The sequence below is a fragment of the Passer montanus genome, unplaced genomic scaffold (genome assembly GCF_014805655.1).
Source record: "Passer montanus isolate IOZ18808 unplaced genomic scaffold, ASM1480565v1 scaffold3, whole genome shotgun sequence".
NCBI classification, from domain to species: domain Eukaryota; kingdom Metazoa; phylum Chordata; class Aves; order Passeriformes; family Passeridae; genus Passer; species Passer montanus.
In genome coordinates, this window is record NW_024367707.1 from 3708632 (window position 1) to 3811301 (window position 102670).

The 102670-nt window shown below is 41.4% G+C and overlaps 3 protein-coding genes across 5 annotated transcripts in view; 1 reads left to right on the forward strand and 2 right to left on the reverse strand.

Moving 5' to 3' along the window:
• POLA1 (DNA polymerase alpha 1, catalytic subunit) overlaps positions 1–190 on the reverse strand; it is a 184592-nt gene extending 184402 nt beyond the window's left edge. The window contains 1 exon segment of the mRNA XM_039714362.1: positions 160–190. Within this exon segment, the coding sequence (XP_039570296.1) occupies positions 160–190 (31 nt within the window).
• A 2958-nt stretch (positions 191–3148) lies between these two features.
• On the forward strand, positions 3149–42706 carry PCYT1B (phosphate cytidylyltransferase 1, choline, beta). Of its 3 annotated transcripts, none has more exons than XM_039714424.1 (8): positions 3149–3443; positions 24898–24997; positions 26311–26427; positions 29625–29776; positions 30677–30755; positions 33863–34005; positions 36181–36369; positions 41437–42706. In XM_039714424.1, the coding sequence occupies exons 1-8, from the start codon at positions 3378–3380 to the stop codon at positions 41641–41643; spliced, it is 1053 nt and encodes a 350-aa protein (XP_039570358.1). In that variant the 5' UTR covers positions 3149–3377; the 3' UTR covers positions 41644–42706. The 3 variants fall into 3 exon arrangements, with proteins under 3 accessions (XP_039570358.1, XP_039570357.1, XP_039570359.1); XM_039714423.1 differs by lacking the exon at positions 3149–3443 and adding an exon at positions 12490–12651; XM_039714425.1 differs by lacking the exons at positions 3149–3443; positions 41437–42706 and adding exons at positions 12490–12651; positions 40566–40877.
• A 10277-nt stretch (positions 42707–52983) lies between these two features.
• Positions 52984–84403, reverse strand: PDK3 (pyruvate dehydrogenase kinase 3). The gene is made up of 10 exons (XM_039714427.1): positions 84254–84403; positions 77592–77663; positions 69944–70128; positions 67738–67827; positions 64975–65052; positions 62790–62866; positions 61579–61680; positions 60863–60973; positions 55748–55861; positions 52984–54709 (listed from the first exon to the last, which is right to left on the reverse strand). The coding sequence occupies exons 1-10, from the start codon at positions 84361–84363 to the stop codon at positions 54566–54568; spliced, it is 1083 nt and encodes a 360-aa protein (XP_039570361.1). The 5' UTR covers positions 84364–84403; the 3' UTR covers positions 52984–54565.
• Positions 84404–102670: the final 18267 nt, after the last annotated feature.

The following is a 102670-nucleotide window of genomic DNA, read 5'->3' on the forward strand; positions in this document are numbered from 1 at the left end:
GCACGCGCGCTCCCGAGCCCGGCGCGCGCGCGCTCGCCCTCTCCGCCGCTGCCCCGTCGCCCCCCGCCTGACAGCGAAACGCCGGCGCCTGCGAGGGACGGGGACAGGCAGGAGGACGCGGACAGGGGCCCCGGCCGCCCCGCCGCCCCCGCGTCTCACCGTCCCGGCCCTGAGCGCCGCTCTCGGCCATGGCGCTGGCGCCAAAGGCTCCCGAAAGTGGCGCGAGACGGGAGCCCCGCGCGCCGCCGCCGGGGCCGCAGCCAATCAGCGGGCGCGGTGGGCCGGGCCGGGGCGGGCCGGGCGGAGCCGCTTCCTGCCCGGGGCCTGCGCCTGGGCCGGGCCCGCTGCTGCCCCCTGCTTTTGGCGCCGGGGCCCGCGGTATCCCGGAGTCCGAAGGGTCTGAGCAGGGCCCCGTCTGCTGCAGGGGCCCGTAGCCCGTACGGGTCCCCTGTTGCAGTTGGGGCAAATCCGTGTTTAAATGCTTTATCATAAATACATCACGACTAAATGTCACGTATAAAATACATCTGCTGAGCTGGGAGGAGGCGGTGGTCCATGCCCGTTGGATAAAGGCTGGAGCCGGGCTGGAGCATGAGGGTGAAGAATCACCTGCAACAACGTTCTCAGCGGGAAAAACGGGGATTTCCCACACGGTTTCCGTCAAGCTGTAACCCCTGAAGGACGAATAGTGATCATGACAATACTGACATATGTAGGAGCCATGGTCTTCTTTTGGCATATTTAGGTATGATGCTCTATCACAAGTTTCAGGAACTTCTTCAGTAAATGACTCAGAGGCTGGTCAGCTTAGTAACAAAATATGTTGACAGATAGATAGATAGATAGATAGATAGATAGATAGATAGATAGATAGATAGATAGATAGATAGATAGATAGATAGATAGATAGATAGATAGATAGATAGATAGATAGATAGATAGATAGATAGATAGATAGATAGATAGATAGATAGATAGATAGATAGATAGATAGATAGATGTGTGTGTGCATATATATTTAATATAAATTTATGTAGTTATAATTATGTGCACATATAGTTTTTTATGTGCATATATATATATATATATGCATACCTCTGTCTTGGTCAGGGTGGAAAGGTGGGGTATATTCTTTTCCTTCTGATGCTACAGAGATACCTTCACTCGAATGTGTCAAGAGTAGTTACACAACAGCCTTCAGCTGAGGAGCAAGGACTGTGTCCAGAAAATGGTATATATCAATTTCAAGCAAAGATGGGAAAATGTTTTAAAAGCTTCAATAAGACAAACAACTGAAGCGTTACAAGTCCTCTCTTCTAGAAGTGTTGACATTTGTCTCTGTGTGTGTGTGTGTGTGTGTGTGTGTGTGTTTTCAGAAACCCAGGGAAACTGATGGGGTTTGTGCTGTTTCACCACAGATTAACCTCAATATTTTGTCCCAAAACATCCGTGCTGACCACTCATTACTCAAAAAACCTACCACCATTATTTGTAGAATTTTGTGGAGAAGCATTTAATGCTTGTGAAAATGTGCAGGCAGTGACTCCAGCTTCTTGCAAAGGCAGGTGGCACCACAGGGCCCTCTCCTTAGGGCTGATACACTGTTGCAGAAATGTGAACTAATATTATTTGGTCTGAATATACTGATTGTTTGCAACTATCTGAAGATAATTTATATGGTTCTGAAAGTGAAAATTACTTTCCTTCCTTCTCCACCAGGACTCCTTTGCATTAGTAAGAGAAATAAAAATCCTCCCAATCCTCCAGACTTGCAAACTTGCAGGTGCTAGTACAGCATTATCCCACTGCTGGACCTGGTCTAGGTGGAAGCAGAAGAATGACCCCAGCCACGTGTGGCAGCTCCCTGGTGCCAGAAGAGGGTGGACACTGACAGCCAGAGTGCCCATTGCCAGGGAGAGTGAGCAATGAGCTGTGCCTGGTTAACAGGCCAGCTTAGCTGTAGCAAATGTGCATCCTTGGAAACACTGACAGCCACAGGAAGAATGCCTCTGATCTGCTGTCCTGGTTTCTGCTGTCATGGAGTCAACTTTCTTCCTAGTAACTGGTACAGGGCTGTGTTTTGGATTCTGGGAATAATAATGCTGATAACACACCGATGTTTGGTTGTTGCTGGGCAGTGTTTACACTCAGTCAAGGGCTTTTCAGCTTCTCACCCCACCCTGCCAGCAGGGAGGCTGCAGGGCACAAGGAGCTGGGAGGAGGCACAGCCGGGACAGCTGATCCAGCTGATATTCCATACCATAAGATGTTCTGCCCAGTATATAAACTGGGGGGGAAACTGGCCAGAGGCCACTGCTCAGGAACTGTCTGAGCACCAATCAGAGTGTGAGTGGTGAGCAACTGCACTGTGCATCACTTTGTAAATTCTAATTATTGTTGTTCTTCTTTTCTCTTCTTTTTTTCTCCTATTAAACTGTTTTTGTCTCAACCCCAATTCTTTATTTGGGTTTTTTCTCCCAATTCTCTCCCAGATCCCACTCGGGATGTGGGTGGGAGTGTGAGTGAGTGAGTGGCTGTGGCTTAGCTGCCTGCCAGGTTAAACCAACAACTACACACAGCCTCTCCTTCACAGGAGTGTGGCACTATTTGCTTTGCTTCTTTTTTTAAACAAGTGCACAATCACCAAGAATGGTGTGGGTTCAAAATCAGAAGTTACTCCATTTTTAAACTACAATACATAAACATTTATAAAATAACATCTCTAAATTCTTCAGCTTGAATTAAAATAGAATGCCAGTGCATTTCACATACACCTAGCCTTCACATGCTTGGCATTTTTGAATTGGCTGGATTTTATTGCTTTTGATTAAAATTAAACAATACTCTTTGTCAGCTGTCATGTGAACAGTGGCATGTTTGTCATTCAGGTGATGCCGTGCTTTGAACACAGTGATACAGTGAATTTCCCAAACGGAAGTTGTTGCCATAGCTCCACTGTGGGACAGCGCAGACCAAACAAAAGACTTTTTCATGGGTGCTTCAATCCTGACATTCATCTCTGGCCATAACAAGAATACATCTGTTTCCTACAGCACAGCATAACAAACATATTTAAATGCTGCAGGGAGGAAAAAAAATAAAAGGGGGGGAGCAAGGGATGGGCTTTGCTTTGGGAAGGAAAAATAACTCAGCAAGATTTGGGACTTCCTCTGCTAAAGGCTTTATCACAGCAGATTGCTTTGAGCTGATCTTTAACCTCCCTTTGGACAACCACACATTCAAGAACAAATTGGCATGACCTTTGCTCAACTGTTTTTTAAGAACAAGAAGTGGGAATTCTGGTGGTCCAGAGCCAGCAAGATTCCCTCAAGGCGAGTGTGATAGCTGCAGAGAAAAGTGCAAGCATAGTAACGAAGATGGTAGGCAGCAAAAAACCCGGCACAGAAGAAGAAGCTCAGGAAACTCCAAGATTTCAACAAAAGGTGACAAAGATGTATTTTTTGTTTTCTCAGAGCTGTAGTTTAAATATGTAAGTTATCAATAGTAAATTCTGTAAACTCACTGCAAGCATTCCAGAATAATATAAAGAGCAGTTTACATCAGCATAGGAAAGTACAAATGTAGTAGCAAAACTAAGTTAAATGGACAGAGTAATTACTGTGTTGAAGATTATTTTTTTCTTCCTTTTAATGACTAGAGTGTGCTGATCTGCTGCAAAAACTGTAGGACAAAAAATTGAAACTCTCACATTCAGATGTTACAAATTAAGCTTATGGTAGGCAATGCTTTTGATGATGGAAAAAATCTGTTAAAACTGACAGTGGTGGTATAAAAACAATGCCAGTAAATCATGAATGGCAGCAAAATAGCAAATTCACCTATACCGTGTCTACCTCAAAATGCTTAAACATTATTGTATTGCTGTTAAGTACAGATTATCTCAGTGGAGAATTGTATGTGTGTGCATGCTACTCAAGATATGAGTGTATATGTTCTATGTTTATATTTCCTACAAACATGGAGTATTTAATTATCTTACTTTTAATCTTTACATTGGTCTGAATTAATGCACATTATCACTAAATTAAATTAAAGTTTTTCCTTCTAATTTCATCCAGCTCTGACCACTTCTGCAGCTGCTTACTAAACTGTGCTATGCATGTGAACATTCCAAAAAGAATTATTTAACTGTTTGGGGTACTAAACTTCTAAAGAAGTTATTAAAACTAGTTTTATAAATTAAAATGAAAAGAAATCTCAAATTATTACCTTACAAGACATCTTTGCTTTCAAAACTCTTCACATATAGTTAATTGACAGAAGTATGAAAGAATAGATGCTTCTCCTTGTGTTTATCAGTAATGATAATGCAGACATTTATGTTAAAAGGGTAAATTCCTTGCTTAACAGGCTTCTAAATGTCTTTTGTTCACTGCACAGCTCTTTTTAATTTCCCACCTGAGTTACTTGCTAACAACAGGATGATGAGAATAAAATTGTTATTAGGATGTTAAGGCTCTGAAATAAAAATGTGAAATAGAAAAAAGAACACACCCTAATCTCCATTACAACAGAAAAAGTCTGTGGAATGAACATTCAGAGACATTTTTTTTCTTTCTTAAACAAACACAATTCAATTCTGATTGCTGTTAAATTACTGCAAATCCTAGTAACTGGACCAGAATTGGTGAAATTATGCTAACTGGAGCAGAGAACAGAATCTCATCACCTGCTTGCCTAATACAATATTCCTATTCAAGCCTAGAAGAAAAGTACAAAATATTATAATGTACATTAAATAGGGAAGACAAGTGAGAGCAAACTCACAGAAAATGAGCCCTCACATAATTATAATGTCTAAGAATTAAGTCTGATACCAATGGTATTCAAGAGCATACAGTTATTGCCACAGCATGAAAGTCTCTGTTTTAACTACTTTCAGCACTCTCTCTTTACAATTGCGCAGAAATGAACAATTAATGTATAAGCAGAACATTATTGCAGAGAGGCTGTTACATTTCAAGACCTGGCTGAAGATCAAATGTGCTTCCATGGGTGAATACTCTCAGCATTCACTATTTGAGATCCCTTTGGCAGAAGGGAGGACAGCCTCAAGAGATGCTGTAAACCCTTGTTGTAATCCTGACAGCTCTGGTGCTGGGGAAGGCTGTGCTCACACTGTGAAGAAGCAGCAAAGGCCAAGTGCTCCCTGCAGCAGGAGAGCCTGGCAGAAAGTTGGGCCCTTTCCCCCAGCCTGAGGACTGTGAGCAGGACAGCCTGGAGATGGGAGTCAGGATCAGCCGGGACAAGTCCACGGTGATGAGACTGGTCTCAAAACAAAGCAGAAACACAACTCAGGGTCAGGTCCAGTGATGGTAGCCTGGATCAGATGCAGCCCAGTGATCACCAGGAAAGTTGTAGAATGATCTGGGTTTGAAAGAACCTTAAATATGATCTAGTTCCCACCCTTGTGTCACAGGCAGGGACACCTTCACTGGACCAGACTGCTCAAAGCCTGATTCAGTCTTGAACACTTCCACTGGGGACTCACCAAGCAAGTCAATCAAAGAAGGCAGGTTCCAGGTCAGGCTAGGGAGGCAGGGACTGAGCTGGATGGAGACCAGCACTCCTACAGCTCAGCTCCAGCAAGGACCAAGAACTCAGAGCCCATGAGCAGAGGACAGGAGACCCAAGTGAGGCTTGGTCAGGACTGTCAGTGCCCTCACAGCCTTGACAACAACTCCCATTCCCCACAAACAAGGCGTGTCCTCACACCTGAGAGCTCAGAATGGGGGAGGGATTTAGCTGGTGCAGGATGTCAGTGGATAACTTTATGGACACTCAACTAGGGCAGGGACAATGGCCTGGAAAGGGGCCACAGCAGATAGAACTAGAGGGTGGCAGAAGCCCTACAGACCAGCCCCAAGGGGCTGCCAGGTGGGTTCTGAGAGGAGGTTCACTCAGGAACTGGGGCTGGACAGGGGGCCAGTACAAGGAGGACACCAAAGCCAGTCAGGCTGATGGCACAGGAGGAATTGCAGAAGATCCCACACAGCCATGGGCCAGGCCCCACTGTGCTCGACTCAGGACTTAGGAAGGCCTGATGTAGCTGTCAGGGTGTAGCAAGGGGCAGCTGCTCCGTGAGGACAAGGAGACAATGACATGACAGGGCTGGTGGGGGACTTGACACCCAGGGCTACGTCCCACAGACACAGGCAGGGTGAGCGGTCAGGCCCAGCCAAGAGTCCAGATCATCTTAGAAGATTTTGGACCTGTCTCATCACCTCAGGCAAGGTAGAAACAGAAGGTTTCTACCTTGTAGTTAGTTCAGGCCTAGTAGTGGTGTCTCTTGTTGTGTCACTGTTCCAGTGCATCTGGTCTTGCTTTCCAATACTAGCAAGTCACAAATTTTTTAATTCCTTTCAAGTTCAGCTTTTGATTCTTACTGTGGACACTAGTAGGAAAGTAACTGTGAACCTGAGAGAAAAGGTCTGTCCAGTTAGGTTTGCTACTTTGTCTACCTTAGTTCAGGCAAAATGGAAGAAGCTGTTGCAGGAAGAGGTATTCAGATAATAACTAGTAAAAGCTATACTAGCTCCCAGATTGCCATTTTACAGTGCATGAAGTAGGTGTTTTGCTTTAAATAAAGTGTGTGTCTTTACCCAGATTATGAAACTCTCCAGTTATTAAGTTTTTGGTGCCCAAAATATTAATGTGAACCTCTAACAATCATCAAATGCAGTTTCAGTATGATTTCTTATGTTTCACTTGGCAGGTTTGCATTTGGAATAGTATGGGGAAAAAAGCTGTGAAGGCCCTTGCGTGAAACATTGACAAATAGAAAGATAAAGGTTGACAGGAACAGTGGAGAGAAAAAAAAGTATTGGACTTGCAATCCTGGAAAAGATAGCATGACAGAATACTGATGATCAGTCCAAGAAGTTTGAAATTGAGCTGGTGGTAAAGGAAGGCACCAGAGAGATTGAAAATGGATAGAAGTGAGTGCAATACAAATATGTTCAAGAAAGGTAGTCTTAGCTTGGTGTGGATTTAAGGAGATTGGAGTGCTTATCTGGAGAGCCAGAAGAAGAGAAAAAGGGATAGAAGGGATAACGACACAGTTTGAATGTAAATAGTAAGGAGATTTTTCTTAAATTATATTTTATCTGCAACAATAAGAAGGAGGGCAGAGAATATGAATCATTCAGACAAAGTTTATACTGAAATATATAAAGTAGAGACATCTGCAGCATTTGGCATTGTATTTCTTGTATTTCTAGCAGTAAAGTTGCAGCTGTAGTCCTGTGCTTGCACCACTCTCTAAGAAATCTACAGAGAACCCAAAACAGAGCAGGGAGGATAATGGAAAGATTATAACATATGACCCATGAGGAATTACTGCAACTGGGACAGTTTAGACTAGAAAAGTCAAGAGACATATAACAAAAGTAGCAGCCTGCCTGCTGAATATCAGCTCTCTACCCCAAATCCTCAAACTGTTGTTTCAAAATCTCAACCACGGTAGTCATACAAAAGCCAAGGAAAGTAAATCTACTATTGTTTCAAAATCTTAACCACAGTAGTCATACAAAAGCCAAGGAAAGTAAATCTGTTCTCTGTGTCCAGTAGGAAAAGCAAGCAGTGGCAGTAGTTTGCAGCAATGGATGTTCAGATTAAACATTCAGAAAAACTTTCTGGTAAGAGTGAACAGTGCTAAGAGTGGATTGAATAGATAATTTGGGTTCTGGGAAGGGAAGGACCAACAGAGGTTAGCTAATCTAATTGCTTTCTAACCTCTGAGCATCCATCAGTAAAGTGTCACTGCTGAGAATCCCTCAACCTCCCCTAACATCATTTATTCAATAAGTAAAAACTTGATTATTGAAATTAGTACAGACAATCTAATAATGGGACATTTCCCACACTAAGTGCCCATCTCTCTGACTCGGGAAGAATGAAATGAAGGCAGACACCCTCTTGGTCAAAACCCAACCATCATTTCTCACCATTTTCTACAGAAGTGCTTATAAAATTGTTCATGAAAGAGCAAGAACACAAAAGAACCTCTCCCAAAGTCAGTAACCTCACATATTCAAAACAGTGCTACAAAGCACAGATGAATGGCACCACCAAAGGCCACTATTTTCAAGAATTTGTGTATTTCAGATGATTTACATGTAAACTATATCAGAATTAACACAACATTTTTAGTTCAACTCTTATATAAAGACTAATTTGATTCTATACAAGTATCCTGAGAACATAGATTTTATTAAACACCACATCTTCACTACAGGATTGAGGAAAGAACCAGGTATAAAATCACACTGTACCAAATGTTATGTTTTTACTTTTCATAATTTATGGACTGTCATTGCATATAGAAAAATTTTGTGGATTTAATCTGCATACATTTTATAAGACTATTTCATAAATAGTAAATATCTTTTATTTATTCTGACAAAAAGAGTATAGTTTTAAGCGTTGTGCATTCCATTGGAATGATGAACTGCTCTTAAAAATTAATTAAAGCTACAGTGTCAGCCAAAATTATATGGAAGCAGCCAAGTGATTGGTATTGGAGGTGATGAAAACCTATAGGGTGTCGTTTAATTCATACCTTTCATTCTCTACCTTTTTTTCCCACCTACACAGGAGGGGAAAAAAATATCAACCATTGTGAGGTTTTAATTTCAGTCTAAAAATATATTATTTAACTAATTGATCATCTCAGCAATAAGGTATCTTTTTCTGCTATTTTTGACTATTAATTCTAGCATGTCTAGAATTAGCATGACATTGATAGATACATAAATGCAGGGATTCATGCATACACATATACATACATAGAAACACAGTATTTTAGTAAATCTGCTCCAGACATAAACCACTCCTTGTCTTATAAAGTCTTGCAGTTGACCTTATGAAGTCTTTCAGTTAAAACCTTCAGTATCCAAAATATGTCCATTGAAGCAAAATTCATTAAAGCTCTTCAGTTAAATATTCAGTCATTTATTCTGTTTTCTTGTAGATGCTTGTCTTTGAAGTCAAACACTATTTAACCACACTGTATTTTTTAGTTGCCTGATGATTTTTGAACAGAAATTATGTGAAGGTCTGCTTGTCTTCATTTTGGCTCAATTAAAAGGCAGAAGACTTTTGCAGCCTCTCTCAGGCAAAGACCATTTTAAATGCAATTTCTGCTGTGCTAACTGATGCTTGAGATCCATGAAGCTCAGAGAGGGATCATACTTTCAGTTTGAGAAATGAGAGGATTTAAATGATAATATCTAAATGTTTTTTAAAATCTTTTATAATTAATTGTTGCAGTTTGAGAACTGAAGTTCTGTATTAAAAAAACCCCAAACCACTAGGTATCAGATGGAACCTTCCTAACAGCTGAAGTTTTTCCCTGTTTGGTGCCTATTCAATTCAGACCTTGAAATTAGTGGTAGGAGGATTGGGATCATGGTTTCCTGGCTTGTTTTCCTGTAATTTGTACACCCTGGGACAAGATTTTTATGCATCAGATGTCTATTCAACCCAAGCAGCTGTTGCAAAGGGCTCAGTCATTAAAGCCTAGGGTGCTATGTCCCTGTAACTTGTGAAGAAGTGGCAGGAGGCTGCCCAGGACACCATGATCAGCCTGGCACAGGATATTGGTTACAGAAAAGAAATTGGATGCGTGACCCTCCCCACCCATGCCTCTTGCTCCACTGTTCTTTTAAAAGCTGGCTGACTGGTAAGGATTCACAGAAGACCATCTGTTGAGCTTTTCCAATCAAACCTAATTTGTATTTATTTATTTTAGAGAGTAAAGAAGACACGCTCCAGCCTTTTGAAAGCTCATTTAGCACCAACAGCTAGAAGATGCAGTTTAGGATACATTATTCAAGATAGTCAATATGTTGACTAAGATTTTTAGACAAATTCCATTTGGACAGACATGACAGGCCCTACATCCTTCTCTCTGCCATTATTTCAACTGCCTCTCTCTCTTGTAATGAGGTACACAATATTTCTTTTCATGCTCTTCAAACAGAAGGACAGAATACATAAAGTATTTACCAGAGATAGAAATTAAATAAGCAGCAGGAAAAGTATTCCACTTCCACTTTGAAATTCTGGCCCAGCTTAGATAGGTAATAACACTACTGCAAGAGAGACATCATTCTGTAATGTTACATGTATATGGAAAAACCCACCATTCTGTAATGTTACATGTATATGGAAAAAACTGTCTGTAGAGAAGATGAATCAAAATGCATCTGGAGTCAATAGCACACTCTCAGCATGAAAGCAAAGATTAAATTCATCCTTTCATACTCAAAAGAAATAGAAGCAAAGGAATTTACATTTCCAGTATATTGGCAATCATCCAACTTCAGGAAAGTCTGCTTTCCTTTCATCTGTATTCCCATGCACCTGCCTGATCGGGGAGGGCTGGGCACTCACCCTGGATGTGTCCATACCTGGTGCTACACCTTCAGGACACCAGCACCAATCTCTGAAGAGCTGGCATACGTGGTTGGGTTTGTAAAAGGGCTGCCTCTGGCTGCTCCAGTCCTAGTGCTGCTCATCTGTGCTGTCCAAATATTCTTCTAACAGCATAACACTCCTGCAAATATTTCTCCTAAGAAAATGAGCTACAAATTTCAGGCCGAGTGCTGCATTAATCATGGTTTAATCATTTCCCTTGAGTATGCTTTCCATAATGTGTGAGTACTTGCAGAATCACTGATAAAGGAACTTAGTTAATAAGGAAAAGATTCAGCTGTGAGATTCACTTAGTCTGGCTACCTGTTTTTCTTGCTAAGCCACCTCTTTTGACATGTATTTTCCTTTTTTTCTTGACAGCTGTCCCATTCTTTCTTTTGACATTCTCTTTTCTTTCTACTTTCTTTCTCATCTCATCTTATTTACTTATCTACCCCTTTCCCTTTCACCTACTTCATACATTTTTGTATTACACTTGGTTTTCTTTGAAGATGTGCAGAAGATAAACACATTTGAAATTCGGGTCTCAAGGGGAAAGACTCTGAGGCACAATTGTCTTGTAACTCCTCACAGTCTGGATGGCCTTAGATGTCATGTCCTCTGATGAAGTCTGATTTTTAAAAGCAATACTGACAGTGCCCACTGAAGCTAAGTATAACTGAAATCCACTTTTTTGATTCCATCAAGGTTAACAATAGCCAATGGAGCCTCTCTGTTCTAAAAATTTTTGGCTTTCTATTATCTTGGTCATACTCTCATGCTATTTAAGAGTAAGAAGGATGGTGATTTCACTTCAGCAGTGTAGGAGCTACAGTTGTGTGTGTTGAAGCAGCTGCACAGCACAACCAAAGATGTAGCCGTGGCTCCTGGGCAGGTGTCAGCCAGGTTCCATGTGAAGGGCCTGGGAACTCTGAATTTGCCTATGATTAGAAGCATTTTGCTGCATTTAGAGAGAGCGACTACCATTACAGCCATGTTCTTTATCCATCTCAGAGCGGCGCTTTTGCCCAAACTGTTGTAACAGCTTTCACTAAAAGGCAATTAATTTCTTCAGCACCCAGAATCTGGTGCTCCCAGCCCGGAGCTCGGCGCGGGCAGGCGCTCCCGGCAGCCCGGCGGGCGCTGTCCGGTCAGCACCGCGCTGCTCCTCGACGGCCGAACCTCCCGGCGGCTCGGCCTGCAGGGTTACCGGGGCCGCCGGGCCCGGCTCCGCAGTGCAGGGATGCACGGGTGCGGCTCCAGGCGCTATCTCCCGAAGGGCCGCCCGGCCCGGCAGCGAGCGGCTTGAGCCAGCAGTGCCCTGGGGCCAGGAGGGTCAGCGGGATCCTGGGATCCTGGGAACGGCACTGTCCCTCCACCCAGCCCCCGTGACATGAGTGTATCTGGAGCGCTGTGTCCATTCTGGGCACCTCAGGACACGAGAGACCTGGAGTGGGTCCAGTGGATGGCAACAAATAGGATTAAGGGACTGGAGCACCTCTCTAACAAAGAAAAGATGAGGAAGTTGAGCCTGTTCAGCGTCTACAAGAGGTGACTGAGAGGGAACCTCATTAATGTGTATAAAAATACACATTAATATATAAAGGGGGACGTCAAGAGGACGGAGCCTTTTGGAGGCTCCTTTTGGTGTTGCCAAGCTAGGACCAGAGGCAGCAGGCACAAACTGATGCACAGGAAGTTCCACCTGAACACGAGGAAGAACTTCACTGTGCAGGTGACCGCTCAGTGGAACAGACTGCCCAGGGAAGTTGTGCCGTATCCCTGACTGGAGATGTTCAAGAACCTTCTGGACGCGGTCCTGTGCCGTGTGCCGTGGGACGGCCCTGCTGTGTCCCCGGTGTCGCCGGTGTCCCCGGTGTCCCCGGTCCCCTCAGGCCGGGCCCGTTCCGGCCCCCCGAGACTCGCGGGGGCGGGGCCCGCCCGCGGAGCCGCCGTGGGCAGCGCACGGTGGCGCGGCGGTGCCGCAGCCAACCAGGAGCCCGCATGCAAATAAGCCGGCCCCGCCCCCGCGCGCGCAGAGCGGGGGAGCGGCCGAGCCCCCGGGCGGCTCCCGGGGAGACCCCCCGCGCCGGGCGGGCCCGGGCGGCGGCCATGCCAGTGCGTGCGGCCGGTGCTGAGTCAGGAAGAGGCGTCCCCAAATCCCCCTCCGAGACCATGGAGGAGCTGGAACACACCTGCCCACAGCCGCGCCTGGTGAGTCGGGCCCGGCCGCGGCCCGCCCCGGGTGCTGCGGGGCCGCTGGGCCGGGGGCGATGGAGGGAGCCCGCGGGCGGCCGGTGCCGCCTCACGGCGGGTCCCTTTGTGCAGCGCCGGGGAAAGTGCGGGCGAAGGCTGTCCGAGGCGTGCCGTGCCGTGCCGAGCAAGAACCCGGGGCAGTGCGGTGACAGCCGGGCGGGATCCCTGGTCCGCCCGTTAAAAACCCGGATCCCCCGCGCTCCCGAGGGCCGGGCGCGCCGGGCAGCGGCGCGGCTGCCACATGCGTGCGGGTGGCGGGAGCGGCGGCGGGAGGCGTGCGATGGCCGAGCCGTGCTGCGATCCCAAAAGCTGCCTGTTCCCAGTGCTGAAGGCAGAGGGGCGGCCCGCGCTCCAAGGGCTGGCCCGTCCCAGCCTCTCCGGTGCCGCTCCCGCCGGGAATGGCAGCCCCCGGAGGCTCCTCGGTGACCGCCCGGCCCCGCGCTGCCCTGCGGGCCGCGCCTCGGACGGGTTACTGCGCGCAGGAACGGCAAATCCCGCTGCTCTCAACTTTAAGAGTCCGGTGAGGAGTTGCCGGTTCCATTCAGGATGTGTAAGGAAGAACAGTCTCGGAGAGCTGCGGTTTTTGGGGGGACAGGAGAATGAGGGATGGCCGGGAGAGTGATACTTAAAATAACTCCTCTGATGTTCGTTGCTTAAAGACTCCCTCAGACAGTGTAGGCAACTTTACAAGGCTGCTGTACCCCAAGAGTTCAGGTTCTGGAGCTGTCCTTCTTTTCAGGTGCTCATTTAAAATTTCGAGTGTTTCCTTGCTCCTTATTTAAATCTGTTATTATTCCCAGCAGGAAAGATCTCTCCTTACCTCAGCATGGTATGCATCATTGGCAAGGTGGTAGAAAGTTAATAACAGCACTACATAAATGCAATCACAGAATTGTGGAGGCAGTATCAAGATGTGAGAATGCATGATGCATGCAACAGTTTAGTACTCAAAATTAGATCACTACTCACCAGAATTCAGTCACAGTGCTAATTAAAACATATTTAAACATCAAACTTCAGTAATTAAATTTAACACTATAGTTGAGACATTGTTCTGATATGACAAGAAATAGCAACAGTCATTGGAGCTGACCTAAATTAATGTTTTCTTCTTACTCATGTTATAATTAGATTCAGCTTTAAAGAAGACTGTTAATTTGTTCATGGAAAGCTTTTGGAGCTGTTTTAATAGGGAAAGTTAGCTCAGATGTAGGTACTGCAGTGTGTTCATAGAGGCTGTCTAAGACTTCTCTGTCAAAAGCTCAGATATAACAACCTGTTTGAATATATTACTCTGTGTAGTCTGACATTTTAAAAGATTTTAAAGAAAGGAGTGACAATATGATACCAGTATTTACAGTATCATGCATTCTTGTATAATTTCTTTGGAAATTATGGTGACAGAGTACATGAATGAAACAGGAATTCATTATGATGAATTTTGCATCTTTCTGAGTACCAATAACGGACAATGGAGACATTTTAAATAAATTTTTGTGGAAAGTATGTCCTTATGAAGTGATGCCTCATCAGTCATCAAATCTGTGTTCTCTTCAGGCTGAAAAAAAGGTTGCCTGGTGAAGTATAATGCAATACACTGAACTCAGAGTACAGGGAGTGAGGCCAACAAGTGTAGTCAAGCAGTGTCTGAAGTGAGAAAAATTAAGGGTGGGTGTTCTGAAGAGTTTAAGTGAATCACCCCTGGACAGACAGTCTAACAACATGGACATCGAGTTCCTGTGAGATATTTTTTAAGATCTTCAGTACTTGATCTGATCTCATCCTTTGAAGGCAGCATGTGCAGTGGTGGGCCAGTAATCTTGTCACCTAGGTTATTAGTGTAAAGGAAAAAGGGTGTCTGAGGTAACATTTAATATTGCTTGGACCTCAGGATGGCTCTGGTACTTCAGAATTATATAACTGGTGGCAAGTCTGTGATATTTACAGGTGACTTCTTAATGCTGTTCATTGGTTCTCACACATCTCTAAAATCAGTTATCTGGGCTTTCAGGTTATATATGGGCTAAGTTGTAGGAAGCAGTTTTTCTTGAGAAATCACCTCAGATTTTAGAAGGTGAAAAGGAGTTGGTTCTTTTCTGAAACTGTTGTCATCCTTTTCATTTGAAACGGGAATTATTTCTTTAAAGCCGTAAAACTGTGAATATTTTTAATGGATATCTGCCATTAGGCCTCTGATTTTAGGCTGTGGAGTCTGCTAGCTTGTCAGGAGCTGTCACATTAGCACTAAAAAACCTGTGTCCTTCAAAGATCAGGAAATCAGGGGACATTGAAGGCAATTCTAGGGTAAGTTTCAATGTGCATTGAAACCTGGTGTTTTCCAGTGCCTGGTACTGTTGTCATTATAAATTGCCATTAATTTTTTCCCAAGACACTCTGTGCATTTTCTTAACCAGCTGGAGCATTAATGAGCATTTGTGTTGTTTCAGTCAATTCCTCTGCTCCATCTCTGACTTAATCTTTGCCTTCTTTATGTTGTCAACTTCTGTGTATCTTAATGCCAGGAAAATGTCTCTCTGAGTGACCCACACGTCTTGGTTTCAATGCACAGCAGAGAAACAAACTCATCAGAGATACAGGTTTTATCCATAGTGGTGATTTTAGGAGTTTTGTGGTCAAGAAAAAACCCCTCACAAATAGCATTTCTCCAATCCTGGTTTGCATCCTCTTGCATTTATCCCTTTTCTCATCTGGACCAAACTGCTATGTTAGGCCACGTTCTCATCTGCTGCAGTCCCACTGATATTTTTAATCCTCGGAATACCCCTGGTCATGGGGGCCTTCACTGTTTTCAGTGGGATAACATGACCCCTGGTCACATCCTGCCACAGATTCATGGCATGGCAGTTGTCCCTGGATAACTTTCAGTAAGCTGCAGAGTGCAGCTGGGCTGTGGATCTCAGCCTGGGAATCCAGCCCTTAGGATTTGTCTGAGTACATCAGTACTAAAAATGAAAGCTCTTAGTTTAACTAAGAGATACCATAGCAGGAAATACCAAAGAGGAAATACAAAACCTTGTGAAATTAAATGATAAAAAATAAGCACATGTTTATGTCACTTGGGATCAAGAGTTTCACTTTGTCCCGTGTGTGTAGCTCCTTGAAGGATTGGTGTGTCCTTTGAAAATTACCAGTCCTGACGTGAAAGAGACAAACAGGCATTTCAACACACTTTGTTCAGGAAGACAATTCCATGCGACATCTTTCATAAAAGAAAACAATGGCAATTTATAAGGACAGTGCTGCAAATAAAGCAAACCCAAACACACATTGAAACGTACTCGAAAACAAACGTCAGAATGTACTGCTGGTCTCATCTTTCCCTTGAACACACTGAGAGCTTCTTTTCCTTGTATTTAATGTCTCTGCCTTCCAACACAGGCATCAGTGGAAACATGATAAAGTACTCTTAGGACATGGGAACCAATGTCTTGTTTTCAAAACTGTCAGAGCCTAACTGAGGGTTAGGTAAGTTGAGGGAGTGCAGGGCAATGCAACATACATTTCCATCACAGTACTTAAGAAACCAGATAAGCAGAGACCCACCTGAATTAGCTGGGGTGAGTTACAGGGGAGGAGAGGGAGCAGATAGGTAGGTATGTGGTTGTTTTGGCCTGTGCTCACAGGCACATCAGTAGGTAGAGGGCAAGGCAGGAGGAATTAAGCAGCAGTTTTCATTAATCTAAAGTTAATCAATCTTTAAGATGATGTAAAGAAGCAGGTAAGTGCTTTTTGTGCTGTCTGCTTTGCCCTAGACAGTGCTATCCCCAAAATACTGGGCTGTTCCAGGGTATGTGACTTCCATACTACCCTTGGATGTCTGTTCTCAGGCAGCTAAAACTGTGGCCAGCTGTCATTTCTTGTACAGGAGGTGGCACTGGGGGCCTGTGTGGAAGTATCCAAATAGTCTGTTGGGGGCTTTTTTCCATCATCATTGCAAGGACAGACTCTCTGGATACTTCATCTATCCATATGGCAGATGAAACGTGTTCTGCCAAGGCACTGCAAGTGTCACTGCCCTTGAGGTTCACCCTTGCAATCCCAGCACTGCTCCAAAGCCCACATTTACTTCTGTAGTGTGGTGAGATCGGAGGCTACAGGCTTTTACAGCTCAATAGGAATTAGGTATTAAGTATCTTGGAGCCACTGAATCCACAGTACTTGGAGAATGAGACTCAAGTACAACTGAATGTGACAGATCTCACATAATTTTAAGTATCAGCTGCTTCAGCCATTTTGTTTATTTTCTTGATATTTTAGAAAAAATGAGAATACATACATTCATTTTTTTCAATTATTCAAGTACATTTGGAAAACACAGTTATTTTTTCATTTTATTGAAGAGAAGAGGAGAACATTTTAGTGTTTGCACACACTGGAGCTGTATAATGTTTCAAGTAGTCACTCTTCCTCTTCAGACAATTTCTTGTTGCTGCTGTTAAGCAATGAACTCAAACACAAAATCTGAAATAATTGCAAGGAAAGTGTGCATGCCTTGGATTCCTATATTTTCATTCCTTCATATTTACAAAGAATATTTTAAGAGGTTCTCATGCAATCCCTAGAATCATTTCAGTGTTTTATTTCCATGAGCTTTCATAGATCTTCATATTCATCTTTCCTATATCACTGGAAGGCAATTTTAATCAGAGGAGCCAATGATTAATGTAGGGGAAGTTTATTGTGGTTAAAAAGTGTCCCATGCATCTGTCTCTTTCTCACGTGATATTATGACAGGGGATCTGCCATCTGTTTACTTCAATATGGAATTAAGCATAAATAAATAGGTAAATAGCTGTACATTTAAGGAACCCAAAATTGCTTTATTTGACTAAATATTAGTTTTGTCCTTTAGAAGTTTGGGTTTTGCTCTGGATTAATTTTCATTTTCATAAATGTTGGCTAGTATATAAAACCACAAACCCATAAAAACGTGCCAAGTGAAGTTTGTGCTTGAGGACATGTAGCAATTTTTGCTGCGCTTAAAAAAACCTAAATTGCCCATAGACATGAAAAATCTGCTTAGATTTCCCCTTATTACATCAGAGAACATGCAGTTTATATACCTTCTGAAATGCTACAGGGTCTGCAAAAAAATGTTGCAGTACCTATTTGTCAGGTACACAGAACTGCAGATACCTTTTCAGGAATCAGAAATGACCCATAAACACAGGAAGAACACACCACATTATATATTTTGCATTCTGTGCTTGCAAATGCAATGATATTTTAGAAACAGGTTTTATTAGGAGAATATTGCCAACTTCTTCAACTGTGCTGTTGCCATTATGACAAAGGTTTGTATCATACTTTTTAAAAGGAGTGGAAAAACATTGTAGACAGATTCTCTCTGCTCCCTCCTGAGGAGCATAGACAGCATTATAATACAACATAGGCATAAAGTGTAAAAAGAACTCAGCACATGCGTGGATATGGAGCAGAAGAAGTACAGAATTAGGAGGCAGATACTGACTACACAGACAAGAATATGTGTAGTGTATACTCAACATCCACAATCATGCACAGACATCCAGTGCAGCCATAACTGTCTATCCTAGTGTGTCCTTTGTTTCCATATAATCTGCTTTCCTGTTTTCCACACATACAAACAGATGGTATAGGGTGAAAATCTCTTGAAAGGCACTGGATGAATCAGGGATCTTGTAAAGAAGCCCATCACCCTCCCTATGGGAAAATAGATCTTCCAAGAGTTTTTCTGCTGACAGCTGAGGAACTGCAGAGTATGTGTCTCCTGTGCAGGAGGAAAAAAGGGTTTGGGGGGTTTTTTTTTGCTTCTTCATAGCTCTGTTTCTGAGTAATGGTTTATACAAAATGCTGTTCTACGTCTGACATTAAATAATTGATAAATGTAAAGTATCTCTGTAAAGAAGCACAAGTAGAGATTGCTTATTTGACCAAATTCACCCAATAGTTTAGCTGTATAACTGAGTTGCTTTCAGAATATTAACCCTTGCCTGTGTTAAAGCAGAATTGGGTTCTTTTAGCCATATATCAGGTGAATTTGCAGATGACACTACGTGGGGTAGGAGTGTTGGTCTGCTTGAGGGTAGGAAGGATCTACAAAGGCACCTGGACAGACTCACTAATGGGCTGAGGACAGTTGCAGGAGCGCAGTAAGGGAAAGTGCTCTGTCCTGCACTTGGGTCACAGCAACCCATGCAGCATTACAGGCTGAGGGAGGAGTGGCTTGAGAGCTGCCCAGCAGAAAGGAGCCTGGGGTGGCTGGTCACCAGCCAGCTGACAGTGAGCCCGCATGTGCCTAGGTGGCCAAGAAGGCCTGTGGCACCTGGCCTGTATCAGCAAGAGTGTGACCAGCAGGAGCAGGGCACTGATTGTCACCCTTACTCAACAATGGTGAAGCCACACCTCGAGTACTGTGTCCAGTTCTGGGCCCCTCACTTCAAAAAAGATACTGAGGTGCTGCAGTGTGTCCAGAGAAGAGTAATGAGGGTTGTGAAGGTTCTGGAACATGTCCTGTGAGGAATGGCTGAGAGAACCGCGTTTGTGGGCTCTTGAGGAGGCTCAGGGGGAAGCTTATTGCTCTCTACAGCTGCCTGAAAGGAGGCTGTAGTGAGGTGGGAGCTGGTCTCTTCTGCAATCCTGCAGTGAGTGGACCAGAGGAAATGGCCTTAAGCTGAGGCAGAGGAGATCCAGATTAGATACTAGAAATTTTTTTCAGTGTTAGGGTGATCAGACACTGGAATAGGTTGTCCTGGGATGTGCAGAGTCACCATCCTTGGAGATGCTCAAGAGGTATCTGCATCTGGCGCTGGGTGATGTGTTTTGGTGGTTTAGGGGTTACAGTGGTAGTGCTGGGTTGACAATTGGAGTGGATGATCTCAAAGCTCTTTTCCAAACTTCATGCTTCTGTGATTCTATACAGTAATGTACAAGTAAAAAGAAACGTGTACTGGACATTCAAAACACAGGAGCTGATGTTATCTCCACTGAATTGATCAGTGAAACACAGAGTGGCATTAGAGCAGTGGTTACATGGTTTTGTTCTGTTGGCCATGGCCAACCTTCAGCATTACTCCTGGGCCAGCAAGCAGTGGCCACTGGCATTGAGCTGCACATGCCCCACAGCTGGTTTGGTTTTTGATGGTGTCTGCAGGCTGATGATTGGCAACTGGTGCTCCTTTGAAGGAGCCATGAGCTTCTTTATCCTGAAATGCTGTGTGTCCCTCCTTAGTGGTGGGATACCTGGCAGCTTTCCTGTCTGTAGCCATCAGGAGAACATCCAGGCTCACGGGCTGCAGTGCCCTTGCTGCAGTTTGCTCTTTCAGTGAGTCCTGCCTGGATCACTGGCACGCAGAGCTCCTCCCATCTCCTTCTGGCCATGCCAGGGGAGCAGGCTCAGGTGGATGACTTCCCAAGGGTCACATTTCACTTCTAGCTGGCATTCATGGAGGCTGAGGTGCTTCACTGGCAACTCTTTTATTTGAACTCTGCTTGGCTTGGGGCCCATCCTACTTCTAGGGATGATTTTGTTTTCTAAATAATGTGTTCCAGTTCAGTCAGAAGTCATGGCTGTCATGCAGGAATCTTGTCACAAAATTCTTTGGCCTTTTGCAAATATTACACTAGATTACATAATAGTTGTTCTAGTTTCATAATCTGTTAATCTCTACATATATACGTCGTTATGCTTCTTGAAAAAGCAGTGGAAGCTGCTTTTCTTCTGCAGTATCTTCAATTTGTAATTACATCTTGCACTTAAAAATTACTTAATACTAATGATGAGCAAAGTATATTTGATTGAAGATAAAGCCCAGAAAGAGCAACAAAGTTAATTTTAAATGCTTGCAAACAGAATGCTGAAGTTACTGTTCTTATGAGGTTAGCTTGCTGTATTTTAGTTTACATCCACCTTCCTGAGTCAGCAGAACTGCGAAAGAACAGGATAGACTTTTTTCTATACTGGCATTGATATTAGAGCAGTTTGTAAGAAGTTTACCAGGAGACAACTACCAGTAACATTCAATTACAACTTAAATGGTCATAAATTTAGGTTACTGACCCAAACAGGTAGGAGACAGCATGGTTTTCCATTTTGACAATGTTTGCTCCCTGAACCTCTAAGAGAAGACCTTGGTAGTCCTTAACATGGCCTTTCCACTTAGAGAAAGTGTTCATACCTCAGAAACTTGGCACGTACTTACTTTTCAATAGTTTTGACAGGGCTTTTTTCTTAAATATTCCTTGAAACTGATGTCAGCATTCCCTGCTCTGTAATTATTGTTTCCCAACATCAGGGACAGGTTCCTAAAATAATCATTCCTCATATGAGTAGACCTTACCCATGTGATTTGTTCCAGTGAAATCACATATCTGTTTTAAATACTGCCTCTGAGACAAAAGGTGGTTACAGCATCAGACCTTCCATAGAATTTCCCTGCCAGTTTAATTCTTTCATAGGCACAGGCCCAGCCTGCTTTATCAGGTGTTGCCTCTGTAGCTGTACTGGTTCATGATCTGAAATTTCATTGATCTTTGTTGATGGCAAAATCTTAGATGACACCACAATTTTACCAAGAGGAGGAGAGAAGGTATTGTAGTTGCATGAATTAAAAAAAAAGCAGTGGCTTCTTCCATTAGCTGTGTTTCCTACAGTCACCCTGCAGGCAGGTACATTATGGCTTGGATGGGTCTACATTTGCCTACTTAAAAGAATGTTTCTCTCTTCCTTGCTTCGGTGTAAAAACCCCAGCCCAACTACCAAACATACAGAAGCAAGCAAGCAATAACTCAACGGGCTGTAATCAGAAGAGAGGATGTGGAGGTGCTTGTGTTCTTGAACTATTATTTCAGTGGTAGGAACTCTTCTTCCTCTACAAATCACCAACAACTTCCCTTTTAATCATTACAAACATAAGCACGAGCATTTATCTTATGCCTAGGAGCTAAGTTAAATGGCTACAGTAGCCTAAGAGACTGTGAAGAGAGATACACCTGAAAATAAGGTGCTTCTAGCTGTCATGTAGGGTTTCTTCATGAAGTGTCCTGGTCCCAGAACCAGCTCAGGGATGCCAACCACACTGTGCTCTTCTCTGGACTACTGTCTCACCAAATAGAGCCGTGGGCTACAAAGACACTGCTGGTGCATATGGAGCTGTGAGGTGCTTGCTGGGAAAGCTCCCATTTTCCACCTTCCATCTTTTAATGTCCTGAAGTTTATTGAACATCATTCAGCTCTTTCTAGCAAATTTGCTAGAAAGTAAGTAAGATATTATTTAAACTTCTCATAGAATGAACAGCTTCTAATATGCAAGGCTTACTAAACATGATGATATGATGATTTCCTGGACCCTCATTTTACTGAAAGCTGTCCCTTAATTACCAGGAAACACGACTCTTATTGCAAGAGCTTTTTATCATCTTCTGAAGTAAATATCATTAATAAGTCCTAGTATTACAATGACTTCTCCATTTGTGACATGGGATAAGCTTTCTGTCACATATTACTATAGGATGGTGCAGGTCTCAGGAGCTTACCTTGGTCCAAAATACAAAGCTAATTTCACTGGCTTGAGTAATTGCAAAATGTAAATGCCTAGAATATAAGGAAGGCAGAGATGAAGGGAAAAATCTATCAGAGCAAGACAGAAGTACAAAGTCTTTGTCTAACCGTATGATTATTGGCAAAACTGTAGCAAACTTCCAAAAGAACTTTAATGGATTAACCAAAATTAAAAAGGTGCTATATAAATTACTTGCTGTTTTCTCACAATTCTAATTATTGCCATCAAGAAACTGGAAAGAATATGAGTAATTATAGATACCAACTGAAAAGGTTTGATAAATTATTTATGGGTTTTAATAATTTCACAAAATATTTTCTCTTATGGGCTTTTATACAAACCAAATGGTCTCATTTTACTCATAAGATGTTTTTGTTAAGCTTAGCAATAATTTTTCTAGGACAGATAAAATAAAATAGTAGTGAGTAGTCATTTGGAAGCTATTGCTATAGCTTTCATCTGTCAGCACATGGTGTTTGTGCTTTTCTCTGTTTGGTTTTGACAAAATATGGCTGATTTTAATGTATTGCATTTGATGTATTTTCATATCTAGTAACTGTGAGATCAGAGAGTAGAGGGAATATTGACAGGTCTGGTTCTAAGCCCTGATTTGTAAAGTGAGCTTTAATGACGAACATTTATAAAAGCTGGACCGATGGGAAGCTGATAGAGGTTGTTCTTCATTGAGCAGAGACTGAAAGAAAAATCTCAGTGTTGGAAAGGTGGTTTCATGGATGAAAAGCACCACTGTGTTTGCCTGGGGGGAAAAAAGAGATATCTTCCTGCAAACCAAGCCTATTTTCTTCAAATAACCTTCAAGGAAACAACCTCTGCCAAGATAGGAGCTGATTACCAGTTGCAGGCCTCAGACCATAGCCATTATTGTTTTAACATTTCTGCCTTCCTCTTTATCTCAGCAGGAACCAGGCTGTATGGGCTGCCGTGTAACTTGACCTTCCTTGGAGATAAAAAGACAGATTAGCACCCAGCAATAGCAAAGCCAGAAGCAAAAAGACAGTATTTAGAAAATAAAGGAAAGAGCTGGCACTGTATGATTATGTGTAATGTTCTACACTGTGCAGCGTGGGTGGCCTGATGAACAGTTCCCCTCCATGAAACCCAGACAGAAACTTGGGCTTGGTAATAGTTTCTCCATTTTTAACCTTGTCTGTGCAGAGATGCTGTGATTTTCATCATGGAGATGCTAATGATGATGGTTTCCTTTAACATTTGAGAGTATGGGAAAAAAAATAAGGAAAGAAAAATGGAAAGGAAAAGAGGAAAACCTTTTGCATTACTTGTAGTAAATGAATTAAATGAATAGCAAATCAGCAGAAAGAACTGGATCTGAATCTTTAAGTCTTTGTTGTTGTTTTACTACTGTCCTCTGAGCTTTCCATGCAACAAACCACTGTGCCCAGAGATCAGCCAGCAATTAGGCATGACATTTCTAAAGGCATGACATGACTAAAGTGTCTCAGGCATGCTAAAGAATGCTAAATGCTCAGTGATTAATCATTCAGCATCAAAAATCTGAAAAACCATGTAAAGGCAAAAAGGGATACTGTTATGATCATCCATGGGTACTCAAACTGGTGTGACAACTGTACATCAGGTCACTGTCAAAACCCAAGCCACAGCTGCACAGCCATGAACTCCCAGTTAAATCATGGGGGAGGCAAAGTGACAGATTTCCTTCAGCTTTTCTCAACCACCACTTCATCTCAAAACCAAAACAAACCAAAACTCAGTTATGTTTTTGTAAAGGTTTCAAGCCAAAAGCTGTAGAAGCTGTTTTTCGTATCAGACTATATGGCAGATAATAAATACTTGAGGATCTGATGGCTGATAACTTCCTACATAGACATGGGCAGAAAACACAAATTCAGTAATCAGGTTTCCTGACAGATAATGCCACGTCAGTCTTCACACATCCTCATACTGTCTCATATATCTTTAGGTTATAAGCTCCTCAGAGCAAGTACCCTTGTGGTGCTCTGATCACAGTTAGAGTGTTTTAGTACTATTACAGAATGTGTCAGACAAGAGAGGAGTTGCAGTTCAGTCAGCTCTCGTTAAATGGGACTTAAGGTTGCATCCTTGCCTTCATTTTGAATGGCCCCTCAAAATTATAGGAGATTCTGACTAAAACCACAACAAAACAACCTCCACTCCCAATTATTTGTATTGATGCTTGTGGCAGGAAAGGGTTCTTGTTAAGAGGTGGCTCATTTGCAGCTTTCTCAGTCCCAAGTAGTTTTTCCAGCTGTTACTTACAACTAACAGAATCCCTTTTTCCTTGGGCCTTCAGAGTCACTGGGAAGTGTTAAGCTGCACACACTATCCAACCTGACTTTTTCTGCAAACAAAAAAATGGTGCGCCATCACCCACCTCAGAGATGACCAGGCTTCTCTAATGAAGACAAAGAATCCAATCACATGATATATTTTAAAAGTTTTATTTTCCTCACCATCCTGCCTTGTGTGAATTGTGTGTGCTCAGGGATGACCAAAAAGCAAAAATCCCATAGTACAAACCAGCATGAAGTCTGGTTACAGCATTCTGCCACCATTAAATGGTTCTTTTATAACTACTTGGTGGTGAAAACAAATTTACTTTTTTTGTGCTTTTTCCTCCTTCCAGACTCTGACTGCACCTGCTCCATTCGCAGATGAAACAAGCTGTCAGTGCCAAGCTCCCCATGAGAAGTTAACCATTGCACAAGCCCGCCGGGGAACACCAGGTATGTGGAGAGATCCACAGGATCCTGGGCACTCCCAAAGCACAGCTTCTTCCATACAAACATCAGTTAATGTTATTTGTGCCTTCTACTCTAAAGCAAAAGCCTAATGTCTAGTGCTATCAGGTAATGGAGAAGAAACCAGCAGCTTTAGAGCCATTATGTTCTCTTAGAGAAACAGCAAGAGAAAACATTTCAAGTTAGAGTTTGATGTGTTTGTGGATGTTGGTTGGAAGGAAGGCTTGCCAGCCCACTCCAGCCAGCCTGAAAACTGTGTTATGTAGCAGCTACCTTCTGGATTCTCATCTCTGGAAAACTGTTCTTTCACCGATGTTCCTGATGATCGCATCAGACCTTCAGTGGCCTTAAAGGTTACTTGCCAGTTTCTTTATCTGGGTATACGTGATTGGTCTGGGGAAGCAGGATGATTTCACATGTAGTCCCAAATGCATCCTTCATCATCCCCCCCTCCATATTTCAAGAGGTTATTTTTTAAAGGCTCTGTTCACTTACTCTGCTTATTTAAAATAAACTTTTAAAGTATGTACACGTTACAGGAGCAAGATTCAGCTTTCCAGTCAGTTATGGAAGGAACATTCTCCCATGGACCCTTGGATGTCTGCATCCATCACTGCAGAGACATCTCTCTGCTGTCACTGAAACACAGTCCATGGGGGTTTGAGCTCTGTTGCTTTCATCTCCACTGTGCTTTTGCTTGGAGGTGGCAAAACATGTCATTTGAGAAAGCAAGTCCTTTTTCAGTCTGGAGGCTGCTGCTGAAGGTGCTATACAGAAAGAGTTATAAGGGTGATGATGTGAGAAAGAGAAGTTACAGGCTCATTAGAGAGAAGAACTTGGGGAAAGTCTAGGAAAAATGAAGTAAAAGGTTTGCATAGAAGAGGTAAGCAATTGATTTTTACAGCAGTAAGCTGTGGAAAAAGTCAAGGCAAGAGGGGAGGAAAAGAAAATGATGGGGAAAATCCATAAGGCATATCTGATTAGAAAGGCAGAGAGGAAAGAACAAGACATATGGTGGAACTCTGAATGAGGCAGGAAGATGACATTTTTGCTAAATTAGAATATGGGGATGATGGATGATAATAAATAGGGTAAGTCTGAGAGAAAACAGCAGAGAGTACAAAGAACAAATAATCTGCAGTGTCAAAAACTTGCAGGTTCACCTGTGGGGCTTTTGAATATCAGAACTGGGGTAAATCTCTGCAATCATCTGATCTGGGAACAAAATGCCATCCAGCAGAATTAAGTGCAACTTGTTTGGGATCTGAAAAATCACTGTTGTGTTTCTTTCTCCACAGTTGACAGACCTGTCAGAGTGTATGCAGATGGAATATTTGACCTCTTTCACGCTGGCCATGCTAGAGCTCTTATGCAAGCCAAAACTCTATTCCCAAATAGCTACTTATTAGTAGGAGGTAAGATCAGAGTTATTTATTGCACTGGATTTTTGCTTCTGTGCTCCACTATCAGAAAGTTATTGCTGTGCTCCCACCCCCAGCTGTTTATACACTATGACTTGAATGCTGCTTTCACTCAGGGGCTTTCTATAGGTGATTTGCCTTGAATTACATCTAACAATTGCATCAATTAAAGTAAAAGTCAAATTCTGCCCTCAGCAGCATAGGCACAATTCCCATTCTGGTTAAAGCAGGTGCCTGCATGGCTCTGAGCTTAAAATAGCTCCATATGAATAATTTACCTTTTTCAGTTATTTGCTCAAAATTGTTCAAAGATGGAGATGAGTGAATGAGAGCAACCATTATTTATTTCTGGCTCATTGGTCCCTTCGCCAGCCAGGCACAGACCATGACCTCTACCTGCCAGGTCCAGACCCAGCTTTCAGCATCATCACAGAAGCTACATCTGGCCCATTGTCACTGAAGACCCAAATATAGGTCATGAGTGGAATGCAATTTCAGTTCACAGGTGTCCCCAGGCAGGTTACTTTCTTAATTCAGTTGTTTTTTGGTGGTTTTTTTTGGTTTTTTTTTACTAAGAATATCTTCTTTTCTTGGTGTGTGCCTGGCTAACAGTGTTAGCAGTTGACCTGTGCCAGAGGAGTCACTGGAGGGTGGCTCTTTCCTGCCTAGTAGGCTGTGCAAGCCCTGCTCTCATGAAGCCTCATAAATGTGCAGTTTGGTTCCATTTTCCTTGCACCTCCAGGGTTGAGATATTCCTCGCAGAAACATTTCACAGCAACCTTCATTCAGCTGCTCAAATGCTTTACAGTGAACATGAGTGCAACCTTCAGGTACTATAAGGTGCATTATTTTGCATATTTGTCCCAAACAGTTGTGGGAGTGGGGCGGGGAGGGGGAAACCAACACAGAGGAAAACCAATATCTCTTTATAAACACATATTTTAGTTTTACTCAAGTTTATGAAATGTGGCAACTCCCATGGAGCTTCCTGTGAGGTAAAGGACAAGTCCCTTTGTTAGGAAGGAAACATTAAGGATTCTCTGGTTTCCTGCTGAGCCAGACAACTTGCAGAAGAAGCAAGCGGACGCACAAGACTGTGAGATTTAGAATAAAATGCAAGTTATGTACATTTTGGTGTTGTTTTCAAAGGATATGGGGTTGCCCCAGATAAGAGAAGGAGCTTTGGGGCAAAAGCCTGGCTCCTTTGAAATTCATGGCATAGCTTCACTTTGCCTTTATTTTTGGTATGAAGGACAAAGCAGCCAGCACTCATCAGCACCTTCTCCCAGCAAGGCACTGTGTGTTAGCATGTTTAAAAAATGGACACCTTCCCACACCCACATACAATTTGTGCTGCAAAAGCACCGGTGTCATATGTCTTTGTGGGCATCACAACCAACCCCTTCTATTTCTTCTTGTGAAGACGATTATTTGGACCTAAGATCACTTTTCTTTTTAAAATGGACATCTCTACCTTCCCAAATTAGTCATTAGAGCAGGATGACAGATTCAAAAGAAGTACAAAGAAAGATATTGTGTCTGTCTGCATTGTGCATGAACAAATAGTAATCAGAAAATAAAATCAAACCTTTCTTCAGAATTCAAGCAAAAATTACTATTTTCCAATAATTTTAGTAGACTTTTTCTTCCAGGAGAGGGTAGCCTAAAGATGTCATAAAGGCTGTAAATAAATACAAATACAGTCTCTGAAGGGATCTTTCTCCTGAAAATGCTTTGATCACCATTAAATTTCTTGTCAGCAGGCATCAAAACTGACATAATAGGACAGAGTAGCATTTTGCTTGCTGAAATTCATACATATGTTATTATCTGGCTTTGAATTTTGCACAAGCTTCACAGGTATCTAAGCTTTTCTACATTTTTCCTACTTTGAAAGTCCTTAATGACCATCACAGCAAGAGCGTCCATTTCAGATCTCAGAAAAGACTGCATCCTTGCCAGCACCTTGCCTGATAGGTTGATGTTTTCAAATTAGAAAGAAGGAGCAGCTGTAGGGCTGCTCTTACACTTCACTGCAGCACTGGTAATGTTGCATTTATCATTTCTCAAGCGCATTTACAGACAAAGATTCAAAGGCACAGGTTTGACCTGTGGTGAAGGACAACCACTGGCAAGCCAGCTATAAATGGGTATCACGTTATTCCATGTGGGGTGTCAAATGACTGTTGCAGCTGTAATGTTGGACAGAGGTGGTTGTGGAGAAGGTCACTGTTTTTTACACAATGTTATGTGGGTAGAAAGATAATACCTAACTCTTACAGTCTTCTGGTAATGTGGGTATTGCTGCCCCTCATTTTAAAAGCAATGTGACAAAGTATTGGTGCATCCAGAGTTAAAGATGCAGGATTTCTGGACCTTTAACTCTCCTCATTTCACTAGAGCATATGGCTTCTTCCAGTTCTTTCCTTGGGGTTTCCTTCAGCAGCTTTCCATTTGAACATGGCACAAGCCTTACTCTTCTTTCTGTGAAACCTGCTGAACTCAAAAGCTATGCTTGGAGACAGATTCATGTAAAGTTTTCTGTGACTTGTTTTCCATCAGGGTTTATTTAATGAGAAACTGTCTCACTGTGATTTTGAGCTTCGTTGGCAAATTTCTCTTGTAGAGTATTGTTTACATAAAAATTAAAAGCAGGAAGTGGAGGCCTAGAGTGTCAGAGGGGTCTCCATCTTTGAAACCCAACTGGACATGGCCCTGAGCAACCTGCAGTTGACTCTGCTGGGAGGAGAGGGCTTGGATTAGGTCATGTGATGTGGTTTTCCTGCCTTGACCATTTTGTGGTACCTGGAGTTAATGAGCACTCTGTGATTGTCCACGCTGTGTTCTTTGATTGGTTTCAAAGCACTGGCCATCACCCCTGAAATATCACAGCCCATGAAATCCCCACTTAAGAGTGGGATTGGGTTACCTTAGCATTTAAAGGATACCACCTGAAGTGCCTTAAAATACCATACTTGGCCTCTGGCTGCAGCTCCAGAAAGAGAAGGTTGTCTCATTATTACACAGTTGTATCTGCCAACTCCAGGCAGAACTCTTAGATGGCCTAGGACACCTCAAAAATTGCTAAGCTAATAACTAAGCGCTTAATGGATTTACCTAGTATAATCAACTCCTGGTCATGCTAATTTTACTGAATGTGGAGCCATTTTGCTCATACTTCTGTGTTTTAGTTTGCAGTGATGATTTAACTCATAAATTCAAAGGCTTCACTGTGATGAATGAAACTGAGCGATATGAAGCCCTCAGACACTGTCGTTATGTGGATGAGGTCATCAGAGATGCACCCTGGACACTGACACCTGAGTTCCTTGAAAAACATAAGGTACATTTCTCCCCTTATCTCTCCCTTCCCCTTTGTAGACTGACAGTTGAGAATGAGCAAGTCTGAAGTCCTACTAGGTCGAGCAAATTATTTTATTCCGTTAATTCCAATCACTGAAATTAGGTACCTAGCATTCCTTGCCTCCATCTCTGTCAGAAAATGTTATATTTATTTTGCCTTTTTTTCTCAGTATGTTGAGATGATTTCTCTACTGGGATTTTTGAAGGATAAAATAACACTGAAAAAGTTACTGATAAATTGACTTTCAGAAAAGGAGATGGTAAACCAGGAAAGTTGTCACCTAGTGACTCAAGTCGTGAATTAAAGGTGTGCTTCCTATTAATGGCAACAGGTGCAATATCTAAAAATACCATGTGCCCTCTAAAAGGCAGGATAGAGTGGTTTAGATGCTATTGATTGTCTTGCAACACATATGAGTCTTAACAAAAGCATAATTAAGTAGGATATATTTTAGTGTCTGCATCACTGGGTGACAAAAGGACAGCATGTATAGGTATACACGTATGTATGCCCAGCCCTAAGGACCCAAAATCAATTATCCTGCCTCCATGGTTTTGAAAGCCAAGGCTTCACCACTTGCTTTTGCAGTAGGAATAAAAGCAGGAGCGTGTGTCTTGAGTTTTGCATATCACACTGAGCCAGTCAGAGTGATGTGGTAGTGGCAGTTCTTTTGGTGAGAAGATTTCTGTTTTTTCATAATTGATCACACAACACAGCAGTTGCAGGCCCAAATCTAGTACAATACACTAGGTGATGGCTTTAGGATGAGAATATCAAAAGCAAGTTAGCTGAAGTCAAGAAAAGAGATAACTCTCCATAACAATCCCCCAGTGAACCAAAATCTGGTGATGGTGATGTGATTCTTCTGTTCACTGGCAGATTGACTTTGTCGCACATGATGACATCCCGTACTCTTCCGCTGGATCGGATGACGTATACAAACACATAAAGGAGGCAGGTAAGAGCACCTTTACATTTTTAGCACCTTGCTTTTCAGCCTCAGCTGAAATTCTTTTACTGCCTTTTAACCAGAACTGCTGGGAGAGAAGCAGTAGAGGTAATAGCACATTGTCTTACACCGTAATGGTAGGTACTGCTGAGTTGAGCAGAAAGAAAACCTCAAAGGATCTCCTTGGCTGAATTCCTGCAGTAACCTCAAGGAAACCATTCAGATCTAGCATAAAATAGATCCATCTGCATTTTTAAAACCATTTTATAGTGCTTGACTAAGAATTTTGAATGGATGAAAATGAGTTCAGTTCCCACAGCAGGCCAGCCAACTTTAGTCAGTTTTTGATAACCACAAACTGACACCTCCTTGACACATCCCAATCCTTAATATGGGCAAGCACAGGCAACCTTCAGGAGCTGTTAGGATCCAGTTGTACTGAGGGTTCTTTTCATTACACTAGCAGAGGGTTTAAATCAGCATCAGAATAATTCATTTCCCATGATCATTTAGCAGTTTGGTTGACTACCATATTACATTGAACACGAAGATGCTGAACTCATTAGGAATTTGTGTCTCTTCAGTTCAAGGAAGATGAATTAAATTTCAGGACATAACGTTAAGCCAATGCTTGCCAGTAGTAGCTATCCTAACAGAGTGAACAGTGGAAGGAGGAGGAACAAATAATATCCTTCTTCTGCAGCTCCCTGGAGATGCTGCTTTGAACCCTGGCAAATCCAGCCTCTTTGTTCTGCACAGACATGTATATTGGAAGCTTGAAAAAATTCCAGAGCAATCTGCCTGATGGCAATATGCCATGCAAAGTGACCTCAAACTATACAATGATAGCTATAGACCAGCTACTGACCTGAGCTGAAGGAATAAGCTTTTTACAGCAGCAGTTCTTGATATTTTTCCACTTGTGAACCTCCCTGTGGTATCAGACTCACAACCTTCCTTTGGGAATGACTGTTCTATAGTCTCAGAGCCAGCTTCCTTCAGTAGGCAGTGAAAAAAGGCCCCTCTGGTAAGAATGGGTCACCAAGGGACATGCTGCACACATGCTGGACAGGCAGCTGTTTTACTTCTGTAAGGTGCCAAGTGCACAGGATAACACAACAGAAACTCTTGGTGTTACTGGATCATTACCAGACTTGGTGTGAGAGTGCCCAAGCCTGGCACACCCTTCTCTGCTGTGGCTGAGCACAGGCATGGTGCACACACGACCTGATGAGAAACTCAGACTTTGCAGAAGAGAGTGTGGCGGTGCACACACAACAGATGAGAAACTCAGACTTTGCAGAAGAGAGTGTGGACTTGCAGCTTCAGGGACTTGTGGTCTCTTGTGTCTGTCACCACGAGATACCAGAGAAGCATCTTGGGTCTTGTATGGCTGGATTTTGCTATGTATAAACTGGGAATAATCTTAACTTATTTGTGATGACTTTTGAGATCTAATGCTGTAATAGTCCCTAATGCTCCAGAGCAGCATTATTACAATAATGAATTTCCCCTTTCTCCTAGGGGTTTTGTTTTCAATAGACCGGGGCTGTTGATGCATTTGCACATTTTTTCCGTAGTTCCAGTACTCCCATTTTCTCACATCAGGTTGTTGGAGAGAAGAAGAGTGGATGGGAACCAGGGAGCTCCTTGGGTAGATTCTCATGGGCTCCCAATTCCCCACTACTTTCGATGGATGGGAGGGCATATGGGCAGTGGTGAGCTGGGCAACAGGGCACTGACAGAAACTGTGCATGTCTGTGAACACTTAGCTTGGAAACCATGGATCACTCCAACACATGAAGCAGATTAAAGCAAAGTTAGTGACTAAGGGTAATGTCCACCTACAGTTCCACTTTCAGCTTAACAAAGGTGGGGTTTGGATTTTGTCCATATATTCTTGTAACTCTTATCTATAAAGGTTTTCTGGCTCAAAGTGGGTTTCACTGCTTCCAAAAATAGTTTCCTGAGTGACTGCTGGAAGCCTGAAAAGCAACAGTCAGAGAAACATGTCTACTCATGATTAAAGTAATCTATTTTTTTAGCAGAGTATTAATCAGAGATCAGAAAGAAAAAATATAGTATTTAGTCACAAGAGGCTGCTAAGCTTCTTGATTCCTTCTCTGAGTGTTTTTCCCTCCCTGTAAAATTAGGTATCAATGCCTGTTTACTTTAAGTGAACGTGTGGGGATTAATTTGCCAGGAGCTATAACACCATTTTAAGACAAAGCACTATTTTCTTTTCCCAAACCATCTCCAGTCTTATCTCTCTCTTTCATCAGCAGCTTCATGTTGCAATTACGTATAAATGAGAGTAGTAAATTTTTTTGTAGCCCTAAATGACTACTAAACCAATTGCTACTATTGCATTTGTGAATTGCATTAACAGTTCAGATGTTTCTGCTTTGGTGGGGAGCAGTTAGAAAGCTACATATATTTCAGTTGTGTTGAAAATATGAGCAGTATTGATAAACAGCCAGTTTTCTTGGGGACTGATTTGTCAGGGCAGGGAGGATGGTTATGCAGCCACTGGCATGGCTGGATGGACATGAAACACCACACCTCACACACATGACACTTCATTTTTCTGTTACAAACCACTGGCACCTCCAGGGTGTTTTCCAGTTACTGTAATGCATCTTTTTCCTGGCTTTTGTCAAGGCCAGGGGCTGGTCTGTTCTACTCAGCAGAACAGAGACTGTCAGGTGTAGCACAGGAGTGGAAATAAAGGAGAGCAGTAAACCTCCCTGCTCCTTTATATAACATTAAATAAGGGCTGTGCTTATGGAAAGAACTGCTCAGTGAATTGGTCACAGCTGTGAAGCTTGGCCTTCCGGGCTCGGGAGCCCCTGCCAGTCTAATAACTTCCACATCACAGCTGACACCATAGAGAGAGCAATTTTTAGTCTTTCTAAAGACTTGAGAGAAAAATGAGTAGTATAGCAACCTTGCCTTCCCCAAACTCACACAGAAACAACAAGAAAGAATTAGGAATAAGGCAGAATTCTAAGCCTCTTGCCTTTTTCAGGCATTTTTATGTTCATCCTCACCTATCTGCCACAGTGCCTGGTCCTGCCAAGCTTTATCAGCAGGCTTTCTTTCCCCGCTTTGCTCAGGAATGTTTGTGCCTACGCAGAGAACCGAAGGTATCTCCACGTCGGACATCATCACCCGCATCGTGCGCGACTACGACGTGTACGCGCGGCGCAACCTGCAGCGGGGCTACACCGCCAAGGAGCTCAACGTCAGCTTCATCAGCGTGAGTACAGCAGCCACCCCTGCTCCTCAGACACTCTGCTGGCATCCTAAGGGAAAGTCAAGGTTAAGAACTTACATCTTCCTCATGATGCTTTTAATATAGCTGGAAAGAATTTAGTTTAAAAGACACTGGTAAGCTGAGGGTGGTTTTAATTGCTCCTGTTAATTAGCTGCTTCCTTTCCGTCTTACACTGTTAACAAAGCTGCTGCTCCCCCTTCCTCCTTGAGCTGTAGGTGACAATGACACACTAGGAAGGAGCCCACCCTCCCACCAGAAGCTGCTCAGCCATTCACCCAAGACATTATTTCTTTCTATATTCCTGTTCCAAGAAGGCAGCCCAGAAAGCATGGATTTTGAGATCCAAAGTTTCTCTACAATGTGATAGGATTAAAAAATCAACAAAACAGGAAACCAAAAAAACCCTAACAAAGCCAATCACAGAGCAGTGAGACTACTAGGGAAAGCTAAAGTGGTTTTCAAAAGACAAGGAATTATGCTAGGACGCTGGTACATAAATAATGGTGCTGTAGGGCTCAGAAACCACAATGGCAGGAGAGCCATGTGAAAGGATGGTTCAGATTATTAATCTTCCACATACAGACCTGCCCCTCCAATGAGAATAAACACTTTATGGAAATTAGACTTTACCTTCTTTCATTTTCTGTTTCAAGTCTTAAAACCTCAAGATAACCCACATAACTGAAATCTCTGAAATCTGTTGTGACTGAGATGGCTCACAGCAGGACTTCTCACCTCCCTCCCTGGAGCTTAGAAACCCCCTTGTGAAGGACTGAATTGTGTCATTTCATTAGAGTTTATCTCTTTCTTATTTTGAAGTCTGGCAGATAAACCCCATATTACAGGGCATAAATATTTATTTCACTGTGCTTTTTTTAAAAGTCTTCTACACGTTTAAAAAATCTTGCTTGTAAGTACTCCACTCAGAAAGATCACTATTGCAAATATCCATTAAAATAAAGCATGCTGGATGCCTTGGAGATTCTCATATTTATTCTTGAGCAGCTGTGAGGTTAAGATACTGTTGCATAAGTCATGCTTGCCCCCATCTTAGACACTGATGTCTTCTGAAGAACCTTCTGACATGATTGTTTACCTTGCAGTAATTTAAATGCAGAAATACTGATTTGCACTGGAGACTGTTTGTCTCAAAATTAAATCCCCAGATTTCATAAGAGCACTGGTCATGTTTGCAGAAGGGCACTGGTTTCCTCATTAAAGGGCTGGTCACCCTTTAGGTACAGAGGAAGTCAGGTTTCTTTCGACCTTGGGGATTTTGTTTGTGCTTGTGGCTTGCAAAGACAGATCTTTTAGTGATTTGTGAGCAGGAATAAACCCCACTTCAGTGCTTATTTTTTTTTAAATAAATTCAAGTGGCCATTAAATGGAGTTAACAGAAAATTAAAAGCCAATAGTGATCTGTGCTTCTACACAGACCACCACACCTTCAAGAGCACAGCCTTGCTTATTTGCTTGTACCAAAAACTTGTGGAGCACACAAGCATTTTGAGACAAAAGCTCTATATTCCTGAAGTATTTCAGAAGCTTTTGCCAGGAGCTCCCTAATATTATCTTCTCTCTCTCTTTTTTTCTGTGTGACTTAGCAATTAGGAGTTGCTGTCTTTTCTGTGAAGTTTGCTGGCCACAAGCCATTGGCCTACACACATCTGTGTTGCAGCCAGAAGCTCCTGTATTAACCAGACTCAGAATTTATGAGAGTTTTCCTTCTGCTCTGCAGAAATCCTCCCAAAGAGACATTTTAGTCCAAGTTAACATCCAGGCTGGCAAGTCAGCAGCATTTGCTAGGAAACACAGGGAGATTTCCCTTTTGCCTACTCTTAAGTCTGAGCTGTTAATTTCCCACTCGTGTCCTTCATAAGATTCACATCAATTTCAAAATGCATTCAGTTTGAAAATACAGAAAGATTCATGTAGTGGATTAAACACAGTAATCACACAGCAAATCTTTTCAATATGTACCTTCTGCACTTCATTCCACAAATACTAAACTTGCATTTATAAAAATAATGTGGGAATAGCTAACCAAGGCCATATGTATTAGGATGCATTAATGCAATTGTTTTTCTTTTTCTCAATTGTCTGTGGCTAATTATTTCCAAGTTTTTTTATTAATCTTTGACCACACTTTTAAAACAGGAGAAGAAATACCGCTTTCAAAACCAAGTGGACAAAATGAAAGAAAGAGTCAAGAATGTGGAGGAAAAGTCAAAAGAATTTGTTTACAAGGTGGAAGAGAAGAGCCATGACCTGATTCAGAAATGGGAAGAAAAGTCCAGGGAATTTATTGGCAACTTTTTAGAGCTGTTTGGACCTGATGGAGCTTGGGTAGGTATTCTGCCATCCCAGGAAGTCTGAGTATGTTTATTTCTGCTCTCTAACACAGGTGAAGAGCAGATACTTTTGCTGCAGTCTTTGCCTCGAAAGCCAGCACAGCAGGATAATGGCAAACCTGGCTGCTGAAGCCATTAATGCATACCAATACTGCAACAGAAGGATTTGCTGCTTCTGGCTGTTGCTTGTTTGGGATATCTGTATTTTGTGAGGGTGTGATGATGAACATAATGCTGCATTCAGCTGAGCTGCATCAGAGCACCACACAAGCAAACAGGCCAATACAGTCTATTGGCCCCCTTAGCATTAAATGCAACCACTCCTACATCAGGAATGTACACTGCAGGTAGTGAGGAAAAACAGGACCATTGGAAAGGTTTTCAGTAGTTCTCTTCCTGGTCTGTATGCAGCAGTAGAAGATTATAATTTTCTAACTTCAAAAACTACTGATAAAAATTCCAAGAAGTTATTTTACTTGTCAATGTCAGGCTCATCTGACTCGCAGCAGGGAAGTTCAGGTGGGACTGTAGCATTTGCAAAGCTCTCCTTGGTATGTGCTGGCTTCACAGAGCCATTTACTAAAGGTCCCCAAGTGCCTTGGAAAGGCAGTTCAGAATTTGCAACAGCATCTTTCTGAAGAGAAACCTGCTCAAACCAAACTCATGCACTGAGTGGTGAGCTGATAACACTTCAGAGCCCCAAAAGAGTCCTGACCCTCATCTGTCTGTTCTGATAGCTTGCCAAACTTCAAGAAGCTTTGTTTGCTTGTATAACTTTTCTTTGCTGCATTGAAACCAGTAACAAAGCTGAAATTGAATGTAGAGTTTGTCTGTGTTGGGATGAAAGCTCAGACCCTCCAGTGCATGCACCATCTCAGACACATTGCTCTGGTTGCAAACTCTGAGTGAAAAAGGCACCTTCTGTTGGAAGGAACTCAGCAGGTATTTTTTTTGTAAACAAACATGTAGAAGAGTCACAAAGCTTTTGTGAATTAAGTAGCTCACATCAGTGCTGTGTCACAACTCAGTGCTACCAAGTCATGTAGTGCCTGCCTCTTACTGGAGTTCTCACCTTTGCACTGACTTGCCATGTTGATTACCAGTCAGTTGAGAAAAACCTAAAATTAGGCTGTGAAGGCTTCAGAACAGAGGCTGTCATCATACAGCTACTTCTGTCCATGCAAAGGTGGTGATCACTGACCAACACAAGCCACAGCCACACGAGCAGTGAGCTTCTGTAACAGTTTGTTCATTGACACTGGCATGTTCCTGGGGAAGGGCTAGAAGGCAACTCTTCTGATGAAATGCCCAGGCTTACCTACATTATCCACATGAAGCTTCCTCTGTGAGTTGTTGCCCATAGAGCTTGGTGTGTGTTCCCCATGTGGGATGGTCCTTTGGCCATATGTGCTGAATAACTAAAGCTGATGCTAACAGAGCACATGAAATTCACAGGAGGTGAGATGAGTTTAGTTGTGCAGATACAGGGAAGGAATTCAAAAGCATTGATCCTATTTCCTGGCTCTACCCACTCAACAGTGCATGCTAATGGTATTTTTAAAAACCTTTGCTGATAAAACATTTTACCAAATTGAATTAAGGAAAAGGTGCTCTGCATATGTCTTTTAAAATTAGAAACTCTTGTTTCCTGAGTGTTTGACCACAGAGTAGGAAGTCTGGCGCAATCACAGGGACCTTTGCTAAGAACAAGAGGAGTGAAATCTCTTCATAGTGTTGTAGGAAAAGCATCAGTGACAGCAAACTGAGAGGTGGTGTAGCTTTTTTAAAATCAGTTTGAGCCTTGACAACAGGAAAGACTTTTAAAAAAATGATAACTTACTATTAGTGTCAAAACTGTTATTAATGCTAATTTGCCTTATCACTGTTAGTTAGAAGTTGCTTTTAATGTTGACATTAAAAGTACAGGAATCGTTATGGGCATGCTGGATTCCTAGATCAGTAATTTGCATGCCATTAATATGCTATTATTATTTCACAAATAATTATTATAATATACTTTATGCTAGCATCAATTTTCTAAAAGTAAGGGCTATGTAACCCACAGAAAAATGCCTGTTGGTGAAAGAGGTCAAAATGTCAGTTTTCAAATGTCTAGATGTCTGTAATTCATAGGCAATTTTGCCCACCTGTGCAATCCCCTGTGCATATGTTTTCTTCAAGAGAGTCACAGAGAGGTCAGAAACAATGATTAGTGTGGCATGAAACTTCTCTGTGATGTGAGACAGGACCACCACACAGTCTGGCACCAGGGCCTAATGGCAGAGACACCACTCCAGGGTGCAGGTATCCATTCCAGCTCCTCTCAGACATGTAGAAGCAGGCACCTACAACTGAGGTCAGTGGAGAGAAAGCACAGCTCACATGGCAGGGTTTCTGTGCAGTCTCTCTCAGAAATGTTCCTTCAGATGAGGTGTCCCTTCAAGGGGCTGGCTTCCCCCTGCTCAGCACACAGGGATACTTGGGGAAGGTTGCCTTCCAAAAAGCTGACACACCTCAGATGTCATCAGGGGCTCAGGTAAGACAGGTTGCAACTGGAACCTGGGGATGGTGTTTAGGCCACAGCACCTGTCTGCAGCCTGCACCTAAAATGGCCCTGGAACAATCAGCAGCTCAAAAGCACACACCCAGCTGGCACTTGCTTTGTAAAGCAAAGGGGTATCAACATACAGGCAGTAAAAATCAGAATCAGGGAAAATATTTCTTCCCAGTAGCAAGTTTGCCAAAAACAAACCCTAAACTGGTTGAGTGTACCTGAACTTGCTTGAGTCAAGGCTTTGAAATTATTTCCCTACCTCTGGTAAAGGACCACAGTGCATCCAGCCTTGTCTAACCCTCCAACACCCCAAGGAAGCCATTAACACTTGTTCTACTTCTTCAGCACCCAATGGCCCAAGGAGCTCCTTGCCTGCAAAGGGCATGGCTTACTGGCCCTGCTAGGGCACAGCTGGAGAGAAAGGTGTTCTGAGGCAGGTGAGTGACACCACCTCCTCCTCCTGCAGAGCTGTGGTTTTAGCCAGCAGCCTGGTGGTTCCAGCTCTAATGCAGGAGGCAACATGGAGGGGCTGGGCACTTGCCCTGCTGAAGGTGTGAGTGCATCAGTTTGTTCCAGCAACAAACTCTTCACTGAAGGCCTAGGAAGCAGGTGTCCTACAGCCTGGCTGAGGGACTTAGCAGGAAGGTGAGATTCTCCTTTCCAAGCCTGGCCTCTGTCACTAAGGCACAGTCAAGTACTCCCTGCCACATGGGATGGTGCAGGCCAAGCCAGGCTGGGGCACTTGGATGTCCTCCAGCACTGCCACCACACCACCACAAAGCACCACTGTGCCACTGAGTTGTTAGAAGTGACAACAGAAGGAAGTCAAAGTATTTTGATTGGCCAGGAAAAACATATTTCATATCAAACACGTGGGGGTTTTTTTGGGGATTATCTTCAGTGAGAGGGTGAAACAAGCCAACAGAACCTCACATTTATGTGATCTAAAGAGAAATTTTGCACCCCTGTCATGGAATTGCAAACAGGCTCTGGGGCTTTGCCAGCCCTGGTGACATCCTCCTTAGCTGCAGAAATCCACCCCCATCTGAATGCTTCCTGGCACATTTATCAGGAGCAACCACCATCTGCTAACTATTGAGATTTTAGGAAGTCTTGACTAATTTGGACCTAGCAGTAGTGCAGGGGTAGGTTACACACCGTGGGTTTTATGCTCCAGAGCCTTGAGAAGCGTAGCTGCAGGCAGGAACTGTTCTGCCACTGTGCTGGGGTGAAATCCAGGCTCTAAAACTAAATCAATACAGGCTAATGTGATAAAGATGTAAATTAGGAGAGGGAGCTCACAGAGGAACAGCTAAGTTCAGTATTTGTGCTTGATTTTTAAGCCCTGGGATTTAGCAAACACCCAGAAACCTGAGGGGGAAACCAGCATCTGCCTCTCCACTGGCAGGGAATACTGAGTTTCAAAGAGGAGGAGAAAGAGCAAGATGAGCAGCCAGATACTGTGTCAGCACAGGGCAGAGTCACTGCAGAGGGAAGGGAAATAGGAACAGGATGAAAAGCGGGCAACTGCAAGCTGGATCTCAGCTAAAACAGGCAAACCTTACATTCTGCACAAGTATTTTCCTCTCAGACCTGAGTGGTAACTTAACTTTTTCGGGGCTGGATCTTCCTTTCAGCCGAGCATCGCCTGTGACTCAACTGCCAATCCTGCAGCCAAGGTTGAGGCTTCTTACTCCCTGTCCCCAGGAGGAGCAGCAGGGCACTCGGATTTGGCATTTTCCATGTGAAGCCTGCAGCAGCTGCACAGCACACACCATGTCTTCCGTAACCCAGCGTGACGCCAGGCCACATTGCTGCTCATGAGTAGAGGCACTTGCCTTAGTGTAGCAGATTGCTTGACTGCAGAGGTGTCTCTTCCACTCCACCAGCTCTGGCAGGCCTCCACTCAGCTTTACAAAGCAAAAGTGACAATAAAGTTCCAAGCAAAACTTAGAGCCTGCAAGTGTTTTCTCTTTTCAACAGACGCCCAAATTCTGACATTCCCACCCTCAGTTTATGGGTTTGGGTCATGCCTGCTCCAGGCAGCTGGGGAAGTGGCTGTGCCAGTACTTGGCAGGCACCAGGCTCTCTTCCATATGAAGGGACAGAGGAATAAAGGCTAGGAAAGCCAGGAAGCTCAGGAGGAGAGGCTTGGCCCTTCCTAACATTCTAGAAGGAAAAGGCTGTGGGAACTAGGAATATTGGGTGTTCAGGCAGAAAAGTGACCATTGGAGACAAGAGTGTGACCAATACGTGCAAAAACCACAAAGGGAGTCCCCTGTGTGTGACTCAGGCCAGTACACACAGTGTCCCCACACTGGGGGTGGCCCAGCTGAGGTAAAAACTTGCATGCAAGGACCAGGTTACCATGAGCACAGCAGAGACAAACCAGCTCCAGGGCCCTGGCTCCCTGCCCACTCCCAGGTGAGAGGCACAGTGCAACCCCTGCCTGCCCACAGCCTTCTCTGTGCAGTACTCAAAGAGCATCTTTTCACTTTGCTTTTGCAGAAGCAGATGTTCCAGGAACGAAGCGGCCGAATGCTCCAGGCCTTTTCTCCCCGGCAGAGCCCAAACAGCAGTCCTACACGAGGCCGCTCTCCGTCCCGCTCTCCATCTCCACCCTGGGTCATCAATAAGACCTCCCCTCCCTCTTCTCCAAAAGCTGCCTCTGCCTCCCTCAGCAGCATGAGCGAGGGAGACGAGGATGAAAAATAAAATATATATTTTTTTAACCATGAGACAGAAGAACAAGCTATGAACTCAACCACTGGATGGGGAGAAGCGTGAGGAACACCAGGGGTATCTCTGACAGCAGGGATCGTGCTCTGGGAGATGTCAGAAATGAACTGGAGCACAGCAAGGGAGATCTCAGGAAGAGCTCATCCCATCCCCACTCCCTCACGGTGCTGGAGGCCCAGCCAGCAGCACTTGCCAGGCACAGCTCCGGGACGGACAGAAAACCACAGCCCTGTGCAAGTTCCTGCCCCTGCCTCGCTGCTTTCCAGCTGCTGCTCCAGGCCAGGCCCGCGGGAGCTCTGCACGGAGGGGACTGGCAGGAGGAGCCCAGCTGGCTCCTGATCCAGACCCAGCACACAGGGAAGTGCTGGCTGCAGCCTGCAGAGAGAGAAGATACAGTTGTACCCTGCTGACCTTGAGCTCTTCTGGCACGTGAAGGAATGGCATTGCTGCAGCAAATATGTTGAGAAACTGGGAATAAAGTTGGGGTTCTTTTCTTTTTGAATGACATCTGCCCCAGAGCCCAAATCATGCACTGAAATGAAGAGCTCTCCAGACAAGCTGATGAAAATCCATTTAACACATTCAGTGCTGCTTGTTGACCAAGCCTCTGTGTGAGTGTACGTAAGGAGTGGGGCTTTCTGCTTTATCAAATCACTCTGTGTTCCTAGTGCCTGAACAGCTGCCTAATCACTTCTGGTTTGCTCCCTGGCTTTGCACTTGGAAGGCAAGAAAGTAAATGAAGAGACTGCCATAGCTGGAATGTGCTGGTGTAGGAAATAAGACAGTTTGAAGATGCTGAATGGTTTTTACTGGTGAATTATAAAAATATCCCAAGGCCTTTGGACGTGGCCTCCTAGGAAAACCTGCTGCTCCCTGCTATGTACCAGCAAATGACAAACAGTACTGTTGTCACATGGTACTGCCAGTACAGCCAGTACAAACTTCTCATCAGACTCTAAACAAGATATGTTCACAGACACAAAGCCCTGCAGAGCATCCCAAGGCTATTCCTCTACACTAATATGGAGAAAAAAAATTTAAAAAAAAACAAAGGAAACTTTTTGAACAGGATTAGGCACAACTATTTTCTTTCTCTGTCCATGACACATGTACAGCCTCAAGCAGAAACACTGGTGAAGCTCTCCCCTCAATGCTGATCTCCCTAACTGGCAAAGCCAGTCCTGCCTGACGTCTGGTTCCACGTTCAGTCCCTCAGCTGATGCCTGCTGGGGTGGCTGCAGGATTCCTGAGCCCTGGGGCTGCTCTGCCCCACAGCTGCAGGAAACCCCCAGCACTGTGGTGGGGCTGTGCCACTGATGCCACTTGGCTCCCAGGCTTGCCTGGCACGGCTGCACAGGCACGTCTGAGGCTCTCCAGCCCAGCAGCAGCTTTGGGCCAGCCCAGCAGGTAAAGGCTGCCACTGTCCCTGTGTCACAGGCAGCCTGCTGGGCACAGCCTCAGGCAGGCACAGCAGCACGCCTGTGCCACCACTGCCTGCAATTGCAAACCCAGCAGGTCACTGTCCCTGCTGTGGGCAGCACCAGTCAGCATTTGCTGGTTCCCTGCACGGGCAGCACAGGAAATGCTGGAGCAGGGAGGGCTCCTCGTCTCTCTTGGAAAAAGCTGAGGGACTGAGATGCCCGAGCATGTGAGGTGGTTGTGCTTGCTGGCAGCAGCACCCCTGGCTGCTGTCCTTGCCTGCCTGGGTGACCTGGTTGGTAGGCAGACACCTTTCCAGGTGCTCTTCTGGGCAAGTAAATTACAGACCTTGGTACGAGGCACCAAATTAGCCCCACACTCTGCTCACTTCCTACAGCTTTCATCCCTCCTCCACTACCAGGTTACCGATTTTCTTTGGCAACATTTTGCCAGACACTGACACTTCTCAGACCACCACAAGACCAAGTACACAGCATCTCATGCACTTTGTCCTCTGGAGTCAAGCTAGTTCCTTCACAGAGCTGCAAAAACAGGTGAGCAGGAAATAGGGAATGTGCAAAGGGACAGCCACAGATATTTCAGCTGCCACCAGCTGTGTGCCTGATGGGATGATGCAATTAAGACCTTTCTCAGCCTTAGGCAACCTGTTACTGTAATTTCATACCTGGGATGCACTTGTTAGTTTTTCTGATCCTTTGCAAGTCTTAAGTCTTCCCATCACAAACCACTCCTCCACCACAGGAACTGTCTGCTTCTACTGGTGCTGTTGATAGACGAGCCATATCCAAATGCAATGGAGGTGGGCAAGGATTTGTTGTTCTCGGCTTTTACCATTGTTTTTTGTTCATTTTACTTTCCTAGCACTTACTGTTCAGCAGCCCTTGCTCAGTGGTTTAAGTGGAGACAGCACCACGACTTGTACATGGGAACTAGAGAAAAACTCACCAGTGACCTGTTCTTAACAGAAGCTGTTTCTCAGGGTCACAGGTGGCTACCCAGCAACAAAGCCATATTCTGTACCAGGTGTCTTGTTTGCTTTTAGGATACCAGTAAGCTGAAGCCTGTGTCCTGCTGGTACATTCACGTGCTGTCTCCTGCAAACCAGAAGCTCATGGTGTCTGGACACGTGGAAGGCAATTTTGCACTTCTGAGTCATGGTTGGGTTTTCCTTTTCACAAGTATTGCTATAATTTAGTCCTATTTATCAGCCAAGCTCCACATGAACAATAAAGTGTATGACAGACACAGCTGCCTCTCCCCTTCATTTTACAGCATCTTTGGACACGTGAACACAACCTGCAGAGGAAACCCCAGTGATGGCACAGTGCCTGTCATCCCCATCCCTGGTAGCCCAGGGCTTTAGGCCCCCACAAAGCCACGAGAGCAGCTCTGCCAACATGCCCAAAGGCTGCTGCTTGAGTTCTGCTGCTCTCTGCACTAGCAGGATCACCTCTCCTTGCCTTTACCTTGCAGCCAGAAAAGTGTGGGTGAAGGTGAGGAGTGCTTGTCCCAGCTGGAAAGGTGTATCAGACATCAGCAGTCTGATACCTTCTTTACCCTGCCCCAGCACAGTGGAATCAGGAACCAATATTTTAATTCTTACTTCAAAGTGGAAGAAAGAAACTGTGCTTTTGCAGCCATTCTGATTCCACTGCTGAAAACCATCCCCAGCAGCAGCTGAGCTCCTCACATGGGTGCCAAGATGATGTATGGCTGTGCCAGATGGAAAACAGCAGCAGCAAACATGACCCACAGGGACAAATCCTGACTCTGGCTTTTGGACTTGACTCTTCCCTGAACCAAGTCAGTCTGGTGTACAGATATTCTTGCTTTGCTCTTTCCTGTTTGTCCCTTCTGTAAGAAGTCAGTACCTGCAGCAGCTCTAAAGATTATTCAACAGTCCTGCCTCAGCAGGGAGAAGCTGAAACAGCAAATGGAAGCTCAGGACTTGCTAGCCAAGACATTTTTAATTACAGAATAAGCAAATTTCAAAGCCATTGAGCATAGGAGAAAAACTTTAATGGCACACAGTCCACACCAAAATGCTCCCAGATACTACAAGGTTCCCTGTATCACCTGAGATGGATTTGGGTCTGTTTTCAGCAGTGCCTTGGTACCACTTGGGAGATGCACAAGGAGCATCCCTGGGAGTGAGCTTACAGTGTGCAGCCCAGCCCAAAGGGACCCTTGTTTTGGTTGGTGACAAACCCCTTGGGAACAAGGCAGTCCCTGAACCAACACCAGGCCTGGCAGCTCAGCAGGAAGGAAGGTTTGATGCTACAGTAGATTTGCTTGTAAAAGGGTACCAAACATCATGGAAAGTCTCCTGTGTGATAGCACATAACTCCCTGACCTTCTCATAAAACAGAGCTGAGAGTGAGGCAGAAAATGGAGCCAGGGCTTTGCCTCTTGCACGGAGACCCTTTCAAGTACCAAACCATCTTAAGAACTCCTCTTTTGATTGGATTTTGACAAGAGTTCCCTTTCCTCTCAAAACCCAACGTGTGTTCCACAAGCACACACACACAGAGGTGATTTCTGCCCTTTTCTTTCCAAAGGGAAGGCCCTTTCCTAGTGTTAGGAAGGGCAGCATTAACATTTCTAAACCAAATGGAAATCAAGGCCAGTGCCTCATGGCTGTTCCTGAGGGGAGAAGAGACAGATACAGAGTGAAATAAAAGTAACTGAAAGCCTTTGGACATGCACTTTCACTGTGCTAAGTGGGGAATGTGGGACTGAGACTCCAGCAAAAACTGAGCTGCTTCCCAGGTCGAGCGCGTTTGCCGGAGCTCCCCGCGGAATGCAGCAGGCTCCCATGGCACAACCAGTTCCTCAGATATGACACTGACACCTGCCCCAGCAGTCACTCCTTGGCCAGTTCAAACAGTTCTTTCACACCTGGTATCTCCATCTCCTTTTAGATACTCTTCAATGGCATCAATCCCTGCTTCAACAAGGAATGGGGAACTGCAAGTTCTCAGCCAGGTGAGGCAGTTCTGCCTTTCACACAAACACAATTTAATTTTTTTAATGCTTAACAGGATTAACCAATACAAAAATGTTCCATTATCTCAATTACTCCTGTGCCTAAGCACATGACAGCAGGAACACTCAAAGGGAAAATCCTCCCTGGTGGCACCACCCAGGCTGCATGTGCACATCAAGTCTCACACATACTCAAATTCTTGAAACAGCTTTGATAGAATAAATTATGCCCTCTTCAGCACATTTTGTGGTTTGGTTTTTTTTTTTTAACTGTATTCCTGTGATTTTCTAATTATATTTCTCTACAAGCACTGGTTTTCCATAAAATGAAGTGATTGTGAACTGCAAAGGCATCATCTGGGCACTAAGAGCAGATAAATTCTAACCTGCTCTTTACACGTGACCAGTTCTGATTACCAACAGGGGATGTCATTTCAATGTTCTACACACCATACTGGGCTCCAGCTTTTTTATTTCAAAACTAACACATTAACCAGTAAACATCCAGTTACTTTGCTACTTGGTCATACTTAAGATATATGTTTATATCATCATCAGTTTAAGAGTTAGTGAGCTTCGTTTTTACCAGCGTTCTGAGCTTGCACTTCTATGGTATGTCACTAAAAGCCAAATGCCAAAACAAAATGGGAAACTATCCCTTGAGGGAAATTTTCATTTGTTCCACTCATCCCCCTCCTTGGTTATCTAAAAGGCCCCTCACAAATGAGTGCATTTATTTCAGAAAAGAACAAACCTGACATTTTAAATATTCATATTGTTCACATGCAAACAAAACTGCATAAAGCCATATCCTGTGTAAGAATTAACAAAATGCCCCCAGAATAGCTGGTTCCAAATTAAATATAATTCAAACGGCATCACAAATCTTGGGTGGCTTGTTTTAATTTCCTTTTTCCTCCTCAAGAGAACCTTTTCTTCAGATGACCCCACGGCACAAACCTGGTACCACAGCCACAGAGAGAACATGAAGAACTGTTAGAAAACCCACAAGTTCACAGTCTGTATATTTTAAAGAAAGAGAAAAAAATAATGCTATGAGGTCAAACACCTCTATTCTGACACGTCTAAACTTCCACTTTGGGAAGTCAAATCAATTTGTCATTAAGAAGGTAGAGCTAAACCACACAGGAGCTAATTAAAACCCAGCCATTATGCAATGAGTGGTGGTGGTACCATGCCATCAGCAGAAGTGACTCCAGCCATTCTCACCTGAATGAAATTGCACCCACAGAGAACCACCCAAGATGTCTCCTTGCATGTTCTACTCAACTGTTTACAAAGAACCCCAAAGTTGAGATGCATTATGTATTTGAGCACTAACAGCAAGACAAAAGACAAGCATTTCAAAAGACCAGAACAAAGCAAAACTCCAGCCTCCTCTCCCATCACAAAAGGCTATTTGTGAATAGTTTGAGTGGCAGCCTTGTCCATTACAAGATGCAGGAGCCAGTGGTTTTACACGGGCAGTTTTCAAGTGCTGCCTCACACTGACCACAGACACCCATCCACTGAAGGGACACCCAGCTCTGAAAGCCAAGAAGGAAGATTTGTTTCCCTGGGGAGAAAACTTAACCTTTAGTGCAACGATAAATAGGACACAGCTGTGACTCACCCGTGGCACACAGAGAGCCACCTCCTTTACCTCAGCGCAAACACGACCCTGCCTCGAGTGCTGGACCTCCACCTCCCCAAGCACCCCAGATCAAGCATTCCATGCCCACAAAGATTTATCAGCCGAAGGATGAGGCAAGGGAGGTGCTCGGGGCAGCCATGCCCACCCACAGGCCCGAGTCTGCCAGAGCAGCTCTCATGGCACAACCTGCAGCATCAGCTCCCACAACCACAAGCACTTCAATGAAACTCCTCTGAAAGCTTCCAAATACCAAAACAGTCAGCATGTGACCTGGAAAATGGGAAGAACTGAAGCTTTCTTCTGAAAATAGTATTTTAAATGAGTGTATTGCAGGTACCTGCACATTTCTTAATTTCAGAACAAGAACCCACAGTGGCAGATCAAAATGGAAAATTGTTTTACAGTGTTCAAGGGCTGGCTCCAGCTGCACACTGACAGAAGCAGTGATGTGCATACTGCCTTTGGACTAGGACACACATGAAGGGAGTAGCCTGGGCCAAAGAAATACAAAAATTAAGCAAGTCTCTAGGATGTAGAAGGACTTTGGAACTGCTGTGGCACCATTTCTAAATGGCTGCTGCTCTTAGACAACACACAGCAGGCATTATTTACTACACTCCATCTAACTCCCAGAGAAGATAGTACAAAAGCTGCAAGTAAAAACAGCCTCCGAGTTAGATTATTCGTATAAACTGATCTAACATTTTAAAAACATTTCCTATCAAGCATGCCTGACATGTTTTATATGTTTCACTTCATTTAAAACCTGTCTACTGCAAGGCTTCTTTCCACTGAAAACAACAAACTGAAGTACAAAGTCTACAGCCATCTAAAAAAGGCATGAATTGTGTAACAAGAAACCGATTCCTTATTACAACAAATTGTTCTCCCACATATGCCTGTGTCCTAAAGCCATAAATCTTCATTATACTGCTGCTGCAACTGTTTGCTTTATCTTCTACAGGCAGCAACTGTCAAATATGCAGTACGTGCTGACACATTTTGCAATTTTGAGCTACTTAATTAACTACTCGGCTCCTGTGAATACCCCGCCATGGCAAATGGTAAGCAGTGAGAGAGTACAACACACAGATTTCTTCTCAGCTGAAGTTTTAAAATAAAATCTTAATCTGAAAGAAAATTATCTCAGTTATAGCAAAATCCTGGCCATCTGGAGCCTCATTTATTACTTAATAAGAAAGCTAATGAGCCAAGCAAGACAGGTCCCCAAGCATTTTCCTGCTCCAGAACTGCTTGGTAACAAACTTTGGGATTTTTATTTTCTTCAATAACTTATGAATGCATATAAAACATCCTGGAACACTGAACAAATTTCAAGGTAGAAGCCTTGGGTGTTATATATCTGCTTCTAACAGTTATTTTGGCTGTCAAGAACAAACTGAGAATTAGCTTTTTCCCAAAAGCTAATTTATATAGCAGAAAAAAACCCGAAAGCTGTTCATATGTTAAAACTCCTCTTGAGCTCCCAAGTGCAGCTCCCTGAGGGTGCTCCTCTGCAGGCATGTGATTTCTAACAGTTATTTTGGCGGTCAAGAACAATCTGAGAATTAGCTTTTGGAAGGTTTATATAGCAGAAAAAAACCCAAACCCAAAAGCTGTTCATATGTTAGAATTCCTCTTGAGCTCCCAAGTGCAGCTCCCTGAGGGTGCTCCTCTGCAGGCATGTGAGAAATTGACCTTGGACTGCCAAATCACCAATGGAGCTCCATATTGTGTGAAACCAAACCAGTCCCTTAAAAATGTCAACATGTAGTTTTTATGTAATTTTATTTGTCAACCACGGAAAGAAAAAAGGAAAATAAAGAGTATACACAAGTCAAATACACAGGTAAAAGACTAGAAACAAGACAAGTATCAGAAGATTCAAAAATAAATTTAAAATATCACCAAGTAATCCCATGAAGCAATACCTTCTCACTCCTCCATTACAGGTGTAGTAGATTCAAACGATGCCACCTCAGAGGAAAGGCACCACAAGCCCACTTTCCCTGGTGGATGCCAGGTGCAGCACAGAGCAGCTCACCAGGAAGAGCTGTCCTGTCCCTGACCTCGGGGACAAAGGGACTTCATTTCCACCCCCGTGACAAAGTCATCACACCCTGCCAGTGCAGGGTCAGCACACCTTCCAGCCTGCAGGTCCCTGAGGACAATCCCTGGCACTGCCTGGAACCTGCCTCTGCCCGATGTCACCTGCAGAGGGCATGGATTTCAGAGCACTGTGCCCAACACCTCCTGGCAGTATTCAATTCAAAGGAAAAATTCAATAAAGCAATTAACACCAGAAGGGCAATGTCAGAATTATCATACACTCATCCATCCTTCCAGTACCACATGAAAACCCCTCCAGATTTAAGAAGCAAACAAGTTCACTATGCTGATTTCTGAGGACTTTTAAGGCAACATAATGCTTCAATTAAAGCACATGAACTTGAAATTTTCTTATTTATTTTTAATTAGAAAGCCACTTCAATTACACATATCTTCATTGTTTCAAATTAATATCAACAGCCTGAGTCCTGATCCTGAGAGCATTCATTTAAGTGGCATTCCTGTCATACACTGTTGACTTGTGCAAGTATGTGCAAGATTCAGCCCTGAAGTCACTACACAATTTACAGCCACGTTCCTCATTTGTGAACAAACTCAACCTGTGAAGTCAGCAACACTTTGTTCTGTCACGTGCCATCATATTCTCTTAACTTCAGCAAAACCACATTTACATATGTGAATCCATAGACAGGTGTGGGTGCCAGGAAGAAGCAAGGAAGAGCTACCAGAAACCATGGCAACCTGGGAACAAGCAAGGAAAGAGAACACTGTGCAAGGGGCATGGTTACCCTCAAGATAAACACTAACACTGAACACTGAGGCTGTTTGCTACAGAATTATTTTCATGAATCTTGACCACTTTTGCAGCACCTCACACATAAGGATCCCGAGGTACCAAGGTGAGGAGGGAGGAAACCTCTTCCATGTCAATGAGCTCAAGATATCACCTTCAATACTGTCTGGTGGAGGCAAACAGGAGATTGTACTAAAGATCACTCTTGCTCACTTCTTGGAGAAAGTGAACAGCTGTTACAAAGCTGCTTTGTCCTCAGCTTTTACTGAGGACAAAGAAAAAAAGCAGTAAATGTAGCCTTTCATGGCCAAAAAGCAGCCTGAGTTTTCCAAGAACACTACAATTAATATCCATACTCTTTAAGCATGTGCCAATGGACCTGCTTTAAACACTGTCCCAGAGGTAGCACAGACTGCAGCAGGACAAAGACTTTCTCTGTGCTCTCCCAGGTCATCAGAGTCAATTACACAGGCAAAGTCTGCACCTGAGTTGCAAAAGAAGCATTTTGGTATCTTCTGAATTTTTCTCATCAAACGTGGATTCTGAAAGACCCCTTGAAACAAAGCCTAGAAAAGCAGGAGCATATCTACATGATTTGGAGAGACTTCTATTAATATTAAACTAGGCAGAGGATTAATAAAATTACATTCAAGACACATACACCAGAAAAATGCACAATGGACAAAAAGTAAACTATGTGTTACACTATGACATACAGAAGTTGTTTATAAATTCTCAGGGAGAATCAAGGAGCAAACATCTCTTGTTAAAGTCTGTTAATCATAAACACAACAGGTAAGGAACATTTTCACCGAAAACATTTTTTTTGTATTTCTGTGTCCTGTAAGTCAAGACAAACAGGTTGCAATGACATCAGCAGGCCATAAATCTGAAATTCATAAGAAGGAAATATACTTGTGTATCACGAGAAAGTTTGGAATTAACAGCCCCAAGATATTAAAACATAGTTATAAGAGATTCCAATCAAAGGTAAAAGTAACTGAAAAAAAATCAGTATCTGTAGTTAAAGCAGCCATATTAAGAACCCACCCATGCTCATTTTCAGGCACAGCCATTGAAAAACCCTCTCCTAATTGCAGGTCTGCTGTTGCTGTTTCCTGGAACAAGAAACAGACTAATACCCTGTGCAGAAACATGGCATAAGGACAATGAGTGGGGAACAGCTGATGGCACACCTGGGATTGCCACTAAAGCACAGGCTGCCTGGACAAGGCTGGAGAGAAGAAAAGTTCTCTCTTGTGTTCATTGTAGTGCTCCCATAAAGACCTTGGGGAATGGAAAGAAAATTAATTCCTTGTGTTCCAGCCTGCTGTTTTGAGGTGTTTGTACAAGCTCAGGCTTCTTGGAAATGGGTGTCATTTCAGGGGAGTTCAGTTTTTAAGTACTGGAGCACTCCTGACTGCAAGCAGGCAGTTGTTTTTGTGGATCAAGTAGTGACATCACTAACACAGCACAACGTCCTCCATGGTAACTTCAGCTTTTGTTCACTTTCCATGGTTTACATCCCATGGCTCCCATGGCACTTCATGAAAACAAGTCCAGTGTGCCAGCATCCTTCCTTCGCTTTCTGTTCCCTCTCCTCATAGTGTATGAGGAGACAGCCAAAAACAAGTGCCAGGTCAGGATTTACTACTTCAAAATGCAATTTCTAACAAAAGCTGAAACTCAAGTTTCTTATGCAGACTACCTTATTCCTTGGAATGTTTTGGGTAATGTTCTACAAAGAACTGACCACATGCAACCGAGGAAACATTAGTTTCATCACAGGTTTTCATCTTGAAGCAAAATCTCCTCTGCCATTACTGTAAAACATTACTAGAAAACACATGCAACTTGAAATAATTTTTAAAACAGTACGAAGTTACAGGTGGGGGCAGAAGATAAAGGAGTAAACTTTAGTAGATGTAACTTGCAACCAGTGTTTCAGTCAAACCATCCCCCTGGTATCACCACAGCTGTATTGCTTGAATAACAACCTGCATTCTCTGCAGCAGTGCTGGGAAGCTGCTGCTCTGGAAGCCACACGTGTCACACCCTCTGGCCAGGGCCAAACAAGTCCAGTTTGGGATGGGAGGGCCCCCTCGGCCCCCTCCTCTTCCTGCCTCGGGCAGAGGGGGCTCTGAGGGGCTCTGAGGGCAGCACTGCCCTGCCGGCAGGGGAGAGCCTCCAGCACTGCCCTGCTGCCTCCTGATCCACAGGGAAGGGCAGCAGCCCATGGAGACACGGGCCTGGTGCTCCCAGGCCTGATCCCAGTCCCTGTGTGTGGGACCTGGAGCCCTGTGAGCTCACCCTCTGCTCACACACGGTCAGAACTCACCACACAGGCAAGGCAAGAACTTCCACTCCTCACAAATGGGGCTCTATGGAGTTTATTGCTCAAAGCACTTTATAATCCTTCAATGAGATGTGCTATGAAGTGCAAAGTACTATTGTAAAGTCAAACTAAGATTCTTTTTCTTTTTTTAAAATACCTAGGAATTTCTCAGCATTTCCCTAATAAATCAGTTCTTTATAAAAATAAATACTGGGAGGACAAAAGGGACAGTTCCCCCACAATTTCAGTAAACAAGTTTAATTTTTCCATGCTAAAATCTCTATTATCTTCCCAAAAAATATCAAAACACCTAAGAGAAATTGAGGGTGCATCAGAGCTGCTTACAACTCATCTCCTTTATTGCCACAGCTAATGTATCACCAGAGCTTCTAAATTTCACAGGTTTTTGTGAAAGGCCATAGTATCAGAAACAGCATTTGGCAAAGACTTTGTGAGGAACAATTCTCTAATAGTCAGCAATGACCCTTACGATAAATTTAAGGGGAAAATACTTGCATTTTTTAAATCTTTGATATTTTTTAGCTTAAACCAGGTACTGGCCACATTTTGTCCCTCCCATTTCTACTGTATTTCCAGTTTCATGTACTTAGACCAATGACATGTTCCAAAAGCTGGTGTACAACATCTTTATATACACTACAAATTCAGGTTACCAGACTGTAGTCAGACATTGAATGTATAAATAACTTTGCAAACTATTTACAGGTTTTAAACTAATCAGGTTTCAGCAACCAACACTCTTAAGGCAAATTCATTTGTGTGACTGGCTGTCTGGCCTCTCAGCATTTCTCTCCCCTCCCCAATTCCCCTAAAATGGTAAGCAAATAGGAACTTGAATTACCCCCTGCCCCTGTATTGACAGAATTTCTTGTATGAAGAGATGATCTAACTACTTAGGAGCTTTCCTCAAAACAAGGAAAAATGCACAGAAACGCATTTCTGTGTCAAGAAAATCATTAAGTTGCATACCAAGAAGTGGAAGTCCTACCATCTTATAACAACACAACTTTTGTATGCACATGACAAATGGCTTTGGGAATTTGGAGAAAGCATCAGTTTAAAGCTGCACAACCCTTTTTAGAACTATGAATTGATAAACTCACTAGAGATAAGATCTGAAGAGCTCAAAGGGATTTTCTCTTGGGGGTGACACTGTGCAATACAAATGCTGCATGAAGCACACGTTTAACTATGTTAGAATTTTTCTCTTATACCATACTGCTGTGCAAGATACCATTCACCACTTAGGGGTTCTGCACATCTTACCAATCCTTACATTGCATAAGAATTGGCCACTTCCAAAGTATCTTTTTGTTACAACATTGTGTTCCTAAGTGCGATCACAGTGCGATCCCTTTTGTCAATGCATGACTGAAGCAACCAAGCATATTCTGGTGAAGTACACAGGATTCACATACCAAACGTGCTCAGTGCCTTCCTCTAAGTCCCAATCATCACTTTGTTCTTAGTATTTTTCAATGCCCTGATTAGGTCTTTGTTTGGAAGTAATTAGCTACTGTGGTTTGAAGGATTTTGGAACAAAGCAGAGACTTTATACTGAATGCAGAGGTCATCTCCAACAGAGACAAAAGGTGGCAAATTATCGATTAGCTTTGTATTTAGAAGCATCCCTTGGTTCACTGCTAGGATTGCTCCAGTCATCTGCTTCAGGTGTGGTCTTGTAGTGCCGCCATGCTGACTTATTAAAAACAGGAAGTCTTTCAAATGATTCACTTGAAAGGGCCTAGGGGAAAACAAAAGCAATGGTTAGGTATCACTGGAGGTACAGAGCAAGGTGATACTCTGGGAGTTCTACAGTTACAGCTTCTGCACCCACAAGTGTCACAGTTATCCCTGTGTTACATGTCACAGCACTACTCTGAGTAGTGTGACTAGTAGCTCTAGCGATACTCAAAGCCCCAGTCAAAGTTTAAAGAAAATAATAGCACTGAAAAATACTTCCCCCTTCTTTCCAGGGAGTGGTGTCCACACAGATGGCAAGAAAAACATTTTTGGTCAGAAACATTTCAGTGAGATTTGCCACTGACATGAAGCAGACAGCTACTCCCACACCTCCCCTCCCAATGCACTGGGGCTCTGCCAGCACACTGACCCGTGGGGGCTGACCCAGTTCAGTGCCCTGGGCCACCTTGTTCCTCTGAGAAAGGCCAGACCCTTTTCCTCCACACTCACATGCAGAGGATCAAACCCACCAGAAGCAGAGGAGTCCACAAGTCACTTGCTATATACAGCAGGGCACAGTGACAGTGCAAAGCCAACAACCTACACGAGCTATACACTCTGTGCTTTTGAACTCCCTCATGGAATTCAACCAGTGCCAACCTTCAGCCCCTGGGCTGTCCCAAAAAATGACAACAGGATCAATACAGTCTATTGCATCAAGAACTGCATAGAAAAGACCATATTTACTAGTCAGGAGTTGGCCAAAACTTGTCATTTCTATTGTGGCCAAAACTTAAAATCAAAAAACATTAACCAAAATTATCTCTTATCACAGTTCTTGGAAGATTCACCACTTACGACAGATTAACAAAATGCAACAATCCAACACAGGGACTGAAAAAAAAAATCAAAGCAAACTAACTAGTGTTAGTGCCAGATTAACCTATATAATCTTGGGGTTTAGGATTTTATGTAACTGATTTAGGTAAAAGCGTCAAAGATTGCAAAAAGAAATTTGAAAACAAACTGAAGAGTGAAAAGAACCTGCTACAAACAACCTGCACTGCATTACTAGTTTATAAAAGGGTGAAATTCATACCTTCAAATAAATAACAGCATCTGAACCCACGCCTTCCATTGAGTAGAGTTTAAGGTCACCTTGAAAGTACCTCGCATACAGACGAGAAATTGGCAATCCATAGCCAAACCCGGCCTGCAAAAACAAGAGAACAAAAGGAAAAACATGATGAAAAGTTTAAAAATGCAACAGATCTCTGCATTAATTTAGAAAAGAGAGGATACCTAAATATTGGATTTGTATCAAGTTCTTTTTGAAGCTTTCCTTTATTTCTCAGCTTATACTCTAAGTCCATATTCAGCCTTTTGAGCAAACTCCTCTTCTCCTATTCATTAGTTTTTAGTACAAAAAGGGCTGAGTCCTTTGCTAGAAGTCCCTTGTCCATTTTCACTTTCTCAGAGGCAGGCAGATGCAGCACACCAGACACGCTGCTGGCCACCAGCAAAGCAAACCAATGTCCTACACACCTTCCTCACTGTGAGGACCATTGCTGACCACTGTGTTCTTTCTTTGGAAAAAATCAGAGTTTTGACAGCATATTTTTAATTCCCCAAGCTTGCAATCATTCTCTCAAATGTATCCACACTTAGGAGACTACAGAAGAAAGCCAGAGACAACTCTTGTCTACTTCACCTTGGTCACACCATTAAGGGACTGCTGATGCCAGAGAGATCAGCAGAGTCCTGCAGAGGAACACTCAGACTAACACAAGGCAAATGATCCTCTCTGTTTAACAAAAGATCAGGATTCCACAGCACTGAGGACTGAGACACAGTACAGTCCACACAATTTTCAAAGCATAATGGACTTGATGGGTACAAAGTTTAGATTTTAAATTAACAAAACAGTTATTCATAACCATGCCTGCAACAAGATCAATCACAAGGGACTTCTTCCAACCCTCCCTTGTCAGAAAAGCTGTTAGAAAACCCTCCAAGTCTCTCTCACTGGAGCCAGGGAGTAAGATTTTGCTCAACACATCTTTCAGATGACCGGCTGTGTGCTGGGAACCACAGTGGTTGGTTATGCACCCAAATCCCACCTGAATTTTTCTGGACCATCCAGTGCAATAAAGGAACACACAAGCATTTGGGGAAAAAAACCCAAACATAATACAAGGCAGGGTAGTATGGGTGGACTACGAGAAAAAATAGACACTTGAAGCTTTCAGAAAACCAATAAATTCATTCCACAATAATATTTGACAAAAGCAACCTGACAGAAAGTGATAAACATGCCCTGAATTTTATAAACAAAGGCCTGAAATTATACAAAAAAGAGAATGCTAAGAAGAAGGATTTGCAACCATTATGTACAGCTAATATGTGGTATGACTTTATAGGAAGTCCCTTGAGGAAAAAGTGAACAATAAAGAACTTGTACTGAAGTGTCCATCACAAATTCTCTTGCTGTCATCTACTACAACATCTTTTGGCCGTTTTTGTCTTGTTTTTACAGAATTCTAAATTTAGTATTAAATTGGTTTGCAGTTGCCCACTCAGTTCTTCTAAGCAAAATGAGAAACAGAAATGCCAAATATGCTCTTTTTACACTGCCTATTACAGCTATTCGTGTCCATTAACAGAGTTAAAACAGTTGTTTAGCTGCACTTTTCCCAACATCATGTTTTAAACTTCTCAAAGAGAAATTTTGTCTCCCACCAGAGACATATGCATGACTTTCAAACACTGGCCTTGAAACTTCAGAGATTTCTTTTTTAACCTCTAAAAAATTGATCTGGCTGTCTTAGAAAGAACTAAAAAAAAAGTCAAAAGCTGACTTCGTCCTCTGGAGACTGGATAATAAATACATCACAGAAATTACAAAGCACAGCAACCAAAAGGCAACTTGTGGACAGTCCATACCCCAAGGACCAGCTCAAGTAAAGGGCAGTATCAAACAATACTGAAAACACTTTATACTTCCCTCACTCCAGAACCACCCCTCCTTAAAAGCCAACTTCTGTTTGTCCCCTGTTCCTTTCTGCCCTGTGCTAGCCCACATCATTATTTCATGCAGCTCTCTTTCACACATCTCCTGCCAGCCTCTCTGTGCACTGCCTTCAGGGTGCTGTCCACACCAGGTAACTTACAACAGCTACACAGACAACAGACCCAGATGAGTACCTTGTTAAACCCTGGCCTTGCAAAGGGTCTATTTTACAAAAGACAATTAACAAGAGGTGTTCATTACATAGATCTGTGCTTGACCAAGAGGACAGAACAGTCCATGATGGCACATCTGCTTTGAGAAAGGAAAACTCCTTAGGGCAAATTTATCATTAAATGTTATGGTATGCATTAAACAAAAAGGCAATAATTACATTTCTGTGTTGCTAGCATCAACAGATTTAAATTAAAACTAATTTAAGACACGTTTCTCTTACTAGAAACAAATGCTGTCAGAAAAAGAACCATTAAATTCCCTAAGAAAGCCTACTATCATTAAGCATGACCATGTGTTTTAATCTGTACTCTATGTGCAGTGCAGATGAACCTAAAACCCACTAGAATCTGGATGCTGCCATGGTAACAAGGTTTCTCAGCAGGATTTAAACAACATTTGCAATGACAGGGAGCAAAAATTCTCCCCAATCAACAGAAGGATACCTCTCTTCCACTGCCCAATTCCATGAATGTTTCATAAACTAAACGGGGATCATATAAAAATGGGGGGAAATGTTAGAACAGAAAAATATGTCTGTTTACACTTCACACCAGCTTAGCTTAAAACATTACCTAAGTCAAAGATGACACACTACCAACCTTCTCCAGCACTCACATTTTTTAGTGGTTTGGTCTTTGGCACTAAAGAGACTCCTTCTGTATGGACATCAAAGAGGAGTTATGTAGAACCTTTCTGCTGAAGGATTTTTATTTCCAGACTGACATACAAAGCACAGCATAATTGTTTTTATAACTGGATCTGGGCCATAACACATAACATGTCAAACTTCACTGCTAAGTCCTTGTTCCTGTTAGTGGCAAGATTTGGCACAGACTCACAGTTTATGACTTTTTTCTTTCTGCACACACATATAAATAACAGAGCTGAAGAGCTTTTCTCAGCTTTCAGTCTTGTGCAGGCATTGGTCAGACTTACAGGGAAAAAGCTGCCAGACTCACAAGAGAGGGGGATCCTTTGTAGGTTTGACTACAGTGGCATAGACTGGGAAAGGAAAATAAAGCCTGAAAATGGGATACAGAAGAATACCCAAGATAAATGCCACAGAATCAAAGTAAGCAGTTTTGAAGATGAGGAAGTAAATATAGCAACGCATTGCTAAAGATGCACTGAAAAAAGAAAAAAGAATAGTGTCAGTCCTAAGATGAACACATTTTACAATCAGAGCTACAAAGGAAGAGACAGTTTAATAGTGAATACAACTGGTAATCAAGGTATAAGTTTATCTTGAGAACGAGTTTCAGGAAATCCTTGTAGACTGATAGGGTAAATTGCTGATCAAATGTGAGACAGAACAAAGGCAGATTATGCATCAAGAGAGAGTCTACCATTTGTGACAGAAAAAAGCTTGTATTTGAATTAAGGCCTGTTGCCTCTCACCACATTCAAGATGATTTTCTATGAAAAAGCATGAGTCTGAAATAGAAGACTGAGATGTGCTGTAGAGGTAGGAGCTGTGAAGGATCAGCACCAAGGCAGGGCAGACACAGGACTGGGCTTGCACCTCCCACAGAGCAAAGGGGAAACCCAGGGCAATGCACTGCCATGCCACAATGGTACCCACTGTGGACCAAGGCAGCACCATGAAGACTTTCTGCTCATAAGCTTAGAGGAAATTTATTACCTCTGAGTCACTCTGAACTGATTTTACCCTCAGTTTACTGTTAAATATTTTACATCCAAAATAGTCACGTGGACAAGAGGGAACAAGCCCCAAGCTATGCCAGGGATGTTCAGGTTGGACATCAGGAGAATTCCTTCACTGAAAGGATTGTCAAGCATTGAAACTGCCTGGCCAGGGAAGTACTGGAGTCAGTCAGCATCCCTGGAAGCATTCAGGAACAACTGGACATGGCACTTGGTGCTGTGGTTTAATTCACATGGTGGTGCTTGGTCAAAGGCGGGACTCAATCCTGGGAGGTCATTTCCATTCTTAATGATCCTGTGATTCCATGCTCTGCCCCATTATTCATCTTGAAGGCACTTGAAGCACAGAAGTATCAGTAGGGGAGATAAAAACCCAACTACTTAGGAACCTGCTAGATGAGAATGCTCCTAAGCAGGGACAGAAAGTTTCTTAGAGAATCAACTTCTCAACAGGCTTAGAGATAAAGGATTGCATCAGAAGCAACAGAGATGAGAAGAGGCAAAATACAGTATCTGTATTAATCCACTTACTGAAACCAGTCAAGTGGAACAGTAGCCTTACAGTTTTTATCACAATGAGCCAATATGTAATTTAATAAAACTATTTAGAAATAGTATCTTAAGATTTTTTTTACATCATGCTTGCTAAAAGAATATACTCATTCAACACTGAAATAATGTGCCTGCCTAAAAGAAACTATGGGTAAGTATTTTTTACATGAAATATGGCACTGATGCATCTCAGAAAGGAGTATCACATAAGGTTTTTCCAATTAAATAGGAATATGCCAAATATGTTCACACCACATGCAGGAACAGGAATGGTTTTTGAGGTATTTTTACAGTCCACAACTTAGACAAAAATGATCTTAAAGCTTTAGTATAAGCTTGTGCACTGCCAGAAGGTGCTTCTCAAGTGCTGAGCAGCATGGCCCAGCTTTTTAATCCATTTATGATAGGAAACTTAGAGTAATTGATACATCAAAGAGGAGCTCATTAGGTCATTCACCTGCTCTGTAATATTGCACTAATGATGCTGCCCATTAACCTGTGAAAATACTGTGCTTGTGCAGATTTTTTATGCTTGTTTCCAAGAATGTAATGTCAAGACAAAGCAAAGTAATTTTCTATTCCACAGACCAAGTGATGATAACAGAATTCATTTTCTTCTGTTCTACCTGGAAAGACTTGCTAATTATAAAGCATTTCCTCAATGGAAAACCTGATCCAGCAGATTGCAGTGAAGGGAAATGTAAAATCAGAGTATTGCAAAGGGACATTTAAATACATATTGCAATTGCTTACCAAAGGCACAGCCCTCGAGGGCTCCAGACTGGGTCTGGGTGCTGTTGAGTACATGTAGTTAAACAATCTGTCTATTTTTCTTAGAGGTACACCTCCACCTTGGTCACTTATCTAAGGAATGAAAATTGAAGAGTTTAAACATCAGGTTTTGAAAAACACCACAAAACATCAAGAAGCATTATCTAAATTACTTTAAAAATTAACTAAAGGAGCAGTTAGGGACTTTGGGGCTGTCTGGTTTGGAGAGAAGTGGGCTGGGAGTGACATGGCCATGGTCTAACAGCTTGCTGAGGAGGGGAACTGGGAGGGAGGAGGTGCTGATCTCATCCCCCTGGATCCAGTGATGGGACATGTGGGAACAGTTCAAAGTTGCAACATCAGTGGAGGTTGAGAGTGGACATCAGGAAGCATTTCTGTATGGGAGGGGCACTGAAAGAGCAGAACAAGTTTCCTGGAGAGATGTGAATGGCCCAAGTCTATCAGAGACCAAGATGCATTTGGACACTGCCCCTAACAAACGTGCTTTGACACTGGTCAGCCCTGAAGTGGTCAGGCAGCTGGACAAGATGTTCCTTGCAGGTCCCTCCCAACTGAAAATATTCTGTTCTAATGAATATGAAACAGGTGATACAACAATTAATTTGCTTTTTCAAATTAAAAGTCTTTCTACTCTAAACCTGGCAGGTTTGCAATGTGTATTGTTTTTAGGCATTTACCTTAATAGATAGATCTTCTTTCCCCAAAGTGACTAAGGTTTTGATCGATGGATAGGCTTCTTTCTTACCTTCATGCAATTCCACTGTAGCTCTCATTGAATTCTGAAGATAAAAGAAAACACAGTCCCTTTGATTCTAACTTTAACATAAGATTTTTCTGACAAGTTAGAACTTGAATTTATTGTGTAGCATCTACTCCTCCACTCTGTCCTACAATCGTGTACAAGATAGAAAAGTCTGTATTTAACACAAATTTAAGTGCCATGAGGTCAATTAATTGCCTGGTTAAATTTTTACTTTACAACTTGTTATACATAACTTTTATTTATTTGCTATAGTCAGAAAAGAAAGCAAGACTAGCAAGACTTTTTTTTTTGTCCTGTGTGAAATCAAGTAAATACATCCATAGGATGAGAACATCCTTGACCTCCATGATAACCACACCAACAGTGACATTCACCACAGAAAGCCAGTTTTGATTTTCTCAGTCTGGGTCACATATAAGTCACCATCTGTCAATCTGACTTCATCTTAACAGAGTTTTCACTGCCAGTCTCAGCTCTTTACAGCTAGAGCTTACTGGCTTCAGCCTGCTCCCTGACTTGGACCAAAAACATACTCACATGTACCGTACAAATTCTGATCTGTTCTGCTCCAAAACTAATGTTACAAATGGCAAAATGGGAGAAGACTTAAATGAACATAGTTGACAAATTTCAGAAATCAAACACCTAAAAAACAGTACTTTGAAAAAGTTTCTCTCTGGCCAAATACAAGTTTTTCTTCTCAATTTCTGGTGTTCAGCTGAACCACCTAGAGACCTCCCCTATTCTTTCAAATTATATTTTAATAGGTTAGGATCATTGATCCTAGTCCTCAAATATGCAATAAAGAAGCAAGCTTATAAAAACTGCAAGGTTATGAATATTCCATCACTGCAAACCTAGACTGTCATGAGTGTTCCAAGTTAATCAAAAAAGCTACAAAGGCACAACAGGAGAAGTGGGAAACCAGGCAGTTTTTAAGTACACAAGGTCATAAGAGAGAGGCTTAAGTCTGGCTTTTAAACAAGTGAAGAGTGTTTGAAACTCAAGTATAAGCTTAAGAAAGGAAAACTGAAATAATATTTAAGAGCTGTAACTGAAAGGAATCACAATTCCAACACTGATAGGGTCACAAAACCCTCCCAAATATTAACAAGTGCAACCTACCTTGAATAATTCAAATAACATATGAAACAAATGAGAAGGTACATAGACTACTTGAATAGGTTTGTTTGGAGCTTTAGCTAAAAAAAAAAGAAATAAAAATGTCAAATAATTTTTCTTCAAAACAGTCTTTTGTAGCATTGCCATTTACCAGAGTAACACGATCATGTAGGCAAAGACAAGTATGTAAGCATGTCTGATTTTCCCAGTGCAAAATTAGTTCCATGAAGTAAAAACATAAATTTCAGTCACTGCTATCACCTGAAAGAACACATTATAATTATGATCTTCAAATCCATCCAGTCAGCAGACTTTGTTTAGACCTAAGCAGTGGCTGGTTTCATACAACAGTGTATGCTAACCAAGAAAACATTTCTACTTAAGTAGGAAACTTTCACATGCTCACATACTATTTAAGCATAATATTTGCTGCACAAAAAGATTCTCAAACTGAAGAAAACCCTGCTTTTCAAATATTCTAAAATCAACTACATATTTTCCCTTCATTAAAACACACAAAATGTAAGTATTCACAAAAATTTTCAAATATACTTCAAACAATATCCCAGCTTCCATATTCCAAACCATCACTGAATTGTTTGCCCACTGCTGTCCCACTGTGAGTGTTCCAGCAGAGGGGTATGGCTTGGCACAGGTCTGAATGCCAGAGTGCTCATTGATTGATTGGGCAGGAAATAATACAGCTGCATTTAATACATTCCCGGACAGTTCTGGGGCTGAAGATGAAGTCATCCCTGAACATTCAAGTATCTACTGGCATTAAATTATGCAGTTACAGAGAGTCAGACTGAGCAGCAGTGCAGACTGAAGGGAAGTCTCAAACTGTCTGCTTCACAAATTCCAGGAAGATATAAATATGCACAAAGAACATGACTGGAGTCAACTTCATTCCTTCTGGCACTGAGGGCTGGTAATAATCCCAGTCATTATTTTAAGAAACATGGTAGTGAAAACTCCTAGGAAAAGGAGAAGACCAAAACAATGCTCTGCAAGGCAACTTGATATTTTATTCTGTTATTTTTGTCTGTCCATACTCCCATTCCCTTACACTTCACTGAAACCAAGGCAAACTGACTCACACTTGTTTGAGGCACAGAGATAGAAAATGAGTCATTGTTGCTCTTGCAAGGTAATTTGCAAAGCTGCTTTCCTCACACTGATAATAAGCTGATTTGAAGGAAACACATAATTCTTTATTCACTTTTATTTTTAGCTCCAGCAACTTGCTTTCTCTACTGCTGGGTCTTTTTACTTATGCCTTTAGATGAATTTTGCATTGATCAATTCCTCTGCTGCAACGCTCAGTACTTTTATCTCTAGAATCACTCAGTTGAAAAGGGGAAGGTTGGGTCCTTTGGTTTTGGGAGAGATGGGTGGCAATGCATCATGGCTGACAGCATCACCTTGTGCAGAGAAATATTTCTACACTAATCAGTAGTACTTTGAGCAACACACATTCCAAGTATCACAGTCTCCCATTGAGTGTTACCTATTTCTGAGACTTTTGCAATTCTTCTGCTGAACTTTGGAACCATCTTAGTCTTATGTTTGGCAGCTGTCCAAAATCTGGGAGAGGATCGCTCAGGAAATGTGTTTTTTTTAATACAAAAAAATAAGCTCCCTTTTGTCAATAAAATAATGATCAAAAAGCAGTCAATATGCTGACACAGCCTGTCTCATCAGTTTGGTGTCATCCAATTATTATCTCTGCAATCAACTTGAAAAAGATTTTCATGTAAGAGGTTTATAATAGGATTTAAAGCATAGACTACCTAATAAAAATTCCAATTCTGCCATCTTACACAGAAGGGCTCACTAGTGTGTTTTAAGTGCCAGTGGAAATCATGGATTTATAAGCATACTTTGGAATGAAACAAGTTTCAGTTCTGTTAGAAGATGAGAAGGCAGGCATGCTTCCTTCTCAGTTATGAGGAGTCTTGGTTTATTTTCTTTGAAGTGATAGTGAATTTAGCAGATAGAGCTCTGCATTCAGCATAAAGAATTACACATCATGATGATAAACTATAGTTCAGGTGCCCACACAGACACATTAGAACAAAAGTAACTGCATAGTTCAAATTATAACTTACAATTAAATAAACTAGGAATCACGGATAGCAGAAATGCATTTTCTTATACACATCAGTTAAATTAATTGCATAATTACCATTGAATTCTTCAACTTCCAGATCAGGTGCCACTGTATAGTACTGTTCACATAACATCTTAGCTGTTTCATAAGCATCTACAAAACAACAGAACAAACACTGATTTATCAAAATCTTCTAGTGATGACCAGCAGTGTCCATCCTCCCTGTGAAGGACACAAACAGAACATTCACTTTGAGCACTAGTTTACAAGCATAAAGCTGGTATCCAATCTAATCTCTTTTTCTCTCTACACTATTAGCCCAGTTGTCAGGAAAGGGAAAACTATGTAAAGCTCTACAAAGAAAAGCTCAGTACTGGAGAGAAGGTATTTTTCTTCTTTGTTCAGGGCTTGAAAACCAGGAGGATGTAATCTTAGGCTGACCATAAAATCTACTTTCCTGATCACAACTTAATACTTGTTATTTCCATCTAAAATAAAAAATAATGACATTGCAGCCACAAATTCAAGTTCTCCAAACAAAATACTATTTACAATACTTAATTTTCAAGGTCTCTTGGGGGAAAAGCTGGAGAAAAGCTTCGATTCTTTCCACTGAACCAAAAATTACTCCCCCTGAAAATACCTCCCCATAGCCCAAATCAGGCTTTATGTATTGTTGAAACACAGGCAGAAAGTGTAAGTTACCCTTTGTCACTAGAGGTGCCCCCTAAGGTTCAATACTGGGCCCAGTATTGTTTAACTTATTCATCAGTGACTTGGGGCAGAGGCCTCCTCAGCAAGGGCACTGAACACAAAGCTGGCAGCAGTGGCCGATAGCCCCAGGGCTGGGCAGCCCTTCAGAAGGCCCTGGACAGGCTGGAGAGATGGGCAGAGGAATGGTCTGAAACTCAGAAAAGGCAAATGCAGGATCCTGCACTGGGGAAGGACAAGCCCAGGTCCCCGTTCATCCTGGGGCCAGCTGCTGGAAAGCAGCTCTGCAGAGAAGGGCCTGGGGGTCCTGGTGGACAATGAGCTGTCCATGAGCCAGCAGTGCCCTGGGGCCAGGAGGGCCAGTGGGATCCTGGGGTGCATGAGGAACAGCACTGGGTCAAACAGTTTGAGTGCAGTCTAACATTTCATCTTCCTCTAAAAGCCAACTCTCTGGCAGAGTCCTAAGACTGTGGAAGAGACTGTGAAGTTCAAAGCATGCTTCATGGTGTGAAGGGAGATTAAGTAGCAATAACAGTGAGAGATCTATTGGTAAATCTAAAATCCTGGCTTCAGGAAAAAAACCTGAATTTGCTGTCAGTTCAGAAGTCTCATTGCAGGACAGTCAGTGAGACAGAGGTAGCCACCTCAGGCAGCACAGACACAATACTTGGTGTAGCTGCTTGAAGCAAGATGTGGCTGTTTAAATCACTTCTACATTGTTTGAAGGACATACAGCATTTATAGCTGCCACATACAGTACCAAAATCAATATTTTAACTGATAAATTGCTCAGAATGCTGCCTGTGAACCAGAACATTTGGGAGCTAGCACAGCACACAGAACATAAATTAATCCTTCCACCAATTCTACAAGGAAAAGGCCTCAATCACCTTGACAGGACCATACAGCCCCTGTCCTTAAGGCCATTTTGTTTCTCTGAAAGACAATACTGGACACTGTTTGGTCAGTGTTGTAAGTGATCTATTTTAGCTACTTGTTTGAAAACTGGGCTTAGCACCTTCTGACACTATGCACTCCCCTGTCAAAGGCAGCAACTATGAATCTGATGATCTAAATTGATTCAAATATTGCTATTAGAAGGCAAAGCTAAATAAACAACATGGCTGTAACCTACAAAATGCTGAGGCCAAAGCGGAATAAGGTCAATCAAAAGAAAAAAAAAGCTGCTGAAAAAGGCCACCTTTGGAGCCAAGAAGAGCTAGGAAAAAAAGCTGTAAAAAGCTGTAAAAAGCATTACAAAGTGAGCTTTCATGCAGGTCAGACTTTGAGATAAGAAAGGTTTCCCTTTCACTTCACCAAAGGCTGAAAGAAAGTGAAGGGGAGAAATACATTCTACCCCCTTTTGCAACTGCACAAACAGCAAAGGACAAAGCCTGGAGTTCTCTCCTACAACACGACCTGCATTTGCAAACAGATACACCCAGAGTGTGAACCTTCCATGGAGATGTTCTCAAAGCAGGCAGCATTGCCTCGTGCCTCCTTGCCAACATTCTGAAAGCATGTAAACATTCACAACACAGAGCAAACAGGACTTGCAGTGTGACTGTGCCAGAGCAGTCAGGTACAACCATCACATCCGTGTCTTCTGCAGGAGACAGAACAGGCTCTGGTATGATCAGATGACAGAGCAATGTGGAGTTTCACTGGGATATCTGTACACCTGAGGACATTTCACTAAAAGGCCTAGCTAAACAAAACTAAACAAAATGGAAATTTCACTTACTCCCAGTTTTCTGTAATACCAGCATGTGATACAAAAGCAGTACCTGAGAACCTGCTTCTAAGTATTTCAGGAAGAAAACATCTAAAGTTTAACAAAACATTTAGACACTTCATCTGATATTTAAAAGTACAGATTAAGCTATTAAAAATCAAATAGTGTTTTTAATTCTGTTAACAGACCAAAAGTTTCTCTCTTCTCAATAATGAAGACATTAGAAAGCCTCAATAAGCCCAGGGCTTTATTGTGAGCAGAACTTTCATTTAATAAAATAAGAAAAGAAGAAATGGATTTAAATCACCTTCAGTTTCTTGTATCTCAATAAAATATTTCTGAATATTTTAAGTTAGGGGATTTCAGTAAAAAAAATGTTAACTTCATCTTACCTTTAACTACCTCTGTCACATCACAATTAGGATCAATACTTCCAATATGTTTGGGATGAGCAGGATTAATATCTCCACCAAACAGAAGTGCTAAAATAAAAAAGAAATTGTAGTAAATTATTTATCACCCTTGAGGCAGGCCAGAAAGTTTGAATCTGATGGTATCTGAGATTTACTGGATACTGCATCATTTTGTAAAAAGATACTCCAGCAAATTGCCAGAATCCTCATTTAAGAAGACTACTTGTCTAATTTCCCTCCTTTTTTTTTTCCAGTTTTACAGTTAAGACTAGTTAAAACAGAATTCGTGATGTGGGAGGGTTAAGGTGAAAACCTACATTTCAAAGCAGATTATAAAAAACTAGATAAAATTAAAATGTAAAACACTTCATTCATACTGCTATGTCAGAACAGAAGCACTTCCAACAATGAAAACATTACAGTAAAAAGGACTGTGGAACTGTAAGACATCATGAGAAGCCTTTTACACTCACCTAAGCTGCAATTTCACAGCTGGCACAGAGGTCTCACTCACTCCACTTTCTCCCTGGATCTCAGCAGTATGATCCCCACTCCCTCTTTGTACAAGGGTCTGGTACTCACCAGACCCTTCACCAAGAGTTTAAAGAAGACTCCCAAAGTTTGGAAGTAGAAAGGTTTTGTACTTTATTTCAAGAGTGATTTTCTGCCATTTTAGCAAGTTAGTGAGCTCTGACATGAAGCAGGTGCAGCATGAGGTGAGCAAAAGTCTAGATCTGAAAGCTTTTCCTACCCTGGGCACAGCAAGCTCACACACTGGGCACTGTGTCCTGCAGAAGAGTTCTGTAGGAAACAGTCTGCCAGGAATGTAGGAACAGAAATGCAAACCATGCAAAATCCTGGATTTGCATTCTGCTTTCCAATTATCTTTTTCATCAGTGCTTCAAGATTAATATTTGCCATCACAGACAGACCACTAACAGTGCTAACACACAGACATTATACAAGGTTAACTAAATTTTAAGCATCTACAAGCAATTTTAAGCCACAACCAGTTAAAGAGGAGGATCCATAGGAAAAGCTAGTTCAGTTCAATCAATCAAGTTTAATATTTTAGGATTACTGCAAATTATGGTAGCACTCAGCCCAAGAATTATATCAGGACAATGTTTGTACTCTACTGCTAGAACTCTTCTTTGAAAACCTTTTAACTTGGTTTTATGTCTGTGACTTCTCTGCCCAGGTGCAAGTAAAGAAAAAGCTGTACATTTATCTCATTTTCTATGCTTTGCCACATTCAAGTTATCTGTACACACACAGCAAGGCATTTGTTAGTCACATGAAAGGTTACTGGAAAGACACACAACTTGTAGTAAAACACCTCATACTCCAGCATCTGCATTATCTGTAGCATACAAAAATTTCTAGGAGTTCAGAAAAGCAAAACACTGAGCAGAGAATGAAGCTCTAGAGCTAAAAGGCACAAGACACACTAAAACAGATCAGAAGACTGTCCTTAACTTTACACAGATCACTTTCTGCATGGTTGCACATACTGGTTAAAGGGAGCTGTGCATGTAACTCCCTTCATTCTGTAATACGAATATAAAAAAGTGAGTTTATTAGTAACAACAAATGAAACAGAACCTAATGACAAAGGATGACTAATTCCAGCATTTATCCATAAATAGGAAATAGGAAGTAATGGAAGGCAAGAGATGTAACTTAAAACTTCAGTTAGAAATACTCAACCTCTTTAGAAGGCAAGAAAGTCTAGATAACTTGCTGGGAAAAAGCATATGTATAGTACCTAACCTAAATTCAGAATTCCGTAAATTCAAAATTTATGGCATCTTTGCATTTCATTATGAAATAAATATGAGCTCTACAAACTATGTCAAAAGCTTTGTGAGCAGGAAGATACAGCTACTCTACTACTACCTAAAAATACTTTATGTATCACTTCACCAGCCATTTCACCAATAATACTAAAAAAAGCAACAGCCACACTAAGAAAGACTGACAATTCTAAAAGAAACCACACTGGTGTTTTGGATTCATTTCTGATCATTGCAAAGTACCAAACTAACCAGTTGCCACTATCTCTTGTGCCACAATTAGCTCAGAATAGTCATGAGTAAAGGAAAAAAAAATACAAAACAAAGCTTCATCTTCAGGTTTACAAGCAATAGCTGAGTTTTCAAGGAAGAGAAAAGCAATTACTTACTGTGTTGGTTAATAAGCATACGGAAAGAGATGCGGTTGGTGTAGAATCTATCTAGAAAATACTGGATGTTACTGCTAACAAATGGATCAAAGCCATATTTTTCCTTGTATTCAATGACCCCTTGCGCCATGGTTGGAACCACGTCATTGTGTCTGTTCCTGACTTTAATTAAAACATCTAAAAAGCTGGAGGAAACAAAAATAGAAAGAGATTGTTACAAATAAAATTAAACTCAACAACAGCATAACCGTATTATCTGTTTACTGTGCCTCCCAGTCAATAACATAATATCAGAGGGAAAATAAAAAAATATAGTACCTAAACAAGCCTATTTAAAAAGAAGTATTTGATCAACCTCTCACTCACAAGACCTGTGAAGCATTTGGAGCCCCAAATTAAGTTATTCCTCCCACAAATATTCTAAAAAATTAAATCAATCTCTCTTGAACATTGATGGATAGCAAAAGATTCTCTTTCACCACAACCACATGCACTACCATAACTGTCATCCCCTGCAACTCCTAAGAGTAGCTGAGAGACTGGAAAGGAAACTCAGGGAAAAAAACATGACCACCCTTTATGATTTCCTTAGAAAAAACTGTTTTCTTCCCAACACCTCAACCCATACAATGAATTTTGGATGCATCTCCTTCACCTGGCATCTCCTGGGCTAAGTTAGAATCTCAGGACAGGTAATTGTGTGACTCGTGTTCAGTTTCCTCCGACACCACTGGATGGCAGAGCGAATACAACAGAGCTCTCTCCTCCGGAGCTCGGCAACTTTTAGATAACACTCCCATGCTTTTAACAAGCATTTCCTTTGAAACAGCTTGGAGGATTTCTGTTTCTCCTGCCAAGGCTGCTCAACACCTGTGATCTTCAATGTGCTCATCCTTTTTTCCCCCAAACACAAAGCCATACATACTTGAAATATCAATTATTAATAGCTTTCTAAAGAGGAGATATGGAAAATCAGTACTACTTAATTCTGCTACATTCTCCAATATTAAAATAACGTAAACACCACAATGTTTATATAATTCTGTTATAGAAAGTACAAACGGTGAAATGCAGCTTTCCAAGGAAAGCAGAACTGGAACACTTGTTCAACTATGCCTGCATCTGCAACGTTATAGATCCTTTTCTAAAAAACATGGAGAGAACATTCTTTGTAGATTCATAATGAATACTGAAAATGTATTAATTATTTTTATCAAAAGTAGAATATACACCAGCTAATGAAAGAATCACAGAAATCACTGAAAGGTCATCTACCCCAATCCCCCTGCAAATGAGCAAGGGAAAGAACAAAGACCACAAAAAGTAAAAAAGACCAGCCACTGTCACCACATTTAAATAAGATGTTTTCTTCCTTTACAGCACCACTTAGTCAAGACAGTAATTTTTTTATACCATTCTTAACAAGTGATACATTTCTAAAATAATTTCTCCCACTCAACACTGCCAGCTGCAAAGGAATGTAGGATCCCTTTTCTCTAGTTTTTTCCTGATCCTAAGTCTAGCTACCAGTTTTTCCTGGGTGTTAACAAACAGTTCAGCAGTCTTTCAACACTACCCTGTTGCATAAAAAAGGGGAAGTTTTAACTGCCTAATTCCCCATTCTAAATACTATCACAGTACAGAACGACTGTTCTCTTACCTGGCAGTCTTGCTGACTGGGCAGCTTAGAACATTTAATGCTTAGAAGGTTTATAGACCTTATGTGTTTACTGAGCCTTGGCTCTGTAGGATATGGTACCTCTGAAAGGTGATGTCAGAGCCTGGTGCTGGCTGTACTTGTGCTGCTTCTCTGTTTCTGAGCAACAAGGCCCTAGCCAAGAGCAGGGCTGGAAGCAATGTTTACAGTCACATCTGAAACAGAACTGACAACACTCTTCTCTAACTGTTGTTTGCTTTGCTATTTGTTTTTAAATACCTCCACTATCCAAAATATATATCTGATGCCAAGAGGGCAAATTGTTCACTGATAGCCCACTGCAAAAGTGCTTAAAGGCACAGACCATGCCAAAGGGCAAAGGGCTTAGGTTTATCTGCTGCAGACCAGAAAAATCATAGCTGAAGCTTAGTCAGCATAAAATTAAATACATTATAAAGGAATGCCTCATTATTGCACTGATACAACAAACCTCCTGTTCCATCTTCCAAGATAACTGAGTTCACTCACACGTTTCCATTAAGCAGATGCAAGAGGAATACAGGCAAATTTCAAAGCAGCAAAGCAGAAATCAGAACACAGTTCCTTAATCTTAATACTCATTCCTTACAGTCCCTCTACCTGCTACAACCCCTGAAAGCCTCAAAGCTTTTACTGTACTCAAATTGTGGGAGACCGTATCAAGGAATTTTTAAACTGTTTATGGGATTAACTAGGAATACTCCAGAACAGCTCTGAAAATGTTTTACCAATTACATTCTTTGTCCACAATTCTGTGTATTTTCAAAACCACAAAGAATAGATAATGCAGTTGGTTTGACAACTGCATTACCAATAAGAGAAATTACCAATAAGAAGCTACTTAGTTAACTGAGCTTCAGTGGTTTCTGCGTTAACAGAAGACTACTTAAGGCATTACCACAGGTGTTAAATAAATGAAGGCTAAAAAATTCTGCAAATACAAGAAATAACGTGTTGTAACATTCATTAATTAACTTCCTAATAACCTGTATATATTATTCTGTTTTGATCTATCATTACAGTACAAGAAATCAAGCATAAGAAAGTCAGTATAAAGACAAAGGGAATTTTCTTAGTGTCTCTTACGGATAATATTACCTGAAAAATGAAAAACACAAAAGTGATGAGTAGAGCAAAAACCCTTTTAAATGCAACAAATGCAATGGTCTGAGGTTTTTCTCAATGGCTGCTCTTTTTTGAATCAGTGCTAACTGGCAGCTGAATATCACGAGAAAGAGAGGTAAAAGTTCACACTCTGAAAGATTTCTATACTAGAAAGTATATCTACTTCCAAAGTTCAAAACTAATTAAAGTAGCATTTCACTTTACGTAAAAGTAACAAAACAGCACCTTCTTAATCAGATGTACTCCAATATTTACTTAGCTCAAACTGCTTACAGAACCATTATTTTAACTGCAATGCTGCAGAAAGGAAGGCTCTTGTTTACCAAGTTCCTTGTGCACGTTATCTCAGACATGCTGGCCGCTGCCAGCTCCAGGACACTCCCCCGCACACCCTCCCTTGAGAGGGCCACAAAGAGAAAAAACAGCAAAGAAACCCGGGGGTGTAGAGGCTGCACTAAGTGTCCTTTGAGAGCACATGTGAACTGCTTTTTTACAAACCCTTCAATTTTTGAAACACAGCTTCAGCCTCTGTGTGTTTACTGGATAGTGACATCTTGGGAAATTTCCAACACTTCTGCTTGCACCCTTCACCAAGCGTGGATGCCTTATCTTAGCACTCCTGTTATCACACTGCTTGGCAGAACTGCAGAAAAACTTCCACCTGACCCCTCTACAGCTAAAAAAGACATCTGTGTTATCAAAAAGGTAAAAGTAACCTACCATTTGACAAATGCCCATACTATTGACAGTGACAGGAATGTGGCAATGCTGCCCTGAGGCTTCACAAGGTCTGCCAACCAACAGAAGGCAACAGAGAAACTGAAACACTTCTGAAATGCTTCATTAGAACAATGCCAATGGAAAAAAAAATCTCTTCAAAGGATTTTGTCCAACATTCACAAAAAGAGAAAACTCTTGAACATCCAACTGCCCAGCTCATACACTAGGAGCAGAGAGAAGTTGGGCCACTCTGAAGATCAGCTTTACTTTAGTCTCTGCACCAACTCCTATAACCACTCACCCTCTCCACTGCAGGGGCACTGCTGCCTTTGTAGGCCACACACTAACATTTCAGGGACCACAGAGCTCAACGTGGGATATTCTTCCACTACATCCATTTCCAATTCACTTCACTGTATGGCCTCACACACAGCTGTGCCAGTACATGCATGACACATGTAATACCATAACATTAATACAGAAAATGGTTTCCCCAGAAAGAGAGCCCAAACTCTGAGCATACCACAGCAGGCTCCCCAGACAAGCAGCGATAAAACCACAAATAGTCAGGGGACAGTTTTCTGTTCAACTGATAAAAGCATTGCACCATTTTAGAAAACAGTAATTGAAGAACTACTGCCAACATTGACAGAGCACACCTGTGGATATCCAACCTCCTTGAATGATCAATTTAGCTCCCCTCCTCTCCTCTGCTACCGTCACCCTGATTAGCCAGAACAGAAACTGAAGTCCACCTCAGCTGACAGAAAGTTCAACAAGGCACTCTTAAATTTCTAAAAATCAACTGCTCTGTTATTCTTCATGTTTTTGAGTGTCTGAGGTGGACAGGCATGAACCATGCTCAGTTCCAAAGAGAAGCTGCTGGGATGGTACTGGAACAAAAGTACTTCCACCCGGGCAAAAGTAGTGTCACAGGATGTGAGTCAAGGGAGAAGGGATGGGGGCCATCATGAAATGCCCAAATCACCTGATATTCTTGGACAAGGATGGGCATTGAGTGACCAAAGGATGCAAGGCTGGGTCTTCTGTACTACCAGCCATATACCCTGTAACATTAACATGTAAAGTGTGCTGTTCTAGAGCATGTTCCACACAGGAACAGGACAGTGGAAAGGAGCCAAGGGATGAAGCTGCTCCAGCCCCTCATTACAGGCTCAGAGATACCCCATGGACACTGCCTGCTGAAAGGGCTTTGGCCCAAAGGACCAGACATAGCTTATAATCTTCCAGGTTTTTCTTTAGGCAAAGCAATGTGGTTAAAGAAACAAACTATTCCCATTTCTGCAACCCTAAAGACACTTAAAGTCCTAGATAAAGGCTCAAATTCCATATGTAGTGATATGTACAATCAGAAGAGAACAGAAAACTTTTACGCAAACTTAATTTAACTCAGAAATGTTGGGGTTTTCCCCAGTGAAAAGCAGCATTCCTGATATTTTCTGACCACACTGATGAAAGTAGGATAGGGCTAGATAGCAGCAACATGGAATACTGACACAGGAGTTGAGAAATTTGTTAGATTTATGTATTATCATAACATAAATATGGACATAGGAGTATTTTTGAAAGGCATAGTTTGTAAAGAGTATTTTTAAAAAATCTAATTACAGCTCAATATGCAATTAAATGGTATAGCCTTCAGTAAGTTAGGAATAGATGACATCCCAGAGCAGGAAAGTAAATCTGACTTTCTAATGTTAGCTAGTCTATCCAATACTGCCAAAACGAACAAATCTGCTCTTTAATCAGATAATACAGTTTTAATCTCTTTTCAAAGGTCAGATGCAGTATAGAAGATAGCTCTTACTGTCAAAAACCCTAGCTGAACTTCACCTCAACAGGCAGCAATAAATTCCACACATCCTTATTTTATGTGCTTAATTACACAGAATACAATAAGTGCAAGATTTCAAAGCTTCTAACAAAGTCATCTTAAATGATATTGATATTTGCTTCATTATGAAATATTTGTTCTACCATACTCATATAGAGCATTGCAAATTGTATTTGCAGTTGCTGTGAAACAGTATCAAGAATGCTGTATCCATATGGCAGTATCAGATAATTAATGTGTTAATTATGAGACTCTAAACTAGATCTCCAAGAGAACTATTCATTAGCCTTTATTTATTATACTGTGCTCTACCTGGAACCTCAGAAGTTCTTAAAAAGCTGAAATTCAGTTACCTAAATACAGAACACCAAAGATGGTTTCAGAAGTTCCAAAACCACCTTGCCTCAACCCACATATCCAGGACATTACAGGTTTAAAAGCACCTGTGTTACATTTGCCAAGCTCACTCAGGTGTTTAGGACAGCTCCTGCCACCTCAAAGGGCAACAGACACCTACGTTTTGGTAACTTAACCCCATAAAGGAAAGCCTGCTGCGAAACTAGTCACAAACAAATATTCCTGTGTCATCAGCAAGCAGTAAATACAGAATCACAAAATGTGACAGCAAGAGGTGGCTGAACATTTTATTTGATTTATCCTCTACAGAATAAGCACGCCTAGAATGCCACCAAATCTATTTATAAAAGCTTTTAAAATTGATGCTCTACAACCTTCAGTCCATCATCATTAATATTAAAATCTTTACTTTTTTTCCCTGCATACATTCTCAACTTTAATAAAAAACAGACTTTTTTAATTCTCCAGTTCTTCAGTTAGAGCAACCCAATTATCCTTTATTACAGGGACCTTATTTTTTGGCACATGCAGACTTCCAGTGTCTCCAGTATCTTTTTTTGCCAGTCTAGACAAATGCCTTCAGCATTATTCAGAGGTGGAACTACCCAAGTCTCTAAATCTTGCTCCTTTCATATCAGTACTGTCCATGAGTTCTTTAATTTCTTAAAAGGCAGTACCCAGAACTGCAGGCAGCACTCCAGCATAGTACTCATTCTGAGTAAATGGTTACTTTCCCCTTGTTCAATAGCACTACAATTCAGTCAGTCTTTAATCCATATGGCTCCTTCTACAGATCTGCCACCCAGGGAGCTTCATACTCCTGCACTTGAGCTTCTCCTACATGTACTGGTTGAAGCACAAAAGCTAAAGTGTCAAGATCTCAGATAACAGGCTCACAACCAAAAGTGCACAATATTTGAAATGCAGCACCTCCCAAAGCCCTTACTTAACCTAATGTAACAACATAATGTATGTACATGAAGTTTGCTGAAGGCAAAACTTATTTTTGCACAACACAGGCTGCACAGTGCACAGAGCAAGACATTTTATGAAACTCTCTTTAAAGCACTGCTTGATCATGCAGGATTTCGGAGCTTGAAAAGAAATCCCAAAGACAAACTACCCTAAGAAAGCTAATTAATGGAACAAAAACCCTGCAAGAAGTAATATCCTGAAACAAAGTTGACTGCAGTAGGTACAGGGTAACAACAGACCCCGGTGTTGGACAGGTATGTGTGTTTTTGTTGTTTTGTTTTCATGTCCCTGATGCATATGTTGCACCTGCTGCTCTCACATGCGGGGTTCTTCTCTGTTTTATGCATACACAATTCAAGGAAACATTCTAATGGCAATTTCCATGTGATTTTGTTGATAAAGAAAATTGGCTAAGTTTTCCTTTCTTTTCAAGTAATGTTACTCAGTGAGGTAGGTGATCACCACTAATTGAAGTCCATTAAAAAAGCTTTTAGATAAAAACAATGACTGACACATTAGAATGCTTTCAAACTGAAAAAAAATCAAACTATTAATGTTAATACATTAACAACATTTGTAACTTTATACACAACAGAGCACTAAGCCCAATGTATATTAAAATGACCTTTTAGTCTTAAGTATCTGATATGCAGGTATAGCCTCACATCCATGTTGTTTTCTCAATACAGTCTTGAAGGAAGCATTTCATGCCATTTCTTTAACTACCAGTCTGCATAAATACAAAATACACTCTTCAAAAGCACTTAGATACCTACATTCTACTCCAGATTACAATTTTAACTTTTGCCATACATATTCTAACTTACAATAAAGGTAACTGTTTTCATATAGTACAAAATCACTTGGTATTTGAGACACATTATTTTAAAACGGACTGTTAGAAAAAATAAATTACTCACTCATCCAGAACATGAGGATCCTCAGGACTTTTATTTTCATATTCTAAAAGCTCAAGGAAACTTTGCATGTACCTGAAATAAGCAAAAATTACAAAAAGAATTAAAATACTTAAACATAAAATACTTTTGAATTTCTTTAGTTTTAAGACTACAGGGTCACATAAAAGTAATAGGTGCACAGTACATAGTTCTCTTCAAAGAATAAAGGAAGTGAGATGCTGCAACAAAGGGAAAGAAAGCACCTATATTATATTAAGTTAAAAAGTATTACTTATGACCTTACAGTCTGCAATTCAGGAAAATTGCTATATAAATGAAACTGAAGTTAACAGGAGCAAAACCTCTCACAGGTGCATCTGTAATTTCAGGTAGTTTGTCCCTGTATTTTGATTTTTCTGCACATCTCCTCTGTACTGATGTTAGTTTTTTCCCATATTCCTCAGAGAGCAATCCAAGTTTTCTTTCAAAATAAAGCTCAGGAGAACAGTCCCCAAAAGGCACAATAACAGGACTGCACCAAGCTGGTCCTGCCCGAGTTCTCCAGGACAGCACACCCATTCACACACTCCCACAGCTCCTCCGTGTGACACAACCCCTGGTTTCATAAAAACCCCTCTTACACAACACAGCTCTCTCCTGCTCAGGCATTTGGTTCACAGGAGATTAACTGAGGCTTAGAGCCCCAGAGGTACCACAGAGGACCCAAACCAGAAGCCCTCAACATGAACAACACCACCAGTTCAGATTCTGCCCCTCACACACAGTGCTGTGCCTCAGCACCAGCTATCACCCCCAGAGCAGATACATTCAGCAGCACAGATGGGGCTTTAAGGACTACAGAACCAGGACCTATTTCCTGAGATAAATCACACAAGGAATCAATCACACACATAAAAGGGAGCGTTTCAACACTACCCTCCCTTCACTCCTGGTTAAGCACTGCCAAACTACAGTATCAACTATCAGATCAACTACAGTATCATCAGAGTTAGTTAATCAGGTGTGCACGTCAACAGCTCCAACCCCCAGCAGTGGTAAAATAAAAGAAAAACCAAACAAACCTTTCTTGCACATGAAAACAACTAACTGAAAGGTCTACACAGCTAAAGCGAACACAAGAGAGAAAAGATAACCACGGAGGTTACACAAGGAAAAAGCAAAACATGTAACCAAGCCTCTCCCTTTCTAGTAGCAGCTACCCAGTAGATTACAAAATGACCTATGCATAAGCTCTTTTGGTAGCAGTTCTATGTTAAGACCAGCTTAATGAGGCTATGAAACTTCACCCTGCATCTTCAAGCTACAGGGAAGCTTAGGACAGCACTGTTGTCTGTGTGACCCCCTCCAGAACCACATGCCACTTAGTCCACCCCCATTTCAAGCTTCGGCCACAGGTCACTGCGACATTCCTCAGGGACACTGACATTTTCAACATGGTCAGCACAGGAACACCAGCTCCTGTCCCTCAGTGCATTTGTGCCCTCCTGCAAACATCAGGAGCCGTTACAGAAATCCCCCAAATACTTGTCACTTACAAGTAGGGCACGTAGCTCATACCTCTAGTAGTGCTTATTTTAAAAGATGTTATTTTATGCTGCTAAGAGATGGCACCAGTTCACAACCATCACACTCTGAACTCATGATTCACATGCAACAATTAAATCATGATCATGCTCACTCACAGAGGTACATGTTCTTCAACCTCCACCTGTCATTGTATAATTAGTATTATTCAAACTCCTGTTTCTGAAAGACACCACCACACTTGAGAAGCAACACAAAGGTTGTTTTTAATACAGGCCTCCTACCATAAGTGTCAAACCACAGCAATCCTGTGCAGACACAAGGATAAAACAGCAATGAAGGCTGCTGGTACTGAAGGTAGCTGATGCCTGATTTTTGTACTGTGTGCATTTGACTGGCTGCCTACAATTACTGAAGAAATTATGGAAACAAGCAATGCTATAGAGTTCTCTCCTTCTGATTCTAAAGTAAAGGAAATACTTTTCTGAAGTTCATTAGCAAAGGCACTGTATCCAGCAAGCTAGACCAGAGAAAAGGTGAACTTTATACCAAAGTTACTCAAATTTCTTCCAAGCCCATGACTAAACCAAGCTAGAAACAAGTCACTTCACATAAAGCAACCCTAACCCACTGCTCAGTGCCTGCCACTGTACATCACCCAGTCTGGGGTGTTGCAATACCCTGTGTCTTAAGTCTCTGAAAGGAAACTCAGAGGTGCAAATGCTGTACACCTTTTTCTTTTATGCAGGTGTGATTTTCAGTTTGTACACCAAATTCAGCCCTCCACCCCACTCCCTCCCAAACAGCTCAAAATTAGAAATTATTAAAAAATATGTTTAAAAGGAAATTCGTAACTCTGGTCTTAATGACCATCACCACCATTATACTGTAAGGACAGGTGGGCAGCCAGCAACACAGTCCATTCCTGTAAAAGTGTGTGTGAAAATGTCATTCCCTTTTCATACAATCCATCTACTTCCTTGCATTTTCTTTTAATTTGAATTGTAGGTGCAGAAAGGGATAAATGAAGATGGTAACTACAGGATTTATCAAGCAATGAAAAGCAAGACCTTGTGATGTTTAAACATAATTGACACACAATTACCAGCCAGAAAGAGCAAAAAAGTACCAGAATAATGTATGAATTACTGTATCATTAATAAATCCATACAACTATACAGAATACAAATTGAAAAAAAAATTCCAGCATATACGAGAAAAAGAGAATGTCATTTATATTTTGCCGTATTTGGTGAGTCATCAAAAGCAGAAATCAAAGTCCATGCCCTTCAAACATATTGTCTTTCCGGTGTTTAATTTTTTATTACATTAGAGTACAATTCATTGGGCAAGCTCTTTGGTTTCAAGCACCCTTTTGCCTTGTTCTTCTGTTAATTACTGCCACATAGAATGAATTCTTGTTAGTCTGCCAAATACAATAATTTTAGAATGGCACACTTCATATATGAAAGCACTGCAAAAGCCCCAAATGTCAGCTCTGGGTTTTCTTAAAAAATCATGCAAGATACTTCTGCTTTTATTCTGATGTGTATTTCACCAAGCTTTCCCTTTACAATCATTTTAATACCAAAGCACTAAAATGATAAAACAAATCTCCATGGTAACACAATCTCGCCAGCATAATCTCAATGTAGAAAATAGGAAAAAAACCCAATTATTAATCCCAAACTGTACATATGTCTCTAATGGGTCTTTCCCCAAGACAGAAATAGAAATTTATAGCATTTTCTAAGGAAAAGTAGCAGAGAAAAATAGTGAAATTTGTCCATGACTAAATAAAATGTAAATTTTACATATAACTGAGTAACATACCGTGCAAACCTCATGCTTATTTTTGATATTTTATAAGCTCTAACCTTTTCATTGTAAGGTTTTATTGCAACTATTTTCCCTCATCATATTAGTGACCATATCCTTTATTAAACAATTCTGCTGTATGTTCAATATCCTACCTACATTTTAGCTATAGTGCCCTCTCAAAGCTGGCCAAAAAAAAAGCCCACTTCTTCAGATCAAGCAAGCTGCCCATTGATTTTGAAAAGCTGAAAACAGGGTGCTGATTGTTGATCTGTCTGCTGTTTGGAGTCATTGCACTTCACAGCCAGAACGTATTAATTGTGTTTCAGTCCTGAGTCACTTTATTCCTTCCCTACTCCTTGCAACAGATACACACAAATTAAACTATGAACTCAAACTGAGACAGAGCTATGTTTTACCTTTACTGAAATCCAAGACTATTATTTTAGGTTTGTTCAGAGTTCATTCTCTGGGTAATGCCAGCTTTATTCAGGAAAATGTAGCTCAGCAGTACGAAGAAGGAGAGGGGTCTTGCCTCTCAGTGCTGCACACATCAGGCTGAGGAGCCCAGAAAGGAAGGAGAAAAAACCAACAGAGCACCTTTCCCAAGAGCAATCAGGCAATCATTTGTAAAATGGGATAGGCAGCGAAGCACAGGAAGCAAAGTGCCTCCAGCACGGCCATGGAGATGGATGGGAGAAGGAGAGAACAAGTCTTGCCTGCAGCAGGGAGCAGCAAAACCAGGCTGCCTCCCAAGGGAGCCACCAGGGTAAGAAAACTGACACAACCCAGAATGTTTGATGGCTGGAAGCAGAGAGGATTGATGGGAAAGGATCCATGCTGCACTGTAGGCAGGGCTGATCTCTTATTCCTCTATTTACAGAGCCACTTGAACTTAAAAGTCTAATAAAACCCATCTTAAAGATTAGGACCTTTTTGTATTAATTTTTGGCATGCTGGCATTAAGGAATAGATTAGGAGCTCAAATGTTAAAGCTCCAGCTAATTTGGAGTCTCACCAAAAGCACATAAAAACATGTTTTCTAGTGTAAAATTAGAGCAAAAATGAAACAAACTTGTGACTATATAAACTACTGAATATTAGCAAATAAATACATTAAAGTGAGTAAGGAATTAAATGTCTTTCTAACTTGTAGCAAATATACAATAGATTTTGGCTTGCCTATTAATGAACTGCCAAGCTTTCCCAACCTATGTCATAGCAAAAACAAAGTATCCCAAAATCTGACCCTCAAAAAAGGATTTTCTTGAAGTAGTTTTGAACAGCACCAAGAAGAGGGTTTTTTTTTCATTTTACAAGCTCACAAAACAGCTGAACAACTAAATTTATATTTATTTATTCTACTACACAAAATTCAGGAATCTCACTCTCACAGCATCTCTAAACTTTAGGTTAAGAACTATAAATGTGTTTCAAAACCTGCTATCAGTATAGTTCCATAACACTCAAGGTCATTTCACACTGAAGTTAATAAAACCCTTGGTTTGGTCTTTTTAAAAGATAAATTTTAAAGTAAATTTTGCCCAAGATTTATCATCAGGACTTACAAACTACAGATAAATATTTAATTAAGCAATTAAAAACCTCTGAACAGAAAAATAAGAATTAAGCTCTTTAAAATCCACACCTATAATCAACTACTTTTCTTATTTTTGATATAAGATGATAAACATATTCTTACATAATCTCAATGAAAATACTCCTTTCCACAAAAACTCTTAGTTAACTATGGATCAAAATTTGAAGAAAAGTGAAAACTTTGATTTCAAACTTTCATCTCTGGGTTTGATGTCCATTCCAACTTCTTCAGCATTTTACAGCCTGGTATTTTAGCCCGTCCAACAGACTGGTCTAAAGCTGTGACAGTGCAAATTACATTGTCATATAACACACGATAGTGCTTTTTTTCATTTGGAGTTTTGGTGGTTTTTTTCCTTTTTTTTAATCAGTAGTATCTATTGTGGCCATAGAAATCATCACGAGTCCTCAAACCTCTTCAACAAAAATTCTGAAGGGGGCCTCCACTCTGAACACCCATTCAGCTCCTTTGCCAGAGGGCTCCAAAAGTTGCTTAGCTCTGTATAGGCACAGCACAGACATCTAGAAGTATTATGCTGCAGTCACTACAGAAAAATTATTTCCTTCTCTTCATTCACTTATTTGTCCACATTTCATTAAAGACAGGTTCACAAGTCAGCCAGATTAGAAAAGCCTAGAAGACCTGCATATTATCTACTCTTTTCTACAAACATAACAACCTCCTGTGACATCAGACAGACAGACAAGCCTTCAAACCTTACAAGCTGCTACCTAACCACGAAGTGATTGTGTGGCTTCACAGCGTTTACACTCACTTGAAGCACTTCATCACTGTACTTGAAGTGGTCATCAAGACATCCACTGTTACCTTGCAAAGACAAACACAATACCATACATCCTAATTTATATTTTCTAAGCCTGAAGCTTGATAAATAGGAGACCCAAGCCAGCAGTCAACATACAGTCAGCACAGGAGCTCTTGGCTCAAGGGCTATGACTGAATTTAACACAAGCCAACATTAGCTGCTTTTACTGTTAAATAAGCTGCTACTCACAAAGGGACTTCTGTTGTATAGTGCAAAAATATTTTTACAAAAAGTATTTGGAAAATATTAACAGGTAAAGGAACAATAAACACCCCATGAACAATGATTTTTTTGTGCGTATATATCCAAGGCAGCAATCTCTAAATCTCACCAAACATGCAATTAGGCTAGAAATTAATTACTGTGGAAAAGATGGCAGGACTTGGAATCACTTTAGACCCACGCTAGTTATTACAATGGATAATGCTGTTTACTGGATGACACCAAACTTTTTACCCACACTATAACTTCCACTGAATACCAGGTTGTTTTTAAAGATTTACCAGTGAGAAAAACAGATGAGGTTTTAACTTTCTCTCAAGATTTTTGCAAAGGAAGAATAAGGAGAAAGAGCAGCTGTTTCAAGAAGCCATGAGTGCAATACTGTAAGGAACGTTTTAAAAGCTTGTTCTTGGAAGTTATGGACTCTTTAATTACCTGGGAGACAACAGTATGTTTTTACTAACTTACAAATCCTTAGCTAGGATCCAGATTAGGGTATATACCCAACATCAGAAGAAAATGAAACTTCATTTGACAAGACACACTATAAATAATTCAATGCAGAAAACTGACCGATTCAGAAAAATTCAACGATTCTCTGTTGCAAGCAGAACAATACATGCAGTGTTAATTCTACAATAACTTTCCAATCCACTTTTTTTTTTAACTTACCAGCTCTGTACCAGCCCAACTGAAGGCCTGTTCAGTAAATTATCAGGCAGCAAATTGACTTCCCTCATGGTGTTCGCCAGTCGCACAGGAAGCTCCTTCCGCAGGAACATGTACGAAGTCTTCTCGCAGGCATTGTCACGACCTGTCGGAAGGAAAAACATTGCAGCACATCAAATTTTGACTTCCTAATGTTAGAAGGTTTAAAAAAACCACTTGTGAAAATAAAAAGTTTTAAAGCAATTTCAGTACTCTCCTTTACTTTCTTCTCACTCACAAGACATATTTTGAACTTTTACCTTCCCGGAGTTTAACCCTTTTTGTCTGACATTCTTCCACATTTCACATCATCTCATTTTCTCTCCCATAAAGAAAAACCTCTCATCATAGAAATAAATTTCATCGAATATCAAATACTTGATATTACCCAGAAATAAGACCCCAAAATACTAGCTTTTATTGATACGACTTTTATAATAAAGTGAACTTTTAAAAAGTAAGTGCTGTACACATAAGAGAGGGAAAGGAGTACAAACAAAAGGACAAAATAATGACAACAGTTTGCTGATGTTTCATGTCACAAATTCTTCAACTTTTAGTATTTAAACATTTTAGCAGCACCTGGTGAGACCAGCACAGGCCATCATCCATCCTAGGACTGGCCTGCAAGATTATCACTAGAGACCTGGAAGGAAAGTCCAGTGCTCATCACCACACTCTCATTTGGAAAGGCCTCAGCTAAGATTATCTTTAACTTTCACTTTTAAAACATATTTTTATCTAGGCTAGTATTTTGAAAATGAAACATACAAAAAATCTCAACCATACAGTCAGAAAGCAAATAAATGGATCCAGCAAAATAAGAATACCTTCCTGCAGACCTAGTGGTAACAGCATTCATTCTCTGAAGCCATCCTATACAAACTGAAAGACTGGCATGACTAAGAGCAATCTTAAGCTAAAGTAGTTACTAAGGATACTGCAAATACTTAAAAGCACAAGATATTAAGCCATTTACCCAAGATGGAAAATTAGACTTCACTTAACATAGTTTTTTGTGATTTGCATCCTTTAACAAGTGCACAAAGTCCTATCATTTCTAATCTTAAAGATTCCAGGTAAATGAATTTTTTTTTAGAAGCCCATGTTTTACTTGTAATGAACAGCCAGGATTCTGCCTTCATCTAGAAAGAGAGCAAAGGTCTTTTGTGATGATAACCAGTTCAACCACCTGCAAAATTTCTGAGTGAAGGCATAATGTAAGAGCTATAAATTATGTTCAAGCAAACCAGAAAGTGTTAAAAGCACTGCTAGGCACATAATCACTGAGATTTACAATTTGCAACTTTCAAGTACAACGCAACTAGCACAATCAAGGAAATACTTTTTAAGACAGTCCCATTATAATCACTGAGTTTTCACCTTCTTTGCATAGATAGCATGCATTGATGGATTAGTTCCCAAACCCTAACATTAGCTTGGGGAATATGCAGGAAGGATTAGGATTTCCCTTTTTTTCTTGCTCATTTAGGTATCATCAATCTGGGGCTCATTAAATTCTGATAGTGCTACCAATTTCATTATAACTCTTCCAGTAAACATTTGGATCTGTTTTACTTGCTCCTATTTTCACACCTCAATTACAAATATACACATCCTGTCAAAATTAGACAAAGGAATTACATTGTTTTCTCTGAAGCACAGTAATGACTTCAGAGTTCAATCTTTCAAGTAAATTAGACACCAATTCACCTACAACAGAGGACAGACACTTGTTTGTTCACAAGTCACCATGTATGACAGGTCATTAAAGACTGAGGCTGGACAGCAGGAAAGACTGACTCAGCTCAGCTGAAACCTTCTGAGCAGGAAAACCCCTCAGAACAAAGACAACAACTGCTTCTTCCCAAGACTGACAGAGAGCAAATGCAGTGATTCTCTAGGTGATAAAAAGCAAAATGAATGAAAGATAGCCCATGCAGAAAATTAGAAAATTATGGACAAATAATGGACCCACTGCTCATGGGTTTGTGCAACGCAAACAAAAGCTGCTACAGGCAAGCATGACTGGCTGAAGAGACCCACACCCTCTCATCCCACAAGCAAGGGCACATCTCTATTCAACCTGTCTCACCCCAGCAGCTCTAAGCCATCTCTTTCTAAGGAGCTACCTTGCCCTGTTGTACAGTTACATTTTAGGTACAGAGCCCTTTGGGGTCCCTTTGCATGTTCTGTGCAGGAAGAGGAAAGGAAGCTCTGGTTTTTAAGACTTCCCTGCTTACAAGCTTACTTCAGCTTAAGTTCAGCTCAGCTGTTTGGTTTGGGGCACATGGTTCTTGTATCAGCCCCTTAGCTGCAGTCACTTTACCTGAGAGCCTCCACAGAGCTGCCTCAGCATTCAGCATCAGGTCAGTTATCTGCCTGCCAGGCAGCACACGCAGGGCAAGAGAGAATGGCCACCCACCCACCAGGAGAGCAGTAATTAGATATCCGCCAGCTTTGTGGCTACCCACCAGGAGAGAATTAGATATCCGCCAGCTTTCAAAGCAAAAGCAAACTGTGTCCTAACATTGCTCCTTGGCTGCTCACAAAAATTGTTCCTCACAGCAACACCTGTACAACCACTTCCATCAAAAGAAGGGACATCAGTAAGTCTAAGTAATAAAATCCCTTTGTCTGTATGTTAGGTATTTCCCTAACATAATTTATTATAAATTATATTATAGTTGCATTTATAATAACGTCAGTCTAAGTTCTAAAGATATTTCCAGAAACAGCATTCTAATAAGCTGCAATGAAACTTCTGCATATTTAGCCATAGTCAGTTTAATTTTTTTTCAAAGGCTGGCTTTAATTTTGATCTAGTCATTCCATCTATTTTTCAAAATATACAGCAATCTTACTTGATTTTGTTCTGAATTTAGCTGGGTCAATATTGCCAGCATCAGCCTTTTGTCTGAAACAGCATAGACTAAAGCCAGTCTAAATCTATCAGTTTCAGTTCAAAGGAATTTGAAATTACTCTCTCAGAGTTAAAGTGCAAGTTACATTTGTGAATAATCCCTCCTTGAAACAATGACCTGCTTACCTTTGTATTAATTCAAATGGAAAAAGAAGTCATCCTATGTCCCACTGGAAGCTACACTGCACTAGGCATCAAGGGCTGTATGTAGCTTTATTTCAAAAAAATTTGAACTCTTTAAAAGTATGCTTTTAAGAAACTGAAAATGGAAATACTGGAAGACTCAAACACTTCCTATCCACAAAGCCAAGAAGAAAGTAAAGTAAGGCATCTCATGATATACAGGGTGCAGAACTTAGCACACACCACCACCATTTGTTTCCCACTGTCTGTAAAACAGCAATACTTGATTGCAATTGAACAATAACTCAGTTTTGTGGCTTCAAGTGAAATAATTGTGCAGACCAAACTCAGGCAATTGAAACAAGTTTCTTTCAACAAGAATCACATTAAGGCAACAAAAACAACAAACCAGACAGGATGCAACCTCTTTGTAACAGGTCTGCTCTACTGCAGGGAACAAAGCAATCCCATATTATTCTTCCTGGTAGAAAATAACCCTATAAAGTAATTACATTTTCTGTGGGATTAGGTGTTAATTCAGGGTCAACTGGCTAGATTATCTTCAGACTTTTACTCTTAATGAAGTTAGAGTTTTTTAATCAGTTTGAAAGTGTAAGATCATACCTACAGTACCTGCAGCTTAACTCAGAATTTGATCCAATGGGATAAAGGAAAAGCACACAAAATATCCCCTCTACTGGTAAATTACATGAATTTTTGAGCGTCTTCTAAAAGCATAGATGGACGCAGCAAAAACCAAGATAACAACAATAAGACAGTGTGTGACACAGGAATGAGTGAATCTGATGGATTTACCTAAGAAGAAATAAATAAAGAACACAGCAATGCTCTCCAAGGCCTCACAGTTCACTGCAGAGGAGGCAGCAGTAACCTTGTCCATCAAGAACCAATCAAGCATTAGACTCAAACTGCAGAAGATTCAACTCTTAATTAGCTGAAACTTCCTGATGGAAAGCACTGTAAGAGAGAGCAAGCTGATCTGATTTAGGCATGTTTACTAGTGAAGGTAGACATCTGCCCAAAATTACACTAAGCTATTTGATTCAGTCTCTGAAATGAGATGAGACTGAACATGGCCTAACACTCTTTGTAGCCCTAATTCTCTCATGACCCAAGAGGAAGGAAGTGATCACCTCATATTTTGTTAACCACTTGCAAAGAGAAAGCAGTGCAAATTTGCACAGGGAAACACGCAAAAAGTAGACACTCTGAAGCAAGTCAGAGTTTGAAAAAACACAGCATAGGCTGCATAAATTAAGTTATACAGTAACAGCTACTTTGACAGAAAAATGACAATAAAAAGCAAGACATTTGTGAAGGAACTAATCCTCAAGGTATCACTATTGCATGCATAGCTAGCATAAAAACTGAAAGAAATGTCAAGTATCACCACAGGTTTAAAAAGAAACTGTTTAATAAATGTTCTACCACCTTCAGTCTTCGGAACAATCTTACCTGTCTGGGCTTATCAGTTACCCTATGTAAAAGTCACACAGAAAAGCATTCTCATGGCCTCCTCTCTGCCACTTTCAAACCTTCAGCTCAAAACTAGCACCAAGGAGAAACTCTGATGCTAATCTTGAGGCTCTTTTGTTTAAAAACAAGTGAGTGTAATGGACTGACAACAGACACAACCTTCAACATCGTGAAAATAAGAAAATGCATCAGTCAAACAAAGATCTAAGCAGCAATATCCCGGACTTGACATCAAACTAAGGTCACTGAAGAATTTTCTAATGTTCTGTTTTTTCAGTGGAGCAGCCTTACACATGACAGACACAGGGTTTGTAAAAATACTGTGGGAGTGGTACCTGTACAAACACTGGAATGGTCACTGCTCACGAGAGTCAATGTTGGTGGATTTGCTTATGCAGTGAAATATGAGACACCTGAAGTATGATGTGACTGCCACAGCAAAAGTTTAAGTTGAGAATATAAGTAAACTTAGACATTAAAACTTAAAAATAAGTTCACCCAGAAGATGACATTTAATATTAAATCAATTTTTCCAGACATGAAAAAGTGTTACATGTCTCCACCAAAAATGAATCATGCCATTTATTCAACTAGACAGGTATCAGAGGGAGAAAAAAGCCTAAGGAAAACACAGCAATAAAACATGACCGAGAACCTTTGAGGTAGCACAGGTCACAAAAGCAGACTTGGATGCACAGGAATTTCTGAATGTAATGCCATCAGAAGGAAAAGATTAAAAGATAAATGTTTTGGGGTTACATATCAATGTTATCACTGGTGGACCTTCCATTCAAAGAAAACTCAGGAAACAGAGTTCTACTCTGTTTTCTCTACTGCTCTCTTTTCTCCTCTCTGGATTCAAACTCTTCTTTAACATTTACTCCTCTCTTCTTGTTTCTCACTTGTACCTTTTACTCCACGGTGCTGAGAAATAGAAAACAAATTAGACAACTCTTGCAATGCTTCAGTTAGACAAAACTTTTGTTCTGGTTCCTCCAACAAGAAACATGAACAATGCAGAGGCTTTTCACATGCATGCAGCAGGCCCTGATCCAATTCTGGCAAATTCTACCAACTGCCAGAGCAATACTGTACTGTCCAAGATTCACATTACAAAAGGATTAGTTCCATACAGAAGGCCCTACACAAATCTCCATTTTGCTGCAGAAGAGGGCAGAAATGCAGAACGAGACCATGAACTCTGGTTCCACCGCTCTCAGTTCAGCTGCCAGATCCCCACATTCGTGAATGCCCATTTGAGAACAGACTCCAGCAGCAGTCCTTCACAATGATGGTCAAAGCCACCTAGTTCAAAAACCTAACACAACTGCCACGTCCCCAGGCTGTCACTGGACTGCCAAGGTCACATCATAAAAGCATCAGTAGTTTCTGAATATTAACTCATCTGTCAGAGGAGGCAGGGAAAGAAGAAACAAAGTGCTCTTTTCAGTCTTAGCACTGCAGGCAGAGGTCTACTTCTCCCCATTAACTATGTACTGAACAGCAGAGACATACACTGTATTACTTTAAAACTCAAAAGCAAAGTCCCATCTGTTATATACCAGAGACAAGGGACTCCATTCAGGATCTATAAAAACAAGATCAGAAACTACTACAGTTGCTCTAATATAGGGCAAAATAAAGCAAGAAAGACAGGAAAGCAGGAGTGATCAGCCATATCTATTCTCTTCTCTTGAGCGTCCAGAATATTTCCTAGCTCCTGTATAGGCAAACAAAACCAAGTGAAGCAGGATGAATAAATCTTCAAAAGAATATGCAAAAAGATCAGTGCATCAGAGGAGACTGAGCAAAAGCTAAAACTAATAACTTGCTGCTGAAGCTAGGAAAACAGAAATTAAGAAGAATAGTTGAATTTCAATGATTACAAACTACTTCAGGAACATAGGCTATTTATTAAAAGACAAACAAGCTATGCTTGCACAGTCCCAATAAATGTGGCTACAAAGCAAAACCCAGCAAAACAAGTCTGAGTTCAAAATCATTCCTATGCCCAAATGGAAATTATTATATTGTCAGCATACTCTCTAGATATTTATCTCACCAAGCACTAAAGTACAAAAAGCATACAGGGCTTGTTTGCTTGCTACAAGACAGGGCTTTGTAAAACCCAATGAAGAGGATGAATCAAGTGGAAAAGGAACTCATAGAATATAATAGCAGATGTTGACCCCTGTTAACCCTCACCCCCTACCACAGACTGCATCTAAAAGATCTGTATTTTGAAACTGGACCTGCCACACTGCTACAGAATAGCAACCACAGCCTGCACAGCTGTTCCCACCCAGGTAGCCTGCAGACAAAGGATCTGAAATTGAAGGATCCAAACCACACTACTTCAGGTATTCAGACTCTTTTTAGATACCTCAGGATTAAGCTTTAGCCCAAGTTCCATTATTGTTCTCTAAGGCCACTTCCACCAAGCCTTGCAATTGTTTCATTCAAGGGTCCTGTTTCAAGGGCATGCTTTCACCTGGCACATTAAGAGATTGGTTCTATGTCAGTACAGAAATCAGAGAAATTCCAAAGCTTCAAAAATGAAACTTGAAGAATTAAAAACAAAAAATATTTTTTATATCTAACTGAATAATGAATGATAATAAACATATCACACTTATGAAGTCAATTAAGTTCTGTCAAACAACTACTGCCAGAAAACCAACCTAAAGCCAGAGGAACTAAAGTCTGCAAGTAATCTTTCCCAAATAATTCTTTCTCCTTTTCAGTCCAGCTCCCATGACTAGCTGGGCCTTTTCAGCCTAGAGGAAAGCACACCAAGAGGGGTGCTTGAGTCTTCTCAATCTACATGGTTTATGTTCACAGCTGAGAACTCAAGTTGTTACCACTGTATGGCCACTGATTTGCACTCTGTGCCATTTCACTGCTAAGTGCAATCCAAACTACGAGGCTCACATGTTATTTTCCAGTTACATTTTCCAAGTCATGTGACACAGCATATGGATAAAACAAGGGCTGAACTACTGAAACAGTTGAGCCTAAAAACCATTTCCAATTTATGCAATTCAAATACTACATTCAAGAACTCTTTGACTGGCATGGCAACTGCAATGTTCACTTTCTGCCCCAAAGGAAAATTTCAGTACAGCATTCACTCAGGGAATACATTAACCTATATCCTCTTGTCTGAATGACCAAATCCCATTCATAATCAAGGTCTAGACTTTTGAACTTAAGAAGTTAGAAAATAAGTGCAACTACTCTTAAATTTGTGTACAGAAAAAAACCACTTATCTCCACTTATTTCCACAACCCCTAAGAGTGAGCTGGTTTATGTCTCATGTGTATTAATTACTGTGCCCATGTTAAGGAATACCACTGCCATTGAGAAAAAAGATGGTTCATGTTTTCATATAAACGCAGGTAAAGAAAAAATGCCAGCTAGCTGTCCTTAGCACAGCAGGACAGCTCAACACAGGGTGAATCATTACATTTACTATCATATTAGCTACACACTAATTTAGTAATAAATAACAATAACAACAATATATAACCTGTCAACTCCAGTAAGGCTGATCCAAGTAAATGGTGTTCTGTATGAAACCGACTGTGCTGGAAAGCAGCTTAACTTACTGCTGATCTGAACCAGACCAACAGGAGGAATTGACAGATGCACAATACTCTGCAATCATTAATTTTATCTCCTATAGCCACAGCCTTCCTGTCACAGAAAAGACCCAAGTGAAGGCACATCTGTCCCTCTCAAGAGGAATGGATCATCAGATAATTACTTGTCAAAGCTGTAAACCAGCACTGTGTACTGTTAAACAGAACAACCCAAATTAAAAATAAAAGTGTGAGTTTTTAAAATAGGCTTCCCTGATCCAAAATTAATGTTTAGCTGCTTACCACTTGGTTCTAACAAAACAACTTTTTGAGTATTTTAATGCATTTGCCAAGAGACAACACAATAATAAAAAGCCTCTATAAAGTTTAATGCAGAGACACTCAACCAGTTACCCACAGGCTGTACTATTTTTAGACATGCAGACCCAAGGCTGAATTCCCTTTGAGCAATTTGGGAGTAGGCTGAAAGTCAGGTGAATCATTTCAGCAGCAAAGCTCTGTCTCGCCATTATCACAGACACTCCCCACAGAAAATGACAGGCAAAGAGCCAAAATGTTCTCAGGAGAAACCATGGCCCTGATCATGTTCTTGATCTTAGAATGCCTGTGCAGCTCAGACTCCTTCCCCAGGAAGGCACAGGGGGCTCTGGGCTTTCAAACAGGACACCCTGCATGAAACACATCTTGTGTTTCGCTCTGGTGAGATGCAAAATTTTAAAACAAATTTTAAACTTTTTTTTTTTTTTTAATGCAGAATGAGGCTTAAAGCACCAAGCCAAAGAAACGTTATTCTCCTTCTGATGCTCTGATCAGCTTCTGTTACAACAAGCTGACCAGAAAAGACTGAGTGGTGCTTCTTGGGTCTTATAAGCACCTTTTCCTCCCATAAGAGGGAAAAATGTATTTCACATTGAAGATTATAATTAGATGTTCCAAATGTTTAACACTCTCCCTGAGCTCTCAAAACTTTGACAACTTCCTTCCTAACCCTTATGAAAAACTTCCATAATTCTCTCTAACCATTCCAGAAAAATACAAATCCCTGTATTATCCTCTAGTTCCTGACAACCTGCCAAAGAAAAAGCTATTCCAAATCCCCAGCATAAATAAAATGAATGTTTATGAGAAAAGACTCACACAGTTAAAACCAATTACATAAAAATACTGCCAATACCACATGCTCCAGTTCCCCTTCAGTCTCACTGAGGTGAAATGTATTAGACTGTTAAACATCTTGTTTCAAAACACTTCTGATCATTAACAAAACCCATTATAAAAAAACGTTAGAGTGTTCTTCTATGGTATCAGTTTGAAGGCATTTTTGCAATCTATAAAAATCATTCAGAAAAGCACAAACAAGGAGTAAACCAAACAAGTAGCAGTTGAAATGTAAATTATTTTTTTAGCAAAAAAAATTTGCCTCCCTCTCTCTATTCACAGTCTTAAACCTAATTCTGAAAAATGCCAATTATAATTTGCACAAGCCTACTATTTTAATGAATTAAGTCAGTGAAAATACTTATAATACTGCGTCACTTTTTTTGCATTGACTACAAGATAACAGAAAATAATTCAAACAGAACGAAGAAACATGAGAGAATGTCACATTTACATAGAAAGGCTTAAAGGAAACAAGAGCCAATAAAATAGCATCTTGTAACACAAAACACATCAGAAAAAGAGAACTAACCCTAAGAGTCACAGTTCATTGCTCTAATTCATCCTTTCAACCTAATATTTCCACAAATAAAAATTACATTTAAGTGACTCCAGATAAAAACAAAACCCCAAATATTTTTAAAAGGATAAGTAGCAGCCTGTAAAATATTTCAGCAGTTTTGAGGAAAGGTGTTTTTTAAGAAAAGCCCATTATATTAAGCATAACTAGCAACAAGAAAAACTGTTCTAATACAGTAACTGTGGAATTAGATAAAAATTCCTAAATCTATGCCTAATGTTATGATGGATAATGCTGATTTAAGGGGGACTGGAGACAGACATACCATTCACTCTTCCCAACACAGTCCCGTGAAGATCAAGGACTGCTAGTGCAGCACAGAGTATTTATGAAAAGTTCTCCACCAACAGCTGTGTGAGCCAGTTGTGCTCTCAGAGCCCAGAAGGGGCTGTTTGTGCCACGGCTGAATGGGACCTGCACAGCTTCTGGAGGGTTTCTGGCTCTCCTGCACTCACTCCTACCCAGCACGTGGGCTTGGGGGTGGGGGACAGCTGGAGGGGGACAGAGCCAGGGAGCTGACCTGAGCTGCACAAAGGGATGTTCTATATGACATGATGCCGTGCCCAGCAATAACCAACTGGTTGGCTTTGTCCCCAACATGTCCATCACACAGTGACTGGCTGGGCACAGCTCTCCTTCTGAGGGGTGGTGAGTGACTGCCTGTGCATCACTTGATTCTCTTCCTCTTTGCTTTACTTCTTAAACTGTCTTGTTCTCAACCCATAAAGTTTTCTCACTTTTGCCCTCCCTTTTCTCTCCCCATGCCAGTGGGGGTGGAAGGAGGGGAGCAAGCACCTGGGTGGGTGCTCAGCTGCTGGATGGGGTCAAAACAACCATAACACTGAACGTCTGACATAACAACCTCACTGTGCAGTTATTCCATTATTTTTTACATTGAGTTCTGTTTGTTTTTAATGAAGAATGCCACACGGGGCTGTGCCAAACTTCATAAAAAGCCAGGTACAGCACCTATTGCTACTGCCTTAGCACACAGCAAATTAACATGGAAATTAGGCCAGGCCAACACAATCTATTGTCTCTTTACTACCTCACTATCCCTTGGTGCTTATCTATGCATTACTTCATTACTAGCTCCATCTCTTTTTCACCTACTTCAGACAACCTGATTTAACTCTAATGTCCTCCTCTTCCTTTCTCTGACAGATAAGCAGTGTGTTCTCCCACTTCCAAAGCCCTGGGGCCATCACCAGGCATTATTTCCATGAGCCCATAAGCACGAGCTGTGCTGCACCAGGCCACACACATTTGCAGAATAAAGTGTTCAACTACTCACAACACACAGAACTGATTTACTTCCACCGGAACCCACTAAGAGGATGTAGACATATTTCAGCTTATCTAAAATTTGGGTCAGGGGAAAGCTGTGATTTCCTTTATGTTTCTGGACACAAGTAATTTTTTTTCTGAAGACCAAAGCAAAGATTAACTCAACACTCTTTATCATTATGTACTTACTTCCATCAAGTAAATGTTTCACTTCAGCATTCTCCCCAGCTGCTATAAATTATCTCAACATCTTTTTATCTGCTTTTCTATCCCATGACTTTTCACCTTGGCTGTTATATGTACTGCAACCCAAGACAGGATGTCCTTGCTTCCAACTTTCATAGGTTTTTTTTGATCAACAGTATTTCTAGAAATCGTAACACTGCTCTGCTGCTTTCCTATCTTTGTTTGCATCAGAATTGCTCTTTCTCAAACTGACAGATCATCTTATACTCCTCCTTATGTCTTAGGAGAGACCCTATCAGCCTGTTTTCTTGGCTTGCACAAGTTATGCTATTTTTAACACTGGCTGTCAGTTCTTCCATTCCAGAGAAGGAATGCTACCAAATTCATGTTATTTTAATCAAAATTTAATTTCAGCTGCCTCCTTATTAGTTTACATCTACTCTAAAGAAGGCATTTCAACAATTTCTATCAGTTGCTAGAAGAAAGACCATGTCCCAAACATTCTTAGATGTTCAAGACCTACAAATCCTGTCTTTTTGTCCGGCTAGAAAGAAGCTTCCCAAGCCCCCAGTTTCTGTCAAGCAGCATTCTCCACTGCTTCTGCTACTTGCTAAAAAGAAATAAACAAACCCACCGGCGTTGTTTATTGCTTCATGCAGATGGGGAGCTCTTGTCCTCTCTCTTTCACCCAAGGCATTCAGCTGTGTGCTTACCCACCACACCATCTTCAGGGAATACAAAAAAGCTCAAGCATGCAGACACATCCATGTGCAGGGAAAGATCATTCCCTTCCCAGCACCCCAAGGCAGAGGATTGCACAGCTCCTCTGACCAATCCACAGACAAACACAACACAGACTGAGAAATTTTCTGCTGTTTTGGGAAACAAACTCAAGCAATTCCAACAGCTGAAGGATGCTCACTTGTAGACTACTAGCCTATGCTTACAGGCAACAGTGGCCAGCCAAACCAGGTCCTGGAGGCAGAATTTTCAATGCTTATGAGGAAGAAAAAAAATTAACTTGGTGATCCAGTTTGATCATCTACAGCAATTTATGGAATTTGTACTATAACTACACTAAAATACTGAAATCAGAATATATGAAGTCTCAATTAAGTCTCACAGAAATTAAGTATTCCTTTATTGAATAATCAGCCTGTAAAAGCGACTGATGGAGATAATTCTGCAAATGAAATGCATCACCATTTAGTATTACACAGCACTCCCACACTCCAATATCTCTATCATACCACATTTCAATAGTGACTGCTGAACAAAGTTACCTAACCACAATGACTCTTCCAGACCTTCCATGCAATCAATACTAGGCTTTATAAACCCCTTCAATATTATATATAGTATTGGAACATCACTGCCTGCCAGCAGCTGGCAGTTGTAAATAGGAACAGGTTATAAATAACAGTTGCATCAAAAAGGCTTTCAGCTTCCTTGCTGTGCTACAGCCCATTCAAAGGAACCCCTTTTTAATGTTCTGAAATGTAAACTTTATCCATGCCCAGATCTAGGCAATGAAGGACTGGACATGGAAAAGTGGTAACTGCAGAAGAATTCAAGAACAAAAGCAGGCAGACAATCCAGCTTGCACATCCAGCTGTCACTGGTAGCCTTTAAGGTAAAAACTAAACAACAGTAAAACAATTTTATTCCAGTGTTCCACAAAACTGCTAAAGGGATTCTATTTAAAGTCCTAAAAGACATATTTGAAGAACAATACTGAAAATTCTGGAAAAGCCACAAAAGTTAATTCCATGGTATTTTCATAAGGCTGCAAATAGTTCATTTAATCTATTTATCTTTACAAAATCAAGAAAGATAACTCCACCAGAATGTACATATACCACATAGTGCAAATATTCCAGGCATCAAAGGCTCCCAGCCCACCAACAAAAGCTCTGATGAAACTGCTGGATGGAAGCTGAAGCCAGCCAGATGAAAATAAAAGACAGTAATGTCTGACAAGCATTCATCTTCTGATCCCACACAGTGGCCAGCACACCAATGGTTAACATTCATGCTAAGAGGACATTTTTGTTTTGAAGATGCATCTAAATCAAGTCTAAGGTTTTAAGAACAATGCACAGATAGCAGCAGAAAAAGCACAGCTGCAATCAATAAATAGCAGGTTTAATATATTTTTTAGCCCTAAACTTTGCAAGTGCAATGGATGCACACTCTCTCCACTAATGTTCTATTAAAAAATGGAAATCTTGTAATAACTTTTTGTGTAGAAAAGTATTCCAACAGCCATCTTCTATAAGATTAATAATCATATTTGGAGACATGAGGCAGTTTTGATCTTTCCTGCCCCCACATGTTGTTGTTCAAGTTGTATCTGCCAGTTACCCTTGCAGGGGCAGGCTTTCAGCTCAGATCCATGCCTCTACCAAGAAGGCAACACGAGGCACAAACACTCTTGCAAAACCCCAGTCTAATATTGCTCCTACAAATGGCAGCAGCCAACAGCAATGCTGATACCTGGTTTGCTCTTTGTGTCATTTTGGAAGAGGCCTACATGTTTCCCCAAGATACACAAGTTCAATAGGTATGACATAAATGAAATGATTCCATACCAAAAACTATATTTGAAAAATAAGAAGGACCTATTGATCATGTTTTCCCCCAGATATGCCCCAGGGCACAACAGCTCCATGCACTCATTGTGATTATCTGCTGCATGCTCAGCTGTTCTCAGTACAGTAAAATTACTAAATTACAACCTTTGTGATATTTTTCAATGCCACTAACTGCAGCAGTCACCACAAATATTTTGATTATAACCTACAAAATCAGGATCTCCTAAGTCACATTCCACAACAAGAATTCACTATGATTCCGTCCTCAACACAAGCTTTTTTATCCAAACTCATTAGTGGTACGTGATCACTAATATATGACATGTTCAAAGAGCTAACAAAACAGCAAGTTTAACCCCTTAGGTACACAATTCATCCAGTGCATTTCATTGGAAACATGAAACAAAAGAGGACACAATACAGCTAGGTACAACTGGCCAAGACAGCTTCGGTAGTAAACAAGCCCCAAAAGCAGATGGTTCATATTTCTGACAAAACACACCTCAGACTCAGGTCTCAGACACTTGGTCAGCTGAGCAGCAGCAATGACAGGATTACATGACTACAGTATCTTGGCACACATTCACACCACAGCACTAACACAGCTCCAAATGACTCTTTCATGCATGATCAAAGGATTACACCATTTATACTTCACTCATCTCTTCGTCTGTGCTTAATTATATGTAACCTTTGCAGTACAACCATTCATTTGGCAAAACATTTGTCAGTAACTTTAGTGACAGCTGAGGTCCCCTGATGTGAAGGAGCAGCTGTGTGGCTCCTGCCAGCTGGGGCAGGGTTCAGTGCAGCTCGCCCAGGCTGACTCAGCCAAGGACAGGCTGCAGGGCAGGCACCGGCAGCTCACGTCTCTGGGTGGCTTTTTTAAATGCTGAGACACTCCTAGAAAAGCAACTCTTCTTTCCTCAGACAGGTTATTACTTCCCCAGGCAAGGGATTGACCAATTGGTTACCCATGTGTGTGGTTGCTGATTAAGTACTGGGTATTTTGGATGAACCTGTCACTGTCTAGGGCCCACCTTACATGCTGAAGCAAGGCTAAATTGAGATGCTCCATCAATACAGATCTCCAGAATGGGCTTTTTTTTTTTTTCCTCAAACAGTCTAGTCCCCAAAATATACAAAGATCCATAGACCTGAATGTTAGATGACATCTCTACTCACAACTGAATTTCAGAAAAGATATTTTAGGAATTTATTTAGTCTGGGTCATTAAGGTATGCCTGCACATGGAAATCTACCAAAAAACAACTTCCAGAGGAACTACCAAAGTTTGGAAGTGCATAGCAGAATCCAATTGGTAGATTTTGTATTTTTTTCCAGAGCAGAATAATTATGGAGGCCTGGATAAACCTGGAGTGACATGCTAGCATTAGACAAGGTCAAAAATTGTTTATATTGAAACACACTTACAGAAGGTCATTCTTTTGCAAAGGAATGAAATTGTACAAGAACCTTGGGAAATGCACTTTGTCATAAAACAAACTGCCTGAGCAGAATTCAGGAGTGTGCAAACAGAAAGTGTACACACAGAAAGAAAGAAAAACGCTGCACAGAGTGAAGGCTCAGACTTTCTGCCACAGGTCCCAAGCCCACGGCCCAGTAACCTCTGACACATTCACAGCAGCTACAAAGACAGCTGCAAGCTCAACAGAACATGGACACAAACAGGACTCAGCTACAAAAACCAGGCAAGTGTCACTGCTTTAACTATTGCCTTCTGGTTTGCTTCACAGGCTTTTAGTACTAGCAAGCTACTTTAAACAAACTGTCTCCTATAGTGGTTTAAACAGCTGAATTAAGCAGAGAGAGTTTTAAAATAAATGTCATTCATTTATATCACTGGAAAGAAATAGAGACTCTACAGCCTCGGTGTGCACACAAATGGGCTCCATACAACCCACACTGCTAGTCAGTAATTTAAAGAAGCCCAAGCTGTACCTCAATATATATTGCCACCAATTAGCTTTGAAGAGACTCTTCAGCTCACAAGAAATACAAAGTTCCTCTTCAGCAGCTCACCAAAATTTTACAAATTTTAAGTCAACTTAGTCTAAACCAATACAACCAATATAACAAAAGACACAGAGAACACATTGTAGTTTCACTACTGTCAGAAATTAAGTCAAAAAACTTTCTTCACACAAATCCCAATCACAGTAAGTGCAAATTCCATATGAGAAGGCATCAGACAACAACATCAGACAGCCAGGAGAGGGTTATTCATACATTTCCTTCGGGCTCACTCTTCTCCAACATTTGTTGAAAATTCAGCCAGGTTTTTGTAAAACTAGCACTACATTCACGGAGCTCAATTAAAAAGACCATCTCTTTTGAAGCAAAACAGTAAACAGCTTCTACAAGCTGACCACAAAACAGTGTCTTCTTCCCACCAAACATTCTTACAAATGGACAAACACAACTGAACTGCACCTTGAGTATTGTGCTCCTTATACCTGGTGTATTTTCTCTCTTGAATACTTATGTCCTGCAGCACCAACAAATTCCTTTTTGGCTAATTCAGATATAAATAACACAGTCCCCTGACGTGCTGCATACTGTCCAGGCCTTTCACACCTCAAGTGGGAAAACTTTTGCACTATCAATTACATTTTGATGTCAATTTTTCCTCTGGGCCTATGAAGACTGCAGCTGAACTTGAAATTACCCAAAGCTGTAAAGATTTAGGATCACGTAAGTTAAGTAACTACATTGGGTTCCATTTATTTGCTTAAACTGCTGTAATTTTCCTGCTTGAGTTTTCCCAAATAAATACAGGCATTAAAGAGTAAGTGGAGATGTTAAGTGGCCCATAAAACTTATTAAGATCAAGGTGATAGGTTTAGCAAGGTTGATACAACATAAACCTACTAATTTTAGAAACTCCTGGTGACCTTTCAAGACTAAACTAGACTTTTTTTTTTTCTTCAGAGGTTTTAAATGTCAGTGACTAGATAGTTTCCCATCAGTCTTAAGACATGAAGACCCTTAAATACATGGCCACACACAGAGAAGATTCCAATGACACATCCAGTGACAACTGGAGCACGTTTAAAGAATAAGGCTGGCCAGGCTGTAACGTCCTGTTCTCATTCTGTTCATTTCCAGAACAGAAGCCAGGCTTAAAATTGTAAAATAAAACTACTTCTTCTGAAGAATCACGAGACCATAAAGTAATACAGGCACCACAATGTCAAAACAAATGCAGCATTATGAAAAGACTGCCACAGAAGAGATGTCCAAAGGCAAACAGTAATGCAGGGCAACACAGAACTGTAGAAATCCTTACCAAAAAGCAAAGTTTAGTCTGAACATCCAAGGCATTAAAGCAAATCCTGAAACCTTTACACCTTCTCAGTCACAACTGAAAAGGCTCACAATCACCAATACTTCCCCAGCAACAATTCACAAACCCAACTCTCAAATAGGCTAAGGTGACACGATTTGTTTAATGCCAGGGCTAAAATAAAGATATTCTAAGCCTTAGGCCATTGTTCTTGCCAGTACAGAAAAACAGCCTAAGAAGCATCAATGCTAGAGAAGAAGCCCAGCAGCACAGGAAGGGGTGGGGAAGAGGTAACAAAACAGGTGAGTGGAGACCAAAGAAAGCACAGCTTCTAGTCAGGTTCTCCTTCAAGTGGAGACAAGGAGTTTTGGTTTGGTTTTTTTAATGGTACAAAATCCTGTTTCACTGAGAATATATCAAGCCCATTACTGGCTTTCTGTACTTACAGCATTCTTTCACTAATACCATTACCATAATTGTGCAATTGTATTCACTTTTAATCACTTTCTGGCTGAACACTAGCTTATATTTGTCCTTTTGTACCCTTACTGTAAGAGTGGAATGAAGAAACACTCTGTTAAGCTTCACGATGTTACAGAGGGCCTTTGCAGTGACTCTGCCAGCAGTATTTGTATGATAATAAAATCTCAACAACTTTCGTGTCAGAGAGCAAGAGTCAAATAACCTCCGATACAGATACGGGCTTATCGTTATCTAGATGGAAGCATGTTTTTCAACAACAACACAAACCAATCCTGGATTTCATTCCAGGGCTTCTGAAAAGAAAAATGCTATTGATCATCAGCAACATCTCCTGAAGCGCTCCTGAATTCTACACAAACAGCTCTCCTATGCAAGCGCGATTAAAGAGTTCATGCCCGAGCTTTCAGTAAGCCGATCTCAGCACGGCAGATTCCAATTTTCACGCTCAAGACCATTAACTTACTCTCCCCTTCACTCGCTAAGCTCACAAAACGTCAGGTCAGGAACCCTTATTTTGATCCCCATCCCCATGGCACCCGTGTCAGGGGACAACGCAAGGCGGAGGAGCAGCGGCTGTTTGCCGGCCGCCGGCACCGCGCCCGGGCCCGGGGTGCCAGCGCGGGGCCTGCGGGGCCGGGCC

Bases quoted from the DNA above. Each gene is read 5' to 3' on its own strand.
- PCYT1B (XM_039714423.1), top strand. From the start codon at position 12,550: ATGCCAGTGCGTGCGGCCGGTGCTGAGTCAGGAAGAGGCGTCCCCAAA. The intron at 24,998-26,310 runs GTATGTGGAGAG...CTTTCTCCACAG, and splicing joins AGCCCGCCGGGGAACACCAG to TTGACAGACCTGTCAGAGTG. The intron at 29,777-30,676 runs GTACATTTCTCC...GTTCACTGGCAG, and splicing joins AGTTCCTTGAAAAACATAAG to ATTGACTTTGTCGCACATGA.
- PDK3 (XM_039714427.1), bottom strand. From the start codon at position 84,363: ATGTTCCTGCGGAAGGAGCTTCCTGTGCGACTGGCGAACACCATGAGG. The intron at 77,664-84,253 runs GTAAGTTAAAAA...TGCTTATTTCAG, and splicing joins GTTGGGCTGGTACAGAGCTG to GTACATGCAAAGTTTCCTTG. The intron at 70,129-77,591 runs GTGAGTAATTTA...TGTTTCCTCCAG, and splicing joins GATCCTCATGTTCTGGATGA to CTTTTTAGATGTTTTAATTA.